Genomic DNA, 144,179 nt, shown 5'->3' on the forward strand with positions numbered 1-144,179 from the left:
CACACTGGGGAGGCACGACTTTGGGGGCGACTCGGCCAGGCGACCTGAAGACGACTTCTAAGGCGACTTGCAAAATGACTTCTGTATAGAAGTCAATGCAAGTCGCCCCCAAAGTCGTACAAGAACCTTGCGTCACTCCTATTAGAATGGTTCTATTGACTAGAACGGGACGCGACTTGTCAGGCGGCTGAGTCGCCTGACGAGTCGCCCCAGTGTGAGCCCCCAGTGTGAACCGGCTCTAAATCTCCCCCCACAGATTCTAAAGTAATAAAAAACTGACCAGTCTGCCGGATAATCCTGCTGGTAAGTATAAATTGGCTTTCTTTATTCATGGGATAAAAATGTAAGGATTTTACTCATTCTCATACTTATAGGGAAAGCATTAAATCATCAAGAAAATTTTAACAAACACGTCTTTATTTCCAACACTGATATTTTACAAAATAGACACAATTCAGTCCACAAATGTACCAAAAAAGCAAGCGACATGAAGGGTTTCAACATATGAATAATAATGGTGAGCAAGACCTAGGCAAAGGTAGGTTGTCTGAATGTGGACTGAGACATATGCTTGTCCCATCAAATGAAGGTTAAGGGAATCTTTAAAGGGGTTGTAAAGGTTTGTTTTTTATTTTCTAAATAGGTTCCTTTTTAAGCTAGTGTATTGTTGGTTCACTTACCGTTTCCTTTGATTTCCCTTCTAAATTTCTCACTTCCTGTTCCTCCTCAGTAAGCTTGCCCCCATCATCCGAGCCGTTCTGGCTGGGGGTTAGTCAGCCAGAACAGCTTACCGAGGAGAAACAGGAAGTGAGAAATTCAGACAAAAAAAAAAACCATTTAGAAGGGAAATCAAAGGAAAAGGTAAGTGAACCAATAATGCACTAGCTTAAAGGAACCTATTTAGAAAATACAAAACAAACCTTTACATCCCCTTTAAGGCTAAAGCAACATACAATTATGAAAGTGTATGTGTGTGTGTGTGTGTGTGGGGGGGGGGGGGGGGGGGCGGGGTGAAGGTCTTCTGAGTGGTGAGACATGGCAGTGATATCTGATGTCACAGTGCATCAACGTTGTAATTTCACAATACAGAACCACAGAGATTGCATGATTGCTCTTAATAACCCCATGAAGTTTGTGTTGGAGAAAATCAAAGAAAGGTCAGTAATGTCCATTAATAAACTTACTCCCAGCCCATCTTACAGCAGCAATCTTTATAAATAAAAAAGTATAATTTATTTTATACCATATTTCTTTTTTGTGTATATATATATCTCCCCCATATAGTGTTAATATACCAACTAGTCTTCCTTAGTCGCTTGTACTTTTTATATATAAATATCTCTGTTTTGAAGGAAATCAAAGTGCACTGTTGCTTGGGAAAAGGTTGTTGCTCACAGAGGATGAGCAGAAAGCAGAAGGCTGTATAAAAAATAAATACATTTGTTTTCCCCACATCTTGATCCTCAATTAGAAGGAATAGTAGGAGAGAAATGGCTTGTGCCATCAAAGTCTACTATTTGGGGGGTATACTTAAAGGGCCAGTAAACACACACACTTATCTACTGTATGTTATATAACTTATAATAACATTTGCTGATTTGTATTTAATAATGAATAATGAAATCTTGCCACATCAAGTACTTGGAGTGCTTTTTTCAGGGGAAGAATTGGTTCAGTGTCAACTGTTTTAGGAATAGATCTCTTACTACAATATCATATTTATCACAGATGTCATGAAACAAACTTATATTCTTATCAAACCCGCTTATAACAGCTGCTTCTATCAAACAGCAGGCTCATCTAGGTGACTGTAGACAGCTTCAGATTTTTCTTCAAAGTGGAATTTCAGACTATACCTAACTAATCTTAAAAATGCTCCCTCTCCCTTCTAACACCTATGCTGACTTACCTGTGTAAGAAAGACGTATATACTTACCTATTTTTAGGCCACACTGGTCTGATCACGTGATCCACGAGTCAGGCCAAAAGAGCTGCAGTGGAGAGGAGGGACTGTCGACAGACGAGTCACAGGAGACTATGGGTGACATCACTACTCCAAGGTATTACCAGCCGTTGTTGAGTGCTCTTCTCCTCTGCAGCCACCACTGGTGAGATCAGGTGGCCAAACGAGAGTGGACTGAAAATAGGTAAGTATATATATATTTTTTTTTACACAGGTTAGCGCTTCCTGATGACGGATTACTGAAACGTACGTCGAGGCGACACGCAGACCACGCACAGCTTCCTGTCCAGCTGGTTCTCGGCTTTTGCAAGGTGGAACGCACGCCGTAGAACACTCCAGCGCGGACATCACTCTCTACGGAACAGGTCCTCAGGATCGTACCTTTCTGATTCAAGCCCAAAGCCTCAGTGCCGGGATGTGGGCACTTGTAAAGTAAGCCTCCACTCGTCACCTGCTTTGTTTTAATAATTTTAATAAATGATAATATGCTATGGCGGCATCTCTCTGCTTTATATTTTTTTCATGATGTCCTACTAAGCTGACCCATAGGAACTTCAGACCATCCACAATCTGTCCAGGGTGACAGCAAAGCTTTATTTGATCTTTTTTTAGTTAAAAAGGTCAACTACATGCGGTAAGGGGCCATCCTTTATGCACGTTTGGGTGATAGGATTGGTGAAGGTGTAATTCCTGCTCCTCTGCAACTTACCACACAAGTAGTAAAGATTAAGGAATTTATGGACACATACTACTTATGATTATGGACTTTTCTTTGTGATTCTTCACTGGTTTATATTTTGTGAAACTTTCACATTTAAAAACATTATTATTTTTATGCAAATTTCCCCCTTTTTTTGGGGCACTCAGTGCACACATATTTTAATTTAATATATTTACTGTATAGTGCACATATGTTCAAGTTTTTTTGTGATTTACATTCAAGGTTTATGCACTTATTTCTTCTGTTTATAAATTGCACATGCACTTTATTTACTTGCTGTTTGGCACACATATGACAAGTATTATGATCCTTATTAGGAACTTTACTTATTGATATTTTACGGTTTCACAGATTTTTCAATTTTTTGCATTGTTTGCACAGGCACTTTACTGCCACTTCTCATTGGATTTTTATTAATTTCAGCGCCCCCTACCTACCAATTTTCTTTCATATGTCCATTCTTATTTGAATTTATTCTTATTTGAACTGTTTGGGGAGCAGCTATTCTATATATACATTTTTTGTTTTAGTTTTATATATTATATTTTTGGCGCGAGATCTTTATTCCATAGTCAGCATAGGTGTTAGAAGGGGAGGAGGGAGCGTTTTTAAGATTAGTTCGATAAATAGCCTGGAATTCCACTTTAAGTGCTCTATTATAAAGATCTTTACCATAGATAATGATGCTTTCTCTTCTGCAATCGGATAAGTCAGTTAGGCCACTCATCATAGTGTTGGGCAAGTACACAGCCATTGGGAGGTAGAAGAGGCAGAGCTATGTACAATGGACTGGTTTTTAGGTTCTCAGGGCTCAGCTGAACTAATTTTTAGTGAAACTGGATGTTTAAGAGGTTTAACGAGAGTATAGGTACACATTAAAGCAAACGTGTCATAATAAAGTGTCCTGAACTAACAAAAGCATGATGAAGCTCACAGCTTACCTTTGCTTACTTTAATAGCACTGTGGGTCTTGGGGCCCACTTTCTAGTTGTGGAGAATTGGCATTTCCCCTGCCCATGTCCCACTGTGGGGGTTGATTTAAAAAAGGCAAATAAACTGTGCACTTTGCGAAGTGTAGTTGCTCCAGAACTTAGTAAGTGAGCAGAAGCTCTGCTGATTTCCATCATCCAATCATGTGCAAGCAAAAAAGCAGTTCTTTTATATTTTCCTTGCACGTGATTGGGTATTCTTTGCAAAGTGGAGCTTTACCCCATTTACTAAGCTCTGGAGTAACTGCACTTGCAAAGTGCACAGTTTATTTGCCATTATCAAATCAAACCCTTTGTTTTGCCCTGTGCCTTATCAACAAGTCATTAGACGAAGGCACTACCACAATGGAGAGTACTTATGGCTATGCAAGAAAGCCTCTATATTCATAGCCCCTTCGGTATGGATCTGAGCTGTCAAATCATGCAGCAATATGTTTGTTTCCGACAGCTTATGCTGATAAAGTTGTCCTGCATTTAGTTTGTTTAGAACAAAACTATTTCCACATGGTTCACTTTAAGTTTTGTTGAACATCTGGTTTGATTTGTAGTAATAGCCCTTTATTGTAATTTGTGTTTATTGGCTCTTATGAAAATGGTGAGCAATTATTTAACACATTAACCTACAGAAGTTAATCGGCTGATCTATGATTGGTTGCTCTTTGTGCTGTTTTTATTGAATAATGCCCTACGAATCCAGCAAAAAGCTCATTGGCTTTAGACGATAGGCTGTAATGTTATCAACAAATGATAAGCTGCAGGAAATGTAAACCATGTAATTGTGAGGAGCAGTGCTGGAGAAACAATATAAAATGCGGTTTAGGAACAAATAAACACTTGTGATACAGTATATGAATTTTAAATAAAGATAGCCCCTCTATTTAGATCTGCTTTACAAAACCTGATATATGTATTAAACTGTAACACTGAAATGTATCTAGGTCACTTTTGTGTCTTACTTTTCCTGAAAGTGCTAAGAAACCAACCATGATGCCCTGCTGGAAATGAGAACAAAGAATCTGTACATGTCTATGTAAAAATTTTCAAGTGACGGTATTAAGCAACTGCTAAACCCATTTCATAGTAAAGTTGGTTGCTGACCCCAAACACAGACACACAGTGTTATATGATTATCTTGTGATGAGTTAACACAAGCTGGTGTTGTTTTCACACCCACTGGTTGGAAAGCTGTGAAATCCTGCTATGGTGACACTGAGGGATAAATAGGGGATGTGGGAGACCTGGATGCTCATGTATATCTCAGTGACCCAAACGCTCCTCACAGCTTTCAAATGGACTCTTGGTTGCACCACCAAAAACATCCACTTGGCGATCATCCCAGTGGATAAGGTTTCCAGACAAAGGTATTGTGCAGTTTGCGATTCCTTCTATTTCACTATTGGTCAGGACACGATCCCACATATTGAACTGTGCCACCTCTCCTACAAATGCCTGGGTAGCATCAAATCGACCACCTACAGCATCCTGAAAAAAAGAAAACATGGTTCAGTATGCTCAGTGTCAAACTAAGCCTACCAACAAAGATTCAGAATATGTTGCTGAAATTCATTTTAGATAGAAAAAAGGAACATACACACAGGTTGAATTAAATAACAAAATGGCGGTGATCAATGGGAGGAGGTCCTGCAGGCCATGCCCACATGCTCTTTGATTGAATCGCAAAGACTGATGCAATTATATTTATTGCTGAGAGTGTACTATACCCCCCACGGATTGTATATTATGGGTCTTCGGCCCACTCCACTTTGTACCAGATGTAAGAGAGACCATGGAGACCTGATTCACCTTCTGTGGAGGTGTCCGAAACTCCACCCTTACTGGAAGGGGGTGTTGGACACCATAAACAGAGTGTTACAGGTATCAATGTCCACAAATCCAAAACACTGTCTACTAAATGTACTAGAGGAGTTTGAATGGGAGGAGTGCACCAGGGTGGCAGTCATTAGATCTCTGTTTCTTTTTTTTTTTTAAAGTGTATTTTGTGCATGTACTCGAGAGAGGAGCCGGACTGCAGGAGTTGGGAGTAGGCAGGCCTCCCCCAGAGGCAATCTGCCACCTTTCTCCATGCCCCGGGTGGCAATGGCAGGTGTGTGAGGGGGTCCTCCCACACAGCCCGCCCTACCTGCTCCGCTTTGAAGCCCAACGGGGCAGAGGGACTCCCTATAAGGGAGTGAGAGGATTAGCCCGCTCAACCAGCCCGTTAGTCCTTTGCCTCTCTTTTTAGAGACCGCGTGGTCAAAGTGGGTGATGTTAACCCAATTTCGAGTGCGTGTAAGTGTGGTGGTTTTTGTGGGAGGGGGGTGGGTGTACTAAGCGCAGGCTTACCTCGCATAGCACACCCACCGGGAGTCGGGCTGAGACCACCAAACTCAATTCACATGTAGCCGAGACCGGGATCCGAACCCCTAGCTGCAGAGGTGAATGGCTTGTCAGCGCAGTGCCAATCGCGTTGAGCCACCGCAGCTCCACAGATCTCTGTTTCTAGCACGTAAGCTAATCATGAATCACAGGATATCAGAGGAGCCTCCTACTCTTAAAGAGTGGATTAATGCTGTGGGGCATATGCTTCAAAAATAAAAAAATATTTACCAACATAGAGGCTGCGCCCAGAGATTTGAGAAACTTTGGGGTACGTGGCTGGATATACCGGGACTTTTCCCGGTGGATCTGGTCCTGTTCAGGCTGATGGGCATAGGTGTCTGATGTATCTAAATGTCTGACCAATAAATAGACTCCATGGACCCTGGTACTTTCACCCCAAATAAGGAATGAGTAAAGATTTGATAGGTAAGAATTGCTTAGTTCAATTTGTGACACAAGAATGTGCAGTCTACAGAGTATGCAAGTTTGATGTATTTGATGTTTGACCATGTACTTGAATGTATATAAAGCTTTGGTATGTATTTATATGTTCACTTTAATAAACTTTTCTTTGAAAAAAAAAAAAAATTACAAAATGGCAAAAGAAAGTTCAAAACAATTAAAAGTAGCCAACAGTAGATACCTGTTCTTGTCCAAAAATGATGACGCCGTTAGGTTTGATTGGGTGCCAGGCAGACAGGTTCTCATTAGAGCCTTTCTTTTTCCCATCTTGGAAGGCTGTCCACATTCCATCTCTTGTAGTCCAGGCCACACAAATATGATGCCACATTCCATCTTTTAAGCTAACTGGCAGTTGAGTTGCCTGTCGGGAATAATAAAATGTTTAATTTTTCAGAGCCATTAGTGATCTTCGTCGTATTATGTTCCCATATGTACTGCCACCTTTGCAGACCAAATTTAAGAAACCTCACTATATGTTTATTATGTATTATCACTAACACTTCATACATAATTTATGTTTTTTTACAGAAATAGTAGAATTCTGGAACACTGAGTTATACTGATGCTTTTAGGATGATTTGGACAAGGGCAAACAAAAAGCCTTGGGCCAACCTTTATTTTGTTTTATGAAGTTAAGAAACCTTCAACCTTTAGAATCACTTTGAGGGCCAGATCCAGAAAGAAATACATTGGCGCAGCGTATCAGAGATACACTACGCCGCCGTACCTTACCCGACGCATTTTCGAATCCTCAGCGAGTTTCGCGCCGTAAGTTACGGTGGCGTAGTGTATTTCTGGCGGTGTATTTCAAATTGGGCGGGTTTCATTTAAATGAAGCGAATGAAATGCGCATGCGTCGTTCCTAAATTTCCCGCCGTGCATTGCGCTAAATGACGTCGCAACAACGTCATTTTTTTAACTTAGACGTGAGTTACGTCCATCCCTATTCACGGACGACTTACGCAAAATGTATTTTTTTCAAATTTCGACGCGGGAACGACGGCCATACTTAACATGGCAATTCTATCTATACGCCGCAAAATACCAGCTTTAACTATACGCCAGAAAAAGCCGACTACAGACGACGTTAGAAAATGCGACGGCCACGTGTACGTTCGTGGATCGTCGTAAAACGCTAATTTGCATACCCGACGCGGAAAACGCCACCCAGCGGACGCCGAAGTATTGCATCTTAGATCCGAAGGCGTACGAAGACGTACACCTGTCGGATCTATCCCAGAAGCCGTCGTATCTTGTTTTGAGGATTCAAAACAACGATACGACGTGGGAAATTTGAAAGTACGCCGGCGTATCAGTAGATACGCCGGCGTACTTCGTCTGTGGATCTGGCCCTTAGGGCCAGATTCACAAAAGGGATACGACGGCGTTTCTCCTGATACGCCGTCGTATCCCTGTTTCTATCTATGCGACTGATTCATAGAATCAGTTACGCATAGATATCCCTAAGATCCGACAGGTGTAATAGTTTTACACTGTCGGATCTTAGGATGCAGTACCGCGGCCGCCGCTGGGGGGAGTTTGCGTCGTAAACCAGCGTCGGGTATGCAAATTAAGAGTTACGGCGGATCCCCGACGGATTTTCGCGTTCGCTACATCTATCTAGTTTCCCGTCGCAAAGTTAGTCGTCGTTTTAGGTGCCCTAACTTTAGTCAGCAATCGTATTGCTGTCTAAAGTATGGCCGTCGTTCCCGCGTCGAAATTTAAAATTTAACGTCGTTTGCGTAACACGTCCGGGAATACGGAAGTACGCTACGCGCGTCGCCGTTCGAAAAATGATGTCACAGCGCGCAAAGCATGGCAGGAGTTAGGAAACGGAGCATGCGCAGTATGTCCGGCGCGGGAGCGCGCCTAATTTAAATGGCACACGCCCATTTGAATTGGCCCGCCTTGCGCCGGAGGCCGCGGGCGTAGTTTTCATCGCAAGTGCTTTGTGAATTAGGCACTTGCGATGAAAACTTGCGGCGGTGTAACGTATCTACGATACGTTACGCCGCCGCGATTCATTGTGAATCTGGCCCTCAGTTCCTATTTAAGCAGTGCACACATGTTTAAAACAGAAATCAACTTGCTTCCTGAAAACCACCCCTGTTACCAGTTACCTTTCTAGTACATTTGTTAGTAAAACCTATTTTTACAAATATTGGATTTCTCCTGACAAATAATTTGTTCCTTTAAAATACTTTACTGAGCAATATCCTAAAGAGGAAGATCTTATTAAAGTGTTACTAAACTACATTTTTACAGGGACACCAAAACCATTTTTTACCTTAAAGGGTTTGTAAAGGAATTTTTTTTAAAATCTTAATAGCTTCCTTTACCTTAATGCAGTGCTGTTTTCATGTCCTCATTGTTCGTTTTTGCTCTCAAGTTGCTGTAATTCTTCTCTGATCTCCACACTTCCTGGTTGTCTGTTTCCTGATAACCACAGTACTGGGAGCTTTCTCTTTCTGGTCACTAATCAAGGAGGTGTGATTACTGTGTGTCTAAAACCCCACAGCACCTCCCCTTTGGATCAGTTTCGTTTTCCAAACCATCACTGCCCTGTATGGCTCTGTGGCTCTGTATGCTTTGTACAGCAGAGAGGCAGGAAACATGCAAAAACGAAACTAGAAACTACAGGTACATTATATAATTGATTTTTATCTATTTTTAATCGTTTTTAAAAGGAATCAGTTAACTATTATGTCTCTATACCCTGTAAACAGTCATTTCAGCATACATTTTTTTTTTATTTACAACTCCTTTAACGCAAGCAATGCATTAAGGTAAAAAATGTTTTTAGGTTTAGTAACACTATAAGCTGTGAGCTGTTCTCCTTTCTAAAAAGTCAACGACATTCACTAAAATCTGAACTGTAGATCCGTTCAGCAGGAGAGCTGAAATCTGCTGTATTTCAACAAATGTTAAGAGATTGGTTTTGTAACATTCACCACTCTAAACTAAATAAATCCAGGCAGTTTCTAATGATCCTCAAAACCTGTGCCATTTGTTGTCTAAGTTATCATCCATTCCTTTAAAGAGTACCTCCACTTTTGTTGAGAAAAAAACTTCCCTTCGGGGTGATCAATGTACATTGCAAGGATGTTAATAAACTTTGTTGCAGGTTCCTACCTTTTGTTATTCTAAAGAAAGAGCTGTTTGTTTGTTTGTCTGTGTCCATGTGGAAAGTAAATCCAATGGGAGTGGTTTCATATTTATCTATCAGCTGCTGCACCTGCAGGGCTCTAATGATAAAAATTGCAAGGGTCTGCATCCCTTTTGATGTGATTTCCTATTGAGAGTATCTCTCCAAAAATATTTTTTTGTTGCTGGGGATGCCAATAATCTGACTTAAATCTTAGTCCATACTTGTGGGAAAATCAGAAAGCCAATCTCACAATCAGGACACCATTTTTTTTTACAACACACCTCCAGGTAGCCATATTGCATTGCATTTTACAGAAAATTACAGAGCTTCAGATTGAAAAAGAAAGGTAATATTTAATAAAATTCAATTACAATATGACTTGTGTATGCTATATTATTTTTTATTTGCAATTTTTTTCCCACAAAGTGGAGTTAACCTTTAAAGATAAAGTAGGGCCAAAGCTCTTTTGGCTCTACTAATCCTTGGGGTCACAGGAGAGAACTTAGTTCTGCACTTCTGTGACCCATTTTCAGCCAACAGTTGGCTTAAATCTGCTGTCGGCTGATGTCACAAAGATGTCGGGATCCACCGAGATCCTGGACCTGCTCAGCCTCTTAATGAGCCACTGAGAGCCTGAGCTCTAGGTGAGTATGATTGTTTATTAAATCTTTGTGCACTTTTTTTTATAAATCTGTCAAATGCTGTGGGTTGAATATGCCTAGGTTTATAGATATGCCTCCAAGTTACTAGAGGCGTCTTTCTTAAATGGGTAACTTATTAGCTATAGAATGATTCAACGCAAACTAAAGTAAAAAAAAAAACGAAAACCGCCACTGGCGTAAAACAGTAGGCACCTTCAAGTGCCCCAAATCCAAGGGTTCTCTGAACATATCAACCCAGCTTTCGTGATCAAGGGCCATGCCCTGCTCCCCATCTTCTAAGCCACACTAATAGCAAGCAAAATCTTTTTGATGGCCAATCATGGGACTTAGTTGGTAAAGAAAGCCCTAATATTTAGAGAAACTGGGTCAATGGGTACATACCAGAGTATCCAGTTTTCAGGAATCCTAAACTGGTAAATTGGGTAACTACCCTAAATAAGGTTTCTAAAGCTGAAGTCCAGACATACAGCCTGAGTTACCTGCAAAAGGATATGTGTAGCATTTCTAGAGACCTAGGCACCTAAGATTAGGCAGCACAACTTGGAACACACCTCATATCTACTGACTACACAGTAAAGGGGCAGCAGCACAGTTGATTTACATAGGTAAAGTTGATCCAGTGAATATCCAATTGCCTCTTGGGGGATCACAAATGAATCCCCCCCCCCCGCTGGAGCAAATTGGATCATGCTTTGCTGTTTTTTTTTTCTTCCTCTGGCTCAACAGTGGATATAGGATTGTGTATATAGGATTGTATAATTGTTTTCCCCCTTGAACTAGATGGACTTCTGTATTTTTTAAACCAGACATATAGCTAGATTCACAGAGATTGCCTTAACTTTAAGGCGGCGTAGCTTAGTGTGTTTAGGCTACGCCGCCGTAAGTTAGCGAGGCAAGTACTTGATTCTCAAAGTACTTGCCTGCTAAGTTACGGCGGTGTAGCCTAAAGCGGGCGGGCGTAAGGGCGCCTAATTCAAATTTGTCTGAGGGGGCGTGTTTTATGATAATGAGGCTTGACCCGACGTGATTGACGTTCTTTTTTAACTGCGCATGCGCCGGGCGCCTACATTTCCCAGTATGCATTGTGGCTAAGTCCGCCGCACGGGCCTATTGATTTCGACGTGGACGTAAACAACGCAAATCCCTATTCACGGACGACTTACTCAAACGACGTAAAATTTTCGAATTTAAACGCGGGAACGGCAGCCATACTTACATTACTATTACATCTATTTGATGGAATAACTTTAGGCGGCCTATCTCTTACGTAAACGGCGTATCTGTACTCTGTACTCATATTCTACACCGACCGCAATGGAAGCGCCACCTAGCGGCCAGCCTAAATATTGCACCCTAAGATAGGACGGCGCAAGCCGTCCTATCATAGATAGGTTTAAGTGTATCTCTGTTTGAGAATACACTTAAACTTAGGTGGGCATAGATTCCGAGTTAGGTGGGCGTATCTACTGATACGCCGACCTAACTCTACCTGAATCTAGCTATAACTATCTATGTAGCACAGTAATAATCTGTTTCTCTTGCCACTCTGCACACTCTTCTTGTCAACGTGTTTACTTCCTCTTTCAGTCTGAGTGCTACTTTGCAGCGATTTATAGAAAGCAGCTATCAAGACAAATTCAGGTATTTGTACTAGCTGCAGTCAAAAATAGTTTAATGAATACACTACCACAATTATTTGTGTAACTTTTGCCTGAAACTCAGCTTTAATGTGACCATAAATCGAAGCATACATGGGTATCTTTTAAATTCCATGCCCTTAGGAAATTCAATTTAAAATGCTACATTTAAATATGAATAAAAGAATGTGAACATAGATGACCTAAGTAGCCTTCCAAACAAGGGGGGTTATCCTCAAAAGAGATACTCCGACTTAACTGCTGTTCAGTCTGTGTGTAACTTTGGAAACGATCCTCAAAAGGCTTTTTCCAAAGTTAGACAGAAGATCCGGCATGTGTAATTGAATTACACTGCCTAATTTTAGGATGCAGTACCGCATCCGCCGCTGGGGGCATTTCGAGTCGAAATGCCGTTGCTAGTATGCAAATTAGCACTTAAGGCGATCCACAAAGCTTTCTAGCTTCCTTTTTGCGCCGTAAGTGTTATTTTGCAAGTGTAAAATTAGGGCTCGTTTTACAAAGTGTAAAGTTAGTAACACCTTGTAAAGGCCCATTCCAGCGACGGCATTTGGTATGCTTTCCCGAGGGAGAACTCCACGGCAATTTGTAAAAAACAAAACCGGCATGGGTTCCCCCCCCAGGAGCATACCAGGCCCTTAGGTCTGGTATGGGTTGTAAGGAGACCCCCCCACGCCGAAAAATTGACGTAGGGGGTCCCCCTACAATCCATACCAGACCCGTATCCAAAGCACGCTACCCGGCCGGCCAGGAAGGGAGTGGGGACGAGCGAGCGCCCCCCCCTCCTGAGCCGTGCCAGGCCACGTGCCCTCAACATGGGGGGGTTGGGTGCTCTGGGGCAGGGGGGCGCACTGCGGGCCCCCCCACCTCAGAGCACCCTGTCCCCATGTTGATGAGGACAGGACCTCTTCCCGACAACCCTTGCCATTGGTTGTCGGGGTCTGCGGGCGGAGGCTTATCGGAATCTGGGAGTCCCCTTTAATAAGGGGGCCCCCAGATACCGGCCCCCCACCCTAAGTGAATGGATATGGGGTACATCGTACCCCTATCCATTCACCTGGAGGCAAAAAGTAAAAGTTAATAAACACACAACACAAGGCTTTTTAAAATATTTTATTATTCTGCTCCGGACGCCCCCCCTGTCTTCGTTATTAGCTCAATTACCAGGGGGGGCTTCTTCTTCCGCTCTCCGGGGGTCTTCTCCGCTCTCCGGGGGGGGTTTCTTCTTCCGCTCTCCGGGGGGGGGCTTCTCCGGACTCCGGGGGGCTTCTTCCATCTTCTCCCCTCTTCCGCTCTTGACTCGGCGAACCCCGGTTCTTCTGCAGCTCTCCGGTGCCTTCTTCTTCAGCGCTGGCTGCCTGCTATGTTTGTGTGTTAGCTCGATTTCAAACAGGCAGCCGGCGCGGTCTTCTGTGGCGTCATCTTCTCTTCTGGTCTTCTGTTCTTCCGATGTTGCCTCGTCGCCTGTTGTCGCTGTAATGATGGAAGCGCGCCTTGCATCACATTTATATAGGCATCACCGTCCCATCATGCTCCGGCAGGTACCCACGTGGTGGGTGCCTACCCACGTGCACCCACCACGTGGGTACCTACCGGAGCATGATGGGACGGTGATGCCTATATAAATGTGATGCAAGGCGCGCTTCCATCATTACAGCGACAACAGGCGACGAGGCAACATCGGAAGAACAGAAGACCAGAAGAGAAGATGACGCCACAGAAGACCGCGCCGGCTGCCTGTTTGAAATCGAGCTAACACACAAACATAGCAGGCAGCCAGCGCTGAAGAAGAAGGCACCTGAGAGCTGAAGAAGAACCGGGGTTCGCCGAGTCAAGAGCGGAAGAGGGGAGAAGATGGAAGAAGCCCCCCGGAGTCCGGAGAAGACCCCCGGAGAGCGGAGAAGACCCCCGGAGAGCGGAGAAGACCCCCGGAGAGTGGAAGAAGAAGCCCCCCCTGGTAATTGAGCTAATAACGAAGACAGGGGGGGCCTCCGGAGCAGAATAATAAACTATTTTAAAAAGCCTTGTGTTGTGTGTTTACTACATTTTACTTTTTGCCTACAGGTGAATGGATAGGGGTACGATGTACCCCATATCCATTCACTTAGGGTGGGGGGCCGGTATCTGGGGGCCCCCTTATTAAAGGGGACTCCCAGATTCCGATAAGCCCCCGCCCGCAGACCCCGACAACCAATGGCAAGGGTTGTCGGGAAGAGGTCCTGTCCTCATCAACATGGGGACAGGGTGCTCTGGGGTGGGGGGGCCCGCAGTGCGCCCCCCTGCCCCAGAGCACCCAACCCCCCCATGTTGAGGGCACGCGGCCTGGCACGGCTCAGGAGGGGGGGGGGGGGCGCTCGCTCGTCCCCACTCCCTTCCTGGCCGGCCGGGTAGCGTGCTTTGGATACGGGTCTGGTATGGATTGTAGGGGGACCCCCTACGTCAATTTTTCGGCGTGGGGGGGTCTCCTTACAACCCATGCCAGACCTAAGGGCCTGGTATGCTCCTGGGGGGGGAACCCATGCCGTTTTTTTCTTTGAAAATGGGCATGGAGTTCTCCCTCAGGAATGCATGCCGCTGTCATTTTTTTTATCCCCGACGCAACTTTAAGCCGTCGCGATCCTCAAAACTCGGCGTAACGTAACTTCGCGCATGCGCAGTACGGCCGGCGCGCATGCGCAGTACGGCCGGCGCGGGAGCGCGCCTCATTTAAATGGGACTCGCCCCATTTGAATAGGAACGCCTTGCGCCGGCGGAATTTTAGTTACACAGCCTGAAATTTCTAGATAAGTGCTTTGTGGATCAGGCACTTAGGTAGAAACTTTAAGGCAGTGTAACTTAAATTGGATTTTTTAAGTTACGTCAGGTTTTTGTGGATCTGGCCCAAGGTGTATGCATTTTATTTTTATATTTTCATCACTTTAGGGTGTATTTATTAATGATGCGCTAGTTAAACTCGCCTAATATAAAAAATAGTGAAGCAATCTCTGGCAAATAATGGCCTTTGAAATATATGACATTTACTAGGTGAATCTTGTTAGTTCAATTATTGCCAGGATAAATTTTCATAGTATAGGAGCAGCTATTTTTCACCAAATCTTTTCAAATAACAGGACAGTCCTTTCATTTATTTGCCAATATGTTTTTCATAGTGTTTATGCAGGGTTTCAGCTCTAGGTGGGTAAATGTAATTTTATTAAATAGAAAATATTTAATAAATCCAGCTGCTAGCATGCCACCCCTTCCCGAGCTACCTTTTCATGCAAGCCATGCATGCAGACTTGTACCCCAATAGCACTGGAGCCATGAGCGTGCAGCCCCCTTTCTATGTACATACCAGCCTACATACCTTTTAGCATTGTGCAAGCTTTGAGGAGGGTTTCTTAAAATAATGGGAGCCCCTACCAAAGCACCTTTGCCTGATGCTGACCACTATTGCGCTCTTCTGCACTTCTGATGCCCAGGAGAGGGTGCCAGCAACTGAAGCCTCGTACACACGACCGAGGAACTCGACAGGCGAAACACATCATTTTCCTCGTTGAGTTCCTTGTTAGGCTGTCGAGGAACTCGACAAGGCAAGTTTCTCCATTCCCGTCGAGGAAAAAGAAGACATGCTCTCTTTTTGGCTCGACGGGATCCTCGACAGTTTCCTCGTCAAAAAATGTACACACGACCGGTTTCCTCGGTTTTTGCAGAGAAACTCAGTCGTGTGTACGAGGCCTCAGGCTCATGTTCCACCTACTTGTCCCCTCATGAGGAGAAAGTAGGTGTTCACATGCTCCCCCGAGGAATGGTTTTAGGGACCCCCTAAACAATCCACTGCTGTGTGCACCTAAATGAAAAATGTAAACATCACACAGGAAAAAAGTACTTAACTTGCCACTTGCTTGCTATAGGGATACTTGGGAAAGGACATGTTTGTTCTTTTGAATTATTCTTTTTTTTTTCTATTTTCTTTTTACATTAGAAATGCCACAGAAAATTACCCATGGAAGTGCTGGGTCTTTATTAGAAACACAAATTTTGCACTCTCCATAAACAAATCACAACTCCAAAGAACGGATGCGTTTTGAAATACACATTCCAAAATTCAGACCAGGGGATAGTTTGAATCCTGGGCAAGGCAAAAAAAGACTGAATGTTGGATTCATTTCATAACAAATCTACATTCACTGAGTGAATCCTGTTTGATGAAATTTTACACTGGTTAATCTTGTTTGCTGCTATTTTTAATGGAAACATCTTGTTTAAGAATTGACAAAAACACTGTAATAAAAGGGAATGTAAAGATCAAATTTGGTAAAAAAAACATTGGCAAATATTAGGCAAATGTTAGCTGAATTTCTTATCAATTCGCTGATAAATACACCACTTTATTTCCAAGTAGCTCTGTCAGAGTGTCAAATTTAATTATAAATACATTTAATGGTATATTTGCTTCGGTGATATGTCCAGGACTGGTTACAGTGGTTCCCCTTACCAAGGATGGTATTCAAGATTTCCTTTTTGGTGACCAATCCTATAAGATATTATTGTTTTCCCATTTTCTTTTTAGAACTCTCAAATTTTTTTGTCATTTCATATTAGCCATATTGTTTTAGTTTTACCTTATCATTGATGAGAAGTTCCATAGGGTTGTGACCCCATTCCAGCAGTACAATCTCATTGGGTTGACCATGGACAGAATAGGAGAAGGGAGTGCCTGACCCTGAGGTTGTCTTGGATTTTAACCACAGGCATAAAGTGAAAGCATAGAGCTCCGGGAGAGTCTTTTTCATTCGTCCATACATATAGTTGGTACGTACTGAAAAACTGAGCTTGAAGTTCTCTGGATGATAACCAGGGTAACCTGAAGTAAAATAAAGCAAACACATTTATAATTAAAGACTTAAATATGGTAAAGTGACCATGTTGCTAGCTAGCAGAAGTGAGACTAACATAACCCTGTAAAAGATTAAGGTGAAATTTTAACTCTCTTTCGGAGTCTTGAGTGTCGCTGCTTTTTGACACTTCCTGGTGTGCCAGATAGAGTGTCCCCGCCTAATGCTGTGGTTCCTCCTAGACATGTGCACAGAAAAATTAGTTTTGTTTCATTTTGGATAGATTTGTTATGGTACCGATTTAGTTTAATTTAGTTAGATTTGGTTAGTTTTGTTTTGTATCGTTTATTCATTTTCTAACGAATTCCAAATTTTTGGAACGATTTGAATCGGTCGAAAAATGATCTGCCAATGCAAATTCTGTGTGAAGAATAGGTGGTTGTTAAGGAGCCGACTGGGAAGTTGGCCGTCCCATTGCCAAAATTTAAGAAAAAAAAGGTGTGGGATCCCCCAATGCATACCAGGCTGGGTCTGGGATGGATTCTATAGGGAAACCCCATAGCAATTTTTTTAAAAGAGGATGTGGGTCCCCCCCCCATAATCCATTCCAGACCTTTATCGGAGAATGCAGATCAGGAAAAGGAGGGGGAGAGTGAGCGCCCCTCCCCCTTCTGAATGATACTAGGCCACATTCCCTCAACATAGGGGGGTGCTTTGGAGTGGGGGGGTCTGCTCCCCACTTCAGAGCACCCTGTTCCCCTGGTTGATGGGGGACAAGGGCCTCTTCCCCACAACTCGGGTGGTGGTTGTGGGGATCTACGGCGATGAGCTTATCAAAAATTTCGAAGACCCCTTTAACAAGGGGGCCCAAAATCCCCCCCCATGTGAATGAGTATGGACTACATCGTACCCCTACCCATTCACCAAAAAAAAGTGTAAAAAGTGAGTAAAGATACAACACAAGTTACTGACAAGTCCTTTATTAAAACATCAAAGCACGCCCCCCATGTTGAGAGCATGTGGCCTGGTATGGTTCACAAAAGGGGGGCGCTCGTTCACCCCCCCTTTCCTGGCCTGCCAAGCTCCATTATCATATAAAGGTCTGCTATGTATTTTGGGGATTTTGGCATGGGATTTCCCTTAAAATCCATATCAGACTCGAAGGGCCTGGTATGGACTGGGGAGGGATCCTACGCTGTTTTTTTGTTAAATTTTGGCGTGGGGTTCCCCTTTAAAATACATACCACACCTGAAGGTCATTGACGGCTTTCTTTTGATTACATTTCAGCTGTCAGTGGAAAAGCCCACTGACAGCTAATGAGTCATCGGTTGTTAAGGATGTGGCAGCTGGCTTCCCGGCCCACTCTTTAACAATCAGCTATTCTTCACACAGAGTTCAAATCGATCAATCATTCGAATCGTTCCAGAAATTTGGAATTTGTTAGAAAACAAATCTACAAAATTAAATTAAACAAATTTTAAAGAAATTAGTTACTATTCGACTAACCAAATATTTGTCAGAAATTTATATTGGGACCTAAACGAATTGCACAGGTCTAGTTCCTCCAATGAACCCCAGCATCCTCACAGCTTGTAATGTAGTAAGGTAGGGGTTGATTGGGGGGCTCCAGGTGTGTCAGATAATGTAGTGGAAAACATTATCTAACACACCTGGAAGTGTCAAATTGTAACGATACCTGGAGCTCCAATGAGCGAAGATGTTACTCACCATGCATTGAGTATGTATAAATAAAGCTTTGTCTTGTAAAACTTTATGTCTCACTTTTGCTCGTTAGAGACGGGGTCATATTAGCGGCTCAATTCAAAACAAATACTCTAAAAATGTCAGTTATGCAAAAACTAACATGCGGGTGCTCAACTGACCTAGTTACTGTTTCAGATTTTTGTTAACACCAAATTCATTTCTCTGGTTCCCAATCCAGCACTTGCCTTTTGCCTAATACTGCAGCTGCCTGCCTTGGTTCCTGTGCTTACACCTCTTCACTGCCTGACATTACTGCACCTGTCTTCCCAAGTACTGTTGTTGCCAGCTCGTTTACCAGATCTTGATGCCACTTCACTGCCTTCACTGTTAGCTTTCACCACTATTAAGGAGACTTGAATAGGTACTTGACACCAACTTTTCTTTTAGATTCTCCTGTGACTCTCCCCTAGTTTCACCTCTGACAGAAAAGCCTCCTTGTATTACCCATCACTTTTACAGTAGGCTGGCCATACACTAATAGATTTATTTTGTTCAGAAATCAAACAAATTTCTCCATCTAGATAAATGGCATGAATTTACAAATTTGTATACCCATATTTTTAGCCTAGCTTCTTTGACAAAAGTTGATTGTGCAATTGACTTTTGTTAAGCTGACAGAGCCATCCACTGTTAGAAGTTCGATCAATTCTTCCCAATCAGCCAGTGTATGACCAGCTTAAGCTAGACTTTATAGCTTTATTTACACATACTAATATATCTGCCTTGTGGCTTTTGTGTGGTTTCTTTTCTAGCTCATGATAACAGTAGGTCGCTTTTATCGTGAACTTTAACATTCTGTGCAAACAAACTGCAGGAAAAAAAAACGCAATCTAAATGCAAAAAGTTTTAATTGTATTATAATAATTCACTTAAAATGCAAGTGCAATGAATATCCTTAGACCTCTATCTGTATGTAAAAATCTTTAGACAGTTCTATACTTTAACTTGATTGCTTTTGAAGCCTGTAAGGCAAGCACATTTCTTTTTTTTTTTTCACAGAGCAGCTTTTAGACATTTTGCTGAAATAAGGACATTTTGCACACCATATTCTGAATGTATTTGATATTTGAGAGTGTTTGATATCTTTTCTGTGCTTGATTTAGGTTGTGTTTGCATTTATGCCTTTGGTGTTTCGAACAGAGCTTAAAAAATTGAATAGCATGTTTGCTCTTTTGATTCTTTAGCATAGAATCCAATTATTTATTATACATTCTATATTATCATTATTACATGACTTTCACCTTGTTCCAGTTCCGCTATGCGGTTCTGCAGAATGCTCAGTTCCTTCTCTATGTCCTGCTTGTCTCTTTCACCTGAAGCTGTTGTTTGCTCCTTCTCTAGTTCTAGAAGTTTGGCTAAAAGTTGAGCCTCTAGCTCAAGCAACTTGGACTGTAGAGAATCCCGTCCATAAAGAGGTGAAGGTGAAGTGGATGTTGGCGCAGTCAAGTTGTGCACTCTCTGCTGGATTTCCAGCTATAAAAGAAAGGGAAAAAATGTTACAGAGCTAATACAAAATACATAATATTGGCAAATTTTGCATATATCAATCAAGAGCACTGTTGTCAGGGGCCACATGCAGATCTTTTGCACTTATTGTAAAGTCCTCAGGGCCACTGCTAAAAGTATTCTCTGTTGGTGCTTACTTAAGCAAGTAAGGAAAATATTATAGAAATTATTAAACCCTTTCTTTTTTTTTCTTTTTTTATATTACTGAGAGAAATCTCAAATTTTTAAGAGGGCTTTTTAAGAGGACTTTGGGGAGTAAAAAAGAATAAGGTAAAACATTTATTTTTCTAAATGGGATTTAACCACTTAAGACCCGGACCATTATGCAGGTTAAGGACCTTGCCCCTTTTTGCGATTCGGCACTGCGTCACTTTAACTGACAATTGCGTGGTCCTGCGAGTGGCTCCCAAACAAAATTGGCGTCCTTTTTTTCCCACAAATAGAGCTTTCTTTTGGTGGTATTTGATTACCTCTGTGGTTTTTTTTTTTTACGCTATAAACAAAAATAGAGTGTGAATTTTGAAAAAAATTCAATGTTTTTTCATTTTTGCTATAATAAATATCCCCAAAAAACATATAAAAAAACATTTTTTCCCTCAGTTTAGGCCGATATGTATGGCAGCGATCAGCTATTTTTTTTCGGGACTGCGACATTATGGCAGACACATCGGACAATTTTGACACATTTTTGGGACCATTGTCGTTTTCCCGGCGAAAAGTGCTATAAAAATGCACTGATTACTGTGAAAATGACAATTGCAGTTTGGGAGTTAACCACTAGGAGGCGCTGAATGGGTTACGTGTGACCTCATATGTGTTTCTAACTGTGGAGGGGCGGGGCTGAATGTGTGACGTCAGTGATCGTCTTTCCCTATATCAGTGAACAGACGATCGCTGACACTGCCACAATGAAGAACGGGGAAGGTGTGTTTACACACACCTCTCCCCGTTCTTCAGCTCCGGTGACCGATCGCGGGACACCGGCGGTGATCGGGTCCGCAGGTCTCGGAGCTTGTGCCCAGTCGTGCCATTCTGCCAACGTATATCGGCGTGAAGGGGTCCTTAAGTGGTTAATAGCAGTGATCTCACGTAACATGCCTCCAGCCTAAGACTCTATCTATGTACAGTATGTGCCCAATCTCCACAACTCTATAGCATGTTTGCAGTCTCTGGCCATCATTTGTACATTTCTGCAGTCTCTGAAAATCTGCTGTAGCATTCCTGTTGTTCACCTACTGAATGTCTGCAGTTTCTGACAGCTTTCTGGCTAAGTTAAGCCTCATACACACGATCAGATTTTCATCGGACAAAGCGTAGGCCATGAACTTGCATAGAAACTGCAAAGAATTGTCGCCCAACAAACGCAAAGCTCTTTAGCGCCACCCTTTGGGCAACTTCTGCTAATGTGTTATGGTGAGCATTGCTTCCGAGCACGCGTGTTTGTACTTTGGAGTTTTGTCTGAAGGACTTGTGTACACACGATCGGATAATCCGACGACACACATTTGTTGGCAGGTTGGCAATTTTAAAGCATGCTATCCCATATTTGTCCGTGGAAAATTGGACAACAATTGTCCGATGGAGCATACAAACAGTCATCACACAATTCCCGTCGGCTAATCCGATCGTGTGTACGAGGCTTTAGAGTTCAACCTTTACATAAATTAGCCAATGTAGACAATGACCTTAGTAGGTTAAAATGCACTGTGGATGCTATAAAAATATTGTTTAATGCAAAAGCTATGTAAACCTTTTCTGTCACCCATGGAACCTGGTCAAAATCCTTCTAACATTTACAGTCCTCCATCCTGACTTATGTCCAGGACCCTGAAGATGTTGAGATCCAGGGCCATAACAGTGAGCACACTTCCTGATTAAAAAAAAAAAGTAACCCTTGCGCAGCACGCTTCCTCCCTCAAGAAGAAGAAGAACTTGAAGAAGAAGAACTCGAAGAAGAAGAACTCGAAGAAGAAGAACTCGAAGAAGAAGAACTCGAAGAAGAAGAACTCGAAGAACTAGAAGAAGAACTCGAAGAAGAAGAAGAAGAAGAAGAAGAACTCGAAGAACTAGAAGAAGAACTCGAAGAAGAAGAAGAACTCGAAGAAGACGAAGAACTCGAAGAAGAACTCGAAGAAAAACTCGAAGAAGAACTCGAAGAAGAACTCGAAGAAGAAGAACTAGAAGAAGAACTCGAAGTCGAAGAAGAACTCGAAGAAGAACTCGAAGAAGAACTCGAAGAAGAAGAACTAGAAGAAGAAGAAGAACTAGAAGAAGAAGAAGAAGAACTCGAAGAAGAAGAACTAGAACTCGAAGAAGAAGAACTAGAAGAAGAACTAGAAGAAGAAGAAGAACTAGAAGAAGAACTAGAAGAAGAAGAAGAAGAACTAGAAGAAGAAGAAGAAGAACTAGAAGAAGAAGAAGAACTAGAAGAAGAAGAACTCGAAGAAGAAGAAGAACTCGAAGAAGAAGAAGAACTCGAAGAAGAAAAAGAAGAAGAAAAAGAAGAAGAACTCGAAGAAGAAGAAGAACTCGAAGAAGAAGAAGAACTCGAAGAAGAACTCGAAGAAGAAGAAGAACTCGAAGAAGAAGAACTCGAAGAAGAAGAAGAAGAACTCGAAGAAGAAGAACTCGAAGAAGAAGAACTAGAAGAAGAAGAAAAACTAGAAGAAGAAGACGAAGAACTAGAAGAAGAAGAAGAACTAGAAGAAGAAGAAGAAGAACTCGAAGAAGAAGAACTCAAAGAAGAAGAACTCAAAGAAGAAGAACTCGAAGAAGAAAAAGAAGAAGAACTCGAAGAAGAAGAACTCGAAGAACTCGAAGAAGAACTCGAAGAAGAAGAACTCGAAGAAGAAGAAGAACTCGAAGAAGAAGAACAAGAATAAGAACTCGAAGAAGAACTCGAAGAAGAAGAATAAGAACTCGAAGAAGAAGAAGAAGAACTGGAAGAAGAAGAAGAACTTGAAGAAGAACTCGAAGAAGAAGAACAAGAACTCGAAGAAGAAGAAGAACTTGAAGAAGAAGAAGAACTCGAAGAAGAAGAAGAACTCGAAGAAGAACTCGAAGAAGAACTCGAAGAAGAAGAACTCGAAGAAGAAGAAGAACTCGAAGAAGAAGAAGAACTCGAAGAACTCGAAGAAGAAGAAGAAGAAGAACTTGAAGAAGAAGAACTCGAAGAAGAAGAAGAAGAACTCGAAGAAGAAGAAGAACTCGAAGAAGAACTCGAAGAAGAACTCGAAGAAGAAGAACTCGAAGAAGAAGAACTCGAAGAAGAAGAACTCGAAGAAGAAGAACTCGAAGAAGAAGAAGAACTAGAAGAAGAAGAACTAGAAGAAGAAGAACTAGAAGAACTCGAAGAAGAAGAACTCGAAGAAGAAGAAGAACTCGAAGAAGAAGAACTCGAAGAAGAAGAAGAACTCGAAGAAGAAGAAGAACTCGAAGAAGAAGAAGAAGAACTCGAAGAAGAAGAAGAAGAAGAACTCGAAGAAGAAGAAGAACTCGAAGAAGAAGAAGAACTCGAAGAAGAACTCGAAGAAGAACTCGAAGAAGAAGAAGAACTTGAAGAAGAAGAAGAACTCGAAGAAGAAGAAGAACTCGAAGAAGAAGAAGAACTCGAAGAAGAAGAAGAACTCGAAGAAGAAAAAGAACTCGAAGAAGAAGAACTAGAAGAAGAAGAACTAGAAGAAGAAGAACTCGAAGAAGAAGAAGAACTAGAAGAAGAAGAAGAAGAAAAAGAAGAAGAAGAACTCAAAGAAGAAGAAGAAGAAAAAGAACTAGAAGAAGAACTAGAAGAAGAACTCGAAGAAGAACTCGAAGAAGAACTAGAAGAAGAACTAGAAGAAGAAGAACTAGAAGAAGAAGAACTAGAAGAAGAAGAAGAACTAGAAGAAGAAGAAGAAGAAGAAGAAGAACTCGAAGGAGAAGAAGAACTAGAAGAAGAAGAACTGGAAGAAGAACTCGAAAAAGAAGAAGAAGAACTCGAAAAAGAAGAAGAAGAACTAGAAGAAGAAGTAGAACTCGAAGAAGAAGAACAAGAAAAAGAAGAAGAAGAACTAGAAGGAGAAGAACTCGAAGAAGAAGAACTAGAAGAAGTAGAACTCGAAGAAGAAGAACAAGAAAAAGAAGAAGAAGAACTAGAAGAAGAAGAACTCAAAGAAGAACTCGAAGAAGAAGAACAAGAAGAAGAACTAGAAGAAGAACTAGAAAAAGAACACGAAGAAGAAGAACAAGAAAAAGAAGAACTCGAAGAAGAAGAAGAACTCGAAGAAGAACTCGAAGAAGAACTCGAAGAACTTGAAGAAGAAGAACTCGAAGAAGAAGAAGAACTAGAAGAAGAAGAACTAGAAGAAGAAGAAGAACTAGAAGAAGAAGAAGAACTCGAAGAAGAATAACAAGAAGAAGAAAAAGAACAAGAAGAAGAACTCAGCAAAGAAGAAGAAGAACTCAGCAAAGAAGAACTTGAAGAAGAAGAAGAACTCGAAGAAGAAGAAGAACTCGAAGAAGAAAAAGAAGAAGAAGAATAACTCGAAGAAGAAGAAGAACTCAGCAAAGAAGAAGAAGAACTCGAAGAAGTAGAAGAAGAACTCAGCAAAGAAGAAGAAGAAGAACTCAGCAAAGAAGAAGAAGAACTCAGCAAAGAAGAAGAACTCAGCGAAGAAGAAGAAGAAGAAGAAGAAGAAGAAGAAGAAGAAGAAGAAGAAGAAGAAGAAGAAGAAGAAGAAGAACTCAGCAAAGAAGAAGAAGAAGACAGGTATAGCATTTGCATTAAACAATATGTTACAGTGCATTTTAAACTACTAGGGCCTTGTTTGCCTGGGCCACTTTATGTAAAAGGTAAGTTGACCAATGGTCTACTGCATTCAATTTTTTCTCATTTCTGCTCTGAGTCGGCCAACCCGGACATTGGAGATCAGGGCTTCTTTTTAAACAAAATACAATAGAATATGTATTTTTAAGCTTAAATTCTTCCTAATTTAAGGTGCTTCTTTTGGTAGTATTTAATCACAGCTGTTTGTTTTTTTTGCAAAAAAAATGAAAAGACCCCAAATTTTTACAAAAAAACAAACATACATATTTTATAGTTTGTTATAAAATTTTGCAACCAGGTAATTTTTTTCTCCTTCACTGATGTGCGCTGATAGGCTGCACTGATGGGCACTGATGAGGCAGCACTGGTAGGCACCGATGAGGAAGCACTCATAGGTGGCACCGATAGGCAGCGCTGATGGGCACTGATAGGTGGCACTGAAGGGCACTAAGAGGTGGAACTGATAGGCAGCACTAATATTTATTCTCTTCTGACTTTGTCAGCATGAGAAAAGAAAATTACTGGCTTGTGTTTACATCCTGTGATCAACTGTCATTGAACACAGCTCATCACGTGGTAAAGGGCCGCTGTGATTGGCCCTTTACACCGATCTATGATCAGCTGAGTACAATGAACTCGGCAATCACAGACCGCGCTGCCCGCACAAAGTGCGATCATGGGAGGCTGTCCATGGACCCTCTCGACAAACTAAGCACGCGTTGTAGCCATCTTTAAGCTATAGCACAGGCAGGAAGTAGTTAAAGTATAACTGAAGGCAAAACTTTTTATTTTGCATAGAGTGGAGAGGAATTAGAATACCTGTCATCCTCTCTATTTGTACTGCTTACATTATCATTAAAAGTGAAAGTATAAAAAATCCCAAAATTTGAGTTGTCTGCAGAACAGTAATAGAGGGAAAATCTTCTAATTGGGAAACTAGTTCTGGTTACCTGGGGCCCCCCCAAGAGATTCTCTATTCGAAATGAATATTTTTTTTGCCTATAGTTCTATTTTTAAGGCAGATCTATTCACCCATGCTAATACCAAGAAAGTGTCCCAAAGGTATGTCATTAATAAGAATTTCTCTTTGCTAACAAAGATTTATAATGCGGGGTCCCCTGGATTCACTAAAGTTTACAACAAAGGTGAACTTAACCCTTTACTAGGAGTCGGGTGTTTCACAGCCACATAAAAATTCCATCGTTTTCATTGTTAGAAAATAATTCTGTTGATGTGCAATACAGTCCAATCAAACTAAATGAACTCACCACTGGGATGTGAAAGTGCTTATACTGTATATCTGATAGAGAAAAAGCATGTTTTCTGAAAATCTTTCTTTTAGAACAACTTGGCTTATAAATACAGAAAAAAGCATGGTAGTAATATCAATACCTGCGCCAAGGTTGCCAACCACTAACAACAATATTTACTAACAAGATGTGGAAATTTACTGACAGACCACACTTTTTTCTGACAGTCTGAAAAATGTGCCAAGTAAAATGTAGTGGCAGAAGAGGGAGGTAGGGTTACTGTACAGCATTGGCTAAGGCAGTGGGAGACAGAACCACTGCTCCACAGAATTGCCTTCTACCCTATGATGGCTGGCCTGGGAAGCTGGAGATTTGCATGATGTCAGCTGACATTGATTGCGCATGCATGTTGTCTGTTGAAGCGGAGATGGGAGTATTCTTATAAATGTTTGCTCTTGCCTGTAAAAGCATGTGGATTTCAGCAAGTGTACATAAAAAGTTTTACGAATGATTGCTCCCGTCCACATTCTTTTAAGTGTACCAAATAGCCAGCACTCCAACAATGTTCCAGAATGACTGTTTCCTAAAGTCTAATATCAGCAAAAAAAATCAACCTTTCAAGAGGAGTAGGTAGACCCTCTTTCTCAAGGTGATAGAGACATGGATAGGAGCAAGTAGGCAGGGGCGGACTGACAATTCATGGGCCCCCGGGCAATAGGAGTTTATGGGACCCACAGTATACATACACATACAGACACACAGTACACACACACAGTATACATACATACACTGAGAAGGTACTAGAGAGGCGGGGCAGCTATAATCTTGGGATTTTTAGAACAAAAGAATGTCGGTAAGGGACATTTCAGGGACAGATGTAAAAAAACACTTATTTTTACATACTGTCCCTGGTTTTACTGAGGCTGGCAACCCCGATGGGGCCCCCTAGTGGCATAGGGCCCTCGGGCAGTGCCCGAGTGCCCAAATGGTCAGTCTGCCCCTGCAAGTAGGCTATCTTTTACAAACTGTTCATGAAAATATTCACATTGTGCAACTCTGTGCCTAACTTGTTCCATGATCGTTCAGGTATGCTATGTGACAACACAACTGCTTTTTTGGCTAACTGTTTCGTTTTTTCACAGACGTTGCAGGTGTTGCCCATTTCTTTGATGTCTTCTGCCCATATCTGGCTAAAACATTCTCGATCAAAGAGATTTCAAATAACTTTGGGTATTTGAAGTTTATCAAATTACAAAGGGTTACATAAGATTTCTAGAGAGTTTAGTCCACAATTTAGAAATGGAAATAGCTAAGCAGTAGTGTTGCTCACGAATATTCGCATTGCGAATATTCGACTCGAATATAGCATATTCGAGAAATCGCGCTATATTTCGAAATTCGCGGTGAATATTCGCAATTCCGAATATTCGATTTTTTACAATTTTTTTTTTGAATCAGATCACATCCTAGATATCTCCATCGACGTCTAAAAGCATTGCTGGTATCATTAGAGACCCTGGGCCGAGTAGCTGAAGCGTTCATTGAATTTTCCAGAAAGATCGCAATGCGATTATTCGGCAAACGCAATATCGCGCGATTATTTTCCTCGCCCCGATCTTCCGCATCAGAGCGATTTTTACAGTTTCATTTTTAAAACAGATCACATCCTAGTGATCTCCATAGACGTCTGAAAGCATTGCTGGTATGATTAGAGCCATTGGGCCGAGTAGCTGAAGCGATCATTTTATATTGCCGAATATTCGCAATGCGAATATTCGGCAATAGGAATATTGCGCGATTATTTGCTCCGCCCTTTTGCATCAGAGCCAATCAGAGTTCTCCTTCCACACTCGTCACAGGTTAGCAACCAATAGGAACCTGCCTGCATGGACATTATATAAGCTCACTCCCAGCACCATTTCATTGCAGATTCAGAAGCTGGCTATAGAGTGTGGAGGCTGTTTCTGTGTTCCTGGTTTCCTGTGTCTTTGTTCTTGATTGATTTAGATCATCACCAGCATTGCTATTTAGTGATTCCAGTGGATCTTTTCCAGTATATCAACTGCTTTTTTCAAAGCAATAGACCCAAGAGCTTTTTTCAAAGCTACGTTTTGTGCTGTTTTGTGCTGTTTTTTTCATTTGTGTTACTGTTTGATCCTGCAATCCTCCCTGTTCAGTTATATTTGCAAGAGATTTCAGAACACATATTGATCTGAGCTTTATAAAAGAGCTTTTCTAAAAGCTAAGTTTTGTTCATCTTGTGTTACTGTTAGATCTTGCAGGTTCGCTGTTCAGTGATATTTGATAGGCATCTCAGTTCAAATTTTGTTTAGTTTTCCCTAAAGAGCTTTTATAAAAGCTAAGTTTTGTGTTCAGTTTAGTTAAATTTTGTGTAGTAAGTGTACACACTGTTAGTGTACATTTATTTCATCTAGCTTAGCTTAGTGTGTGTTTAGTGTCTGTGTTTTGTGTTTAAAAAAAAAAAAAAAAAAAAAAGTTAGTGTTTGTTTAGTGCTTTTTTTTTTTTTCTTTAATTTTGTAGTCCTTGTCTGGTGTACTACTTTTCTTATAGTTTAGTAGCTGTCTGTGTACGTCTTTGTCTGCGTGCCTGTCTTGTAAAAAAAACACAAAAACACATTTTGTTCACATTTTCCCCCCCAATAAAGTTTAACCCCCCCACACACATATCAGCAATAATGAGCGGCATCCGTGGCCGTGGCAGCAGGGGTAGGGGAGTTACTCCCAGTGCTGGATCGCTGCCAGCACGGGGTACCTCTCGTGCCCCTACTAGTGGTAGAGGATCGGGTGCAAGGGGAGTACGCCTGATCCGGGAGTTCTTCCCATCGGGCAGCCGCCCGATATTGCCATCTCAGGCTCAAGTAGTGGTGGACTACATGGGGCACAGCAGTGCCACTGAGTCGTCGGTCCCGACTCACAGTAGTACCACCATTACACCGTTGCCTGTACTACCCCCCCCCCAGCCCCCAAGAGTCCAGCATCTTACTGTTCGACAGCGACAGTGATAGGGATCTCTTGGGGGAGGCCATGCATCAGGCAGACCTCCAGCTCTGTCCTGATGGTCAGGACCTTTTTGAAGGGATGGATGAGGAGGATGGGATACCTGCTGGCAGTATCCCAGAGACATCCCTTCAAACTGGTGCTGCTGTTTTGGTGCAGGAAACAGCAGCACCTAGTCAGACCCAGGCGTGGGTGAGGGGACAGCGGAGCCAGGCTAGAGGCTCCATGTCACGTGGTTCCCTCAGACCAACACATCTCAGCCCTTGGTCTGACATCTCTGGGGGCGAAGAGGGTGACCCATCATGGTTGCCATCTGACGCGTCGGCTCACTACGTCAGTGACGACGGGGAAGGTAGGCACCCTGGTGAAACGGTGCGCCAGGTCACCACCAGGGAGACCATCGTCAGGGTCTCCACTGGTGATGGCAGCAGGAGGTGTCAGGAGGAGGAGCAGCAGCAGCAGCAGCAGCAGCAGGCAGCTCCACCTGTGCGCACCGAATCCCAGCAGGTGCAAGTAAGCGTCACCCCATCTGACAGGAGGGCGGTGCTGAAGTCACCTGTCTGGAATTTCTTTACCCTGGTGGCAGACAACCCTACCGTGGCCATCTGCCGGATTTGTAAAGTGAGGGTGAAGAGAGGGAAGTGTTTGGCTCGGGTGGGTACCACAGCCCTGAACCAGCACCTGAGGATAAACCACTGGGCGTTGTATGAAGAGATGAAGCGTGGTGGTGGTAGCAGCGCCACCACCACACGTGAGCAGGGTACAGCAGCCCCTGCCACATCTTCATCTGTTTCCAGCAGGTCATGCCCCCCCGCTCCCTCTAGTAGAGGTACTGGTACCGGCAGCCAGACCTCTACTTCCACAGCACCCTCCACGTCTGTGTCCCGCACTGCCGTCCGGCGCCAGGCGTCGATTTCAGACGCCTTTGACCGCACCACTCCCTTCCCCCCTGGAGACCGACGTGTGCGTTCCCTCAATGGGCTCCTGGCAAGGGTTATTGCCCAACATCTGCTGCCCTTCAACATAGTTGACAGCAACCCCTTCAGGCAGATGTTGGAGCAGGCCCAACCCCAATGGCGTGTCCCCAGCCGCCATTTCTTTGCCAGGACTGGTGTCCCTGCCCTACACCAGCACATTGTGCAGAATGTAACCCTGTCGCTGGATCACGCTGTCAGCGACAGGGTTCATCTGACAATGGATGGCTGGACCAGCAGGCATGGGCAGGGACGCTACATCAGCTTCACGGCCCATTGGGTTTCCCTCCGAGGCGTCGGTGAGGGATCGTCGGCAACCGATCTTGTGGTGCCGCCCCGGGGTGTCCAGGGGAGAACTGCTGGTCTCCCTCAAGCCACTGTCTCCGCAGCTGCTGAGCCTCCCAGCAAGCGCCCCCGTAGCTACTCAAGTGTGGGGCACGTGCGCTGTCAGGCCGTGCTCCAGCTTGTTAGTTTAGGGGACCGGAGACACACTGCAGAAGAAGTGCTGAAAGCACTTCAAGCTCAGGTCCAGAAGTGGCTGACACCCCGAAGGCTCCAGCCAGGTATGGTTGTCTGCGATAACGGCAGCAACCTACTCGCCGCCCTCCATGCTGGCAGTCTGACGCACGTGCCCTGTCTGGCACATGTCCTCAACCTGGTGGTGCAGAAGTTCCTGCGCACTTATCCAGGGTTGAGTGACATTGTGGCAAAGGCGCGTAGGATTGCCAGCCACTTCAGGCGCTCCCCAACCGCTACCGCGTCCCTGTCCAAATTGCAGCGGAAGTACAATCTGCCCCTTCACAGGCTGATTGTGGACAGTGTGACGCGGTGGAACTCCACCCTCCACATGCTGAAGAGGTTGTGGGAGCAGCAAAGGGCGGTGAGGGAGTACCTGATGGAACTAGGCACTCAGAGGGCTTCACCACAACTCCCTTTCATCGCCTGTGCGGAGTGGGGGCAGATAAACCAGGTCTGCCAAGTGTTGTCCTCCTTCGAGCAGGCGACCAAGATGGTCAGCAGTGAGCAAATTGGCCTCAATAGCGTGCTGCCAATACTGTTCATGCTGGAGAGGACACTAGATCGCCTGCTCGAGGCTGGGGAGAGTGCCTTGGTGGAGCAGGAGGAGTCAGCAATGCTCCACCGAGACCAGGGCCAGGACGAGGAGGAGGAGGAGGAGGATGATGATGAAGAGGAGGAGGAGGTGGTTGCTGGTGTCGTCCCGGAGTCAGGGCCTGGTCAGGAGGGAGAGCCGGTGTTGGGGGCACCGATAGTCCGGGGGTTGGGCATGTCTGAGTTTGACCAGCAGCGCCTCAGGGAAGAAGAGTCGCACCTCATTCACCTGGCCAGCATTGAGGAGTCACAGCGGGCTGTGCTCTTCCCCATGGCTGCCCACATGCTGAGATGCCTCAGGAGGGACCCCCGGGTTAAGACCATCAAGACGAGGGATGATTTCTGGATGGCCACCCTTTTGGATCCCAGGTGCAAGGGGAAACTGGAGCAGTTCATCCCAGCCAGCCGGAGGCAGCACCGGATGGAGGAACTGCAGGCAGCCATTGTCAGACGGTTGGAGCAGGCAACTCCCCGGCCTCCAGTTGTCCCCCCTCATCTCACCCAGCAGGTGGCTGCACCCAGCTGCAGCCGAGCAGGGGACCTAATGGAAGAGATGAGGATGTTCTTCCAAACCGAGCGACCCAGTACCACCACCAGCAGCAGCAGCAGCAGTCACCACCAGCGGCTGGCCCACATGGTGGCAGACTACATGGCGTCCGTCGGTGCTTCTGACAGTATGAGCACCGACGACCCCATGGAGTACTGGGTTGCCAGATTGGACACCTGCCGCGAGCTCGCTCAGTATGCGCTGGAGTTATTGTCTTGCCCCCCCTCCAGCGTACTATCTGAGCGGACATTCAGCGCGGCAGGTGGGGTGGTCACGGACAAGAGGACCCGTCTGTCCACAGACTCCGTGGACAGACTCACATTCATAAAGATGAATGAGTCCTGGATCGGCGGTGACTTTCTGGCACCCGTCGTCGGTTCAGGGCGCTGAAGGGTCCCTTGCCATGCATTCCCTGATGAAGCCCCGGACCTGATGTATTTACAGTGCTGAATATAACTATTTCAACATCAGAGAAAATCAATGTTAATATTTGGTACAGTAGGCTTTCTTTGCAATTACAGCGGTCAAACATTTCTTGTAGTTTTACACCAGCTTTGCACACACTGGAGGAGGGATTTTGGCCCACTCCTCCACACAGATCTTCTCTACATCAGTCATGTTTCTGGGCTATCGCTGAGAAACACGGAGTTTGAGCTCCCTCCAAAGATTCTCTATTGGGTTTAGGTCTGGAGACTGGCTAGGCCACGCCAGAACCTTGATATGCTCCTTACAGAGCCAATCCTTGGTTATCCTGGCTGTGTGCTTTGGGTCATTCTCATGTTGGAAGACCCAGCCTCGACCCATCTTCAAAGCTCTAACTCAGGGAAGGAGGTTGTTGCCCAAAATCTTGCAATACATGGCCCCGGTCATCCTCTCCTTAATACAGTGCAGTCACCCTGTCCCATGTGCAGAAAAACACCACCAAAGCATGATGCTACCACCCCCATGCTTCACATTAGGGATGGCGTTCTTGGCATGGTACTCATCATTATTCTTCCTCCGAAGACGGTTAGTGAAATTATGATCAAAAAATTATATTATAGTCTCATCTGACCACATGATTTTCTCCCATGACTCCTTTGGATCAGTCAAGACAATTATGTCAGCAGTTATTTCACACCCTATATACTCTTATTAAGACTGCTGTACATCATGGCAACTCCTGCCCATGTGATATGACTCTGTATCAACTACTACTGTTAATACTGCTACTGCTGCTTCTGCTGCCCAGTCAAGACACCTATGTCAGCAGTTATTTCACACCCTATATACTCTTATTAAGACTGCTGTACATCATGGCACCTCCTGCCCATGTGATATGACTCTGTATCAACTACTACTGTTAATACTACTACTGCTGCTTCAGCTGCTGCTGCCGCCCAGTCAATACACCTATGTCAGCAGTTGTTTAACACTCTATATACTCTTATTCCTACTGCTGTTCATCATGGCACCTCCTGCCCATGTGATATGACTCTGTATCAACTACTACTGTTAATACTACTGCTGCTGCTTCTGCTGCTGCTGCTGCCCAGTCAAGACACCTATGTCAGCAGTTATTTGACACTCTATATACTCCTATTCCTACTGCTGTTCATGATGGCACCTCCTGCCCATGTGATATGACTCTGTATCAACTACTACTGTTAATACTACTGCTGCTTCTGCTGCTGCTGCCCAGTCAAGACACCTATGTCAGCAGTTATTTGACACTCTATATACTCCTATTCCTACTGCTGTTCATCATGGCACCTCCTGCCCATGTGATATGACTCTGTATCAACTACTACTGTTAATACTACTGCTGCTGCTTCTGCTGCTGCTGCTGCCCAGTCAAGACACCTATGTCAGCAGTTATTTGACACTCTATATACTCCTATTCCTACTGCTGTTCATCATGGCACCTCCTGCCCATGTGATATGACTCTGTATCAACTACTACTGTTAATACTACTGCTGCTTCTGCTGCTGCTGCCCAGTCAAGACACCTATGTCAGCAGTTATTTGACACTCTATATACTCCTATTCCTACTGCTGTTCATCATGGCACCTCCTGCCCATGTGATATGACTCTGTATCAACTACTACTGTTAATACTACTGCTGCTGCTTCTGCTGCTGCTGCTGCCCAGTCAAGACACCTATGTCAGCAGTTATTTGACACTCTATATACTCCTATTCCTACTGCTGTTCATCATGGCACCTCCTGCCCATGTGATATGACTCTGTATCAACTACTACTGTTAATACTACTGCTGCTTCTGCTGCTGCTGCCCAGTCAAGACACCTATGTCAGCAGTTATTTGACACTCTATATACTCCTATTCCTACTGCTGTTCATCATGGCACCTCCTGCCCATGTGATATGACTCTGTATCAACTACTACTGTTAATACTACTGCTGCTGCTTCTGCTGCTGCTGCTGCCCAGTCAAGACACCTATGTCAGCAGTTATTTGACACTCTATATACTCCTATTCCTACTGCTGTTCATCATGGCACCTCCTGCCCATGTGATATGACTCTGTATCAACTACTACTGTTAATACTACTGCTGCTTCTGCTGCTGCTGCCCAGTCAAGACACCTATGTCAGCAGTTATTTGACACTCTATATACTCCTATTCCTACTGCTGTTCATCATGGCACCTCCTGCCCATGTGATATGACTCTGTATCAACTACTACTGTTAATACTACTGCTGCTGCTTCTGCTGCTGCTGCTGCCCAGTCAAGACACCTATGTCAGCAGTTATTTGACACTCTATATACTCCTATTCCTACTGCTGTTCATCATGGCACCTCCTGCCCATGTGATATGACTCTGTATCAACTACTACTGTTAATACTACTGCTGCTTCTGCTGCTGCTGCCCAGTCAAGACACCTATGTCAGCAGTTATTTGACACTCTATATACTCCTATTCCTACTGCTGTTCATCATGGCACCTCCTGCCCATGTGATATGACTCTGTATCAACTACTACTGTTAATACTACTGCTGCTGCTTCTGCTGCTGCTGCTGCCCAGTCAAGACACCTATGTCAGCAGTTATTTGACACTCTATATACTCCTATTCCTACTGCTGTTCATGATGGCACCTCCTGCCCATGTGATATGACTCTGTATCAACTACTACTGTTAATACTACTGCTGCTTCTGCTGCTGCTGCCCAGTCAAGACACCTATGTCAGCAGTTATTTGACACTCTATATACTCCTATTCCTACTGCTGTTCATCATGGCACCTCCTGCCCATGTGATATGACTCTGTATCAACTACTACTGTTAATACTACTGCTGCTGCTTCTGCTGCTGCTGCTGCCCAGTCAAGACACCTATGTCAGCAGTTATTTGACACTCTATATACTCCTATTCCTACTGCTGTTCATGATGGCACCTCCTGCCCATGTGATATGACTCTGTATCAACTACTACTGTTAATACTACTGCTGCTTCTGCTGCTGCTGCCCAGTCAAGACACCTATGTCAGCAGTTATTTGACACTCTATATACTCCTATTCCTACTGCTGTTCATCATGGCACCTCCTGCCCATGTGATATGACTCTGTATCAACTACTACTGTTAATACTACTGCTGCTTCTGCTGCTGCTGCCCAGTCAAGACACCTATGTCAGCAGTTATTTGACACTCTATATACTCCTATTCCTACTGCTGTTCATCATGGCACCTCCTGCCCATGTGATATGACTCTGTATCAACTACTACTGTTAATACTACTACTGCTGCTTCTGCTGCCCAGTCAAGACACCTATGTCATCAGTTATTTCACACCCTATATACTCTTATTAAGACTGCTGTTCATCATGGCACCTCTTGCCCGAGTGATTTGACACTGTATTGTCAATGTCTACTACTACTATTACAGCTCAGTCAAGACACCTGTGTCCCAATTTTTTGGTACACTATTGACTACTATGACCACTACTGATGCTGTAAAGTATTCCCCAAGTGTTTTTATGCTATGTATTACTATTACCACTACTGCTTGTAAATCATGCCTGTGTGATACTTAGTGGGAATGCTTTAATAAGCATTCCTAGTATGGATACCCGTAAATGTATTAATCTTAATTAGTGTGAATGCTTTAATAAACATTTCCAGTATTGATATCCGTAAATTTAGTAATCTTATTATTCCTTACGTTTTTTGGTTCTGCGTAACTTCGGCATACTTTCAGCTATTGAGACCATTCAACTGTAAAAATGTTCGTCTCGTTCAGCTAATGATGGGACTTCTTCAAGTTTTTTTCTACTTTTTACACTTTTATAAATTTTAAGCTTTTAGACCCTTTTTTTAAACATTGAAGTCAATGAGAACATCCTTTTCCCCTTTGAATTCACATGCCATGCCAAAAGTTTCAGCTACTTCATACTTTCACTTACAGACACTGAAAAACCTTTAAAGCGGTCACAAAATATTTAGCTATCCGGCTATGACTTTTCAGATCGTTATCGTTTACAATTTTTTGGTGAAAACGCAATTTACGTTTTGCGAATTTTTCACAAAAATGCAATAGGTTATAATGTAATCCTATGGAGGGGATTTAGAGTCTGTCATGTGACCTTAACATTGGAGATCTTTGTAATTAAAAATATCTTTACAAAAAGGGGAAACAAATTGGTCTCACGCCCACAAGATCTACTTTTCATACACAATTTTTATATCAAAACGTAGCTATGCTTGTCTGGTTTATGGCAATGTGACCAATTCTGCGATACGTATTTTAGTTTTAATTATTGGAGCAACAGCCAGAAATTATGTCTCATAGACTCTCATGTGAAATTATCTAAAAAATGTTGCTGCAGAACTCACAAAGACGCTCTTTTCTAAATCGCAGACATGGCCACATTTTTAAGTTTATCTACATAAATTTCATATCGATGCGTTTACAAGGGCCGTGTATTTCAAACGGTGTAGTCGTTGTATCAATTGCATGTACGTTTGAGGATTTATTAAGCTTTGTTTGGAGGCTTAAATCATGTATTAGATCTGTGAATTAAAAGCGTTTGTAATGTTATTTCTTTCCATAAATAACTTTCCTGACCTCAGTGCAATATTCCTCCTCACTGACCTGGGGGGGAGGGGAAACCTATTGAGGGGGGAGGGGCGACCAGGAAGTCAGCATACTCTATACTTTGCAGATAGAGAAAGAAGCTGTGTGTCCTAAAGATAGTGTAGTGGTTATGGTGAATGTCTTTGGCAAGGGGCTCACCAATTAAGCTATTCAGCATTCCCACTCGCATTTTCCTCAGGAAATGCATTGTCTAGTTATATTATATTTTAATACTCCTGCTGCTGCCTCCATGCTGAGTAAAGCTTCATGACCTTTCTGGCACAGCGGATCCACCAACAGCCTCCGCTACAAGCTACCAGACCGGACTACCAGACCGGATCTAAACAGCAAGTGTAACTATAACAATGAACCTTATGTTAAACCCTGTTTTGCGGCATTTATACTGCAACCATTGGGCTGACTGCAAGAGCTCATCTGCATTCTCTCTCTTTCTTGCTCTCCCTCTCTCTCTCTTTGTATATATATATATATTGTTGCTTTTGTTATGTTCATTTTTCAACAGTTTATTTTGTGTTCGTCGTGTCTGTGTCGTGTGCTTTAGTTTGTCCTAGGTTAATGTTAAATAAAATAATAGTATAAAATGTTTTTGCTTATTATGAAGTTAAATGTGTTGATGTTGATTTGTTTGATGTGAAGTTAGATGTGTTTAAAAACCTACAACTCTATCTCAAAAAGAAATGAAACATTTCCAAAAAATAAGTTTTTTTAATACAAAAATAAATTTAAATATAGCTCTCAATCCGTTTCTGAATGCGGTGCATTTCCGCAATCTGACCCGATAGCTGCTGCTCTAGCAGAGCATTTTGTTGGTTGAGGTAGCTCATCTTCCGCTGGTTCTGAAGGATCTTCTGGTGCGTCTTTTGGATGAGTATATTTTGCCTCCTCAGATCTCTTGATGCTTTTAGGATATAATAAAAAAACATTTGGATTTCAAATAACGTTACCAAATAAATAAATATTTTTTTTTGCTTATTAATCAATCATTATCATGTGTATACACTTGTTATGTGTCTAACACATCCCGGGAGTGCAGAATTATTAGGCAAATGAGTATTTGGACCACATCATCCTCTTTATGCATGTTGTCTTACTCCAAGCTGTATAGGCTCGAAAGCCTACTACAGATTAGGCATATTAGGTAATGTACATCTCTGTAATGAGAAGGTGTGTGGTCTAATGACATCAACACTCTATATCAGGTGTGCATAATTATTAGTCAATTTCCTTTTCTTTGGCAAAATTGGCCAAAAGAAGGATTTGACAGACTCTGAAAAGTCCAAAATAGAGAGATATCTAGCAGAGGGATGCAGCACTCTTAAAGTTGCAAAGCTTCTGAAGCGTGATCATCAAACAAAAGAAGCGTGTGGAAAAACAAAGGTGCAAAATAACTGCCCATGAACTGAGAAAAGTTAAGCGTGCAGCTGCCAAGATGCCACTTGCCACAAGATTGGCCATATTTCAGAGCTGCAACATCACTGGGGTGCCCAAAAGCACAAGGTGTGCAATACCCAGAGACATGGCCAAGGTAAGAAAGGCTGAAAGACGATGACCACTGAACAAGACACACAAGCTGCAACGTCAAGACTGTGCCAATAAATATCTCAAGAAAGATTTTTCTAAGGTTTTATGGACTGCTGAAATGAGAGTGAGTCTTGATGGGCCAGATGGAAGAGCCCGTGGCTGGATTGGTAAAGGGCAGGGAGCTCCAGTCCGACTCAGACGCCAGCAAGGTGGTGGTGGAGTACTGGTTTGGGCTGGTATCATCAAAGATGAGCTTGTGGGGCCTTTTCGGATTGAGGATGGAGTCAAGCTCAACTCCCAGTCCTACTGCCAGATTATGGAAGAGACCTTCTTCAAGCAGTGGTACAGGAAAAAGTCACCATCCTTCAAGAAAAACATGATTTTCATGCAGGACAATGCTCCATCACACGTGTCAAAGTACTCCACAGCGTGGCTGGCAAGAAAGGGTATTAAATAAAAAAAAAGTAATGACATGGCCTCCTTGTTCACCTGATCTGAACCCCATTGAGAACCTGTGGTCCATCATCAAATGTGGGATTTACAAGGAGGGAAAACAGTACACCTCTCTGAACAGTGTCTGGCAGGCTGTGGTTGCTGCTGCACGCAATGTTGATGGTGAACAGATCAAAACACTGACAGAATCCATGGATGTCAGGCTTTTGAGTGTCCTTGCAAAGAAAGGTGGCTATATTGGTCACTGATTTGTTTTTGTTTTGTTTTTAAATGTCAGAAATGTGTATTTGTGAATGTTGAGATGTTATATTGGTTTCACTGTTAAAAATAAATCATTGAAATGGCTATCTATTTATTTTTTGGTTAAGTTGCCTAATAATTCTGCACAGTAATAGTAGTCACCTGCACACACAGATATCCCCCGAAAATAACTAACACTAAAAACAAACTAAAAACTACTTCCAAAAAAATTCAGCTTTGATATTAATGAGTTTTTTGGGTTCATTGAGAACATGGTTGTTGTTCAATAATAAAATGAATCCTCAAAAAATACAACTTGCCTAATAATTATGCACTACCTGTATACTTCTAGCATCAATACCATATTATGGTTCTACAATCTGACAGGTGCGCTTTATATGTTGTCCATTTTTATATCTACATTTTGTTGTTGAAATGTTATTAATCATTGTGCACATATTTACCTTCCTGAATGAGGCTCACAGGACCGCTCTCTTCCTCCTGCTCTTCTGCTTGAGAAGTTGGGGTGGTGGGGGGGGGAAGCTCCTCAGCTTGCTCCTCAACAGGAGCTGGGGTTGGGGAGTGGGAGGGCCCTGGCTGCTCCTCCTCATCCATCTCCTCCTCTGCCGCATCCTCCTCTGCCGCATCCTCCTCCTCCTCATCGGCCTGGCGCCTTCTGCGCTTGGCGCGGACAACTGGCATTGGAGCTCCTATAATAACACAATGTTCATATATTATAAAAATGTTTTCTAATGACGTATGCAAATTCTGTGTACTGTGCTGTATTGTATATGAATACAAATTGATTTATATAGACAGTTAACCAATGGGACAATGTTATATTAAAGGGTCTTGTGGGCACTACAGGGGACTGAGCGTGAGCTGGGATGCAACCATGTTAAAATGAGCTGTTTTTGTCTCCTTTGTTTTGTTCAGACCATCTCATGTTAAAAAAAGGGCCTGATGGAGCACACGGGATTACTATAACAACCCCACTCCTAACACAGGAATTTAGTGGTAATCTATATATATAAAACTCAACGTGTGTGTGTGCATAAATGTATGTATGTATGTATGTATGTATGTATGTTCCAGCATCACGTACAAACGGCTAAAGATATTTATATGAAACTTGGCACACAGGTTACTTATATGTCAGCCACAAACATAGGATAGGTGGTTTAAACCTTACCCACCCCCACTTGCCATGGTCGGGGTTTTTCTTTAAAGTCCCATGCAAAGCAATGGGAAAATTATGTTCCCACATAACTTCTGTGTTCCTGTCTGCTGCCCCATGTATTTTTTCAACAGTACTATGAATACCTTGGCCGGTGGTGATATATGTTAGCACAACATGGCATCTTGGTTAACAACATCTGACCTTACATGAATTACATATGACCTTACATAACTGTCACCAAAGGAGCTGCGGTGGCTCCACGCGATTGCCACTGCACTGACAACTGATTCACCTCTGCAGCTAGGGGTTCGGATCCCGCTCTCGGCTACCTGTGAATTGAGTTTGGTGGTCTCAGCCCCGCCCCTGGTGGGTGTGCTATGCGAGGTTGGGTTGGGAGGACCCCCTCACACCCGCCATTGCCAACCGGGGCATGGAGAAAGGTGGCAGATTGCCTCTGGGGGAGGCCTCCCAACTCCTGCAGGCCGGCTCCTCTCTCTTTCGAGTTCACGCACAAAATACACTTTTTAAAAAAAAAACATAACTGTCAACAATAACTTACCTGGATGATATTTAGCCCGAAGACGTCTGACATGAACCATTTGGCGCCTCTTCAGGTCAGACCACTTCTTAACAATGGCCTTGTGGTCATGTTGGCCGCCAAAGTCAGCGATTAGGGCGCTGACCACAGCCCTTTTCTGTGGCTGCCTCCGCAGCTCATCGTATCCTGTTTCCAGGAACTTCTGCAAGATGAAGAACAAAGTATATTGTAATACTTCTGTTGACAGCCTTATGGATATATGACGTAAATGTATGCTATTCAACAATTGGAAGCATTCTCGCCTTATTAATCAATGACAGGGGTAACATGAAAGATTTTATATCCTGCCATTTCGGTCGCCACCTTTTTTGCATAAATATAGCAGCCATTATCATTTGCATAATTATGAATATATTATTAACAACACAGGATACACGTATAGGGGAGATATGCGTTGCTAACTCTTTTCCCTGTCAGGAGCCTAACGCCCCGGGGGGTCAGAGACGGGACCTTTTTCGGAGGACCACTGACGTATGTACCAGTCGCAGTTTTTTGTGATGTCACTCTTTAGGTGTGTGCACATTTTTCACTGCATCCGGGTGGAGTTTTTGGGTTGTGTTTTGCACGCCACAGGCTTTTCAACAGGAAAAAAACAGCTGGAGGCAGAATGGTTGCAAAACACTACGTGTTTGTTACTTAACTCTGGGTTTCAAGACCAGTCCACCTCCAGCTGTTGCAAAACTACTACTCCCATCAGCCACGGTCTGTCAGTGCATGCTAAGAATTTTACTTTTGCTGCATTTAGGGTGCCACAGTTTAGAGACCCGTGCATAAAGGCCTGAAAAATGGGGGCCTGCAGAACTTACAATACTAGAAGTGCCAGCATTCCCAGGCATGCTGGAAGTTGTAGTTCTGCAACATCTAAAGGGCAATATGTATTCGAACGTCCTTGGGCCTTGAGGACACTGAAGTCAGGACGTTCGCATACGTCCTATGTCCAAAAAAATTTTAAATTCATTATGCTAAATAACAAGGAAAAGTGCCTAAATACACATTTGCCAACCAGGGTGTCTGCAGCTGTCCAGGCATGCTGGGACTTGTAGTTTTGTAAAAGCAGGAGACACATTTTTTGTGAAATACTAATATATGATCATATATACTAACTTTTAAACTAGACTTAAATGCTGGGCTGGGCTGGGACTTGTAGTTTTGTAAAAGCAGGAGACACATTTTTGGTTAAATACTAATATCTGATCATATATACTAACTTTTAAACTAGACTTAAATGCAGTTGAAGATGATGAAATAACAGTGGTCAAAATACTTACACAAATCAGCAACTTTTCCTCAGACTTAGTGAAATTGCTTCCAACCATGTTGCTGTGTGATTGCGCTGCGATCATAAGTTGGAAACTGGCAAGGCTCCAGGAAATGGTCGCGTGTTGTTCGCGTGTTGATTGCGCTGCTTGGACCGAGATGGGTCCATATGGCTTCGGCTGTATGGACCACAGTAACTCTTTTCCCTGTCAGGAGCCTAGGAGCCTAACGCCCCGGGGGGTCAGAGACGGGACCTTTTCGGAGGACCACTGACGTATGCAACCGTCGCAGTTTTTTGTGATGTCACTCTTTAGGTGTGTGCAAATTTTTCCTTGCACCGGGTGGAGTTTTTGGGTTGTGTTTTGCACGCCACAGGCTTTTCAACAGAAAATAACCAGCTGGAGGCAGAATGGTTGCAAAACACTACGGGTTTGTTACCTAACTCTGGGTTTCAAGACCAGTCCACCTCCAGCTGTTGCAAAACTACTACTCCCATCAGCCACGGTCTTTCAGTGCATGCTAAGAATTTTACTTTTGCTGCATCTAGGGTGCCACAGTTTAGAGACCCGTGCATAAAGGCCTGAAAAATGTGGGCCTGCAGAACTTACAATACTAGAAGTGCCAGCATTCCCAGGCATGCTGGAAGTTGTAGTTCTGCAACATCTAAAGGGCAATATGTATTCGAACGTCCTTGGGCCTTGAGGACACTGAAGTCAGGACGTTCGCATACGTCCTATGTCCAAAAAAATTTTAAATTCATTATGCTAAATAACAAGGAAAAGTGCCTAAATACACATTTGCCAACCAGGGTGTCTGCAGCTGTCCAGGCATGCTGGGACTTGTAGTTTTGTAAAAGCAGGAGACACATTTTTGGTTAAATACTAATATCTGATCATATATACTAACTTTTAAACTAGACTTAAATGCAGTTGAAGATGATGAAATAACAGTGGTCAAAATACTTACACAAATCAGCAACTTTTCCTCAGACTTTGTGAAATTGCTTCCCACCATGTTGCTGTAATATTGGGAAACTGGCAAGGCTCCAGGAAATGGTCGCGTGTTGTTCGCGCAATTGCGCATGCGCGATCGAAAAATCGCAATCGCAATATGTATTTTGGTTAAAATATCATACATATTCGATTTCAGAGTGCTGCTACAGCAGTTTTCGAAATATCTGCAATAAATTTCGCATTCGCATGTTGCGATATTTCGATAAAATATCAGGAATATTCTGAGCCAATCAGAGCGCTCCTCCAGCATATCTCGAAATTGCGCAATAAATATCGCATTCGCATGTTGCGATATTTCGATAAAATATCAGGAATATTCTGAGCCAATCAGAGCGCTCCTCCAGCATATCTCGAAATTGCGCAATAAATATCGCATTCGCATGTTGCGATATTTAGATAAAATATCACGAATATTCTGAGCCAATCAGAGCGCTCCTCCAGCATATCTCGAAATTGCGCAATAAATATCGCATTCGCATGTTGCGATATTTCGATAAAATATCACGAATATTCTGAGCCAATCGGAGCGCTCCTCCAGCATATCTCGAAATTGCGCAATAAATATCGCATTCGCATGTTGCGATATTTCGATAAAATATCACGAATATTCTAAGCCAATCAGAGCGCTCCTACCGCAGTTATTAAAAAAATCGCAATTATTTTCGCATTCGCAATAGCGAAAAATCGCATTCAATTAATTTCGATAAAATATCACGAATATTCGAATTTAGCGAATATATCTCGAATATTCGAATATATATTCGAGATATATCGCGAAATCGAATATGGCATATTCTGCTCAACACTACTAAGCAGCATCATAGAAAGATCAATGCAGTGACACGATGTACAAGCATTTAGGTTTTTACAATGTTTAAAATCTGTTAATTGCTATTAAGTATCTAAATTGAGCTTCCATATGAAATATTTAGATAAAAGGGGGTTATGGTCTTGGAATCCACTGCTCTATAATTAAAGAAACTATCCTTGCTTGTTAAAAACAATATAAAAGGTTCCACAGCGCTAACTGAATATCTGAATAATTCTCTGTAGACCAAGGAAACAAAATATGAAACTTGAGGTAGATGTAGACAGTGTTCTATTTGGGGACAACACTGTATATCAACACTAAAAACTCATCACTACTGTGAAGATGGATGGAAGAGGCTGTTTGCTGCCTTTAACCCGAATTAAAGCATGCTGGCTTTTATCATAGGGAACTCACTTCCAGGGGGATTTAGCATTAAAGTGTAACTAAAGGATAAAGTAAAGGAGGTTATAACCCCTGACATATTTTTGCCATCTGTGTCCCATAGAGAAGATTTACCTTCAACTGCTGTCCCAAAGGCAAAACAGGAAGTGGGGGGAAATTCCTCCAAAGTGAGGTAATAATGGGATGTCACCATGGTTACTGTCATGGACCTTGAGATATTAAAGTGTTTCTACTTGACATATGTTACACAGGAGAGGGACATTCAATGCAAGGCTTTTGAAATGCTAAGTGGAACCAGCTTGCGAAATACCTTTTATTGTGTTCTGCAGGTTAAGAGCGGGTGTCGGAGTCAGGCCGTCTAGCTGGAACCAGGTTATTGTGTACATTGATTACCCCCTGGGGCTTCTGTCTCAATACACAAGTCTTTCTATCCAAGCTATTGGACCAATCCCTGTTGACAATTTCAAGTCCTCATTTGCATGGTCAAGGGGGACCTGAGTGAAGACTGGATATACTTTACAATTGACCAATAGGAAAGCGGTTGTTGGGAGTGGGATGTTCCAAAATTCTGTATAAAAGTGTGCTGTGTACTTGAAATAAAGAGTCCTGTTGGAACTTACATACAGCCTGCCTGGTGTTTGTTCTTAATGGGTCCGAATGGCACATAGCTGTAATTCGGATCCCGGAACCTTGGATGACTGGACCATCAGACGTTGCAATCTGCAAGCTGACTCACTGGTAGCAGAGGAGTGTCGGGAGAGCAGGACCTGGGCGAGGAAGGATCTCGTCACAGTTACCATTAGATTTCCCCCATTACTATTCTGGTGTCAACCCAAATTTGTGAATTTCTTTTACTTTCACTTTTGATGATAAAGGTAAAAGGGACATTATTTAACAGGGGCACAGACAGCAACAAAAACCTGACAGGAGTTTTAATCCCTCTCCACTCTATGCGAAGCACACAAAGGCTTGTCTCGTTACATGTAAGTAAAGTTACATATTTAACTCTTCTCTCAACCAAACACTAAAATGATTGTGACTTGTAAATTAATCCTTAAAGTGTCACTAAATCCACATAATAAAAACTATCAATAAATGGTGTATTACATGCTGTTCATACTCACTACGAGATTTGTTTTCTGTATTCTGCAAAAAAACTGGTTGATCCTGCTGTTCTTTATCTCCACCTCCTGTTTATGTCCCCAATTCAGCTAGGGATTTTGCTGCTCTGGTGGCAACTCTGCACATGCTCAGTTTTCAGCGAGTTTCAATGCTGAGCATTTCCTCCCTTTTGCATCTGAGCAGCCCATGTGACTGAGTCACCACAAATTGGTAAATGACAGCCCACTCCCTCCCTCCTCCTCTATGCCCACTAACCAGCTAAACAAAATGGGGGTGGCATATTACATGTAGATTGATGGTGGCTTCACCACTCTCTTATTCTAAGACACAGGCTGGAGGGGCGTGACACAGCCTGTGACTGTCAGAAATCCACCCAAACCATGTTATTTCCACAAAATAATAAAGATTTAATTTCACATACATATTTGTATGACAATTTAAAATAGTTTATTGATATTATTTATTTTTACTCTAAATTCCAAAGGCTGTTTTTTTTTTTAACATGTGACCAGCAGCAGATGACTAGAAGCTCCTTCTGCTTATGTTTCCCCTCAGACAGGCTGGGAAAGATCTGTGTCATGTGACAGCTGTATATAAATTAAGAAAATATGTTTTTTTTTATTAAAATAATTAAAGGAACAAAGTCAATTTAAACAGTGTGTGTTTAGTATCACTTTAACATTTAACCTTTGCCTAACAATTAACCCTAATCCTAAGAAAGGTGTGTATACTGCTCAGGTGAGCACTTGATTAAAGCCCAGCATGGGTGTCCGTCCCAGGTTGCCACCGTAAATATTCAGGATAAACAGGAAACTTGGCTGCACACCATCACAGGATAAATCCTTTATTGTCTTCACAGTCAGAGAGACAAAACAGGACAAACAGTTAACCTTTGGGACACTTTCTTGGTATTAGCATGGGTGAATAGATCTGCCTTAAAGTAGAACTATAGGCAAAAAATAATTAAATCCTGCACCGTTGCCTAAAGCATGTTATGTTGGCGGAATAGGCTGGGGAGTGTCCGAATTCACCTTCCTCAACAGAAGTCAGCTTTGTAGTAGCTACCAGATAAAGGAGGGAGAATTTCGCAGAGCTTGTGAAGATAAAGTAACTCACAGATTTCAAAATCCCTGGCACCCTCTGCCATATATACTTGACACAGAAGGGCCTGGATCAAGAGCTACATTGGCATGGACATCACTGTGTGAGAGAAGTAAAACACCAGGCTATATACAGCAGGATAAAAATGTTGATGGCAACACAGGAAATGGCGAATAGAGTAATGGTTTGTAAGCAGACTCCTGGTGGAGCCAATTTGGACACATCTTTGTGTGTATTCACATGCTACCGCTTACAGAAGAATAACCAGAAAAAAGAGAATGAAGACCAAGGTTTTGTGGCTGGAGATGGGCGTTATTAAACCATCTTCTTACTTCTAAAAAATAAAATAAAAAATTAAGTTTTCTCTTAACCCTTATCCCAACCCTTGAATTTACCCTAACCTAACTTGACCCTCTAACTCAACCCTTAATACTTAACCTTAATCCTTTGCTCTAACTTAGGACCCTAAACCTAACCCTGACCTCAAAAAGGAATCCTAGATTTAACCCAATGAAGCAAACTAAGTTAGCTACAATGCTGCTAAGTCTATAATAAGGCGTACTTGTAGGTACTGTGAATATCTTTTAAATTTGCACTGTTTAGGAGATATTCAGAGCGCATGCAGCCGGTGAGGTTACGGGTGCATGCACTCTGATGGTCTGGCTTACCGTTCCCGGACCTTCAGAGCCCGTTTCATAAATTGTGGCTCCTGCACTCATGCGTGGGAGTGACATCATCACTCCCTGGCTCACTCATTTAGCCGGAGCATGCGAACCCAAAAGGAAGACTAGGTGATGATGAAAGCCCTCTCAGCATTCATAGCGCAACGCTGGAGGGCTTCGTATTAAGGTAAGTCTCTCATAACATTGCTTTGCGTAGGAATTTTTTTTTTCATCTTCAACTGAGGTTTACGACCGCTTTAATATGTCTGTTAATATTGCAGTATTTTTGTACCTGCTGAGGTCTGCCTTCTGTCTTGAATTTGCAAATTAGCTCTATGGCAAACCAGACAACGAGGATAATTAAATGAGTTGTCGATATTTGGGTCATGACTTCTGTCCAAGAAGATGAATAAGGCCCCGTACACACGACAGAGGAACTCGACGTGCTTGGCACGTCGAGTTCCTCGTCGAGTTTTGGGATGAAGCAGCCGAGGAGCTCGGCGGGCCGCCTTCTCCTATAGAACAACGAGGACAACGAGAAAATAGAGAACATGTTCTCTATTTTCTCGTCGAGTTCCTCGGCGGCTCCATCGAGCCAAAACTGTACAGACGACAGAGATTCTCGGCAGAATCCGGGTTTTGACCGAGTTTCTCGGTGAATTCTGCCGAGAAACTCTGTCGTGTGTACGAGGCCTCAGAGTTACAAGAATTCCAGAATCTCAGCATCTCTAGGATGTGTTTTTCCCTGACGATCATTTTTTTGCATCCCACTTCACATGCGTGGTTTGAACAGGACACATAGAAAACAATAGATCAACAGACATGATGTGAACAAGCCCTAAGACAGGAAGCAACACAGAAATGCTGCATGTTTAAATTCCTCTGCATCTAGTAAATGAGGTAAAGCTTCACTTTGCAAAGAATACCCAATTACACGCAAGAAAAAAAAGGGAAAAGCATATTTGCTTGCACATGATTGGATGCTAGAAATCAGCAGAGCTTCCCCTCATTTATTAACCACCTACTGACAGCCGCACTACTATATACGTTGGCACTTTGAAGAGGGATATCTCAGTAATGGCAGCAGCTTGCTGCCATAACCAAGGTATTCATCTCTTCAGGCGGCGGTCCGGTTAACAATCATGGTGGTCTCTGCGGTGGATTCACTGTGAGATCACTGTTATCGGCGACGGGGCTCCCCCTCCTGCGCCCTCTGCCACTTACCGGAGCCAATTTTTTTTAAAAAAAAACAGCGTAAAAATAAATAAAATCAAGTAAAATAAATAAGAAAAAAAATACATTTTTTAAAGCGCCCCGTCCCGACAAGCTTGCGCGCATAAGCGAATGCATACGCGAGGAGCGCCCGCATATAAAAACGGTGTTCAAACCACACATGTGAGGTATCACCGCGATCGCTACAGCGAGAGCAATAATTCTAGCCCTAGACCTCCTCTAACTCAAAACATGCAAACTGTAGAATTTTTTAAACGTCGCCTATTGAGATTTTTAAGGGTAAAAGTTTGACGCCATTCCACGAGCGGGCGCAATTTTAAAGCGTGACATGTTGGGTATCAATTTACTCAGCGTAACATTATCCTTCACAATATATAAAAAATTAAGCTAACTTTACTGGTGTCTTATTTTTTTATAAAAAAAATGTTTTTCCAAAAAAACTGCGCCTGTAAGACCACTGCACAAATACGGTGTGACAAAAATGATTGCAATGGCTGCATTTTATTCTCTAGGGTGTTAGAAAAATATATATAATGTTTGGGGGTTCTAAGTAATTTTCTAGCAAAATTTTCTAGCAAAATAATAATAATAATAATAATTGTTTTTAACTTGTAAAAATAGGTTCGGGGCTGAAGTGGTTAAGATCTGAATCAACTGCCTTGTACATAGGGACACAGATCGGTCACCTTCCCCAGTCAGTCACCTCCCCCCACAGTTAGAAACACCATGCAGGGCACACATTTAACCCCTTCCTCATCCCCTAGTGTTAACCCCTTCCCTGCCAGTCACATTTATACAGTAATCAGTGCATATTTATAGCACTAATCGCTGTATAAATGTGAATGGTCCCAAAAATGTGTCAAAAGTGTCCGACGTGTGCGCCATAAGGTGGCAGTCCCAATAAAAATCGCAGATCGCCGCCATTACTAGTAAAAAAAAAATTATAAAAAAAAGAATTCCGTCCCCTATTTTGTAGGCGCTATAACTTTTGCGCAGTTTAGCGCCTGAAAAACGCCCCAATGTGAAAGGGGTCTAACAGACAAAAGGTTAAGCTGCAGTGGTTGTGAATCCACAAGCTGTAATGTACACTACAGGGAACCATCAAATTAGAAAGGAGCTCTATATATTTTATTATTTGTGGATCTTGAAATCATAAATGGTATGCAGTTGGGTGGTGGTAGGCTACCAGTACACAGTGGCCAATGTAGGATCGGGTAAGGCATTACAGTATGCATAAAAGCACACAGTGGCCAAAGATTCTGAAATCTGTGATGTTGTATCTGTCTGTGGGTCAGATCATAATGTGAGATTGGAAATGGATTACCGTATGTCTCGTGAGGACAAGGAGAAGACATTATAGAAGAAGTGAGCCAACTAGGAGAGATCAGCAAAAAGTCTACATTGTTCACACTCCATGGGGAGTTTGGTTTTCTAGCTACAAAGCGCTGCTGTCCTTGCCAGAATGTTTAGGCATCGTGACCAATGTAGAGCGTCAGCTGAAGGCATAGTGCACAGACATTTTTCTCCTCATCTCCAGATGGAATACTCATTGTTGGCTTGTGGGAAATTTACATAGGTAACAGTAGACAGTAGGCCAGACAAAAATGTTGGCTCTTCTATACAAAGGTGACCAGATTTCTTTAATGAAATCCAGGGACATATTTTTTACTAGTAATGGCGGCAATCAGCGACTCTCAGTCTCCACCACCGCCTGCCTCACAGCCTGTCAAGTCTTACTCTCCAGGCCCCAGCTACTACTGGGTGGGGAGCGGAGGAAGATCACTCCACCAGGGAAGGCAAGGAGATAAGCAGGCAGGCGGCTGGCCGAGACTTGCGCCAAGGCAGAAGAACATGCAAGCGGAGCTGAATGGGCATGCGTCAGAAACTGAAGAAATATTCCCTTCGACCAGCACATGATCATCAGAAAGGGGCACAGATAATGGAAAACAATACACCCCCCTAAGCTAGTAGGAGCAGCAGAGCGGGGGGTGTAATTCAGAATTATTTTTTTTAATTCTGCAATGACTGTCTTTGAAATTGCCACAGCTCCTGTTCAAATCCAATCCGGGGACAAAACTGGGGACAGTGTCCTCAATCCGGGGACTGTCCCCGGAAACGGGGTGTCTGGTCACCCTACTCTCCTGGCATCTCTCCCAATTCACTTCTGCAATCTTCTTGGTTTAAGCCCTTGCATCTGCTAGTAAAAAAATCATAAAAAAAGACATACAGTACTCTGTAAACAATATCAGCTCACAAAAACAAGAATACGAGCACATTCACAATCTCCCAACTATGAGGATATCAACCCATAAGTTCTGAGAAACATGCATTATTGTTTTCTTCTATTTAAAAAAATAAATCTGCCAGCTTCCTGCGCACCCATACTGCTGATGCTGCACCCCCTCCCTTTTCCTTTTATTGTAAGCTTCCCTGTCCACTTGGTGCGGTGCTGATGGTGATATACTGCAAAAGTTAGACAGACTTTTTATTTACCTTAAAAGTGGTTGTAAAGGTAGAAGTTTTTTTACCTTAAAGGGTAACTCCACTTTCGTGGGGGGAAACAAATAGCAAATACAGAAAAAAAAATTTAGTGCATATGATTGCGACACTAATCATTTTGTAATTGAATGTTATTACCAAATTACACAGAGTTTGTACTGACCACTCCCCAGATACATAATTTCCTGCTTGTGCGATGATTGGCTCACCAATTTCCCCAGAATTCTGCCTAAGATACAAGTCAGATTTCAGGCATCCCTTGCAACAAAAATTCTATTTTTTGAGATACTTTCAATTGGAACCCGTCTAAAGGGATGCAGGCCCAGCTGATTTCCTCATTAGTGCCCTGTAGTTTCACACCTGACAGTAAATTATGAAACCACTCCCATTAGACCCACTCAGTCCAGAGGCACAGATAAATACACAAGGATTTCTTCAGAATAACAAAAGGTAGGAATCTGCAACAAAGGTTGTTATAATTCTTGCAATGTACATAGATCACCCAGAGGGGAATGTTTTTTTTTGGGAGTTATGCTTTAACATATTCTGTGCATTAAGGTAAAAAACCTTATGTGGGCAGCCCTCCCAGCCCCTCCTTATACTTTGATCGAGTGCTGTGCCCAAGGCCAGCACCTCTTTCTACTCCCTCTCTACTCATTGGCCATGAAGACAGCAGCAGGAGTCATTGACTTCCATTGCTGTCAATCACAGCTTGTGAGGAGATAGCAGGGGGTGGGGCCAAGCTGCTCTGGATGTGTCTATGGACACTGTATTTCTTTGGTTATGCACAGGGCTTTTTTTCAGGGGGAACTTGGGGGAACTCAGTTCCACCACCTCTGGCACAGACCCTTTGGTGCCCGCTTACCACAATCACTTGTAAACACAGAAGTCTGGTTTCTGTGTTTACAAGTGACAGCTCTGCACTCTGTGTGTAACCACCTGAACTCTGCATTCTGTTTGTAATGCAATCCTGGTATTTAATGCCCCTTTAAGATCCTCCTACTGTTTGTGAAATCTGAACGGGGTCGTGGTTGAGTTCCTGCACCTATTTTCTGAGAAACAAAGCTCTGGTTATGCATAGTGCATCTTTCCCAAGAGCAGAACTGCCCCCCCCCCCCCTCCATAAAGAACATTTAGTAAGTTTACAATTTTGTTCTTATCAAAGGAGATTTTTAAAGAAAAAATCCCAAGCATTTCCACCCTAAAAAAGCTTACAGCGATTTGAGATGTATTAAATATTTTCCCCCCGAAGAAGAGTATTAGCTAGATTCACATACATGGCCGCAACTTTAAGGCGGCGTAGCTTAAGGCATTTAAGCTATGCCGCCGTAAGTTAGCGAGGCAAGTACATGATTCACAATGTACTTGCCTGCTAAGTTACGGCGGCGTAGCCTAAATCGGGCGGGCATAATGGCGCCTAATTCAAATTTAGCTAAGGGGGCGTGTTTTATGTTATTTTATAGGTTAATGGCGCTTGACCTGACGTTTTTTAATTTTTTTTTTAACTGCGCATGCACTGTGCGCCTACATTTCCCAGTGTGCATTGCGGCTACGTCCGCCGCACGGGCCTATTGATTTCGACGTGGATGTAAACGACGTAAATCCCTATTCACGGACGACTTACGCAAACGACGTAAAATTTTCGAATTTCGACGCGGGAGCGGCGGCCATACTTAACATTTCTATTCCATCTATTTGATGGAATAACTTTAGGCGGCCTATCTCTTACGTAAACATCGTAAATGTACTGCGGCGGCCGGGCGTACGTTCGTGAATAGGCGTATCTACTGATTTGCATATTCTACGCCAACCGCAATGGAAGCGCCACCTAGCGGCCAGCAGAAATATTGCAACCTAAGATAGGACGGCGCAAGCCATCGTATCTTAGATATGTTTAAGCGTATCTCTGTTTGAGAATACACTTAAACATAGGTCGGCGCAGATTCTGAGTTAGGTCGGCGTATCAGTAGATCAGTAGATCAGTAACTCTTACTGAATCTAGCTATAAGAGTCGTATTTTTGCAGCGTTCCCTCATCTAGAGCAGAAAAATGTAAGTTCAATCTAAATGAACGCCAAAATAAGTGCATTTGATTAGCCATGAACTAAAAAATTTAAGTTTTGCTATGTTAGGGTACATCTAGAAATGTCAATATCTGTCTTTTGTCTAGAATTCCCTCTAAGGCCGCGTACACACGATCGGTCAAAACCGATGAAAACGGACTGAAGGACCATTTTCATCGGTCCAAACCGATCGTGTGTGGGCCCCATCGGTCAAAAAAATTAGAACTTGCTTTAAAATTGAACCGATAGACGCCTAACTGATAGGTCAAAACCAATGGTTAGTATGCAAAAGCATCGGTTAAAAATCCACGCATGCTCAGAATCAATTTGACGCATGCTTGGAAGCATTGAACTGCGTTTTTTTCAGCACGTCGTTGTATTTTACGTTCTGACACGATCGTTTTTTTTTTAACCTATGGTGTGTAGGCACATCAGACCATCAGTCAGCTTCATCGGTTAACCGATGACAACGGTCCTTCGGACCGTTCTCATCGGATGGACTGATCGTGTGTACGCGGCCTAACAGATAACAGTGGTTTTCTTGGTATGTGAAGGTGCCTAAGCACTTTTCTGCCTACAGCATCGTAGCGATATTTCTGTAATAGGAGATATACAGTAATGCGCTGCTAGCTCTGACTGCTAGTCTCAGGAGATTCTGGGATGTCACTACTACTATGCTGTTCTCTGTCTGACAATGAGAACTAAAGCCCTGCATTTACAAGATGTCCACCTCCACATAGAGACACAATGCCGAACAAGGTATTGTAATGAGGAAAAGATCAGCTGCAGGGAGACCACAGGCAATAATAATTATTCGTTCTTTGCCCTCTGCATAGCTTATTTGGGCACAGCTTCCAGAGTTAAAGTGGCTGTAGAAATGAAAAATGAACAAAACATATCCTCATATAGTGTGTCCTTGCCTCAGTCCATAGCACTTAGTGTGGATCACATCTGCTCTCTCCTTCCTCTGCTATCTGCATGAGTCATATCTCATGCCTTGTACACACGATCGGTTTTCCCGGCGGTAAAAAGTCCACAGGAAAACCAAGGGGGAAACCGAGAACCTGCTCAGTAGCTTTTTCCCCCTACACGGCTGTTTTCCTGGCAGAAAAACTACCATTAGAGCTTTGGCCAGAAATCCCAGCCTTGTGTATGCTCCCCCGCAGGCTTTCCCCATAGGTAAACTGCTGGGTTAAAAAACGCCGAGAATCCCGGCGGGAAAAAAGGAAACATGTTCTCATTGTTCCCACCGGGATTCCTAGCGGTTTCCTGTCGGGAAAACTGCCATGGAGCATACACACGGCCAGTTTTCCCAGCCAAAAGCTGTCTTAGCAGTTTTCCAGACAGGAAAGCCGTGTTTGCGCCTAGAAGATTTTGAAAAAAAAATATATATATATTATTATTATTTTTTTGTTAAAATGAAAAACATCTGTAAACAAAACGCTGCTAAAAGCGAGTTACCGTGTTTAGCAGGGTTTGGCGCTTGAAATGCCTCTAAACACAGCTTCTGAACGCATTTTTTGGGGTTCCAGAAAAAGCCTCTAAACTCAACTGCCTGGAAACGACCCTGTGTACATGTACTGATAAGATAACATAGAGGAGAGTTCAGGAGCAGTTAAAAAAAGTCCAACTGCTCCTAAACGTACGTTTATTAGCAGCAATGTACATGAGACCTTAGCTCTGTGCTGTGCAGTATATGATAGTAGATCTCTGCCCCTGCCTCTTAGAAGCTGAGAAATACCAGGGCTGCAGATAAACAGGTACACATTGGGGCTGATTTACCAAGCCTTTACTCCATGACTCATGGAGTAAAAGCAGGAGTAGCAGCCGTTTGGCCATTTACTAAAGAAATACGCTGCTAGTGCAGTGTATTTCCCTAGTTACTAATGTGCTCCGTGCGCCCAGGAGAGGGTGCATTGTGCACCAGTACAGACCTGGCGCACGGCACATTAAACTGTAAATTGCGGGGGTTCGGGCGGGAGTTTATTAGGGGGGGAGGTGGGGGGATGCAGGGGAAGTGAAGTGACATGTGTTTTGAAGTGTTTGGCGGGCCGAATTGAAAGGGAAAGTGTTTTTTAAAAAACAGATCCCCGTACGCTTGCACAGTGCGCCTGAACCTCGGGAGGTTCATTTGCATACTGGGCATGCGCAGAGAGAAAAGTCAGGGATTCCCGTGCGCCTTGTCAGTACGCCGTGAAAATCTTGGTAAATACCAAGCGGCGTACCCGTGATTGCGCTGCGTGACACGGCGCATGGGAATCTCCGAGCTGTTTTCAGCCCTGAAGGGGAACTCCGCGCCAAATTTCAAACTTGAAATCGGCGCGGGTCCCCCTCCAGGGCTACATTAGGCTCTTAGGCTTGGTCCGGAACGTGAGGGGTTAAACCCGCGCCGATTCGGCGCGGGGGTCCCCCCCAGATCCAAACCAAGCCCTCATCCCAAGCATGCAGTCTGGCCCGGACAGGAATGGGGGCGGAGACGAGCGAGCGCCCCCCCCCCTCCTGAGCCGTACCAGACCGCATGCCCTCAACATGGGGGAGTGTGTGCTGTGGGGGAGGGGGGCACTGCCCCCCCACCCCACAGCACTCTTGCCCCCATGTCGATAGGGACAAGAGCCTCTTCCCGACAACCCTTGCCATTGGTTGTCGGGGTATGCGGGCGGGGCTAATCGGAATCTGCGAGCTCCCTTTAATAAGGGGGCCCCCAGATGCCGGCCCCCACCCTATGTGAATGAGTATGGGGTACATCGTACCTCTACCCATTCATATGGGGGAAATGTAAAGTAAAATAAAACACCACACAGAATAAAATATTTTATTAATCTGCTCCGGAGCCCCCCCTTTCTTCTTTAGCTCTCTTACAAGGGGGGGTTTCTTCTCTCCTGATCTTCCGCCGGGACCCTGGGCTTCGGTGATTTCTGCCGGGGGAGGGCGCCATCCCTCGGTCCTCTCCGGAGCCTTCCGCCGGATGCCCCCACCCCATTTAAGCTCTTTTACATTAGGGAAGGGCATCCGGACTTCGGGGTCTTCTGCCGGGGGATGGCGCCTATCCCCCGGTCTTTCCGGTGCCTTCCGCCAGGGTTCCGGTCTTCCTGGTCTTCTGCCGGGGGTGCGCCAACTCCCCGGTCTTTTCTCTGCTCCCTCTTCTGCCTGGCTCCCCCGCGGAGCCAGGGCTTCCTTCCGTCTTCTTTCTTCTCTCTTCCTTCTTCTGCCTGTCTCCTCCGGGAGCCCAGGGCTTGTCTCCGCTGTCTTCTTCCTTCTCTTCCATTGGATGTTGACACAACGAGGTTCCGCGCTGACATGCCGTGTCAGCGGCGGGCATGGACTTATATAGGGTAATGCCACCATGTGACCTCAACCCATGTGACATCACATTCCCTGGGCATGATGGGAATGTGATGTCACATGGGTTGAGGTCACATGGTGGCATTGCCCTATACAAGTCCATGCCCACTGCTCAGACGGCATTCCAGCGCCGGACCTCGTCGTGTCAACATCGAATGGAAGAGAAGGGAGAAGACAGCGGAGACAAGCCCTGTGCTCCGCGGAGGAGACAGGCAGAAGCGGAAGGCATCGCAGAAGCCCGCGGGTGTCGCCCCCCGGCGGAAGACACCGTACAAGCCCGGGACCCTCCCCCAAAGGCAGGACGGTGAATTACGTCGCTGAAGACGGGGGTGGGGTGCCAGTGCACCCCCCCCGCAGAAACCGTCGTAGAAGCCCGGGACCCTCCCCCAAAGGCAGGAGCCTCACTGGTGAAGGGGGTCCCGGTGAATTACGTCGCTGAAGACGGGGGTGGGGTGCCAGTGCACCCCCCCCCCCGCAGAAACCGTCGTAGAAGCCCGGGACCCTCCCCCAAAGGCAGGAGCCTCACTGGTGAAGGGGGTCCGGTGAATTACGTCGCTGAAGACGGGGTGGGGTGCCAGTGCACCCCCCCCCGCAGAAACCGTCGTAGAAGCCCGGGACCCTCCCCCAAAGGCAGGAGCCTCACTGGTGAAGGGGGTCCCGGTGAATTACGTCGCTGAAGACGGGGGTGGGGTGCCAGTGCACCCCCCCCCCGCAGAAACCGTCGTAGAAGCCTGGGACCCTCCCCCAAAGGCAGGAGCCTCACTGGTGAAGGGGGTCCCGGTAAATTACGTCGCTGAAGACGGGGGTGGGGTGCCAGTGCACCCCCCCCCGCAGAAACCGTCGTAGTAGCCCGGGACCCTCCCCCAAAGGCAGGAGCCTCACTGGTGAAGGGGGTTCCGGCAGAAGATGGCGAAGCCCGGGGCCTAATGGGGTGGTGGTGGGGGGCCCCGGCAGAAGACCCCCGGCTGACTAATAAATTAATTTTTAAATGTGTGTGGTGTATTATTTTTTTCCATTTTTTTCCCCAGGTGAATGGGTAGGGGTACAATGTACCCCATACTCATTCACATAGGGTGGGGGGCCGGAATCTGGGGACCCCTTTATTAAAGGGGCCTCTCAGATTCTGATAAGCCCTCCGCCCGCATACCCCGACAACCAACGGCCAGGGTTGTCGGGAAGAGGCTCTTGTCCCTATCGACATGGGGACAAGAGTGCTTTGGGGTGGGGGGGCAGTGCCCCCCTCCCCCACAGCACACACTCCCCCATGTTGAGGGCATGTGGTCTGGTATGGCTCAGGAGGGAGGGGGGCGCTCGCTCGTCCCCACCCCCATTCCTGTCTGACCAGACTGCGTGCCTGGGATAAGGGCTTGGTTTGGATCTTGGGGGGGACCCCACGCTGTTTTTTTTTGCGCGGGTTTAACCCCTTATGTTCCAGACCAAGCCTAAGAGCCTGGTATGCACCTGGAGGAAACCCACCTTATTTTTTTTTGGGGGGTCTGGAGTTCCCCTTCATGAACAGCGATCTGTCATTTACACATGTCAGTCCCACCCCCCCCCCTACAGTTAGAACACACCCAGGGAACATATTTAACCCCTCCCTCGCACCTAGTGTTAACCCCTTCCCTGCCAGTGGCATTTTTAGAGTAAGCAATGCATTTTTACAGCACTGATCGCTAGAAAAATGCCAATGGTTCCAAAAAAGTGTTCGATGTGTCCGCCATTATGTCGCAGTACCGATAAAAATCGCTGATCGCCGCAATAACTAGTTAAAACAAAAAAAAAATATTTTGTAGACGCTATAACTTTTGCCAAAACCAAACACTAAACGCTATTTGCGATTTTTTGGAACCAAAAAGATGTAGAATACGTATCGGCCTAAACTGAGGGTTTTTTCTTTTTTAGAATATATATTTTTGGGGATATTTATTATAGCAAAAAGTTTGTTTTTTTTTTACATATGTGGGCGGGACTTACACAAGTCCCGCCCACATATATAAACATCGTTCAAACCACACATGTGAGGTATTGACGCGTGCGTTAGAGCGAGAGCAATACTTTTACCACTAGACCTTCTTTGTAACTATAAACTGGTAACCTGGAAAAAAAAGAAAAAGGTCGCCTATGGGGATATTCACAGAATTAATTTTGGCCCCATTGCAGGAGTGTTTCCAATAGTAAAGCGTGACATGTAAGGTATCTATTTACTCGGTCTAACATCATCTTTCACATTATCCCCAAAAATTGGGCTAACTTTTGTGTTTTGTTAATTTTTAACCACTTGAGCCCTGGACCATATTGCTGGTCAATGACCAGGCCAGGCTGGAAAGCATGAGATCAGGGGGAAAAAAAAAAACTCATGCCATTGCAGCTTGGTTCCTACATGTGTGATGAACTGAGCATGCTCAAACACTTAGAAAAAATCCTTTCTTTTTAAAAGGTGAAAATCTCTTGGATGGTCATAGAGCGTGGGTTCGGTTAATTAACCAGGTGTAAGCTCACCCACACTAGAGACTGCAATTTGTTCATGTGATTTCAATTGCTTCATTACTAGCACATGTTATAAAAACCGTGCATCGATCAGTCCTCAGCTGCCCTCATAGGGGCAGGCAGAAATGCTGTTGTGGAACACAAATGTGGGTTGTTGCATGGGTTTTTATTTTGCCAATGGTTTTTGTTTATTTTTAAATGATGTTCACTTTGATGTATTTGTCTCTGCTGCCTTATTTTATGAAAAAATTGTGAAGATGTTGCGACTTTAAATCTGTTTATTTTGAGTTTTGAAATGTATTTTTGTTTGTGTGTGTTTGGTTTTTTTTTTTTCTTTCCTTGTTTTGTTGACCAATAAAAATTACTTTAAAATTTTGAAGTTTGTTTTTTGTTACTTTTTAATGCAACATATTTTGACAGCTGCAGCTGAAATCGGTTTGGGCCTAACAAATTAGGTGTGATTTTTGTCTAAGCTTCTTTCCTGGTGTGTAATCATGAAATGTTTGCCATGTTTATTCCCCATGACTTTAAAGACAAAAACTGGTAAGTATTTTCTTTTAACTGTAGTGGTCCTCAGCCCTCAAGTACCCCCGACAGGACATGTTTTGTGGATTTCTCTTAAGAATTGCTGTCCAGACTGTCTTTTAAAGCACATGTGCAAGATGAAGGAAAACCTGCAAACATGGCCGGGGGGGGGGGGGGTTGCTATTGGTGGACAGGCTTGAAGTGCTGATTTACAGCACTGTGCTTAAATCTAGCGCAAGGCAATCCTATTCTAATTGTGGGTGTTTGAGGGAAGCCAAGTGAGTGTTAGAACCCCTGCTTGTGTTTTTTTTTTTTTGGTGTTGAGCTTTGTGTCCCTTTTCTTAAAATTGGCTTCACTTCCTGTCACACAGCTGAACAGGAAGTGAGGTTAAAACCCTACCAGTGTCTTTTCTTGGGGACACAGGTCAATCTAACTAGTGTCCCCATTAAGCAAATTGCACTCCAGCACTGCTGTGTACACCCCAAATCATGGGTCTTCAAACTAAGGCCCTCCAGTTGTTCAGGAACTACAATTCCCATCATGCCTAGTCATGTCTGTGAATGTCAGTGCATTACAAGGCATCATGGGATGTGTAGTTCTACAACAGCTGGAGGGCCGTAGTTTGAGGATCCCTGCCCCAAAGGATTATTTAGTTTGGGGTTTAGTAAAGGCAAAGCCACTCTGCAGTACAAGCATAGTTGCTGAAAATCAGAGAGGAAGCACTGATGGTTTTAACATCCAATCCTGTAGAAGCAAAGTTGTTTTGTTTTCTTCCTTGCTTTGCACTTGTAGTGCAAAGTGGATTTGCCTTTAGTAAATGGACCCCAAAGTCCAAGATCCCTAATTTGGGGTGTACACAGCAAAATACTAGAGTGCAATTTACATAATGGGAAACTATTTAGATTGATCTGTGTGTCCCTAAGAAAAGATATTAGTAAGGTTTTACCCTCACTTCCTGTTTGGCTATGTGACAGGAAGTGAATGAATTTGAATTAGAAAGGGTGAAGACACCTCACAAATGTTCTCACTATCAGGGGTGCAGACACCCCCAAAAAATAAACAGATAATACTTATTTGCAAATTAATATTTTTTTAGTTAACATTGGGTGGGGTGCTCTAACACACACATTCATACATATTAGCCACGCTGTATCCTGGCCTATTGGCATGGTTATATTTTCTTAGGCCTCTCAATAAAACTCTATGAAATTTGTGCTTAAACTAGAACCAGGGGCGGACTGACAACTCATGGGGCCCCCGGGCAATAGAAGAGTATGGGGCCCCTCTGGCTTACAGATGGCCACCACGCCAGGAGGTAGTGCAGAGGCGGGCAGCTAAAATCTTGGGATATTCACATTAAAAGCATGTCATTTTCGGACATATCGGGGACAGATCTAAAAAAAACAGATTTTTACATACTGTCCCTGGTTTTACTGAGCCTGGCAACCCGGATGGGGCCCCCTAGTGGCATGGGGCCCTCGGGCAGTGCCCGAGTGACTCAATGGTCAGTCCGCCCCTGACTAGAACTATAATCAACACTTTTTATTTTCTTTAATTTTGGATAGAGTGAGGGAGGGTTATAGGCCCTGTCAGTTTATTTTGTATTATCTGTGTCCAATTGGGGAGATTTGCCTTCACTTCCTGCCCCATAGCCAAACAGGAAGTGAGAGAAAAACTATGCAAATTAACCACTTCCCGCCCAGCCTATGGCCGATTTACGTCCGGGAAGTAGTTACACAATCCTGACAGGACGTCCTGCAGGATTTCATGCCGCGCGCGCCTGTGGGGGCACGCAGCGCGGCGATCGATGATGCGGGGTGTCAGTCTGACACCCTGCATCTCCGATCTCGGTAAAGAGTCTCTCCCGGAGATGGAGACTCTTTACCACGTGATCAGCCGTGTCCAATCACGGCTGATCACGATGTAAACAGGAAGAGCCATCGATGGCTCTTCCTCACTCGCGTCTGACAGAGTATAGGAGAGCCGATCGGCGGCTCTCCTGACAGGGGGCGTTCGCGCTGATTGTTTATCAGCGCAAAAAATATGGAAAAAAAACCCCAAAAAGCATTAAAAAAAAAGATGCCAATCAGTGCCCACAAATGGGCACTGACTGGCAACCTGGGAAAATCAGTGCCACCCCACAGTGTCCATCAGTGCCACCCCACAGTGTCCATCAGTGCCACCCCACAGTGCCCATCCATGCACAGTGCCCACCTATCAGTATCCATCAGTGCCACCCATAAGTGCCGCCCATGAGTGCCCATCTGTGCCGCCCATGAGTGCCCATCAGTGCCGCATACCAGCGGCGCCAATCAATGCCACCTCATCTGTGCCCGTCAGTACTACCTCATCGATGTCCATCAGTGCCATCTCATCGGTGCCCATCAGTGCCGCCATATCAGTGCCCGTAATTGAAAGAGAAAAACTTATTTACAAAAAAATTAACAGACAAAAAAAAAAAGGTTTTTTTTTTTCAAAATTTGCTGTCTTTTTTTAGTTGTTGCGCAAAAAAAAAACCCGCAGAGGTGATCAAATACCAACAAAAGAAAGCTCTATTTGTGGGGGAAAAAGGACGCCAATTTTGTTTGGGTACAGTGTTGTATGACCGCGCAATTGCCATTCAAAGTGCGACAGTGCTGAAAGCTGAAAATTGGCTTGGGCGGGAAGGTGCGTAAGTGCCTGGTATGGAAGTGGTTAAGGGAATCCAGTGCCCCCCCAGAACTAGTGTGTGGGTCCCCTGAAAATTCCTGGGCGGGTCATACAAAAACAGGGTGTGACCTTGACAGGAAGGGGTGGGTCATTTTTCTATTAGGAGGTGCAGATATGTAGTCAGGCCTAAGGCAGAACAAAACCTAAATATACTACTGCATATTAGGGCTTATTTAGACCGGATCCGATTTACAGCGTGTTTTTATATTGTGGGAGGAAACCCACGCAGGCACAGGGAGAACATGCAAACTCCATGCAGATGGTGTCACGGGCTGGATTCGAACCAGCGACCGCAAATACCGTTGGAAATCAAATAAAAAATGACCGCCACTTTATTCCCTAGGGTGTCTGCTAAAAAATTAGATATAATGTTTGGGGGTCCTGATTAATTTCCCAGGAACAAAATATAATTTTTACATGAAGGAGAGAAGTGCCAGAATAGGCGCGGTATGGAAGTGGTTAAAGTGAAATAATAAAAGTGAAATATTCCTTTAAATTTCAGACAGGGGGGGGGGGGTACACGCATGTTTCCCGTGCTTAGAACTGTCCCTGTACAAAATGTCATTTCTGAAGTGAAACAAAAAAAAGGAAGTTTAAAGTACTCATGGCTATAAAGAATACAGTCATTGCTCATTAAAAATAATAAGAAAAAAAAAAAAAAATGGGGGTCCCTCCAAATTAAATTACCAGGCCCTTCAGGTCTGGAATGGATATTAAGGGGAACCCCGCCGTAAAAAACCCCCAAAAAAATGGCGTGGGGTCCCCCCAAATATCCATACCAGACCCTTCAGGTTGAAAACCACCCCAAATTGAAAAAAAAATGGCGTGCAGTCCCCCTAAAAATCCACACCAGACCCTTATCCGAGCACGTTGACCTGGCCGGCCGCAGAAAAGAGGGGGGGACAGAGTGCCCAGGAGTTTACTTGTGGCGTCAGAGGGGGGCGGGTCCCAGGAGCGGGAACACGGCGGCCAAATCAAATTCAAACGCTGGGTCCGGAGAAGACACAAGATGCGGACGAGGAGGCTGGCGGACGGACGGAGAAGAAAACAGGAGAAGACACCGGGCAAGATGCGGGACCAGAAGGCTGAAGGACGGACGGAGAAGATAGAAGAACACGTCGGGCAAGATGTGGACGAGAAGACCCAAGAAAGAAGCAGTGGAAGAAACCCGAAGGAAAGAAGAAAAGAAGATTTTATTAAAAGATTTGTCAAAAACCGGCTACTGTCATTTTTAACACTTTTGACATTTTTTTTGGGGTGAAATGGTAGAGGTACAATGTACCCCATTACCATTTCACATAGGGGGGGGGCAGGATCTGGGGGTCCCCTTTGTTAAAGGGGTCTTCCAGATTCTGATAAGCCCCCCGCCCGCAGACCCCCACAACCACCGGGCAAGGGTTGTGGGGATGAGGCCCTTGTCCCCATCAACATGGGGACATCCTCCCCATGTTGAGGGCATGTGGCCTGGTGCGGTTCAGGAGAGGGGGGGGCCGCACTCTGTCCCCCCCTCTTTTCTGCGGCCGGCCAGGTCAACGTGCTCGGATAAGGGTCTGGTGTGGATTTTTAGGGGGACTCCACGCCATTTTTTTTTTCAATTTGGGGTGAAATTCCCCTTAAAATCCACACCAGACCTGAAGGGCCTGGAATGGATATTTGCCAGGAACCGCACGTCTTTTTTTTTTTTTGTTTTTTACGATGGGGTTCCCCTTAATATCCATTCCAGACCTGAAGGGCCTGGTAATTTAATTTGGGGGAACCCCTACACATTTTTTTTTTTGTTTTATGAATGAATCCCTTTAGAATTGTCAGAGCCGACAATTCATTATAGCCGCGTGTGAATTTTTAAATGACTTTTTTCCTTCTGAATGTCACTTTGTGCAGGGGCAGTTCTAAGTGCGGGAAAAATGCGCTATTTCACATGCTGACATTACACCCCCCCTAGGTACGAAATTTAAAGGAATATTTCACTTTTATTGTTTCACTTTAAGAATTATTAATTTCACTGCTCCCGAAAAAACGGCCGTTTTAAAAAATAAAAAAATCATTGATACATGTTCCCTGGGACAGGACTGATGTCCCCAAACACTTTTTAGGACAAAACTTGCAGATTAGCCTTTAAAATGAACACTTTTGATTTCTCCCATAGACTTCTATAGGGAGTTTGGCGCGGCTTTACATATTACTTTCAATGCGCCGGCTGCTACGCTGGTTCATGCGCCCAATTAAGCCTCCACCCGGAGTACTAATTAACGCATGAACCAGCGCAGCGCACAGAGCATAGTAAATCAGGCCCCTTATGTAGGTTGTATGTGTATCACCTAAGACCAGTCACTTCAGTGGTCTTATGTAAGGGTTTATTATCACTTTAAATTCCTTTTTATTACTCCACTCAGTCATCTATGTATACAGGTACACAGATGTATGTAAAAGAAAGCCTATCCATATACATTAGATGTCTAGAGCTGGGGCGAACTCTGTCCTTGTCTGCCTTACAGTGCAGAGACAAACATGTCAAGAGTCCAGCTCTCCTCTATAGGGAGACCGGATAAAAATGGACCGCCTGTCCGTTTTCATCCGATCCCATCTGATCTGATCTGCCAGACAGATGGAAAATAGGGACACCATCCGTCTGGTTTTGGGGGACAAGTACAAGTACACACGATCGGACATCAAACAAACTTTCCCTTGGATTTTTGTCCGAAGGGAGTTGTCCGGTCACACCCATAGCATACACGCTCTGACTTTTTCGGCAACAAACACAAACGTAGTGACGTTTCAACGTACTGACAAGAGTTTAAAAGAGAAAGTTCAATTCTCCGGTGTCACCCTTTGGGCTCCTTCTGCTAATCGAGAGTTAGTAGAGGTTTCGTCTGTGTGCATTCGCGATTTTCAGTTTCGTGCACTTTTGTTAGTTTCTGAACGTCCGTTCGTCAAGCAGACATGTTGCTCAATGGGGTTGTGCTAACTTGACCCACAAAAAAATATAGAAATATGTTTGATTCATATAACCAAAATGCACTAATCCAAAGTAAAGACATTTGTTTTTACTCCGTCAGTATCACCAGCAAAGCAGCTTTTAGTATTATCACATTATAAAGAAGGAGAATGTGCGCTGCTTTTCTTGATTTCAGAACTTGCCGCGTCACGAATGTGCTCTTTCAAATACGAAAGGCTAGTTTTACTAGACAGAACGCTTCCGGCTGGTCTTTGCTTCTGAGCATGCGCGTTTGTACTTTGTACAAAAGTCCGATTGCTTGCTGTACGCACGGTCGGACTAGGCACCATCGGACTCTTGTTGACGTAAAGTTTGTCCGTTTGCAGACCGAACTTTTTGTCCGATGAAACCCGAGCGTACACACGGTCGGACTGATTTGAAAACTTGCTGTTTTTGAAGTTTGTTGGCAAAAAGTCCGACCGTGTGTACAGGGCTTAAGACTGTTGTCTGTAGCGGCCTGATTTTTGCTATAGCTTCGTACGCCTTCGGATCGTAGGTGTAATACTTCGGCGCCCGCTGGGTGGAGTTTGCGTCGTTTTCCGCGTCGAGTATGCTAATTAGCTGTTTACGGCGATCCATGAAGGTACTCGCGTTCGTCGCATTCTCTTACGTCGTCGCTAGTCGGCTTTTCCCGGCGTAAAGTTACAGCTGCTATTTCGTGACTTATATTTAGACTTGCCATGTTAAAGTATGGCCGTCGTTCCCGCGTCAAATTTTTTTTTTTTTGCTTAAGTCGTCCGTGAATAGGAAAGGACGTAACGCACGTTGCCGTTCAAAAAATTACGTCGGTGCGATGTCATTTCGTGCAAAGCACAGCGGGAAATTTCAAAACGGAGCATGCGCAGTACGTTCGGCGCGGGAACGCGCCTAATTTAAATGATACACGCCCCATTTGAATTAGGCGGGCTTGCGCCGGACGGATTTACGCTACGCCGCCGCAAGTTTACAGGCAAGTGCTTTGTGAATCAAGCACGTGCCCGTAAAACTTGCGGTGGTGTAACGTAAATGACATACGTTACGCCGCCGCACTTCTATGTGAATCTTGCCCAGAACGATCATTTCAAAACACAATTAGAAAAAACCCTTGGAAATCCAAGGGTGGTCAGGTGAGGTCAGCAGGAGATTGACATCTTAACACAAGACAGGTAAGTGAAAATCATGATAGGCTAGATTAGCATGCCAATGATCTCGCAGGACCATGAGTACAACAAAAGAAAACATGAAGCATCAAACAGTGACATTTAAAAGGCAATCTGAACATTTTAAAGACACAAGCTTTTGAAACATGTAATATTTTGTTGTCAGGCTTTATGTTTGCTGCTGCTATATACACATTTCCATTTCACATTTCAATGTGCTACATAGCTCAGTAGCTGTGTTATACCAGATAGGTTAATTTTGTTGTATATAGCGTAACCACTTAAGCCCCGGACCATTTGGCTGGCCAAAGACAAGGCCACTTTTTTGTGATTCGGCACTGCGTCGTTTTAACTGTCAATTGCGCGGTTGTGCGATATGGCTCCCAAACAAAATTGGCGTCCTTTTTTCCCACAAATAGAGCTTTCTTTTGGTGGTATTTGATCACCTCTGCGGTTTGTATTTGTTGCACTATAAACAAAAATAGAGCAACAATTTTGAAAAAAAAACAATATTTTTTACTTTTTGCTATAATAAATATGCCCAAAAAAATATATATATATATATATAAAAAACATTTTTTTCCCTCAGTTTAGGCTGATACGTATTCTTCTACATATTTTTGGAAAAATCGCAATAAGCGTTTATTGGTTTGCGCAAAAGTTATACAAAATGTAGGACAGTTTTTTTGTTACTAGTAATGGCGGCAATCAGCGACATTATGGCGGACACATTGGACACTTTTGACATTATTTTGGCACCATTGTAAGTTTTATAGCGACCAGGGCTTTAAAAATGCACCGATTACTGTAAAAATGGCACTGGCAGTGAAGGGGTTAACCTGTAGGGGCGCTGAAGGGGTTAAGTGTGTCCTAGGGAGTGATTCTAACTGTTAGGGAGCATGGCTACTAGTGACACATCACTGTTCCCGATGACAGGGAATAGAAGATCAGTGACATGTCACTAGGAAGAAAGGGGAGAAGTTGTGTTTACATTGACATCTCCCTGTTCTTCAGCTCTGAGACCCGATTGCGGGACACCGGCAGACATTGAGTCCGCGGGTCCCGTGGGCACAGTCACGGAGCTTGCGGCAAATTAAAGGGGACGTACCTGTACGCCCATTTGCCCAGCCGTGGTGGAGTCAGGGGTGGAGCTGCAATGAGCTTTTGCCTAGGGTGTCAAAAATTTGATAAACAGCTGCGCAATTATTGTGTTACATAACTGCAACAATTTTATTCCAAAGCACCTCTGCTTTTAGAAAATATATAATGTTTGTAAGAAGTTTTCTAGCAAAAAATGCTGATTTTTAACATGTGTGAAATTTTTTACATTTGCCCCAGATGCATGTGGATTTTATTTATTTTTTATTTATTTTCATTTAAGTGGATACAAATGATTTAAGACAGAGTCTCCAGGCATAAGTAAGCACTCATGCAGGAGATGAATGGAAGAAGAGTGTGTTACATGTAACTGTGTTACCTATACTGTACTGACAATATATATATATTTTTAATTAAAGTTAAAGTCACGAATGCAAATATTTGATAGCTATGGACGGTGCATCAATAAATGTACCTTAAAAGTGGATCTCCAGCAACAACTTTTTTTTTTTATAGGAGAAAAATACAGACAAAAACATATGTGATATGTGAAAATTTTATGATTTGCTTGAATTTTTTTTCTGTATTAACCTAGTACTTTATTATAAGAATCAGTAGTCCCCAAACTACAGCCAGTGGTTGCCGTAAGCCAGCCCCTGCAATGAGAAGGGCTTTCTCATTGCAAGCTGAAGGGAGGTGGAGTGGATGCAGACTTCAGAGTGCCAACGGAACATTCCTGCACTTGCAATCTGTATAGTCTCAAACATGACTGGTGTATAGCTGATGTCCCGACTAAACATAGTACCCATACCAAAACTTAACACCTAAAGTAATGACAAAACGGCTTCTTGGTTAAGAGGCCAACCGGCCACTTTATTTTACAAATAACAAAACAGTAAAAAATATTAAATATATATATATAAAACAAAACACATATTATATATATATATATATATATATATATATATATATATATATATATATATATACACACACACACAATAACAAACCCACAACTTTTTGACTGCTGTCTGATTAAGGTAAGTGAAGGAATATAAAAACTACCCCACCGGCTGCACTATCACCACCCTGGCCCCTAGCCGTGGTCCCACAAGCTCAGGGACGAGCTGTTGCTTCGTGCCACTGCAGCCCAATGTTATTTTGTAGCCCACTAATTACGACTAGGGAGGGTACCCATACCTAGATAGGTCCAACCCATCCCATATCATAAACAGTTTTCCTTCACTCTACCACCAAGACCCATGCCAAACAACCACCCAGACCTCCTCAACATGAAACCACAACAAAAATGGGCGGGCGGGCAGGAAAATTCTCCCTGCTGATGCCCACTATCCTGCCCTGCTGCCCGGGAATGAGCTGGGCCCACCCACTACCCGGGATAACTATTACACTACCCCCACCCCCTTTCCTAATTCACTCCCCATCACCAGACTTTTCTAACCCCTCCCTATACTGCCCACTGGTGTTCTCCCCCCAGCTTCCCCAGTCATGCTGGCCCTCCACCTAGGTTCCCTTCTTGTTCCGGGCCTGTCCTTGATGTCACAATGAGGAGGGACATGGAACTATTAAGGTAAATACCATTGAACACCATTGATGGGGCATTATATTCATTCCACTGACAAATGAAAACCAATGATAGAGCACCATCCATCCCACTGAACACCAACGATGGGGCACTATATTCCTCTCAGTAACCCCTGACACCAATGAAAAGGCACCATTCCTCCCACTGATTACAGACAATGATGGGACACCTACTCTCCCACTGATGCAGGGAAATCTATTACTCCTTCAGTCCACTGAAGACAGGACATTTATTACTTCAACAGACTAATAAGCAGGGACATTTATTACTCCCACTGACACCAAAGAATGTATTATTCTTACTGATGCCAAGGAATTTATTGTTTCTCAATTATGCAAGGATATTTATCAATACTCCCATTGCTAACAGGGTATTTTAGTCTCCTGTTTAGTAAGACAGTGCGTCACTATAACTTATTCACATTTTAAATTTTTCTGGCGAGGACAGACTACAAGGTGACTGCAGCAGTGCCCCCTAGCTTTTAGTACCTATAGCGCAAGAGCCCTTCCATTTTTCATTTGATTACCCCCTCAGCTTATACGCGAGTCTCCCGATATGTCATGCAGTCAGTCGGCGACCGTCCAGTGTAACAAAGCCCCGCCTCCTCCTCATCCTCGTCCGTGATAGACGGAACACTGACTCACTGCTGGGAAACCGAATCAGTGTTCTGTCTATCACGGACGAGGACGAGGGGCTTTGTTACACTGGATGGCCGCCGACTGCAGTTAAGACTGCACGACACAGCGGGAGATCAGGTACATGAGGCATGCAGATGGGCACAGTGAGGCATGCAAATGGGCACAGCGAGGCTACAGATGGGCACGGTGAGCCTGCAAATGGGCGCAGTGAGGCTGCAAATGGGCACAGTGAGGCTGCAGATGGGCATTGTTGACCCTATTTTTAACTTATAGTAGCTGCTGCATTTCCCACCCTAGGCTTACACTCGAGTCAATACATTTTTCTTTTTTTTTTGTGTTAAAATTAGGTGCCTCGGCTTATATTCAAGTTGGCTTATACTCGTGTATATACGATATATTGAAACTTACAAAATATGGCCTTCTCTTTGATCATTGTTCTCTGTATTGTAGCAAAAAGCACACACATGTAATATAAGCATTCACTTTATTTTAACAATCATCTTTAATAGTTTATTGAACTATACAGAGTACATTAGAGATTAGCCTTTGTTTGGCTTCAAGCCACTAAAATGTGCGTGAAGCTGCAGCTGATCAAACAAGACTAAAATCTGAAAGCAGAGCATCTGTAAGGGGGTTTCAGCGAGCAATTTAAGGCAGAGCTTAATGTCACATGTGACACACGAGCCACTGATTGGGAGTTGCTGCTTTTATCTATACTGTCTTTTCAGGGAGGACTTAAACAGCTTTTTGATTTAAAGCCAGGGGAACCTTATTTCTTTGAGATGTTTTAATAAATGATTCAGCTGCTGACATCCCCTATGCACTTAATACATGGCATTCTATATAACCAAACATTACATAGGCTTATAGGGTCTATTCATTAGTCCAACAGCCAATGCTAATGAGACAGAGGTCTCCACAGTGCTGGCAGCTCAGCAGAGCATTACACACCAGTAATAAGCCACACAGATGACTTGTGACTCCAATACTGCTTAATTATTAAAGATATGAAGGCAGAGGAAGGCGGAAGTGGTGTGGGAGGTAGAGCGTATGGAAAAAAAAACAATCATCGGTTGAACACACGTTTTTGCAAAAATCCTGTTATAAGCGACTCGTGTAACAATTAAAGAATGATGCATAGTATATTTATTAGCTAATACATTGAATTAAGTTCACTACTCTTTTTCAGTTTTTTCATCTATTTTTAGCTTTCCACATCAGTAATTCAAAGGGTTAATGCTCACAATATTCATATTGTGCTTAAAGATGGATGCTTATGATTTCATGCTTTCACTGGCTTCTCATGCCCTTTGGGGACACCAGTAAAGGGATCACTTCATTGAAGGTCTCATCTCTCTTTTACCCAACAATGGGTTCTCAATCGCCTAAACTATTCACGCTGTAATAAAAATTAAAAGAAAATAAGAGCTGGAGCTGAAACTCAAATATGGCCAATATATAGCTCTAGAAACGAGAAGCTTCTGGTTTTTTTTTGTTTGTTTTTTTACATCCAAGCTGCTGATCAATCTTTGACTGTTGGTAAAATCTTCCCGTTGAGGCAAAATAGCCACACCACATCATTAACAGCAAAAGAAAACATATTATTTTCCAATGATTTATTGGGTAGATTTAGAAAAAAACAAGGAGAATTGGTGTTCGGTAAAGAGGTTTGTTAGGAAAATAAAGAACATAAAAGTAAAGGTGATATAGCACAATAATAAGGTTAACAGGAAATGGTAGCACTACCAGGACTCTAGGGGATTTTCCCAAGTTGCACCATCCCGTTGTGCAATCAACTGTAGTATTGTCTAAATGCGAAGGGGTTAAAATATCACCATGTGGCAGCTATGGTATCCCCTTGTGTAATACTATGTATGCAGGTGTCCAAACCAGGTGTACATCATTTGTAATGCGATATGGCTGTCCAAGGGCTGAAGTGATATGCAGATCTCTGGGTCCTAGGCTAGCCTTTCTGAGCACTGCTTTTAGACAATATTTCAACCTTGAGTATCCAAAGAACAGGAAATAAGAGAGAAAGTAGGAAAGTTGTAAGAAAATGGTATAGCCAGTCGGATCCAGGAACATGTTGTTACATTGTGTTATGTATCCCCCGTTTATCCAGGGGTCCCATATTCTTTCTAGCAATTTAGGTTTATCATTTAAGATTGCATAAAGATGACCATTAACCAATTTGTTTGTTATAGGGTCAAATCGGCAACACTGAAGGCCTGGTAGTGTATGTATTACTGCATCAGAGGCGCGCAGGAGCTACCTTTGGCTTGTCCTATCTCCTTGCTAGATCACTTAAGGGCAGAGGGCTGTGGGGGGGGGGGGCTTGCTGGGGCACAGGATGATCCCATTAGGGGTGCCCGGCAGGGGTCAAGTCCTGGGGTAAAAAGTGTGGGAACTCCCACCCAAGATCCACTCCCCCACCAAAAAAATAAAAATTATACGCTTATACGCATAATTACTAAACTGCATGTTTTTTTTTTTCGATCCACTGTACCTTAGTAATCCTTTATGTTACTGGCCGCTTCCTGTATATGGATTAATCGGGTAGTGTGCGGGTATTCCGTCACGGATACCCGCACACTACCCGATGAATCCATATACAGGAAGCGGCCAGGATTACTAAGGTTCGCCTGCCCCTGACAGTGACTCGAGCTGGGCATCGCCGCTTAGTGAAGGATTGGCTCGGGCCGCTCGGCTGCTCTAGTCCTGCTCTAGAACTGAGTTCCTGCTGTGAAAAAAGTGCAGGAACTCCGTTCCCACGCGTTCCCGCAGGACTTGAGCCCTGGTGCCCGGGATGGGTATTACCCCCTCAACCAATGGTTCCATTAGCCAGCGTTCATACCACCTTCTTGTCCACTAGCCAGGGGTAAAGTCTAAATCTTCTCTCATTCTACCTACTGTGGCACCTTGAAACACCAGCAGGGGCCCTGTTGCTGATACCTTGTTTTATTTATACCTGTTTATGATGTTGTACAACTTGCCTTATGTCGTACCGACATATTGTAATGTCCGTCTTTTGATCTGATTTGAAAAAAAAAAAAAATCTATTGAAAGTAAAAAAAAAAAAAAAAAGATGACCATTAACCATAATCCACATTAATGTGGCCTTCATCAAAAATCTTCTTTTAGCTGCATCTGCACAGAAGTCAGTCACTCCACAATGGCAACCAGGCTGTGTCCACGGAACCTTCACAAGGCTTTCGAATGAGAGCAGCAACCACGTCAGTAGTGTACAAGTTTTTTTTTGCTGTCTCCCTACTGGGAAAATTAAGCTGCTCTATTTCTCCTGTTGGCTATCCACATAGAAAATGATTGGGAATTCAAAATGTTACAATTGCCCCAAACAGAAATTGTAGAGATTTACTCTCAGTGCCTGTTCCATCTCCATGACAGGAAGTGAAGAGAATTATCCAAAATTACATAGCAAACCCTTTAACCTGTCCTTATAGAAAAGTTTTTGGGTATCCATAAACTATAAGTGACTTGCTACTTTTCAGTGCCAACAAAGGAATTACGGTACTTTTTTTGCTATTCGTAATTTGGAACAATGGCTCCTGGCTGCAGTGATATAAAGATGAGGGGTGAAAGGGGGCAGGGAGGAACCTGAACCCCATTTACACAGGGCCCCCTTAGTTTACTGGAGGGGTTTCCATGACTGATTTATCATAATATTGATACATTGATCATCCCAATGCCATAGGTATTGTCCTCCATGTAATAATATGTACGAGTTCTATTCATTCCGGATAACACTTTTTCACTGGCACTAAAATATTTTCCCTAAAGCTCTTGATAGTGGTGAAATCAGCTTTAAATGTATTTTTACATTTCAATGCATTTGTACTAAAATACATTTTTATCAACAATATTTAGAGACAAAAATAAGCTTCAAACGTGGTGGTCCATAAAACTGTGTCTATTGCTATAACTGCAACCAGAGGACGTAGGATAGGAAGTTAAAGGGTAAATGTTTGATGCTCAGTAGTAGTTAATGATATGCAGAATCACCAGTCCCCTTTAGACTTGAGGTGAAATTGAACTGCATAAATACTATCAGGCTAGATTCCTGCCAAATAAACCACAAACATGCCCACTGGATTGATCGTAAAATATGCAATGGGATATAAACAGGAAGGGTACACCTATTTAGAAGGCAGTGTCATTTTCTGGGCAGCAATCCTTCCCAGCCAAAATTTCTGCTACTTCTTCCAAGAGTCAAAAATGGATGTTGTTTGCCTTAGTAAAGATTCGTAATTGGCCCCATATAGTCTTGTAGGAGAATGTGATGTAGACTACATAAAAGGGAAGGCGAGAAGGCACCCAATGTTAGGGAAAATTATCCTTTAAGTAGATGTAAACACTCACATATACCCAGTGAAGTGAATAGCCTCCGATGATACACAGAGATGAAACAAATCTCCCTACATTAGTTTTACATATATATCTACTGTCTTCAGATTTCTACACTCTTTAGAGTGCACATTGTCTTATAAATTTTGGGCCAAATTCTCAAAAAACCTGCCTAACTTAACTTTCAGCAGTTAAGTTACACAGGCGTTAAATTTCTACCTAAGTGCCAGATCCACAAAGCACTTACCTAGAAATTACACGCCGTGTAACCTAAGTGCCTCCGTCGCAAGGCGGTCGTCTGCTCGAGGGGGCGATTCCTATTCAAATGAGGCGCGCTCCCGCGCCGGACGTTCGGCGCATGCGTGTGACGTCATTTTTCCCGACGTGCATCGCGCGAACGTACTTTACGCCGGGCTTTGTGGATCGCGACGGGACAATAAAGTTGCGTCGGGTAAAAAAAAAAATACGCGCCTGGAAAAAAAATTAGAAATTTAAAAAAAAACGCGGCGATCGAAAAAAAGGTTTGTTTTTACAAGGTCTAAACAGTTTAGGCCTTGTAAAAGCATCCCTAATTTTACGTATGCAAAACGTAACTTACGCAGAAAACACAAAGCTAAAAAGCTTTGTGGATCTGCCTAAGTCCTCATTTGCATACGCAAAGCGGCATTTCGACTCGAAATGCCCCCAGCGGCGGATGCGGTACTGCATCCTAAGATCCGACAGTGTAAGTGTCTTACAGATGTCGGATCTTCTGACTATCTTTGGAAAAATCCTTCTGAGGATCGTTTCCAAAGATAGCCACAGGGATACGCAGGCTGAACAGCAGTTCCGCCTGCGTATCTCCTTTGAAGATTTGGCCCTTTGTTTTCTCATTTAGCAATGACAGGGCAGTCTGGGCATACACTGTGTGAGAGCTGATTGAAGAAAAAGTACATGCCCCCTCCACATAGGCAGAGCAACGAAGAAAGTTGCGGAGCTGTATTATGAATAGACAAGCTCTCTGCTTATCTATCCCTAAGCTCCCTCCGACACAAATTCCTGTCTGCTTTTATCTCATGTGTCAGAGAACTTGTCAGAAGGTATCATGCTGATAAGAAAGGAACAGAGCAGCAGAAATACACAGGACTTAGGAGAGAGATATGTAAACATAATAAACAAATATATGTGCTTAGGTCAGATTTCATGAATGGGGTTCACAACCACTTTAACCACTTCCCGCCTGGCCTATAGCATATTGACTACTGGGAAGTGGTTCTGTTACCCTGACTGGGCGTCAACCCTTGGAAGCACGCAGCGTGGCAATCACAAGTGCGGCGTGTCAGTCTGACACGCCGCATTTCCGATCATGATAAGGAGCCTCTGTCAGAGGCTTCTTACCACGTGAATTTCCGATGAAAAAACTCAGATGGGGCTAAACACTATCGGAATAGCAGATGGAAAAAGTCCGTCTGACTTTTTCCATTGGAAATTACAGTCGTGTGCACGGCATAAGAATTGGTAGGTTGCAATATAAATGTTTGCTTTTGGGTTTAACACCACGTTAAGCACAGGCTTATTATTTTGGTAGCGCATCGTGGGAAAAATGACTGCTGCAAATCTGAGCAAAAAATAATTACATACTGAACAGCTGGAATGGTACATTCTGTATTACTACAATTGCCACTGTATGGATCCATAATATAATAGATTCTTTTTTATCCACACGGGATTCAGTAATTCATCCAACATGCTGAATATACAGATTTTTCCAACCTGCCAAAACACATTTGGGGGAAGAAAAAAAACGTATTAATGTGTATGCAAACCCAAATACATTTTTCTTGCATTTAGTAGCATTACTGTCAGCTGGCCATTAGTAACTCCTTTAGTTGGCTGCTGGGCTGCCTATCCGATCAGATAGGCAGTTCAATGGCCAATGAAAATGCACATGCCAGGCTGACAATGCTGCTGCTAATTGCAAAGCAATGGCTCTGTGGCAGAAACGATGGCCTAGATTCACGTAGGGCGGCTTTACGTTGTGCGGGCGTAGCGTATCTTATTTACGCTACGTCACCGCTACTTAGAGAGGCAAGTGCTGTATTCAGAAAACACTTGCGTCCTAAGTTACGGCGGCGTAGCGTAAATCGACCGGCCTTAGCGCGCGTAATTCAAAGTAGGCAGGTCGTGGGCGTGTTGTATTTAAATTAAGCGTGACCCCATGTGGATGCATAGCCGAACGAACGGCGCATGCGCGCGCATGCTCAGTATCACGTCGTATTTACGCCCAAAGATATGCTGGCTTAATGCCTGTGACATGAACGTAACCTACGCACAGCCCCATTCACGTACGACTTACGTAAACAACGTAAAAAGATACGCTTGTTCCGACGTCCATACCTTGCATGGGCTGCGCCACCTAGAGACCTGCTTTATCTTTACACTGGTGTATGTCTTATGTAAACGGCGTAACTAATTGCGACGGGCGTACGTACGTTTGTGAATCGGCATATCTTGACCATTTAGATATTCGACGCGGAAATCAACGGAAGCGCCACGTAGCGGCCAGCGTAAATATGCACCCCAAGATACGACGGCGTAGGAGACTTACGCCGCTCGTATCTTGGCCAAATCTATGCGTTACTGATTCTATGAATCAGGCGCATAGATACAACGGCGGCTATTCGGACTTACGACGGCGTATCTGGAGATACGCCGTCGTAAGTCTTTGAGAATCTGGGCCTATAAGTTTTACAAAAATGATTTCCTTAAGAAAACTGTATGCAATGAGGCATGGAAAGTAAATTTTCAGGTTAACATAAACTTTAACCACTTCCTGCTCATAGAACGTACTAGTCTTGGTTTGATCAAATGTTTTTAAGGGTAGAGGAGAGTTCTGGGGTCTAATAGATCCCAGATGTCTTAGTAAAGAGAAACGGTCACTGCCCATGCTATCACAAGGGATATTGTTCATCCCTTTTCAAAAAAATGAAAAGAGACAGTTTAAAAAAAGAAAAGAAAAAATAAGAATAATAATAAAAAAAGTTAAGCGCCCCTGTTTTCCCTTGCTAGCACGAAAAGGCGAACGCATACATATGTAAACGATGTTCGCACCACACACGAGAGGTGTCGCCACAAACAATTTAGCAAGATCAATTGTTCTTGAGCCAGATCTCTTGTGTAACTGGTACCCTTTAAAGGCTTTTAAAGCATCACCTATGGAGATTGTTAAGTACCGTAATCTGTTGTCATTCCACAAGCGTGCGCAATTTTAAAGCAGGACACGTAAGGTAGCTAGTTACTCGGCGTAACATCATCTTTTGTATTTTACCGAACAATTGGGTATTATATTGTGTTTTGTGAATTAAATTTTTCGACATAAATTGTTTATTTTTATGTAGGGGAGGATTGTCAGAATGTGCCTGGTAGGCAAGTGGTTAACCTGAGGACTGGTGTAGTTCAACAACTGGGTGAAAAACTGAAATATTAAGCAAGTAGACTATGCTTGTATGCCTAGCAAGGCTAAATGTTTAATTTTGATTGGAGTATACCTTATATATAGATATCAATAAATACTATCTATCTATCTATCTAGATATATATCTATATAAATATATATAGATATATATCTATATCTATATATAGTGCCTTGCAAAAGTATTCACCTCACTTGGCTTTTTACCTATTGTGTTACATTACAGCCTTTGGCCTTTTATAAAACTGATAATTGGCATGTGCGGATGTATTCACCCCCTTTGTTATGAAGCCCATAAATAGCTCTGGTGCAACCAATTACCTTCAGAAGTCACATAATTAGTGAAATGATGTCCACCTGTGTGTGATCTAAGTGTCACATGATCTGTCATTACATATACACACCTTTTTGAAAGGCCCCAGAGGCTGCAACACTTAAGCAAGAGGCACCACTAACCAAACACTGCCATGAAGACCAAGGAACGCCCCAAAGTAAGGGGCAACGTTGTTGAGATGTACAAGTCAGGGTTAGGTTATAAAAAAAATATACAAATCTTTGATGATTCCTATGAGCACCATCAAATCTATCATAACCAAATGGAAAGAACATGGCACAACAGCAAACCTGCCAAGAGACGGCCGCACACCAAAACTCACGGACCGGGCAAGGAGGGCATTAATCAGAGAGGCAGCACAGAGACCTAAGGTAACACTGGAGGAGCTGCAAAGTTCCACAGCAGAGACTGGAATATCTGTACATAGGATGGCAATAAGCCGTATGCTCCATAGAGTTGGGCTTTATGGCAGAGTGGCCAGAAGAAAGACATAACTTTCAGCAAAAAAAACAAATGCCACGTTTTGAGTTTGCGAAAAGGCATGTGGGAGACTCCCAAAATGTATGGAGGAAGGTGCTCTCCTCTGATCAGACTAAAGTTTATCTTTTTTGGCCAACAAAGAAACGCTATGTCTGGCGCAAACCCAACACACACATCACATCACCCAAAGAACACCATCCTCACAGTGAAACATGGTGGTGGCGGCATCATGCTGTGGGAATGTTTTTCAGCAGTCAGGACTCAGAAACTGGTCAGAGTTGAGGGAAATATGGATGGTGCTAAATACAGGGATATTCTTGAGCAAAACCTGTAACACAGGTTGTGTGATTTGACGCTAGGATGGAGGTTCACCTTCCAGCAAGACAATGACCCCAAGGAGCTGTGATAGCCGCAAAAGGTGGCACTACAAAGTATTGACTTTAGGGGGGGTGAATAGTTATGCACATTTACTTTTTCTGTTATTTTGTCCTATTTGTTGTTTGCTTCACAATAATAAAAAAAAAAAAAATCTTTAACTACTTCCCACCCAGTCAATAGTAAATTGACGTCCGGGAGGTGGTTGTGTTATACTGACTGGACGTCTATTGACTTCCAGCAGGATAACATGCCGGCGCGTGCCCATGGGGGCATGCAGCGCAGCGATCGGTGATTCGGGGTGTCAGTCTGACACCCTGCATCTCCGATCTCGGTAAAAACCCTCCGGCGGAGGCACTTTACCACATGATCAGCCATGTCCAATCACGGCTGATCACGATGTAAACAGGAAGAGCCGTTGATCGGCTCTTCCTCACTCGCCGTCTGACAGACGCGAGTAGAGGAGAGCCGATCGGCAGCTCTCCTGACAGGGGGGGGGGGTTCGCACTGATTGTTTATCAGCGTAGCCCCCCCTTGGATGCCCACACTGAACCGCCAGGACCACCAGGGAATGGGGCAACATGTGGATGGCCAGGTACATCCCCCATGGCCATCCACATGTAAAAACAAAAGCACAATAGATGCCAATCAGTGCCCACAAATGGGCACTGACTGGCAACATGGGCACTGACTGTCAAAAATTAGTAAATAAACAAGTGATGCCCAGCAATGCCGTCAGTGCCACCCCTCAGTGTCCATCAGTACCACCTCTCAGTGTCCACCAGTGCCACTTCTCAGTGCCCATCCATGCCCAGTGCCCACCTATCAGTGCCCATCTGTGCCACCCATAAGTACCCATCAGTGCCGCCTATGAGTGCCCATCAGTGCCGCCTATGAGTGCCCATCAGTGCCGCATACCAGCGCCGCCTATCAGTGCCCATCAGTGCCGCCTCATCGGTGCCCATCAGTGCCACCTCATTGGTGCCCATCAGTGCCGCCATATCAGTGCCCGTTATTGAAGAAGAAAACTTAATTATTTACAAAAAAATGTACAGAAAAAAAATAAAAACTTTTTTTTTTTTTTAATTTTCGGTCTTTTTTTAAAATAAAAAACGCATAGGTGATCAAATACCACCAAAAGAAAGCTCTATTTGTGGGTTTGGCTACAGTGTAGAATGACCGCGCAATTGTCATTTAAAGTGTGACAGCGTTGAAAGCTGAAAATTGGCTTGGGCAGGAACGTGCGTAAGTGCCTGGTATGGAAGTGGTTAAAGTTGTGGGCATGTTCTGTAAATTAAATGATGCAAATCCTCAAACAATCCATGTTAATTCCAGGTTGTGAGGCAACAAAACACGAAAAATGCCAAGGGGGTGATTACTTTTTCAAGGCACTGTGTGTGTATATATATTTATATATATATATGTGTGTGTGTGTGTGTGTGTGTGTGTGTAATACAGATTGACTCAAAGTCAATGTTAGGGAGCAGCTAAAACAGTTGTGCCTTGGTTATCCTGTTTGCCAGAATAGAGTCCCAAGGCCTGGGGTTGGCTGGGAACTCTGGGCTATTAGACGCCTGCCCTGGGGCCGATTTCAGGCCGATCCTGGGTGGGTGCATGCTGGGTGAGCTGCTAGTCTGAATGGAAGGGGGTAGGCAAGTGGCACCGGACAGAGCCAGGATCTCCATCTACCGCTTACCCAGCGCCGCTGAGTAACATGCAAAGTCCCGTCTCCTGAACCGGCTCCTATGATGGACATCACACTGGTCCAATGCCGGGACATGTGACGTCCATTATAGGAGCCGCCGATCAAGAGGTTGGCCACGCCAGGTGAGTGGGAAATTCCCACTCTGTATAAACCGGCGGCTCTCCTCTCCTGATGGCACTGTTGTCTGATCAGGCTGCATGGGCACAGGTAAGGCTGAGCTGGTGATGGGATGGACACAATTAATGATCAGGCTGCATGGGCACAGGTAAGGCTGAGTTGGTGATGGGATAGGCACAGGTGAAACTGAGTTGGTGATGGGATGGGCACTGTCAGATCAGGCTGCATGGGCGCAGGTAAGGCTGAGCTGGTGATGGGATGGGCATCAGGCTGCATTGATGCCTGATGATGAGGCTGCCTTGATGGGCACTAGTTAGGCTGCAGTGATGGGCACTGCCAATGCCCCAGCACTAATCTTCACACCCCCCTCCTGATGTCGGAAGGGGGTGTCGTTGGATCCAATCACAGGCTTCTCTTAGGCCCCGTACACACGACCGGATCTATCCGCTGGGATTGATCCGCGGATCAGTTCCAGCAGATAGATCCGGTCGTGTGTAGGGCCTAGCGGACATTTTCAGGCGGACATTTGTCCAGCCGACGGTTTTCAAGCGGATAAAAATTTCTTAGCATGCTAAGAAATCTATCCGCTGGAAACCTGTCCAGCGGACTTATCCGGTCGTCTGTACAGACTCACCGGATAAGTCCGTCCGATCCCCATCCCTTGCATGCGTTGTAATGATTCGACGCATGCGTGGAAGTATTTACCTTCCAGGGTCGCGCACGTCGCGGCGTCATTGTCGCGGCGATGGCGCGGCCAAGTCACAGCGGATGTTTTCCGCGGGGATTTTGATCTGATGGTGTGTACAGCCATCAGATCAAAATCCGCCAGCGGATTTATCCGCTGGTAACGGTCCGGCGGACCGTTTTCAGCGGATATCCCCTCGTCTGTACGAGGCCTTAGAGACTGACCTAGGGCGGCGTTCACATTCATAATTAGAAGTGTAGGTTTTCATTCAATTATGTTTTTCTCAAATATTATTGTGATTTGCTTATGCCAGTATGTGTCTTTTTTGTATATTTGAAGTTTAATTTTAATGACAGGTCCAGTTTAAGGCTGCTATAGATGGACAGGTTTCTTATCAGTGTCATCCAAAGATCACACACACTATAGAATCATTTTTCCTGCCTTTCTTCTTGACAATCACCATGGCAACAAACCTGTTGCAATCGTTTTTTTCAGACTTTTTAATAAGCTGCTCAGATTTTCAATATAAAATATGCAAGGGATTGCAAAACCACAGTGATTTGTATCAGTGCAATTAGTCATGTGGTTGCTAAAATAAAAAACTAAAAAATCTGTTTTTGTCTTATTTATTGGATATATAATTAATGAAAGTATCTGAACAATGAGACTGCCCATTTTAGCAATCAAACAGATACAGAAGTGCTGAAATGTAGGCTACTGTTTATGAATGTTTTGGAGGTTTAAAAGACTAACATTTTCAGGAAATTCAAAATAGCTCTGTGGAAACTTGATAAAATGATAATGGCTCACTAAATGAATGCAGAGAAACCACAGAGGCCTATTAGAATACAATGTACCACAGAATGCATTTTCTTGGGTGCAGAACCTGGTACATTACTGAAACCTCCTGAGGTGTTTTAATAAGAAGAAAAAAGGGGCTTTTATACTAACTCGCCAACATCCTAACCAGGTAGGCTGATGAATGTCTTTTGAAAATTTGCATTTAACATTAAATTTTGGAGTGAATGAACTTTTCTAAACAAAAAAAAATTGGCCCAGATTCACAGAGAGCGGGCGCACATTACGCCGCCATAGCGCAAACAATGTACGCTACGCAAACGCAGCGCAGAGAGGCAAGCATGGAATTCACCAAGCCAGTGCTCCCAACGCTGCGCTGGGTTTCGAAGGCGTACGCCGGCGTAGGTGGAAGTGGGCGTGAGCCATGCAAATGAGGCGTGATCCCATGCAAATGATGGGCCGAGCGCCAGACAGATACGTATCACGAACTGCGCATGCGCTGAGACGTGGACGCATCCCCCTGCGCATGCTCACAACCAAGTCGGAACAACTGCCTAAACTACGCCGGATCACTGTGTACGGCGTGAACGTAACCTACACCCAGCCAGACACGTCCAACGTAAAAAACGCCGGCTTGTGTTCCCTGGTGCAGACCTTTGCATGTCTGCTGCTGGGTTACACCTCCTTTATGGGGAATAACTTTGCGCCGGACGTACAACTTACGCGCACTGCGTCGGGCGCACGTATGTTCGTGAATCGCCGTCCAGCCTAAATGTGTGCCCACCACCGGCGTAGGCAAGTTACGTCGGCGGGATGAAGCCTGTTTTTAGGCACATCTTAGTTTGTGGGTCCGGCGCACAGATACGACGGCGCACATTTGCACTTATGTCGGCGTATCTTGTTATACGTCGGTGTAAGTGCTTTGTGAATCTGGGCCATTCTCTGTTAGAAATTTTGTTTTTTCTAGAAACGTTTTCCATCCTGCTCCTTTGAATTTAGTCCAAACTGCTGTTCAAAACTAAAGTTGATTCGAAAATATTGAAAGAACAGGATTTGGGGTTTTAAAGGTACTAGAGATAATAGTCAGTACAACAAAATATATAAAACAAATAGAAAATATTTTATCAATAACAGCAATTATAAAACTGATAAATACTAATCATTAACCATTACGGGCATACATCTAATACCCAACATGTAACAGTGATAGATTGTATAGAGTTGCCAGTAGCGTCCAATTTTTTCAACAGTTTTGCCTGTAAGGCTTCATCAGGACTGAACACGGAGAGATATTTTGAATAATTTTTCATAAGAAGTCCAACTTTAGATGTAAAGAAATACCAGGTACCTACCCCTGCGGTAAATGCAGTTTCTGCGGGTTAATTTTGGCAGGTAAAACCATTGCCCTCCCAAATAATACTATATGGACACCTAAACACAAGACTAATTGCCAATATATTTTTGCTGTCTAGATAATGAAGTGCCTTCTATATAGGCAAAACAAAGCGCCATTTGTTTTGTAGGATCAGGGACATGTTTTCTTGATCGCGAAGCGTAAAATGGAAACACCAATCAGCCATCATGTTGGCCTTTACCATGATTTTAACCACTTAAGACCCGGACCTTTAGGCAGCTAAAGGACCCGGACAGTTTTTGCGATTCGGCACTGCGTCACTTTAACTGACAATTGCACGGTCGTGCGACGTGGCTCCCAATCAAAATTTGCCTCCTTTTTTTCCCACAAATAGAGCTTTATTTTGGTGGTATTTGATCACACCTGCGTTTTTTTTGTTTTTTTTTGCGCTATAAACAAAAATAGAGCAATAATTTTGAAAAAAATGCAATATTTTTTACTTTTTGCTATAATAAAAATCCCCCAAAAAAAAATATATATATATATATATATATATATATATATATATATATAAAAAATCCTCAGTTTAGGGCGATACGTATTCTTCTACCTATTTTTGGTAAAAAAAATCGCAATAAGCGTTTATCGGTTGGTTTGCGCAAAATTTATAGCGTTTACAAAATAGGGGATAGTTTTATTGCATTTTTATAAAAAAAAAATGTTTTACTACTAATGGTGGCGATCAGCGATTTTTTTTTTATGACTGCGACATTATGACGGACACTTCGGACAATTTTGACACATTTTTGGGACCATTGTCATTTTCACAGCAAAAAATGCATTTAAAATGCATTGTTTACTGTGAAAATTACAATTGCAGTTTGGGAGTTAACCACAAAGGGGCGCTGAAGGGGTTATGTATGACCTCATCTGTGTTTCTAACTGTAGGGGGGTGTGGCTGTAGGAATGTAGAACTACACTCTTGTAATCCATAGGAGAAGCATAGCCAGAACAGCTTTGGCTATACTTAACTGTGTTACAGTAATGTAGAGGATTCATTCAAGCGGGGGTTCACCCAAAAAAAATATTCTAACATTACATTAAGCTCCATTCCGACATTGACTGTACGCCGATCGTTTTTTTTTTTTTTTTTGCCGTACATACCGTTATATCTTTATTTTCCCCCCTGGCTTCTGGGTAGTGAATCCCGCGGGAGTGGGCGTTCCTATGCACAGGCTAATTGATTGACGTATGACATAAGCTTCCCCCCGGCGCATACGGCCGCGTCACGAGTTGCCGAAAGAAGCCGTACTGCAAGTCGGCTCTATACGGCGATATACGATGCCTGCGCACCGACGTTCGGTTTCTTTCGGCAACTCGTGACGCGGCCGTATGCGCCGGGGGGAAGCTTATGCCATACGTCAATCAATTAGCCTGTGCATAGGAACGCCCACTCCCACGGGATTCACTACACGGAAGCCGGGGGGTGGGATTAAAGATATAAAGGTATGTACGACAAAATGTATGTACGTATAGTCAATGTCTGAATGGAGCTTAATGTAATGTTAGAATTTTTTTGGGGGGTAAACCCCCGCTTTAAGGTGAAAAAAAAAACATCTGCTTTTACAACCACTTAAATTTTTTCTTTGCACCAGCAAAAAATACACAAAGACACAAATACACAAATAATGTAAGAGTCAAACATACATACAGCAATGCTTTAAAAGGCCGGATACTGAAGAGGACAGTATATTAGTTAAAGGGAAATTATGCACAGTGGTATCATATTTTATTCTATGAGTTTTCTTCCTGACTTTCAGAAAAAAACACCAAAATGCTACTTCCAATGAGTGACATACAATAGCATTTCTTCTCCAATGTTGCATTGCTTATTAGTATTGGGTACCAGCATAACTGGTGCCTTGACAGTTCTGATAATTCAATATCTTATTGATTGCATTCTAATTCTGGGATATCGTATACTATAGGGTATGTAACAAATCCAAGAGATTTCTTAAGAGTAACATTTGGGGGCAGTCTTCGCACGCATTTGGTCTGATATTTGAGAACAGCGATGGTCCAAAAAAATCTATCTGTAAAGACAGATGGCAGATCTGCCTGAAGATACATTCAGAGTAGGAAGATTCATGCCAGGTTAGTCATTCTTCTACACATATGATGTTTATTTGACTAAAAGATGTTGGATTAAACTTAATCACTATCAATTTTTGAAAGAGTAACTGCACCCTAATCCAGAGACAATTCACATACAAACCTGCGGAGCTGACCAATATCATTTTCTGAGAGGGGGCCTTGTGCATTCTCCACTCAATTCTACAAAGGATTCTTTTACCACTGGAGTATGGAGTACAGAAATCCATAGCACTGCATGGGGCCCCTTCTCGCAGCTCTGCAGCGTTGTATGTCACTGGATCAAGGTGCAATTATTCATTAAAAAAAATTGATAGTGAGAAGCTTTTAAGTATAACAAAAGGTAAAACTTTAAGATAGAATGGAGAGGGATAGGAACACATGTCGGTTTTGTAATTGCTGTCCGTGTCACCATTAGGGAGATTCACCCTCTCTAACACCAAAAACCCTAAATTATGGGTTGTCACCAGAACAGGAAAAGGTGGAAAATTAGAAATGTTTTCAATAGGAATGGCAGGAATTCCCTCACTATGGAAGGATTTCTTTTCACTTCCTGCTTTGGCTATGGGACAGGAAGTAAATGGAAATCTTCCTAAAGCCTCATACACATGATGGGACTTCCATCAGAAAAATCTGTGGATTTTTGTCCGAAGGGCGTTGTCCGTGAACTTGATCTGCATACAGACGGCAGAACTTTTTCATCCAACTTTTTCTTTAGCGCCACCCTTTGGGCAATTTCTGCTAATGTCTTATGGCAGGGGTGTCCAAACTTGATGGGCCACATTTGATGAAGTGAACATGCTCGAGGACCGACCATTTTGCCTGACATTCTTTGAACCATTAAAATTTTATCTAAGTGTTTTTACCCGAGCACTAATACACCGCCCAACAAGAATTCTCTTTGTGGCTGTGTGTGGTGAAGAGATGAGCTCAGGCGTGTTATTTGGATATACTGTTTATATGTCTTTTGTGGCCCCAACGAATCCCCGAGCGCTGCTCAGGACTAAGGTTGAGCTTGAGCGTGTTATTTGGATATACCGTATTTACCAGCGTATAACACGCACAGGCTTACCATTGCCATGAATGCAGCCTCACCATTGCCATGAATGCAGCCTCACCGTTGCCATGAATGCAGCCTTACCATTGCAATCAATGCAGCCTTACCATTGCAATCAATGCAGCCTTACCATTGCAATCAATTCAGCCTTACCATTGCAATCAATGCAGCCTTACCATTGCAATCAATGCAGCCTCACATGTGCCATAAATGCAGCCTTACCATTGCTATCAGTTCAGCCTGATCGATGCCCATCTGCAGCCTCGGAGGGGACAGGGAAGGACAAGTGCCGTCAGATTACAAACAGGAGAATTTCTTGTTTACTCGTGGCCTCTTTAATACAAAGTCCCGCCTCCTATGATAAACAGAACAGTCATCCAATGGCATTCCAGGAAACGGGACTTCCTATTACAGACGCCGCCGAGTAAACAGGAGATTCTCTTTATGTAATCTGATGGCGCACGTCCTGTCCCCTCCGAGGCATCGCCGATAAATACGGTATATATCTTTTGTGGCCCCCAGGGCACAGGGCACATGTGAGGCTGCAATGGGGGGGCCATATTAAATCACCAGGGGGGCCGCAATTGGCCCCCGGCCCGGACTTTGGACATGCCTGTCTTATGGTAAGCATTGGTTCGGAGCATGCGTGTTTGTACTTTGGTTTTTGGTCCGGATTTGTGTACACACGATCTGATAATCCGACGGAACACATTCGTTGTCAGACAATTTGAGAGCATGACCATCCAACATTTGTTGTTGGAAATTCCGACAATTGTCCGATGGAGCATATAGACGGCCGGATTATCTGACAAAACACGTCCATCAGACAATTGTGGTCAGAATATCCGATCGTGTGTACAGGCCTTAATGGGACATAGAAGGCAAAAAAACAAACAACTGATAGGGGTAATATGTTTCCCTTCTGCTATCCATAACAAAAGGAAGTTCTACATTTATGTATAAGCCCAACCTGCTCAGAAGGGCTTGACAAGCAGCTTTATGAGTTTTTTGTGGACTGGCAGGAGGAGCTAAGAGCACACAAAGCTATCAAATAAGTGCAACTGCACCAAGGGTGCAGTCACAATAATTGTTAGGCCCCTTTCACATGTACGGATCCCATGAGGATCTGTAGCTTTATAATCCGCTTGCTCAACAGGGATCGCTCCGTTGATCCCTGCTGAGCCGGCAGATGACAGGGAGGTCCCTACACACTGTGCAGGGACCGCCCCCTGTCAGATCTCCACTCTCCCCTATGGGGGGATGGGATAAACACATACCGTCTGTCCGTGTTCACCCGATCCGCTCCTCAGACAGATGAAAAACTAGGATTTTCCTCCGTCTGCAGAATCGGAGCATAGCGGACACCGATGAGATCGGGTTTCAGCGGATGGATGAAATATGGGCATATGGTCCGCTGGTGTGAAAGAGCTCTTAACCACTTCCCGACGTCCGTACGACTTTATACGGCCGCAGGGTGGTTCTAGTTCTCTAACTCGCTGTCTTTTTACGGCCTCCGCTCCTCCCGGCCACTGGGGGGCGCGTGAGCGCGCCGGCGGCGCGCGTGTCCCCGCTGCATCACTGAGATGCCGATGCGCGTGCCTGGCGGCCGCGATGTCCGCCAGACTCCCGCGATCTGCGGTTACAGAGACAAGGACGTGGATCTGTGGGTGTAAACACACAGATCCATGTCCTGTCAGGGAGAGAGGAGACCAATCTGTGTCTCTTGTACATAGGGACACAGATCGGTCACCTCCCCCAGTCAGTCCCCTTCCCCCACAGTTAGTAACACTCCCTAAGGTACACATTTAACCCCTCCCTTACCCCCTAGTGTTAACCCCTTCAATGCCAGTCACATTTATACAGTAATTAGTTCATATTTATAGCACTGATCGCAGTATAAATGTGAATGGTGCCAAAAATGTGTCAAAAGTGTCCGATGTGTCCGCCATAATGTCGCAGTCCCAATAAAAATCGCAGATCGCCGCCATTACTAGTAAAAAGAAAAAATAATAAAAAATAATAAATCTGTCCCCTATTTTGTAGGCGCTATAACTTTTGCGCAAACCAGTCGCTTATTGCGATTTTTTTTTTCTACCAAAAATATGTAGAATACGTATCGGCCTAGACTGAGAAAAAAATAAATAAAAAAAATTGAGCTATTTATTATAGCAACAAGTAAAAATTTTTTTTTTTTTTTCAAAATTATCGCTCTATTTTTGTTTATAGCGCAAAAAATAAAAACTGCAGAGGTGATCAAATACCACCAAAAGAAAGCTCTATTTGTGGGGAAAAAAGGAAGTCTGGTCAGGAAGGGGGTATATGTGCCCGGTAAGGAAGTGGTTAAAGAGAATCTTTCATCTTGCTCATTCAGGGCTCTTTTAAAAGAACAAAACCCCACCTGCTTTTACCTGCTCACCTTCACCTCAACCCCCCCTCCCCCTTATTACTCTGTAGCAGCCCTTGGTAATTGTCCATTGTGTCCAGGCACAAGGGAACAAACATGCTGCCTTCTTGTTTGATACAGTGTTTGAGAGGAGAGTGTTTGAGAGGAGGAAACCATTAACTTTGTGTAAGCTCTGTCATTGAGCTTACACAGGGTTTTGACTTTCAGGTCAAATGGAAGAATGGAGGGGCAGTAGATCAAGATGAAGATGAGTATTAGTAGTTGGCGGATGTTCTTTTAACAGAAGCTGACACTTTTCCTTAAATGAGTGAAGTGCCTGAGTCTCTTCTTTTTTGTAGTGCTAGGAAAGAAGAAATCAGTGAAATCTTTGTTTTTTTTTTGTTTCATAATTTATGTTTTAGGCTCTTATTTCACTTTAACATGGTAGCTCTTCATGTTAGAGGGTTTATTGTTAAAGGGCCAAATAAATGATTTGTTGATTACTCACTACTTTACCTGCAGTGGTTGATGCATTTACCCAACTGAGTCACATTTGCTGCCATCTGTAAATATCTTGATTTCCCATTCTTCAATAGCAAAGGTATCAGTAACATTTCAGATATTTACCGTAAATTCAATGTTATATTTGCTAACCTGTTTTAGACAATGACTTTTTTTAAATAGGAAATGTTGCTTCTGTAAGTGAATTGGTATTGATCCACTGCTCTTGGTCCCTCTCCATCCACATTTGCTGCACTGCAAATGAGAATTTTAGCTTAAACTGACACTAAACAATGGGCCAGATCCACGAAGCGCGGCGCTTCTTTACGGCCGGCGTAGTGTATCTCAGTAGAATATGTAAATCACTAGATACGCCTATTCACGAACGTACGCCCGGCCGACGCAGTACAGATACGCCGTTTACGTAACGCATTATCAGGCCTAAAGTTATTCCATCAAATAGCTGGAATAGTAATGTTGAGTATGGCCATCGTTCCCGCGTCGAAATTCGAAAATTTTACGTCGTTTGCGTAAGTCGTCCGTGAATAGGGATTTACGTCATTTACGTCCACGTCGAAACCAATAGGACCGTGCACCGTTCGTAAAATACGTCAATCACGTAAGGTCACCCCTCATTAGCATAAAACACGCCCCCTCAGCCGAATTTGAATTATGCGCGCTTACGCCCGCCGGATTTACACTACGCCGCCGTAACTTAGCAGGCAAGTACTTTGTGGATCACGTACTTGCCTCGCTATCTTACGGCGGCGTAGTGTAAATGCCATACGCTACGCCGCCGCAACTATGCGCCCGCCTACCTGAATCCACCTACTAGATAGGTACTTATCTACATATATACTTTAAACGGGTTGTAAACCCTCCTGTTTTTTCACCTTAATACATCCTATAGAATTGGATATATGGGATTGTACAATATTTTTTATTTTATTCTTTATTTTTTTATGGTTGAACTAGATGGACTTGTGTCTTTTTTTCAACCTGACTAACTATGTAACTATAACTACGTAAATTAAGGTGAAAACACTTCTGGCCCCCCAGCCCCCCCCCCCCCTGTTTTACTTACCTGAGCCCCATATTTCCCTTAGCTGAGATGCGCTCTCCCTCTCTGCACTGGGTCCCGACTCTGGATTGGATAGATTGATAGCAGTGTAGCCATTGGCTCCCACTGTTGTCAATCAAATACAATGACCCGGGGGGGGGGGGGGGGGGGACAAGTCTGGCATTTGTGTCTATGGATGCAAATGCTGGACTCGGGAGCGTGCTTGCAAGGTAACCCCCCCCCCCCCGGGGAGAGGGCTTCTCCTAGGGCAGTATTTCTCCACCTGGGGGTCGGGACCCCCTCGAGGGTCAAATGATGATTTGCCAGGGGTCACCGAAACCTGGGATGTTCTATCCCCCCCACCACCACCACCAATGAGTAAGAGAAGAAATACAAATAAAAAATACATGGAAGAGAGATGAAAAGAGGGGGAGGAACAAAGAAAAAGGGAGAGAAAGAACAAGAAAGACGGCTAGAGAAAAGGATGGGGAAAACAAGAAATTAGGATAGAGAGAGATAAAAGGGAAAGAAAGAAGAACAAAGAGAAAGTGGTACATCCTAAAATGTACAATAAGGGGTTTAAATACTGTATGAGTGGAAGGGACTCAAATTACTTGTCTTTCCTTGGGTGCTGACAACCCATACTACGAAAATAATTTTACTGTTAGGGGTCCCCACAACTTGGGAAATTTTATCAAGGGGTCACGGCACTAGAGGTTGAGAACCGCTGTCCTAGGTGGTTTTCTGATGCGAGGAGACGTCGTGAGAGCCGCCGAGGGACCCCAGAAGAGGACGAGCTGCACAGTGGAGGTAAGTATGACATGTTTGTTATTTAAAAAAATAAAACACAAAAGGTTTACAAGCACTTTAAGGCTCGGGCTACACATGGCATTATATAATGTATAAAGCTTTGCTAGTGGGATTTTTACTTATAGTCCAGCTGAAATCAACTCTAATGCCACGTACACACGATGACGTGAAAAATTAAATTTTTTAAATTGGTCATTAAAAACGATCGTGTGTGGGCTCCAGAGCCTTTTTCTTGACGTGAAAAATGGGCATTAAAAATTCGAACATGCTCTTATTTTTCTCGTCGTTTTTCACGTCGTGTGTAGGCTTTAACGACGGGAAAAAAAACGTGCATGCTCAGAAGCAAGTTATGAAACGGGTGCACTCGTTCTGGTAAAACTAGCATTTGTAATAGAAGATAGCACATTCGTCACGCTGTAACAGACTGAAAAGCACGAAGACTGAAAAGCGCTAATCGTCTCTCACCAAACTTTTACAAACATGAAATCAGCAAAAGCAGCCCAAAGGGTGGCGCCATCCGAATGGAACTTCCCCTTTATAATGCCGTTGTATGCGTTGTACGTCACCACGCTTTGCTCGAGCATTTTTCATGAACGTGTGTATGCAAGGCATGCTCGACAAGAATCACGTTGAGAAAAACAACATTTTTCCCATGACATGAAAAATGGTCGTGTGTACGCGGCTTTAGGGATGCAAGATGTCGACATTATTAGGTTTAATTAACATTAAGCTATAGGCAAAGTACATGAACCCATAACAGGTAATCAGCTATCTTCTTTCATTGTTTTGACAGGTCTAAACAGCCGACATCTTACTGTTATGTGTTAATGCACTCTGCAACTTGGACGGTTATTAAAGTGTGCCCTGCATATAATGAATCCAATATGTGGAGGAAATAACATACAATTTATATTTTTTATACCACAAAAAAAATTCCCTTCAAATCTTTGTATATATTATTCAATATTGTTCTCTTCAGCCTCTGCCAGTTCCTTAGCAGGGGGTGACTGCCTATTAGAAAGACAGTACTCAGCATCATTTTACTCAATCGATTCTCCAGGTTGTAATGGAAAGAGAAAACGGTGTCCCTGAGAAACAGGAAGTCTACCCACAGGAGGATCAGGATTGAGGAGATGTGTTAATGAGATGGCATAGCGAGCTCGCTGGAGGGGGGCCGGAAATGGGATGTGGAATTAATTATTGATTAATGCATAATTTACAGATGTTTATCAGAAAGTGATGATAAGAGATACAGCTATTAACCAAGTAGAAATTCTTTAGCTGTAAATTCTTTTTAATAACAGTTGAGATGCCCTCAGGCATCACAAGCAAGCAGCAGCTATTTCCTATTATACCAAACTAAACAGATTTAGGAATCATTTTTTGGAACAGTATGAATTATTATTTTTTTTTGTTTTCTAAATAAGCCCCATCAAATAGATGGCTGTTTATAACTAGCTCAACATAATAAATTCGGCTGTATCAGATACATTTTTTTAATATGTTTTAATTGAAAATGCTTAAAATAATAAGAAAATAAATTTGTACCATTATTGTCTTGCTTAACCACTTAAGAACCGCCTAACGCCGATATACGTCGGCAGAATGGCACAGCTGGGCACAGGCATGTACAGGTACGACCCGATCCGAAGCTCCGTGACCGCGCCTGCGGGACCCGATTGCCACCGATGTCCCGCAATCGGGTCACAGGAGCTGAAGAACGGGGAGAGGTGAGTGTAAACACACCTTCCCCGTTCTTCTCTGTGGCTTGTCACTGATCGTCTGTTCCCTGCTATAGGGAACAACGATCAGTGACGTCACACGTCCAGCCACGCCCCCCTACAGTAAGAATCACTCCCTTAGGGCACACTTAAACCCTTACCCTTACCCTACACACGATTGGTCAAACAGATGAGAATGTTCTGATGGACCATTTTCATCGGACCAAACCGATCGTGTGTGGGCCCCATCGGTTAATTATCCATAGGTTAAAAAAAAAGCAATCGTGTTAAATTTAAATTTAACCGATGGATACCTAACCGATAGAAAAAAAACGATTGTTTGTAGGCACGTCCATCGGTTAAAAATCCATGCATGCTCAGAATCAAGTCGACGCATGCTTGGAAGCATTGAATTTCGTTTTTTTCAGCACGTCGTTGTGTTTTACGTCACCACGTTCTGACACGATCGTTTTTTTAACCGATGGTGTGTAGGCACGACTGACCATCAGTCAGCTTCATCGGTTAACCGATGGAAATGGTCCATCAGACCGTTTTCATTGGATGGACCGATCCGTGTGTACAGGGCTTAAGCGCCCCCTAGTGGTTAACCCCTTCACTGCCATTGACATTTTTACAGTAATCAGTGCGTTTTTATAGCACTTTTCGCTGTGAAAATGACACTGGTCCCAAAAATGTCCGATGTGTCTGCCATAATGTCGCAGTCATGAAAAAAATCACTGATCGCCGCCATTTCTAGTAAAAAAAAAATGATTCATAAAAATGCCATAAAACTATCCCCTATTTTTTAAACGCTATAACATTTGCGCAAACCAATCAATAAAGGCTTTTTTTTTTACCAAAAATAAGTAAAAGAATATGTATCGGCCTAAATTGAGGAAAAAAAAATGTTTTATATATTTTTGGGGGATATTTAATATAGCAAAAAGTTAAAAATATTGCATTTTTTTCAAAATTGTCGCTATATTTTTGTTTATAGCGCAAAAAATAATAACCGCAGAGGTGATCAAATACCACCAAAAGAAAGCTCTATTTGTGGGGGAAAAAATACGTCAATTTTGTTTGGGAGCCACGTTGCATGACCGCGCAATTGTCAGTTAAAGCGACGCAGTGCTGAATCTTAAGTAGTTAAAACAAACCTGAAACATGCATAATGTTCAATCTGGTCTTTCTGCAATACGACTTAATATGCCGCCAATACAGACATTAGAATTGATTTGTGAGTCTGAAATAATCGTCTCCCGGCTATAGTTAGAGTTCAGCAAATGCATAAATTAGGCAAATCTGGCAAACCTCATCTTCTTCAATGATGGTGAATTATCAATTTGCTTCACTAAGCGCATTCAGGTTTCTCCAACCTGTGGATACATCCAGGCAATCACAATTTATGAATTGCATGATGCTCTGCACATTGGACAAATCTTCATGTGCATATTTAAGCAAGATACAAATTCATGAATCAATGAAAAATATGGACTTGGACATATTTGTCTAATTCATAACTGAAAATTTAACACTGCACGGAAATTGGATTAGAATCACCCATCCGTTTCACAAATCAGTTTTCATCTCTCTAGTTATATTATGTAAATTTCTGTCCTGTACAAGTCAGTTACTTTATAAAACGATAATTTTTCAACTTCTGCAAATATAGTTTATTTTTTTAGGGTTTTTTAGCCAGGCTAGAAACACATGCATAGTCAATGAATGTGCAGTTTTTGCTTTGTGTCTGCCTGTTCATTGGGACAGACTGTATAGGGGGTGCCCATTACACTGTCTATGTAAATAAATCCTTCCCCTTACCGTAAAATCTCCTTATACTTCCAGCTAAAGTGACTTAATGACTTCTACCATGTTATATCAGATGCAGGGTTTGCTGGTTTTAGTTTAGATCTATTACACCAAAAGACACAGAAAGACACAGACAGAGGAAACAATTCCATGTCTGATAATGAACCATGAGAATGAATGGATGAGCTGCCACACCAACCTGCTGTCATTCATTCAGCTCCAGTATTTTACTACAATTTCATAGGAGCAAGAAATTAATACTGAACACCGGGTTTTATATATAAAGGAAGAAACTAATCATAGAGTATATGTCAGGGTAGCACACATTTGCTAGGAAATCAAAATGACCCTAAGTCTTGTTATAAGTGTATGTAATAAAAGGGAAATGCACAATATAAAATGATAGATAGATAGATAGATAGATAGATAGATAGATAGATAGATAGATAGATAGATAGATAGATAGATAGATAGATAGATAGATAGATAAGAATGACTCTAGTCTTAATATATGTGCAATAAAATAGAAATGTATATTGAACATTGGGTTTTATATATGAAGGAAGAAACTAATCATAGAGTATATGTCAGGGTAGCACACATTTGCGAGGAAATCATAATGACCCCAAGTCTTGTTATATGTGCATGTAATAAAAGGGAAATGTACAATATCAAATTATAGATAGATAGATAATAGATACATGGATGATAAATAGACAGATTGCTTGGATGATAGATAGATAGATAGATAGATAGATAGATAGATAGATAGATAGATAGATAGATAGATAGATAGATAGATAGATAGATAGATAGATAGATAAGAATGACCCTAGTCTTGTTATATGTGCATGTAATAAAATAGAAATGTACAATATAAAATTATAGATAGATGGATAATATATAGACAGATTGATTAGATAGATAGATAGATAGATAGATAGATAGATAGATAGATAGATAGATAGATAGATAGATAGATAGATAAAGAATGACCCTATTATTCTAATATGTGCATGTAATAAAATAGAAATGTACAATATAAAATTATAGATAGATAGATAGATAGATAGATAGATAGATAAAGAATGACCCTAGTCTTCTTATATGTGCATGTAATAAAATAGAAATGTACAATATAAAATGATAGATAGATAGATAGATAGATAGATAGATAGATAGATAGATAGATAGATAGATAGATAGATATATGGATGATATATAGACAGATTGATTGGATGATAGATAGATAGATAGATAGATAGATAGATAGATAGATAGATAGATAGATAGATCGATAGATCGATCGATAGATAAGAATGACCCTAGTATTTTTATAAGTGCATGTAATAAAATAGAAATACACAATATAAATGTATAAATGCATAGACAGGTAAATAGATGGAGTGGATGATAAATGATAGATGTTAAGATAGAAAATTATAGATTATTTATAGATTGCAAGATAGATAGATCAATAGATAGATAGATAGATAGATAGATAGATAGATAGATAGATAGATATTATAGTACTGTTTAATCATTATGAACAGTTTATTTTGTTCTGACTATATATACATTTTGGTGAAATGTTTTTTTCCTTGATTTTGAATTGAAGAAGCTGTATCATAGCCCCCCCACCCCCCTTTGTATAACAGGTTGGAGGAGACCCCAGGGTAACCATTAGTGGTGGGGAAGAATCTATGACACCCATTACTAGCACTCATTCATCTCTCTCCTCTGACAGTCATTCAGGATAGATGGTCTGCCATGGATTTTTTATGAATACAGATCTCAGCATGGTGTCATTAAACCCTCTTCTCCATGTAATCCATACGATGACTTCCCATGTCCTCACCCCACACACATCATTACTAGTTGTAGAGACTCCGTTTTTCTGCTCACCTCAATTTTTTCAATGCGATCCTTGAGCGTCCTGACCGCCTCCTCCAATTCCTGCACCGCCTGTGGGGAGTCCAGGGGTAGATCCCCCATGGCTCCTTCCTTGGGACCCCATCCATCCTTGTCCAGGCCGTTCTCACAGCGGCTGAGCTTCCCGGTGAGCTCCCGGATGGCCTCCTGGTCGGTGAGGATCTGCTTCTTCTGCTGTAGCATGGTGTGTCGGAGCTGCTCGGCGGTGCTCTGAAGGTTGAGGAGCTCTTCTCCAGCAGGTTGGGGGGAGTCTCTCTGTACATCAGAGGGGCACTCCATGGCTAAGGGGGTGCAGATGAGTCTACTGAAGCTGGGGGGAGACTGGCTCTTGGATCCTGGGAGCTCCAGGAAGGCGTCCTTTGATCCGTACAGAGTCTTGACACCATGGAGAGCTCCCAGGCTCTTCTCATTGGGGACGGCTGGAGCCGACTCATTTTCAGCACCAAGGACAGGTCCCTTGGCGGCAGGGTGGACGCTGGCTATAATGCATATGATGGCACCTAGGAATGCAAGCATTCCTGCCACCAGTAAGACGGCCAGAAACTTCAGGGTGACAGCTACAGGGGGGCGATGGAAGAAAAGAGGAGCTTAATGGACGATCCCTCACCGAGCCTAGTACTCTATACAATGCACAGCCCTTGCCTGGGCTCTGACTTAGCAAGGGAGGAGAGGGTTACACGTCATTACTCCCTCCCCACCCCCACTTTCAGTTTTTTTTCCTTTTGTTATTTCTCTAGTGAGTTAGCAAGGCATCTCTTAACCCCTAACTCTTCCATCAGCCTTGATGTACAGGGAATGGGATATTTATAGAGAGATACCATTGGAAATGACGTGGGAACTGATTTATGCAGCATCATCCTCATTTTATTGACACTCTATTTAAATATCAAACACACAAGACAAATATATTGATGATTTGTTACATCATTTCCGACAAGCGCAGCGAGACATTTATTATTGAATAGATTTCTTTGACATCTGAATTGTTAGATGCAAAGGCTGGCTAAAGATTTGTAAACCACCTCTAATGGCATAATGACAGCTTTTTAACTGGAACGTTTTTAGGTAAAGCCTATCAAGGGTTAAAATTAGGGCTGTTACTGATCAAAATTTTTCTGTTCTATTAATCTTTTTTTTTTAATCGATTAATCGACTAATTTCGATTAATTATAACGCACATACAGATCCAGCTACTTTTAGCTGATCTCCTTGCAGGCTGATTCCCAGTGCAGCTACCAACCACTGGGAAAATGGATAGCAGGTTACAAAAAACACACAAAGGCAGCGCTCGATGGGAATAGTATTAAAACTTTTATAGTCTTCAAGTAGGTAACCAAATAAATATTGCAGTGGAGATAAAATCGATGTAGCTACATAAACTGTAAAAATGGTGCGAGTAATACCAAACGGTACCAAAAGCAGTCATAAAAACATGTAGCTAAGTATGATACTGGTATAAAAATGTGTACAACGATACAACTGCTGAATCCAGATGAGGAGAGGTTAACATCAGTAGATGTCCCATGAAGGGAACTATCACAACTCCCAGTGGATGGCTGTAGAATCCCAGGTTGATAGAGGGAAGTGATAGAGGGAAGTGTAACAGACCTTGCGTGTGGCAGATAGTAAGGTCCCGCCGGCATGCAGATATGAAGGCACAGCAAATGAGCCGTTCAGATGGGATATGGCAATCACCGCCGGTGTCCGTGACGTTACTGGATCTCCAACGGAACTCCCTGAAGGCCCAGAAGCCAGCGGAGAGGTGAGTACCAATCAAAATAATTTTAAATCGATCAAAAAGATTTTGATCGATCAAAAAAATTTAAGATTAATCGATTAATTAAAAGTAAATATGCACAGCCCTAGTTAAAATGTAAAATAACATGTTAACTTCAGCAACGGAAGGTTTTAACCCCCTTAACCACTTAAGACCCGGACCATTATGCAGCTAAAGGACGTTGCCCCTTTTTGCGATTCGGCACTGCGTCGCTTTTACGGACGATTGCGCGGTCGTGCGATGTGGCTCCCAAACAAAATTGGCGTTCTTTTTTTCCCACAAATAGAGCTTTCTTTTGGTGGTATTGGATCACCTCTGCGGTTTTTATTTTTTGTGCTATAAGCAAAAATAGAGCAACATTTTTGAAAAAAAATGCAATATTTTTTACTTTTTGCTATAATAAATATCCCCAAAAAAAGATATAAAAAAAGTTATTTTTTCCTCAGTTTAGGCCCATATGTATTCTTCTACCTATTTTTGGTAAAAAAAAATCGCAATAAGTGTTTATCGATTGGTTTGCACAAAATTTATAGCGTTTACAAAATAGGGGATAGTTTTATGGCATTTTTAATAATATTTATTTTTTTACTAGTAATGGCGGCGATCAACGTTTTTTTTTTTGTGACTGCGACATTATAGCAGACGCATCGGACAATTTTGACACATTTTTGGGACCATTGTCATTTTCACAGCAAAAAGTGCTATAAAAATGCATTGATTACTGTGAAAATGACAATTGCAGTTTAGGAGTTAACCACTAGGGGGCGCTGTAGGTGTTATGTGTGACCTCATATGTGTTTTTTAACTGTAGGGGGGCGGGGCTGGACTTGTGACTTCATTGATCGTCTTTCCCTATATCAGGGAACAGACGATCAGTGACACTGCCACTGTGAAGAACGGGGAAGGTGTGTTTACACACACCTCTCCCCGTTCTTCAGCTCCTGTGACCGATCGCGGGACACCGGTGGTGATCGGGTCCCGCGGTCACAGAGCTTCGGACCGAGTCGCAGGCGCGCGCCCGCCCCACGGCTGGGCACTTAAAGGGGACGTACCTGTACGTGCTTGTGCCCAGCCGTGCCATTCTGCCGACGTATATGTGAAGGAGGCGGTCCTTAAGTGGTTAAAGTGTTACTAACAGTAAAATCAGCCTGTATATGCAATAAAGCATGCTGGTAATACTCACTGTGAAACCTAAGGGGTTAATTCTCCACGTTTTTGTAAAAAAAAGGCTGTTTGATCCTGTCTTCTCTGATCCTCCACTGTCCCCAATCCATCTCCTGATAGCACAAAGCCTTGGAGTCACTCTGCATATGCTCAGTTTGGTGTGTATCAGTGGCGTCGCTAGGGGGGTGCGGCCCACACCTGGATGACACCCGCCAGAGGGGTGACACCATCTCGGGTGTAGTCCCGGCCTCGTTTTGGATTTTTTTTTGCCACAACACCTCAGACGCCGTGGCCGCACCTGGCCTGTTATTTCCTTCACGTCTCGCACTACTGCCCTGCTGAGCAGCTATCTATTTTCCAATCGAGTACCAGAGACTGAGAGACGCTCACCCTGGCCCTGAGATGGTGTGGTAATGAGTGAGTGGGGGTGGCGGATTGCAATGGTGATGTCCACGGCCGCCCAAGGTGCTGAGGTGAGCTGTTGTGCACAGAGTTACAGCTGAGCCTGCTGGGGGGTGCTGCTGGACACAGCTATATATGTGTAGTAACTGAGCTGCCCACCCCAAGGGGGGCAGGGGTGTACTGCTGGGCACAGTTTTTATCTATCTATCTATCTATCTATCTATCTATCTATCTATCTATCTATCTATCTATCTATCTATCTATCTATCTATATATTAGTAGCTGGTCTGATGACTGCAGGGGTGGGGGGTTTGGACACAGCTGTATTTTATATTTTATTTTATATGCCCACCCTGAGCTGCTAGTCACAGATAGCTAATATATATAGTAGCCGAGTCGCCCACCATGAGCTGATAACGCGGGGGGGGGGGGGTAGGGTGACACTGACCCTAGTGACGCCACTGGTGTGTATTGCTAGAGAGTTTTTTTTTTCTTGGGAGGGTGCATGTGATCAGCACAGAGCCAATAAGCACTGTCCAGACAGAGAGTCAGGGGTCCTGCAGCCTCATAGGACAATCAGAGGAGAATATCTCCTCCTAGAAGCTTTAACCAGACACTGATAGAAGTCACAAGACTGCTATATACTGCTGATGAGAAAAGGTATTTAGCAGTTTATATTTACTAAAATGATTACATCTCCATGTTCTGTGTGCTGTGGGAGACCAGATATAATAAATGCAGGTTCTGGGTTTAATAACTTTAATGACCAGGCCATTTTTTTTGATACAGCACTGCGTTACTTTAACTGACAATTGCGCAGACATGCGACACTGTAGCCAAATATAAATGGTTCTTTTTTTTTCCCTAAAATATAGCTTTCTTTTGGTGGTATTTGATCAAGTCTGTTTTTTTTGCGCTATAAACAGAGAAAGAACAACAATTTTGAAAGAAAATAATATATAATTTTTACTTTCTGCTATAAAACACACCCAATAAAAAAAATGTAAAAAATCTAATTTCTTTATTAATTGTAGCAGAATATGTATTCTGCTACAAATTTTTGGTAAAAAATACCAATAAGCGTATATTGATTGGTTTGCGCAAAATTTATTGCATCTAGTGAGTTAGCAAGGCATCTTTTAACCCCTAACTCTTCCATCAGCCTTGATGTACAGGGAGTGTGATATTTATAGAGAGATACCATTAGAAATGACGTGGGAACTGATTTATGCAGCATCATCCTCATTTATTGACACTCTATTTAAATATCAAATACATTTTAAACACACAAGACAAATAATATTGATGATTTGTTACATCATTTCCGACAAGCGCAGGGAGACATTTATTATTGAATAGATTTCTTTGACATCTGAATTGTTAGATGCCTTGGCAACCCAAAGGCTGGCTACAGATTTTTTTAAACCACCTCTAAAGGCATAATGACAGCTTTTTAACTGGAACGTTTTTAGGTAAAGCCTATCAATGGTCAACATGGAAAATCATATGTTAACCACTTCAGCAACGGAAGGTTTTGACCCCCTTAAAGTGTTACTAACAGTAAAATCAGTCTGTATATGCAGTAAAGCATGCTGATTATACTCACTGTGGAACCTAAGGGGTTAATTCTCCACGTTTGTGTAAAAAAGGATGTTTGATCATGTCTTCTCTGATCCTCCACTTCTTCCACTGTCCCCAATCCATCTCCTGATAGCACTAAGCCTTGGAGTCACTCTGCATATGCTCCGTTTGGTGTGAATCAGTGGCGTCGCTAGGGGGGTATTTGATAAAGTCTGTTTTTGTTTTTTTTGCGCTATAAACAAAGAAAGAACAACAATTTTGAAAAAAAAACTAAATATTTTTTATGTTCTGCTATAAAACACACCCAATAAAAAAATGTAAAAAATCGAATTTCTTCATTAATTTAGGCCAATATGTATTCTGCTACTTATTTTTGGTAAAAAAAATCCCAATAAGCGTATATTGATTGGTTTACGCAAAATTGTCTACAAACTTTGGGATATTTTTATGGCATTTTTCTTTACTAGCAACAGCGTCGATCAGTGATTTTTAGCTGGACTGCGACATTGTGGCAGACAAATCATATGCCTAACTGACACTTTTGATACTATTTTGGGAACCAATGCATACTAGCACATAATAACATTACCTTTTAAGTGGTATTAGGCCTAGTAGTAAACATGTATTGTATTTCAGCTTACCAGTTCTTTGATGTGCAGGCTGCATTAGGTTTCTTTTTTATTATTTTTTGTTTACCTGGTGATCCTGCCAGTGAGTCTGTTGTTTTATTAACAGAACAAGAGATGTAGCAGTTAGAGCAGCATTTTTTTTAACCTTTTTTGAGTCACGGACCCCTTTAACCTGATAAATGAAGTAAAATGACGGTGGCAGGCACCCTACTTTTTGTCACACTTTTTTTAATAAAAAAAATAAGACAGTAACATCAGCCCAATTTTTTTTATATTGCGAAAGATAATGTTACGCCAAGTAAATTGATACCCAACATGTCATGCTTCAAATTCAAAGTTGCGCCTGCTTGTGGAATCGAGACAAACTTTTACCCTTAAAAATCTCCATAGGCGACATTTTAAAAATTCTACAGGTTGCATGTTTTGAGTTACAGAGTTATGATCGCAGCGATACCTCACGTGTGGTTTAAACACCGTTTTCATATGCGGGCGCAGCTTACGTAAAAATTGTTCTTATATATATATATTACTTTATTTTTTATTTTGACTGCGATTGTGTCACTTTAATTCCTATTGCAAGGAATGAAAAAAGCATGACAGGTCCTCTTAAATATGAGATCTGGGGTCAAAAAGACCTCAGATCTCACATTTAGATTAAAATGCAATAAAAAAAAAATTGTCATTCTAATAAAAAAAAGGCATTGGGCGGAAGTGACGTTTTGATTTCGCTTTCGCCCTGCAGTGGTATGGAGACGGTGGGGGCCATCTTCCCCTTACTCGTCTTCAGGCCACTGACAGAGAAGCATCCAATCGCCTTTGCCGCTGCCGATGGCTCTGCTAAGCAGGAAGAGGGGCCCCTCTCCCACCGCCGATAAAAGTGATCTTGCAGCGTATCTGCCACAGAGACTACTTTTATCTGAAAGAGGAACGCCTGCTCTTGAAGAGGGGTACCGGGGTTATGGTAGCTAGCAGCTGCCATAACAACGGTATTCCTCTTCAAAGTAGTGTCGTATATTGACGGCGGGCGGTCCGTAAGTGGTTAAAAAAATGTTGGTCTTTTTTCATTTGTTTAACAAAGAATAAAAACCCTAGTAGTGATTAAATACCACCAAAAGAAAGCTCTATCTGTCAGAAAATACAGTATTGTATGACCACGTAATTGTCATTCAAAGTGAGAAGGCGCTGAAAGCCGAAAATTGGCCTGGGCAGGAAGGGGGAGGGAGTGCCCAGTATTGAAGTAGTTAAAGTGTACGTGACAGTGTGTCAGCTGCCCCATTCTTTGCAATGTGTTTGCAAAGTTAACCGGTCAAGACCCGGACCAATATGCAGGTTAAGGACCTGGCCCCTTTTTGCGATTCGGCCCTGCGTTGCTTTACCTGACAATTGCGCCACGTGGCTCCCAAACAAAATTGGCATCCTTTTTTTCCAACAAATAGAGCTTTCTTTTGGTGGTTTTTGATCACCTCTGCGGTTTTATTTTTTTGCACTATAAACAAAAATAGAGTGACAATTTTGAAAAAAAAATCAATATTTTTTACTTTTTGCTATAATAAATATACCCAGAAAATATATATATATATAAAAAAAAAAAATTCCCTCCGTTTAGGCCGATACGTATTCTTCTACATATGTTTGGTAAAAAAAATATTGTGGTGGACACATATGGCGAAAAATATTATGGCGGACACATCGGACACTTTTGACACATTTTTGGGACCATTGTCATTTTCACAGCGAAAAGTGCTATTAAAATGCACTGATTACTGTGAAAATTACAATGGCAGTAAAGGGGTTAACCACTAGGGGCACTAAAGGGTTAAGTGTGACCTAATGTGTTTTTTCTAACTGTAGGGAGGCGTGCCTGGACGTGTGACATCACTGATCGTTGTTCCCTATGACAGGGAACAGACGATCAGTGACGAGCCACAGAGAAGAACGGGGAAGGTTTGTTTACGCTCGCGACCCACGACTGGGCTCTTAAAGGGGACTTACCTGTACGTCCATGTGCCCAGCCATGCCATTCTGTCGATGCATATCGTCGTGTGGCGGTCCTTAAGTGGTTAAGCACTGATACTTTTTTATACTGAAATTAAAGAATTTCAGGGGATTCTAATCTATTCTGGAATGTAATTAAAGATAAACCTTTTGTAATTTTCATCTATATAATTTTGTGTAATAAAAGAGATACAAAAACAATGTAATATTTTTCTTTATGTGCATTATTATAAATGAAAATCAACAATTGTTTCCAGTATTATGGAAAAAGAAAAACATTGTAGTTGTAATTATTTCAATATGACATAAAGCTGGCCATACACTAGTAAATATTTGAAGGAATATTCGCATGGAAATTCTCATCAGTACATGGTGAATATCATTGGAAAGCACTAAACAAAATTTGCTTTTAAAATTAGATTTTGGAGTTAAAGGACTTTGATGAATGAAAACCTGTGCGCACGCCTATGGACTCCACTAAACATAAAAAAAAAATAAAAAAATTCTACTAGAATTTTACTAGTGTATGGCCAGCTTTAGACACTGTGGCCCGGATTCACAAAGCACTTACGCCAACGTATCTCAACATACGCCGCATAAGTGCAAATATGCGCCGTCGTATCTGTGCGCCCTGCCCACAAACTAAGATACGCCAGAAAATAGGCTTCATCCGACCGCCGTAACTTGCCTACGCCGGCAGAGAGTGGGCGCATATTTACGTTGGACGTATTTGGCGCTCCCATTAATTTTCTATTCGTATATGCAAATGAGGGAGATACACCGATTCACGAACGTACTTGCACCCTTCGCATAATATACGCGGTTTGCGTAAGTCGTACGTCCTAGCGTAAAGTTATTCCCCATATATGAGGCGCAACCCATGCAAAGGTATGGACCAGGGAACTCAAGCCATCGTATTTTACGTAGTTTATGTTGTACGTGAATATGGCTGGGCGTAGGTTACGTTCATGCCGTAGGCAGTGATCCGTCGTATCTTAGGCATTCGTTCCGACGTGATTATGAGCATGCGCACTGGGATGCGTCCACGGGACGGCGCATGCGCCGTTCCTTATTCGTATCTATCTGGCGCTTGGCCCATCATTTGCATGGGGTCACGCCTCATTAGCATGGCTCACGCCCACTTCCACTTACGCCGAGGAAACCCAGCGCAGTTTGGGAGGCAAGTGCTTTGTGAATTCTGTGCTTGCCTCTCTGCGCTGCGTCGGTGTAGCGTATATTAGATACGCTACGGCGGCATAAATATGCGCCGATGTATGTGAATCCGGGCCTGTGACTTTTTACCCTACTTGTTTTAACAAACACCCCCTGCTATGGAAAAGAGTACCGCTCCAAGCCCTGCGACCTATGCTGTGCTCCCGCCCTGTAGTACTGACAGGTGCAGACTCTGCGCTGATCTGTGGAAAAAAGAAATGTTCCTGGACTACCGCACTCTGATAGGCGATTTATTGAAACAAAATAAACAAAGAATAAAATCCAAAGCTGTATAACATCCAAAAAATCATGCAACACTACAATCAATGGTAAAAAGGACATAGGGTACAAAAAAGCTAACATGTTTCACATCATGGATAGATGCTTAGTCATAGCTGACCCCCTGCTATGTTGAAAGTCTAATGCCCTGTACACATGATCGGATATATGATGGAATCTAAACTGATGGATTTTTTCATCAGATATCCGATGAAGCTGACTTTCATCAGTCTTGCCTACACACCATCGGTTAAAAATCCGACCGTGTCCAACGCAGTGACGTAAAACACTACGACGTGCTGAGAAAAATGAAGTTCAATGCTTCCAAGCATGCGTCGACTTGATTCTGAGCATGCGTGGATTTTTGACTGATGGATTTCCCCACAGACGATCGTTTTTTTCTATCGGTTTTTTAACCATGAGAAAAGTTTAAAACAGGTTCTATTTTTTTTCACCGATGGGGAAAAAAACGATGGGGCCCACACACAATCGGTTCGTCCAATGAAAACGGTCCATCGGTCTGTTTTCATCAGACAAACCGATCGTGTGTACAGGGCATTATTGCATGAAAAGACAAGAGGTGTTAATTTACAAAGATTTGCACCATGACACACTTTGAAGAAAGACTTGACAGTTTAAGTGGGAAAATGAATTCATTATATCTCCTCAGTGACAGCTAGAGTTTATAAATTGAATTATTCTCTTTTGGCATGCCCAGGACCTGATTCCCTGTTTGAGCTGGTGAAATGTTTATGATTAAGAATGATTAGTATAATATAAGCCTTTGTACACTATTCTTGACACCAAACAGTTACAATGTATTTACAATGTAATATGTAACACAATTTTTCTTACTGTACAAAAACATATATTCTCCCATGCTAATGACATATATTCTGTCTATGACCAAAGGGTAAATGTTGTTATTTGTGCTTTCCCAACAATCTGGATCATTAAAGGGTCGCTAAAGGATATTTTTTTTTAGCTAAATAGCTTCCTTTACCTTACTGCAGTCCTGGTTCATGTCCTCATTGTTCGTTTTTGCTTTGATGATGCTGTAATTCCTCTCTGTTCTGGACACTTCCTGGTTGTCTGTTTCCTGATCACCACAGTACTGGGAGATTTCTCACTGTGGTGACTAATCAAGGAGGTGTGATTACTGTGTGTCAGCACCAATCCAGTTTCGTTTTACAAAGCATCACTGCCCTCTATTGGCTCTTTGTCTCTGTACATCAGAGAACCGGGAAACAACAGCAAAAACGAAACTAAACTGCAGGCACATTATATGATTGGTTTTTATCTATTTTTAATCATTTTTAAAAGGAATCAGTTAACCACTAGCCGACCGCGCACCGCCGTTCTACGTCGGCAGGTCGGCTCGGCTGGGCGAGAGCACGTAGTATAACGTCCTCTCTCTCAGCCGCCACTAGGGGCGCGCGCGCGCCACCCGCTCGCCCCCGACTCCCGTGCGTGTGCCCAGCGGGCGCGATCGCCGCCAGGCACACGCGATCGCTCGGTACAGAGCGGGGACCGGGAGCTGTGTGTGTAAACACACAGCTCTCGGTCCTGTCAGCAGGGGAAATGCTGATCTTCTGTTCATACAATGTATGAACAGAGGATCAGTGTTTCCCCTAGTGAGGCCACCCCCCCCCCCACAGTAAGAACACACCCAGGCATACTTAACCCCTTCCCCGCCCCCTAGTGTTAACCCCTTCACTGCCAGTGGCATTTTTATAGTAATCCAATGCATTTTTATAGCACTGATCGCTATAAAAATGCCAATGGTCCCAAAAATGTGTCAAAAGTGTCTGAAGTGTCCGCCATAATGTCGCAATACCGGAAAAAAATCGCTGATCGCCGCCATTACTAGTAAAAAATATATATTAATAAAAATGACATAAAAATACCCCCTATTTTGTAAACGCTATAACTTTTGCGCAAACCAATCAATTAACGCTTATTGCGATTTTTTTTACGAAAAATATGTAGAAGAATACGTATCGGCCTAAACCGAGGAAAAAAAATGTTTTTTTATATATTTTTGGGGGATATTTATTACAGCAAAAAGTAAAAAATATTCATTTTTTTCAAAATTGTCGCTCTATTTTTGTTTATAGCGCAAAAAATAAAAAACGCAGAGGTGATCAAATACCACCGAAAGAAAGCTCTATTTGTGGGAAAAAAAGGATGCCAATTTTGTTTGGGAGCCACGTCGCACGACCGCGCAATTGTCTGTTAAAACGACGCAGTCCCGAATCGCAAAAAGTACTCTGGTCTTTGGGCAGCAATATGGTCCGGGGGGTAAGTGGTTAACTATTATGTCTCTATACCCTGTAAACAGTAATTTCAGATAAAATTTGAAAGAAAATACATTTAGCCTTTTAAATTTAGTATTCTGCATATCCCATCTTATCCATTCAAATTTCCACCATGTTGGATGTAATCTAGTAAAACCCATAAGTCCTGCCCATGTATTGTATCTCTGAATTCCCAAGGCCAAAGGCCATTAAATAACATCGGTAATATATTCTTACCAGTAGTATATCCCTTTTTCTGTAAAGAAATACAGTAAAACCTTGGATTGCGAGCATAATTCGCTCCAGAAACATGCTTGTAATCCAAAGCACTTGTATATCAAAGCAAATTTCCCCATAAGAATTGATTGAGATTCAAATGATTCGTTCCGCAACCATTTATTCATAGGTCCTTCAGTTTATAGTCCATATAAAAATCCACAAGGGGAATAGAAGCAAAATCCAACAGGAGCTACAGAGTATAAAAGAGTAGAGGACCCTCTAAGTGTAGCAATATGGGGCCAGATTCCGGTACCTGCGCTGCAGCGTAACGTATCTTGTTTACGTTACACCGCCGCAAGTTTTCAGCGCAAGTGCTTGATTCACATAGCACTTGCCTGTAAACTTGCGGCGGTGTAATGTAAATGCGGTCGGCGCAAGCCCGCCTAATTCAAATGGGGCGTGTACCATTTAAATTAGGCGCGTTCCCGCGCCGAACGTTCTGCGCATGCTCCATTAGTAAATTTCCTGCCGTGCTTTGCGCGAAATTACGACTTGTTTTTTGAACGGCGACGTGCGTTACGTCCTTTCATATTCCCGGACGTCTTACACAAAAAAAAAAAAATTTGAAATTTGACGCGGGAACGACGGCCATACTTTCACATGGCTAGTCTAAATCTAAGCCATGAAATAGCAGCCGTAAGTTTGTGACGGGAAAAGCCGACTAGAGACGGCGTAAGAGAATGCGACTAACGCGCGTACCTTCGTGGATCGCCGTTAACAGCTAATTTGCATATCCGACGCGGAAAACGAAGCGAACTCCACCCAGCGGGCGCCGGAGTATTACACTTACGATTCGAAGGCATACGAAGCCGTACGCCTGTCGGATCGAAGCCTAAAGCCGTCGTAACTTGTTTTGAGGATTCAAAACAACGCTACGATGCGGCAAATTTGAAAATACGCCGGAGTATCAGTAGATACGCCGGCAGATTTAAAACTGTGAATCTGGCCCATGTTGCTTAATGTTGTTCCTTCATTAAATGTAACCATATTCCACACTTCTCTTTTATACTCAGTTGTGACGTGACGCTACTTGTATATCAAGGCATCGCTTATATATCAAGTCAAAGTTTATAAAAAAATGTTGCTTGTCTTGCAAAATTCTCTCAAACCAAGGTTTTACTATACAAGCTAGTATAATATCATCAATATTACCCTTCTGCTAGGTCATTTCAACTACCATATTTATCTGTGTATAACACGCACCCTAATTTTAAGAAGGACGTTTCAGGAAAAAAAAATCCACAGCCCCCTGCGTATAACACACAGGCACAGTTTACCCTCTATTTTCAGGGTAAAAAAGTGAGTGTTATACGCCAATAAATACAGTATTTTATTCACAGAACTTTGACTAAAATTTACGCTATGACCCTCAAACTTATGACTGTTTACCGTAGTATTTTCTTGTATGAAACTTTGTAGAAGGGTGGCTTTTAACAAATCTGTTCCCAAGGCAGCTTATGAAGAACTGGAACTCAAAATCTGTATATATCAACCATATTTGAAATTCCTGCTGTGATTCCTTTCCCATCAACAAAGCAGTATACCAGGTTCTCTTCACTCTAAGCATAGGCGTGCACACAGGGTGTGCCAGGTGTGCCTGGGCACACCCTAATCACCCCATATGGGGAAAATTTCCTCTGTTTAGACCCCTGATATTTCAACAAAGTCCCCGAGCGGGTCTCCTTAAAAAAAAAAAAAAATAATAATAATAATAATTAAAAATTATAAAAAAAATGTAAAAAAATATAAAAACAACAATTATAAAAAAATGAAAAAAATATAATAATAAAAACGAAATCTACTTACACTGTCCACTGCCCTACTGACACCAATCTCTGCCCTACTGACACTGTCTATTGCTCTACTGACACTGTTAGTATACATGCACACACACACATATGTGTTTGAGCTTTGGGGTGCACACCCTAATGCTATTGGCTGCACACACCTATGACTCTAAGATTCATAATTAAGGTATGTGAGGTAAAACTAAACTGAAGTATCCTTAACAAAATACAATTGAGAGCTAATGAACTATGTGCCATAACATTTAAAAATGCGATGACCACATTCATAACCCATTCATAACTTACAGTTGGACAGCAGAAAGTAGCAGACACCATTGTGAACCAACAATCACAGGGAAAAGCCAGTGCCAGGGTGAAACAGTCAGATAATCTTTATTCAAAAACAGTGGATTGCAGCCATATGAAATCCAACGCGTTTCACTATTAGACCTTAATCATGGCTATTGTTAACCTGGAATCGATTACATTACCTTTCACTTTGTCACCACCTGTAGGATTAATATAACACATTTTTCTCACATATTGATTCCCTACAAGAAAATAATTCTTATACTTATTACATTCATATTCTTCTACATTAACCACTAGCCGACCAGCCGCCGCAGTTATACGGTGGCAGGTTGGCTCGGCTGCGCGAAATCACGTAGGTATACGCAATTTCGCATTTCAGCCATTAGGGGCGCGGTCACCGCCGGGCACCTGCGATCGCTCGTTAAAGAGCGAAAACCTGGGAGCTGTGTGTGTTAACCCCCGGTCCTGTCAGGGGGTGAAATGACTGCTCGTCTGTTCATACAATGTATGAACAGCGATCTGTAATTTCCCTTAGTCAGTTCCACCCCCCTTCAGTTAGAACACACCAAGCGAACATAATAACCCCTTCCTCGCCCCCTAGTGTTAACCACTTCCCTGCCAGTGGCATTTGTACAGTAATCAATGCATTTTTACAGCACTGGTCGCTATAAAAATGCCAAGTGTCAACCATAAGGTCGCAGTACCGATAAAAATCGCTGATCGCCGCCATTGCTAGTAAAAAAAAAAAATAATAAAAATGCCATCAAACTATCCCCGATTTTGTAGACGCTATAACTTTTGCGCAAACCAATCAATAAACGCTTATTGCGATTTTTTTTTTTATGAAGAATACGTATCGGCCTAAACTGAAGAAAAAAATTTTTTTTTTTATATATTTTTGGGGGATATTTATTATAGCAAAAAGTAAAAAATATTCATTTTTTTTCAAAATTGTCGCTCTATTTTTGTTTATAGCGCAAAAAATAAAAACTGCAGAGGTGATCAAATACCACAAAAAGAAAGCTCTATTTGTGGGAAAAAAGGGCGCCAATTTTGTTTGGGAGCCACGTCGCACGACCACGCAATTGTCAGTTAAAGCAACGCAGTGCCAAATCGCAAAAAGTGGCCCGGTCATTGACCAGCAAAATGGTCCGGGGCTGAAGTGATTAAATAATTTGTTATTGTAGCAGCATATACAGACAATACAAAAAAATGAAGACTCTGTGATGAGTGGAGGATTTTAACTTTGAATTAGCGTAAAACATGTGTTGTGACATTAGGTAGTACTATTAGGAACACAAACAAGTATTAGATTCCTAATGAAATATCTATTTTTCAATATTCAGCACTGATGCAGGTGAGCCAATCTAAATTATATAAAAATGTTCCAATAACCTAATTAAAGTGGTTGTATCTGTATCACCCGATCACCCTTCCCTTATACTTACCTGAACCTAATCTTGATCCTGCATTGTATCCACCCACAATGGCTCTCTTTGCTCACAGTGACAGCAGCGGGAGCCATGCTGCGAATTTAATCCTGCAAACAAAGAGTGGGAAAGGGGAATAGCCGCTCCAGGTGGGAACCCAGATGAACATCCACCGCTGCAGACAACTCAGGTGCAGGCAATGCACTTAGCAAAGCAGGAGCAAAGATTGTCTCTGGACAGCCGCACACTGAACAAATTGTAGCCTTTATTAAAAAAGGACAGCACTACAAGTCACAGCAAAGTGAAATAAAATAAAACCCAACTTGTGACGCGTTTCGCACCAACACTAGTGCTTAGTCATATGACTAAGCACTAGTGTTAGTGCGAAACGCGTCATGAGTTGGGTTTTGATTTATTTCACTTTGCTGTGACTTGTAGTGCTGTCCTTTTTTAATAAAGGCTACAATTTGTTCAGTGTACGGTTGTCCAGAGATAAACAAAGAGTGGGGGATGGGTCGAGTAATGCTGTCTGTGTCTATAAATGCAGAAAGTGGAGGTGGGGATCGAGCCCACAGGTGGGCCCCCATAGGAAGCGGTTTCCTATGGGGGCCCACCATGAAGAGGAGGAGAAAAGTGTCAGCAGGGGACCCAAGAAGATGAGGTTCGAGGATGCTCTATACCAAACCTTTGCACAGCGCAGATAAGTATGTGTTTTTTTTTTTTTTTTAACAATTTGAAGCTTTACAATCACTTTAAGGAGAAATGTAATCCCAATTATTTTAATAACGGGGAAACATTCTCAGTTGATATCCCATATAGATACATACCTATCATTTATGTATACTGAAGTGATTTAGCTTGAAAATTTATCATGCCCTTTTTGGGATCATATTGTCACCAAAATATTCAGTAATCTGTTTTATTAAAACCAAGGATACCATATTCTGCCCTCTGAGCATAAATATACAGGAAGCTTATACCACAACAGTTGTTGATCAGAAATCTAGATAAAAAATCCTGTAACATATACTCCCTCTATTGTGCCAATACTAAGCATTGTCATTATAAACTCAAGAGATCCTCTCCTGGAAATGTGCCTGAAAGGTGTCACCTTATCAAGATCAGTCACATTGCATCAACTGTACAAAGTAATATATTGCTCCCACTTCAACTGCCATGGCTTTTTTCAAAGTGATATAAATGCAAAGAACTCTATCAATGTCTTATCAAACACATAGGAAGTTATATTTATTAAACAAATAAGATTTGATCTCTCACACAGCAAACCGAGAAAACAAGCTGTCAGTCAGGGCCGGTGCAATGATTATTGTCTACTCAAGCGAAAGGTGCATTTGGTGCCTGACTTTCAGTGGCAGGTGGTGCCTGAAAGACACAGAGGAGGATCTTGGATCCTATTGAGGAGCTCTGAAGAGCAAAATCATGGGACCTGGTCAGTACTGGGCTGGTGATGGCCCCCCATCCGCCACCTCCACACAGGGCTGGGCTCAGTCCTATCCTTCGTCAGGCTCCGATATACCATACTGCACATTATATTCAGACTGGTCTTATACCCTGACACCATACTGTACCTTATATACAGACCAGACTGTACCCCGACACCCTGGTCTGTATATAAGGTCTGTATATAATGTGCAGTATGGTGTCAGGGTATAAGACCAGTCTGTACCCTGCTTACACTGTGCTGTACATTATATATTGTACACTGACCTGTTTGCAGGACAATTAAGATTTTATCCATAAATACCATAAAATATTTTTATATGACTTTAGTCTTATATCTTGCTACAAAGTCAATTCTTCCAAGTCCTCCATATTGGACCTAGGAATCCCCCCACATCTAAAAACCACACTACAAGAGCAATACCCATACATCTGGGCCACCTATTCAATTCCATATTTGGACATCCAATTAACAAAACAGGTAGCCTCTCTATATCAACAAACTATGCCCCCCTCTTACACTCTCTTCCTAGGGAACTGGATGGTGTGGCAAAAACCTCACTACCATGGTCTGGAAGACTAGCCACATTTAAAATAGTGAAACTTCCCCAACTGCATTACATACAGTGCCTTGCAAAAGTATTCACCCCCCTTGGCTTTTTACCTATTTTGTTACATTACAGCCTTTAGTTCAATGTTTTTTTAATCTGGATTATATGCGATGGATCAGAACACAATAGTCTAAGTTGGTGAAGTAAAATTAGAAAAATATATACATAAAACTATTTTTAATAAATATAAAACTGATAATTGGCATGTGCGTATATATTCACCCAATTTGTTATTAAGCCTATAAAAAGCTCTGGTGCAACCAATTACCTTAAGAAGTCACTGTAATTAGTGAAATGATTTCCACCTGTGTGCAATCTAAGTGTCACATGATCTGTCATTACATATACAAACCTTTTTGAAAGGCCCCAGAGGCTGTAACACCTGAGCAAGAAGCACCACTAACCAAACACTGCCATGAAGACCAAGGAACTCTCCAAACAAGTAAGGGACAATGTTGTAGAGGCTAGAAAATGGACAGCCACACTCAAAAAAACACTTTTGGTTGTCTTTATTATAACGGATGGAAAATGCACTACAAAATACAGAATAAAATGGGGATAGCAGCTTGCCACATCTTACCACTGGGATTTTTGCCCATTTATCCTTGCAAAACTGCTCCAGCTCCTTCAAGTTGGATGGTTTGCACTTGTGAACAGCAATCTTTAAGTCTGACCACAGATTTTCGATTGGATTGAGGTCTGGGCTTTGACTAGGCCATTCCAACAGATTTATATGTTTCCCTTTAAACCACAATTAACTTCGTCCCATGCCCAAGGACGAAGTCAATTGTGATGAAATGGCGCAGGGTAGCGGCGTGCTGACGTTATCACTACATACAGTGTCCCTGAGTGAACGGGCTGTGTTAGCCGGCCGGCTACATACTTTCACATGCAAATTTTTATCTACTTATTGTAAGTGCGATTTTAAATATTTTTTATTAAATATTTTTTACTGGATTACGCTATGTCAGCCTTCTTTCCTTCCTCACCTTGGCTATAATCATTAATGATCATCTGTGAGCTGTGAGAGATCTATCGGATACTGGTTAAAGGATATCCTGCTGCATAGACCCCTAGGCTGGGTAGAAAGCCACATGAAAGACTATTACCTAGCTACCGTTTTGCCACAAATCAGAGCTTGGTTCCTACCAGATCACCAAAACCCTTTGAAGGACATTGAATCGTCTCAAGTAGCGGAGTATGACCTAATTTCTTGGCTACACAGCCAACAATCTCCCAAGTCACGTAACTCAAATTTCTCCCCTACCATACCAAACTCAGCAGCAGCATAATATAACTTACTCCACAATGTCCCTAAGGGGCCTAAACCCTGCAAACCCTCACTTCTGCTTACATTGCTATACCAGCTAATCCCAAACCTCTCTCTCCAGCCATGTTTACTCATAGGTATCACTTATATGCAGTGGCGGCTGGTGAAGTTTTAGGATGGGGGGCGCAAGACTCCGCCCTTCATTTTTGACCCCTCCCACTTCCCATAAGCCCCACCCCTTACATACTCTACCCACACCATCCCCTGTATTCCACCCATAGTGTCAGGAGTATACAGCCGTAGCATCACAGGACAGTGTATACAGCCCTAGCATCACAGGACAGAGTATACAGCTCTAGCATCACAGAACAGAGTATACAGCTCTAGCATCACAGGACAGAGTATACAGCCCTAGCATCACAGGACAGAGTATACAGCCCTAGCATCACAGGACAGAGTATACAGCTCTAGCATCACAGGACAGAATATACAGCTCAGACTCACAGATCAGGGTATATAGCTCAGCATAACACAGATCAGGGTATGAAGGTATACATAATCTGTCCTGTATACAGCTAGCTATATACACCAACCTTGCTTCCTGTATATAGAGACCTTCCTCCATCATCACTGACTACTGATATACATCATCTGTCCTGTATACAGCTATGTATACAGTAACAGGACATGCTGGGAGGTTAATTGGATCCTGTCTAAATTGGCCCCAGTATGTGTATGAATGTGTGTTAGGGACCTTAGGTTGTAAGCGCCTTGAGGGTAGTGACTAATGTGACTGTACAATGTATATGTAAAGCGCTGTGTAAATTGACGGTGCTATAGAAGTACCTGAAATAAAATAAATACAATAATAATGATGTATATCTGCAGTCAGTGATGATTAGTGTTGAGCGGAATACGCCATATTCGATTTCGCGATATATCACGAATATATAGACGAATATTCGAGAAATATTCGCCAAAATCGAATATTCGTGATATTTTATCGAATAAACAATATTGCGAAATTTCGCTAATGCGAATGTGAAAATGATTGCGAAATTCTCGTCCGCGCATGCGCAGGCACGCGAACAACACGCGAAAACGGAGATCATTTCCTGGATCTTTGCCAGTCGAATTTCGGATCGTGATTTTGTGCTGCAACTTTTCATCCAGTGAGGAAAAACTGCTGATTAGTGTAAGTAATTTCACCACTGTTTTTTCATTATCTTTAACTGCATTTTAGACTAGTTTAAAAGTTATGATATAAGATCAGATATTAGTATTTCCCAAACAGTGTGTCTCCAGCTCTTGCAAAACTACAACTCCCAGCATGCCTGGACAGCTGCAGACACCCTGGTTGGTAAATGTGTATTTAGGCACTTTCCTTGCTATTTAGCATAATTAACATGTTGTGGACATAGGACGTATGCGAACGTCCTGACTTCAGGGTCCTTAAGGCCCAAGGACGTTCGAATACATATTGCCCTTTAGATGTTGCAGAACTACAACTTCCAGCATGCCTGGGCATGCTGGGACTTCTAGTTTTGCAAGTTCTGCAGGCCCACATTTTTCAGACCACTATTGGATTGGATTGGTTCGGAATAAATACTTATAGAGCGCCGAATGCGAGTTGTGAAACTCGCGTCTAAGCGCTTACCAACAAGCTGGGGGTATCCAGTTCCCAAGAGCAAAAAGAAGAAACTAGGACATCTAAGTAAAAGAGGGGAACAGACAAGAAATAAACAGAAATATAAAAAGAAGGGGGGGGGGTGTCAGGGCACAAAAAGCCTATCCCTACTCCCTGACTATGGACCGCAGCCTGGGATTAAGGCAGCGTCCTGCTAAGGGCTTGGAAGGCCAAGTCTCTATCTGTAGGCATGTGAAAAAAGAAGTGTTTTCAAGCCCTTACGGAAGGCCATCAAGGAGGAGGATGCTCGGAGCTGATGAGGGAGCTGGTTCCAAAGAGAGTTCCCCATTGTTTGGAGCCGGCGGCCACCTTTTGAAGCTGATCGACTAGATTGAATAATTGCTAACAGGGCGTCAGTCGAGCGAAGCTCTCTGGGTGGACAGTAGTGTTGTGTCATATTCGATAAGTACATCGGACCTAGTTGCCAATAGGCCCGAAACACCAGACAGAGTGCCTTGAACTCAACCCGTTTTGCTATCGGGAGCCAGTGTAGATTCTTAAGCACCGGGGAGATGTGATTCCGCCTTGGGCAGTTTGTGACTAGTCTTGCAGCATGATTCTGTGTAATCTGCAATCGTTTTATCCACTTCTGTGGGAGCCCTAGAAAGAAAACATTAGAACAATCTAACCTAGAGTGGATAAGTCCATGAACTAAGATCATACGGTTGTGCTGAGTGAAAAGATTCTTAATTTTCCGTAATAAATGCAGATGATAGTTGGCTGATTTTATGCAATATTTTGCGTGAGGTACGAAGCTTAGTTCAGCATCAAAAATTATACCCAGATTTTTTACCTGCTTAGCTGGAGTTGGGGCAGGGCCAAATGAGGATGTGGGCCGATCAGCAAAAGCTCAGTTTTTCACTATACACGGGTCTCTAAACTGTGGCACTCTAGATGCAGCAAAAGTAAAATTCTTAGCATGCACTGACAGACCATGCCTGATGGGAGTAGTAGTTTTGCAACAGCTGGAGGTGCACTGGTCTTGAAACCCTGAGTTAGGTAACAAACTCGCAGTGTTTTGCAACCATTGTGCCTCCAGCTGTTGCAAAACTACAACTCCCTGCATGCAACTGGCTGCAATAACCCCCCCCTCTCCCCCAATGTGAATGTACAGGGTACATTCACATGGGCTGGGGCTTGCAGTGTGCTTCTAGCTGAAGCAAATTTGGCGCTGCAGCTCAAACCCTCAGCGGGAAACTACTGTGAACCCCACGCCCCTCTGACTGTACCATAAAAACACTACACCACACTAAATAAAAATTTAAAAACACAACATATACACATACCCCTACATAGCCACCCTCCCCTCCACAATAAAAAAAAAAACGTCTGGTACGGCACTGTTTCCTAAACGGAGCCTACAGCTGTTGCAAAACAACTCCCCGGGATTACCGGACAGCCATTAACTGTCCAGGCATGCTGGGAGTTAAAGTATAATTGTTGTACAGCTGGTGACGGTGAGCTACATGGTGTATCAGAGCATGCTGGTAGTTGTAGTTTTTAAATAACATCAACTCCATTATTTATTCAAAATTAATTCATCAAAAAGTCAAAAGAAACAAACATATTATTGTTCCTATATAAAGATAGAGATGAAAAAAAAAAATCTATTGTACAGGCCCAGTATAAGGGTCAAAAAATAATTATAGCCGTCAGATGAATAGCAACTCATTTCTCCCCTATACGTGTATCCTGTGTTGTTGTTACTCATATATACATAATTATGCAAATGATAATGGCTGCTATATTTATGCAAAAAAGGTGGCGACCAAAATGGCAAGATATAAAATCTGTCATGTTACCCCTGTCATTGATTAATAAGGCGAGAATGCTTCCAATTGTTGAATACCATACATTTACGTCATATATCCATAAGGGTTTAAACAAAAGTATTATAATATACTTTGTTCTTCATCTTGCAGAGGTTCCTGCAACAGGGATACGATCAGATCCGAAGGCAGCAGGAAAAAAAAAATTGTCAGCTCCCTATTGCGGGAGTTACGCAATGTGCATGGCGGTACACATGACCGCATGGCCATCTTAAAAAAGTGGTCGGACCTAAAGAGGCGCCACATGGGCCAGGTCACACAGATCCGGGATGAATTCTATCCAGGTAAGTTATTGGTGACAGTTATGTAAGGTCATATGTAATTAACCTTAGGGCAGATGTTGTTAACCCAGACGCCATGTTGTGGTAACATATATCACCACCCAAGGTATTCATAGTACTGTTGAAAAAAGACATGGGACAGCAGACAGGAACACTTATTAACTATAATTAAACTAAATAAACAAGACACCCCATTAATGTACTAATACTGGCCGAGGCTGCTTTATTATTGGATTTCAGACATATATTTTAAATAAATACTTTAATAACTTAAAAAACAGAATAGTCACTATGGCTCAGGCTGTACCTAAATATATTCCAACTTTAAAATGTATCCAACAACAACTAAACTAAACAGATTTGTCACCCTTTGTATAATTTAATTTTTTTTATTATTTAAAAAAAACAAAACAAAGGTGACCATCCCACATAATTAGCAGCCGCGACAAAAAGAAAAGAAAAAAGGGGGGGAGGGGAACACCACAGTCCCATCTACTGAGGCGACAGAGCAAGGCTGACGGAAACCCTACTTATATACCCCTAACTAACACTGGATTTTTCCTGAACCAACTGGTAGCAGGCCCACAGGCCTAAAAAGTGCAGGAAAAGCACGTGTAGGCCGCGTGATCACCTCGTGTTCACCAAAAAAACGGGAAAAACATGTTTTCCAGCTAACTAGGCCACGTGAGGACCAGCTTACACCTAAAGAGCCCTATTAGGTTCCCAAAAGGGGAACTTGAAACCGTCACTACTAATTTTATTAAGTCCTGCCGCTTTCCCATGAGAAAAGGGGGAATTGAAACCTTCTCCCCCTTTTCTATCATTATTCCATCAAGTTAAACCATGGAATTAAAGTGGTGGTGTGGTGGGTTAAAGGGGAAGGGGTGGTATTTTATTACTCAACTAGCTGAATACCCGGCGTTGCCCAGTCTTCCTATCTTAACCTTTTGGGGAGGAAAATGAAATGACCACAGTCCCATATACTTGCATGGGACTTGAAACAAAAAAACATATTTTATATAAGGGTGTAGGTAAGGGTTAATTTAACTGTCATATATTTTTATTTGGCATATAAGTAATATGTGTACCAGGTATTATTGAAATATCTCCAGGCGTACAGAAGTTATGTGGGAACATACATTTCCCATTGATTTGCATGGGACTTTAAACAAAAACCCCGACCCTCACAAATGGGGGTAGTTAAGGGATAAATTAACTATCCTATAGTTTAAGTGGACATATAAGTAACATGTGACCAAGTGTTATCAAAATATCTACAGCCGTTATGAAGTAACATGTATTTCCCATAGAGTTGAATGGTACTTTAAAGAAAAACCCTGACCATGGCAAATGGGGGTGGGTAAGGGTTAAACCACCTATCCTATGTTTGTTGCTGACATATAAGTAACATGTGTGCCAAGTTTCATGTTAATATCTTTAGCCGTTTGGACGTGATGCTGGAAGTAACATGTATTTCCCATAGAGTTGAATGGGACTTTAAAGAAAAACCCCAACCATGGCAAATAGGGGTGGGTAAGGGTTAAACCACCTATCCTATGTTTGTTGCTGACATATAAGTAACATGTGTGCCAAGTTTCATGTTAATATCTTTAGCCGTTTGGACGTGATGCTGGAACATACATACATACATACATACACACACACGTTGAGTTTTATATATATAGATTTCCACTAAATTCCTGTGGTAGGCGTGGGGTTATCATAGTAATCCCGTGTACCCCATCAGGCCCTTTTTTTAACATGAGATTGTCTGAACAAAACAAAGGAAACAAAAACAGCTCATTTTACCATGGTGGCAGCCCAGCTCACACTCAGTGCCCTGTAGTGCCCGCAAGACCCTTTAATATAACATTATCCCATTGGTTAACTGTCTATATAAATAAATTTGTATTCATATACAATACAGCAGAGTACACAGAATTTGCATACGTTATTAGAAAACATTTTTACATATCTGAACATTGTGTTATTATAGGAGCTCCTCTACCATCTGTGCGCCCCAAGCGCACAAGGCGACAGGCCGCAGAGGAAGAGGAGGAGCAGGAGGAGGATGCAGAGGAGGAGAGGGATGAGGAGCAGCCAGGGCCCTCCCAGTCGCCACCCCCAGCTCCTGTTGAGGAGCAAGAGGAGGAGCTGCAACCCCCCCCCCCAAACTTCTGGTGGTGGATCGGGTGATGGAGAAGAGGAGCAGGAGGATGAGACGGTTCCTGTGAGCCTCAGTCAGGAGGGTAAATATGTGCACAAAGATTAATAACATTTCAACAATAAGATGTAGATATAAAAATGGACAGCATTTAAAGCGCACCCCTCAGATTTCAGAACAATAATATGGTATTTATGATAGAAGTATATGTGCTAGACACATAACAATTGTATAGACATGATAATGATTGTTTAATAAGCAACATAAATATTTTATTTATTTGGTAACGGTCTTTGAAATCCACATTTTTTTTCTTATATCCTAACAGTTTTAAAAAAGATGGAGAAAAAACAAACTGTCATGCAGAGGATCAATGACAAAATCCTCTCAAATCAGCGGAAAATTTGGTTTCTAGACCTCCAAAATCAACAGCTGGCGCAACAGCAGAGAAAGAATTTTGCTGAGATGGCAGAGCTTCAGAAGCTCATGCATAATTACATTTGATTTTTTTTTCTTTTAATAAAAAATTTAATTTTTTTAAAATGTTTCCTTTCTTATTGAGATTGTTAGTTTTTTCAACACATCTAACTTCACATCTAACACATCAACATCAACATCAACACATCTAACTTCATAATAACCAAAAACATTTTATAATATTATTTTATTTAACACAAACCTAAGACAAACTAAAAAACACGGACACAGACACGACTAACACAAACTAAACCGTTGAAAAATGAATATAACAAAAGCAACAATATATATATATATATAGATATAGAGAGAGCGAGAAAGAGAGAGAGAGTGCAGATTTGCTCTTGCAGACAGGCTAATGGTTGCAGTATAAAGGCCGCAAACCAGGGTTTAACATAAAGTTCAGTGTTTTAGTCACACTTGCTGTTACGATCCGGTCTGGTAGCTTGTAGCGGAGGCTGTTGGTGGATCCGCTGTGCCAGAGAGGTCATGAAGCATTACTCAGCATGAAGGCAGCAGCAGTAGTATTAAAATATAATGTAATTATCACACAGGCAACATTTACAAGCAGTAGTGGTAATAGTACTAGATAGCATCTAAACACTTTACAGCAGCAGTAGTGGTAATAGTAGTATATAGTGGCAAATAACTTGTGACACAGGTGTCGTGAGCAGCAGCAGTAGTAGTAATATTAGACAATATAGTGTCAAATCACTCGGGCAAGAGGTGCCATGATGAACAGCAGCAGCAGCAGTGGTAATAGTAGTATAGAGTGCCAAATAACTCGTGACATAGGTGTCGTGAGCAGCAGCAGTAGTATTAATATTAGACAATATAGTGTCAAATCACATTGGCAAGAGGTACCATGATGAACAGTAGCAGCAGCAGCAGTGGTAATAGTAGTATCGAGTGGCAAATAACTTGTGACATAGGTGTCGTGACTGAGCAGCAGCAGTAGTAGTAGTAGACAATATAGTGTCAAATCACTCGGGCAAGAGGTGCCATGATGAACAGCAGCAGCAGCAGTGGTAATAGTAGTATAGAGTGGCAAATAACTTGTGACATAGGTGTCGTGAGCAGCAGCAGTAGTAGTAATAGTAGACAATATAGTGTCAAATCACTCGGGCAAGAGGTGCCATGATGAACAGCAGCAGCAGCAGTGGTAATAGTAGTATAGAGTGGCAAATAACTTGTGACATAGGTGTCGTGACTGAGCAGCAGCAGTAGTAGTAGTAGACAATATAGTGTCAAATCACTCGGGCAAGAGGTGCCATGATGAACAGCAGCAGCAGTGGTAATAGTAGTATAGAGTGGCAAATAACTTGTGACATAGGTGTCGTGAGCAGCAGCAGTAGTAGTAATAGTAGACAATATAGTGTCAAATCACTCGGGCAAGAGGTGCCATGATGAACAGCAGCAGCAGCAGTGGTAATAGTAGTATAGAGTGGCAAATAACTCGTGACATAGGTGTCGTGAGCAGCAGCAGTAGTAGTAATAGTAGACAATATAGTGTCAAATCACTCGGGCAAGAGGTGCCATGATGAGCAGCAGCAGCAGTGGTAATAGTAGTATAGAGTGGCAAATAACTTGTGACATAGGTGTCATGAGCAGCAGCAGTAGTAGTAGTAGTAATATTGGACAATATAGTGTCAAATCACTCGGGCAAGAGGTACCATGATGAACAGTAGCAGCAGCAGCAGTGGTAATAGTAGTATAGAGTGGCAAATAACTCGTCACATAGGTGTCGTGACTGAGCAGCAGCAGTAGTAGTAGTAGTAGACAATATAGTGTCAAATCACTCGGGCAAGAGGTGCCATGATGAGCAGCAGCAGCAGTGGTAATAGTAGTATAGAGTGGCAAATAACTTGTGACATAGGTGTCATGAGCAGCAGCAGTAGTAGTAGTAGTAATATTGGACAATATAGTGTCAAATCACTCGGGCAAGAGGTACCATGATGAACAGTAGCAGCAGCAGTGGTAATAGTAGTATAGAGTGGCAAATAACTCGTCACATAGGTGTCGTGACTGAGCAGCAGCAGTAGTAGTAGTAGTAGACAATATAGTGTCAAATCACTCGGGCAAGAGGTGCCATGATGAACAGCAGCAGCAGCAGTGGTAATAGTAGTATAGAGTGGCAAATAACTTGTGACATAGGTGTCGTGAGCAGCAGCAGTAGTATTAATATTAGACAATATAGTGTCAAATCACATTGGCAAGAGGTACCATGATGAACAGTAGCAGCAGCAGCAGTGGTAATAGTAGTATAGAGTGGCAAATAACTTGTGACATAGGTGTCGTGACTGAGCAGCAGCAGTAGTAGTAGTAGACAATATAGTGTCAAATCACTCGGGCAAGAGGTGCCATGATGAACAGCAGCAGCAGCAGTGGTAATAGTAGTATAGAGTGGCAAATAACTTGTGACATAGGTGTCGTGAGCAGCAGCAGTAGTAGTAATAGTAGACAATATAGTGTCAAATCACTCGGGCAAGAGGTGCCATGATGAACAGCAGCAGCAGCAGTGGTAATAGTAGTATAGAGTGGCAAATAACTTGTGACATAGGTGTCGTGACTGAGCAGCAGCAGTAGTAGTAGTAGACAATATAGTGTCAAATCACTCGGGCAAGAGGTGCCATGATGAACAGCAGCAGCAGCAGTGGTAATAGTAGTATAGAGTGGCAAATAACTTGTGACATAGGTGTCGTGAGCAGCAGCAGTAGTAGTAATAGTAGACAATATAGTGTCAAATCACTCGGGCAAGAGGTGCCATGATGAACAGCAGCAGCAGCAGTGGTAATAGTAGTATAGAGTGGCAAATAACTTGTGACATAGGTGTCGTGACTGAGCAGCAGCAGCAGTAGACAATATAGTGTCAAATCACTCGGGCAAGAGGTGCCATGATGAACAGCAGCAGCAGCAGTGGTAATAGTAGTATAGAGTGGCAAATAACTCGTGACATAGGTGTCGTGAGCAGTAGTAGTAATAGTAGACAATATAGTGTCAAATCACTCGGGCAAGAGGTGCCATGATGAGCAGCAGCAGCAGTGGTAATAGTAGTATAGAGTGGCAAATAACTTGTGACATAGGTGTCATGAGCAGCAGCAGTAGTAGTAGACAATATAGTGTCAAATCACTCGGGCAAGAGGTGCCATGATGAACAGCAGCAGCAGCAGTGGTAATAGTAGTATAGAGTGGCAAATAACTCGTGACATAGGTGTCGTGAGCAGTAGTAGTAATAGTAGACAATATAGTGTCAAATCACTCGGGCAAGAGGTGCCATGATGAGCAGCAGCAGCAGTGGTAATAGTAGTATAGAGTGGCAAATAACTTGTGACATAGGTGTCATGAGCAGCAGCAGTAGTAGTAGTAGTAATATTGGACAATATAGTGTCAAATCACTCGGGCAAGAGGTACCATGATGAACAGTAGCAGCAGCAGCAGCAGCAGTGGTAATAGTAGTATAGAGTGGCAAATAACTCGTCACATAGGTGTCGTGACTGAGCAGCAGCAGTAGTAGTAATAGTAGACAATATAGTGTCAAATCACTCGGGCAAGAGGTGCCATGAACAGCAGCAGTGGTAAGAGTAATAAAAATGGCAAATCACTCGGGCAAGAGGTGCCATCATCAGCAGCAGCAGCAGCAGCAGCAGCGGTAAGAGTAATAAAAATGGCAAATAGCTCGGGCAAGAGGTGCCATCAGCAGCAGCAGTAGTAATAGAAAGTGGCAAATCTCTTGGACAAAAGGTGACAGCAGCAGTATGAGTAATATATCGGTACATAATCACTCAGCCTTTTGGCATTAGCAGTAGGAGCCCATATGGTGGCAAAATTACAAAAGCTTGAAGTTGCAGTAGCATGGTGATTAAATTTGAAAAGCAGAATGACACAGGCCTTAAAGTGGAAGTAAACCCTTCAATTTCATAGTTACAAAAACAGTTAACATTCCTGGCATGCCGGAAATGCTAGCTGTCACATTTGTTTGTGCTCTCAACCAAACTGCCAAACCATCCAATGGCTGGTTTCATAACAGGTCACATGTACAGCATCATGGCAGTTGCAGATTAAACAGAGGTCAAGATGGCCGCTTCCTTGGCTGAAAACGATAGGAGGGTTTACTTCCACTTTAAGTAGCTGTAGCCTGACTATACCATAGTGCCTCATAATTTAAAAGTTTGATTAACGTTATTTCTATGCTATACGTGACTGTTTAAATTCATGATGAGCAATTACTTTTCAAAATAATGTGGCAGCAGCATCAGGACTCCTTATAGTGGCTTAATGACACAGCATGGAAATATTTATGCCCTTAACACTACCTGCCCACTATGAGTTTCAAAGGTATACTGTAAATACATCAGGGAATGAATGACAAAGGACCCTTCAGCGCCCTGAACCGACGGCGGGTGCCAGAAAGTCACCGCCATTCCAGGACTCATTCATCTTGATGAATGTGAGTCTGTCCACGGAGTCTGTGGACAGGTGGGTCCTCTTGTCCGTGACCACCCCACCTGCCGCGCTGAATGTCCGCTCAGATAGTACGCTGGAGGGGGGGCAAGACAATAACTCCAGCGCATACTGAGCGAGCTTGCGGCAGGTGTCCAATCTGGCAACCCAGTACTCCATGGGGTCGTCGGTGCTCATACTGTCAGAAGCACCGACGGACGCCATGTAGTCTGCCACCATGTGGGCCAGCCGCTGGTGGTGACTGCTGCTGCTGGTACTGGGTCGCTCAGATTGGAAGAACATCCTCATCTCACCCATTAGGTCCCCTGCTCGGCTGCTGCTGGGTGCAGCCACCTGCTGGGTGAGATGAGGGGGGACAACTGGAGGCCGGCTGACTATGCGTGCCTGCAGTTCCTCCATCCGGCGCTGCCTCCGGCTGGCTGGGAGGAACTGCTCCAGTTTCCCCTTGCACCTTGGATCTAAAAGGGTGGCCATCCAAAATTCATCCCTCTCCTTGATAGTCTGAATCCGGGGGTCCCTCCTGAGGCATCTCAGCATGTGGGCAGCCATGGGGAAGAGCACAGCCCGCTGTGACTCCTCATGGCTGCCCGGGTCCATGACGTCCGACTCTTCATGCTGGAGGCGCTGCTGCTCGCGCTCAGAGATGCCCAACCCCCGGACTATCGGTGCCCCCAACACCGGCTCTCCCTCCTGACCAGGCCCTGACTCCAGGACGACACCAGTAACCTCCTCATCATCATCATCCTCCTCCTCCTCGTCCTGGGCCTGGTCTTGGTGGAGCAGTCTTGCCTCCTCCTGCTCCACCAAGGCACTCTCCCCAGCTTCGAGCAGGCGATCTAGTGCCCTGTCCAGCAGGAACACTATAGGGAGCACGTCATTGAGGCCGACATGCTCCCTGCTCACCATCTTGGTCGCCTGCTCGAAAGGGGCCAACACATGGCAGACCTGGTGTATCTGCCCCCACTCCGCACTGGTGATGTACGGGAGTGTTTGTGATGGCCCGGAAGTGCCTTGCTCCAGCAGGTATTCCTTCACCGCCCTTCGCTGCTCCCACAACCTCTCCAGCATGTGGAGGGTGGAGTTCCACCGCGTCACACTGTCCACAATCAGCCTGTGAAGGGGCAGGCTCTTGTCCCGCTGCAACTTGGACAGGGACGCGGTAGCGGTTGGGGAGCGCCTGAAGTGGCTGGCAATCCTACGCACCCTTCGCACAATGTCACTCAACCCGGAATAGGTGCGCAGGAACTTCTGCACCACAAGGTTGAGGACATGTGCCAGACAGGGCACGTGGGTCGGACTGCAAGCCTGGAGGGCGGAGAGTAGGTTGCTGCCTTTGTCACAGACAACCATACCTGCCTGGAGCCTTCGGGGTGTCAGCCACTTCTGGACCTGAGCCTGAAGTGCGGTCAGCACTTCTTTTCCAGTGTGTCTCCGGTCCCCTAAACTAACAAGCTGGAGCACGGCCTGACAGCGCACGTACCCCACACTTGAGTAGCTACGGGGGCGCTTGCTGGGAGGCTCAGCAGCTGCGGAGACAGTGGCTTGACGGAGACCAGCAGTTCTCCCCTGGACACCCCGGGGCGGCACCACAAAATCTGATGCCGCCGATCCCTCCCCGGCGCCTCGGAGGGAAACCCAATGGGCCGTGAAACTGATGTACCGGCCCTGCCCATGCCTGCTGGTCCAGCCATCCATTGTGAGATGCACCCTGTCGCTGACAGCGTGATCCAGCGACAGGGTTACATTCTGCACAATGTGCTGGTGTAGGGCAGGGACACCAGTCCTGGCAAAGAAATGGCGGCTGGGGACACGCGATTGGGGTTGGGCCTGTTTCAACATCTGCTTGAAGGGGTTGCAGTCAACGATGTTGAAGGGAAGCAGATGTTGGGCAATAACCCTTGCAAGGAGCCCATTGAGGGAACGCACACGTCGGTCTCCAGGGGGGAAGGGAGTGGTGCGTTCGAAGGCGTCGGAAAGCGACGCCTGGCGCCGGACGGCAGTGCAGGACACAGACGAGGAGGGTGCTGTGGAAGTAGAGGTCTGGCTGCCGGTACCAGTACCTCTACTAGAGGGAGCGGGGGGGCATGACCTGCTGGGAACAGATGAAGCTGTGGCAGGGGCTGCTGTACCCTGCTCACTTGTGGTGGTGGCGCTGCTACCACCACCACGCTTCATCTGGTCATACTTCCGCCAGTGATTAATTCTCAGGTGCTGGTTCAGGGCTGTGGTATCCACCCGAGCCAAGCACTTCCCTCTCTTCACCCTGGCACGACAGATGTGGCAGATGGCCACGGTATGGTTATCTGCTACCAGGGTGAAGTAGGCCCAGACAGGTGACTTCAGCGCCGCCCTCCTGTCAGATGGGGTGACGCTGACTTGCACCTGCTGGGACTCGGTGCGCACAGGTGGAGCTGCCTGCTGCTGCTGCTGCTGACACCTCCTGCTGCCATCACCAGTGGAGACCCTGACGCTGGTCTCCCTGGTGACCTGGCGCACCGTTTCCCCAGGGTGCCTACCTTCCTCGTCGTCACTGCTGCTGTGAACCGACAAGGCACTGGCAGGTGGCACCCATGTTGTGTCACCATCGTCTTCGCCCCCAGATATGTCAGACCCAGGGCTGAAATGTGGTGGTCTGAGGGAACCAGCTGACATGGAGCCGCATGCCTGGCTCCGCTGTCCCCTCACCGACGCCTGGGTCTGACTAGGTGCGGTTGTTTCCTGCACAAAAACAGCAGCCCCACTTGGAAGGGATGTCTCTGGGATACTGACAGCAGGTACCCCATCCTCCTCCTCCATCATCCCTTCAAAAAGGTCCTGACCATCAGGACAGAACTGGATGTCTGCCTGATGCAGGGCCTCCCCCAAGATATCCCTCTCACTGTCGCTGTCAAACAGTAAGAGGCTGGACTCTTGGGGGCTGGGGGTGGGTACTAAAGGCACCGGTGTACTGGTGGTGCTACTGGGAGTCGGGACTGACGACTCAGTGGCACTGCTGTGCCCCATATACTCCACCACTACTGGAGCCTGAGAAGGCAATATCGGGCAGCTGCCCGATGGAAAAAACTCGCGGATGAGGCGGACTCCCCTTCCACCTGATCCTCTACCACTAGTAGGGGCGCGAGAGGTACCCCGTGCTGGCAGCGACCCAGCACTGGGAGTAACTCCCCTACCCCTGCTGCCACGGCCACGTATGCTGCTCATACTTGCTGATGTGGGGGGGGGGGTAAACTTTATTGGGGGGGGAAATGTGAGGAAGGAGTGTTTTTTTTTTTTTAACAAGACAGGCACGCAGACAAAGACGCAGACAAAGACGTAGACAGCTACTAAACTATAATAAAACTAGTACACCTAAAAGTTTTTTTTGTTTTTTTACATTGACTGACAAGGACAAAGACGAGGACTACAAAAAATAAAAATAAATATGCACTAAACAAACACTAACTACTTACACAAAGTTATCTGACTATAAACTAAAGCTAAATTTTTTTTACACAAAACACAGACACTAAACACACACTAAACTAAGCTACCTTAAAGAAATGTACACTTACACTATGTACACTTACACTAACTACACAGAAATCTATCTAACACTAAGCTACACTAACCTGGACAAAACAACACAAATCTGAGCTTTTAAAAAAGCTGTTGGGTCTTTTGCTTTGAAAAAAGCAGTTTAGAATCAGGAAAATCTGAACTGAAATCACTATAGCAAGGAAGCACAATGCTGATGCTGTAAGCTGTAAGATCACACAGAAACACTCCACTCTCTCTAGCCACCTTGTGAATCTGCACTGAAATACTGCTGGGAGTGATCTTATATAATGGTCGTGCAGGCAGGTTCCTATTGGTTGCTATGGAGGTTGCTAACCTCTGACAACTGTGGTAGGAGAACTCTGATTGTCTCTGATGCAAAAGAAGGGCGGAGAAAATAATCGCGCAATATTCCTTTTGCCGAATATTCGCATTGCGAATATTCGGCAATATAAAATGATCGCTTCAGCTACTCGGCCCAGGGTCTCTAATCATACCAGCAATGCTTTTAGACGTCGATGGAGATCACTAGGATGTGATCCGTTTTAAAAATAAAATTGAAAAAATACGAATATTCGGAATAGCGAATATTGGCCGCGAAATTCGAGTTATTCGCGAATACTCGAATATGCAATATTCGAGCCGAATATTCGCAATACGAATATTCTTGAGCAACATTAGTGATGATGGAGGATGGTCTCTATATACAGATGGGTGTATATAGCTGTATACATTACAGGACAGATGTACTCACAATTTGTAACTATTATGTAGTGTAACATAGTCAGCACATGACATGGCAGAAATCCCCAAAATCATGTATTGCAAAGCACCCAGCGAGACATGATGTGGCACACTCAATAACACTGTCTGACACCCTGATGCTCCAGTCATTGTATAATACACCCATCATCGTCATCCCCATATTATACACCCATCATTATCATCATCATACTCCTCATCATTGTATAATACACCCGTCATCTTTATCCTCATCATTCTATAATACACTGATCCTCATCATTCTATAATACACCTGTCATCATCATCATCCTCATCCTTGTAATACACCCAGGTTTAACAAACAGTTGAATTCTAAAATAGTGGATGCTTCTAATCTAGAAGCATGGAGCACCAGCCCTGGTTTTATGAGATGATCCTTCTTCTTTAGCCTGGGTTCACACTGATTGTGATGCGGGAACCAGTGCGATTTCAGCGTTGGTTCCCACATCGCATCTCTCCTGCAGGCAGTTCACACTGCCCTCTGCGAACAGCTGCGGGTGTCATTACAATGTTAATGGCACCCCCAGATCGGTTCACAGATCGCAGTGTGAACTGTGAACTCACACAAAAATCGCATTGCATAGGTGAGAACACCCATGCGATCCAATTTCAGTGTGGGGGGAAAATAAGTCCCTGCACTTTTTTTCCCTGCGAATCTAATTGCGAGTTCAGCCAAACAACTGTATGGCTGAACTCACATCCCACTGACATCGCATGCGATTCGCACCGCAGTGCGGGTGCAAATCACATGCCATGTCTTAGATCGCAGTAGTCTGAACCTGGGCTCATACCCTACCTCCAGTAGGTAATCAGAGAAATCAACAAAACAAATGCAGGGAAGTAAAGGGTTAACCTCTGTACACTCAGGCTCAGCCTCATTTACTGCTGGGACAGTATAACTCTGTAACTGGAGACAAGTTCAATAAACAGTGAGATAGCAGCAGTCTGAGGGTAACCTGTCACAGGGGAAGAACGTTATCTCCTGCAATATATAAGGCTGAGCCTAGTGTGCAGTGAGCTGTTATCAGGAGTCAGTGAAATGTACTTCCCTCCCTGCATTAGCTTGTTACTGTGAGGACGACTCCAAGTTCATCCCTCAGTGCTCAGTCCCTGCATCTACGGTATACAGAACTGCTTCCTCTTATCTCCCATCATGCCTAGTTACTGCCAGTGCCTCTGCTCTGCATAGGGGCTTACCTCTGCCTATGGAGCCATGCTGGGAGAGGAGGACTCCAAGTTCATCCCATAAGTGACAATAGCTTCCCCCCATCCCCCTCCCCCAGTCCTGACCCTCCGAGTACTGTACCTTCTCTGTTTTCAGTGTGCACTGCTGGCTGTCACATATAGATGGATGGAGGACTGCTTCTTCTCCTACTGATTGCCTCAGCACTTACCCGCTAAAGGAGGCAGGCAGTGTGAGCCTAGTACTTCAAATGCCGCCAGTGTACATCCACATAGGAGCAGAAAGGAAGAAATAAATAGTCCCTCCAGCTACAGTCTTCCTGACTTCACTAGAACAGAAAGTGAAAGTAAGACAGCTGCTGGGGGGGAAGCACCTCCCAAGTCCTACAGCGATTGCTAATGGTCAGACACAAAGACAGGCAGAAGTCTGACCAATGAGAGTGCTGGGGCTATTAGCTCTGCGCCTCGGATCAACACAAAACCCTGCAAATGTAGCGTCTCGCCTGCAATCACGGGATTGCAGTGACATGAACGCTCCCATAGTTCACTGGGGCCAGCGCCCTAGCAGAGTAAACTTAAAGCGGGGGTTCACCCTATAAAAAAAAAAAAAACTTTTTTTTTCTTCTAGCATAAAATTTGGCATAGTAGCGCGAGCTACAGTATGCCTGTCTTAATTTTTTTATCCCCGTACTCACTGTTATATCGTACATAGAAGATTCCGACTGCCCACGGGGAATGGGCGTTCCAATCCAGACGGAAGGTGATTGACCGCCGGCTCTGGCGCATCACGCTTCTCCGGAAATAGCCAAAATAGGCTTGGCTCTTCACGGCGCCTGCGCATAGTCTGTGCGCAGGCGCCGTGAAGAGCCGAGACCTACTCCGGCTGTCTTCGGGGAGCGTGACGTGCCAGAGCCGGCCGTCAATCACCCTCCCTCTTGAAAGGAACGCCCATTCCCCACGGGCAGTCGAAATCTTCTATGTACGATATAACAGTGAGTACGGGGATAAAAAAATTAAGACAGGCATACTGTAGCTCGCGCTACTATGCCGAATTTTATGCTAAAAAGTTGTTCTGCAGGGTGAAACACCGCTTTAAAGAACTTAAAAAAAATAAAAATAAAGGGACCTTTTTTTTTTGCAGCCTTGGGGGGGGGGGGCGGCGCCCAGGCGCCCCCTTTGGACGGGCCGCCACTGCTTATATGTCTGACATATATACACACGATCTCCTTAAACCTTTCAACAGGCTGCAGGCTGAGTTTGCCTAACCCACTTCGGAATACTATAGGTACCTGCAGATAACCCACTGTCTGCTACTTAACACTTAATTATTCAACCCACTTCCTAGAATAACCTGGCAATACTTAACAAACAGAAAAAATAGTTGAAAAGGTATCACACTATTCTACAATTTATTAAACTTCTTTTTATAGCAACTACTTTGGGTGCCATCATGGATTACCCACCCACGTTGAATCTGCTTCCTGTTTGTCCCCTTGAGTTCTTGCTGAGTCATACTTCCACAGCTCCCAGTTGAGACTTCCCTGACAATCACCATTTGTAAATATTGTCATATCTATTCTTAGCTGATTTGTAAGTATTAGAGCCCCTCTGGCAGCTTTTGAGGTTGGAACTATCTTACAGATACTATACGTTTACTATAACAATATAAAAAAGCCGCGCCCAATATTAAAACAAATAACTATGTAACATTGGACAGTCCATAGACAATAAGAGTGGTAATGAATTCCAACCAACATCCAGCAAATAGTATCAGTGAAGGATCAGAGGCTGATTTGCATGTAGGAACATTAGCTTGTCAGATTTTCAATGCACCTGGTGACATGCATACAATCTGTGTTATCCCACCACCAGAAACATATATCAGCTTACCAGATGGCAAGCCTTTGATGCAGTTGGCTATAGCCCAGCCACTGCCTTTTAATCCCCTGGACTAGGATACTCCGAGATTGCCAGCCAAATAGCAGCCTTAGTATGGAAAGTGATGAGTGTTTGCGGTTTGGGACGCAAACACAACCCGTCAGCAAAACAGCAGTGGTAAAGCGGTCCGATTTGCATGTAGCGGGAAACAGAGAGGGACGCAATAGCGTGATACCTGTTAGCAGTGGTGTACCAATAGCCACAGCAGCCAATGCAGATGCTATGGTACCTTGGGTATACAATATTTATTTATGTATTAAACAACAATGTTTCAACTGGGAGCTGTGGAAGTATGACTCAGCAAGAACTCAGGCATGCATTATATCTCAGGCATGCAGGCAGGAGGATGTACTTAGATGGTGTGACAGACAACCCCTGTCAGTGATAGATGGGGTGTATCCTGCCACGATGAGTAACAGTGAAAGGTCTGTAGGCAGCAAGGTGTTAAGAACTGGCCACACCTTGCTCCCCCACCTGAGGTATAATTTTGACTTACCTGAGTAGAATCAGTGGTGTTGCTGAGAGAGAATGAAGCAGGCTCTGAGAGAACATGCCTGCCGGAGTGAAGCAGACTCAGTGAGGTCTATTTATTAGCTGGGGGCTTACATTTTGTTTGAAGGACTTTTGTTTTAAGACTATGTTTTCTACCCTGTGGGAATAGTTGCCTGTTGCTGTTTTGCTGACCAAATAAACATGGGCAGTATTCTGACTCCGATTGTTGTGAAGCGATTTATCCCTTGTGAGACCTCTATGCCTGGCCTGTATAAGCAGATATAATCACTGAGGACAATCCTCATCAGATAGCTTAAACTCACCAATACCATTTCCATCCACAGAGGTGTTTAATCCGAAACATTGTTACAGCAGATGACAGGATACAACAGATGGTTGTGGTATTGTGCGGTCAAAAGTTGATATTGTCTGTAGCTTACCATGCAGAATACATGTGCCCATGTTACATGTGGCCTGTTAGCTGTCTCCATTACACTGTGTAAGGGGTTAGCTCGGTAGAGGGGTGTGTGACCCCCTGGATGGGTTCACTACAAACTGAATTTATACAGACAGGCATTCGAAGACGGTTGAAAACAGATTTTGGTTTATTCTTCCATCTTGCTGGAAACAAGTGCAAGCATCCAAACAGCATAAACAAAATCAAACATAAAATAAACATAAAATAAAGTCTGGCCACTTGGGGCGTCTACCTTCACCACACAGGAATCTAGGGAGTCTGGCACAGCCTAGTGCTGGGCAGACACTGCTGGTCATACAACAGAAAAATAATAGTCTCTTTTTATCACACAGAAAAATCAATGACCACCTCACCTCCTCAGAAGACTTTCAGCTACTGCTCTCCTTACTCACAAAGCCTCAGGATGCAGCAATATGTGGTAATCCTCTGGATTACTTATAGAGGCCTTAATTGCCTCATTCTGAACAGCTGAAGTTTTCCAACGCCCTTAAACCTTTTCTGGCTACTTCTGCAGCCGACGCCTAATAACAATTGGTGTATTGTCTAAACAAGGCAGAAATGTATCTCCCATCTGTGACAACACCCACAGATTTACCTGGCTTCCTGTCACATACCCCCCCTCTTGTTTCAACCCATCTGCATTCCCCATTTTAGCACCGGGGCGATGCGTTACCACAAAACTAAATTCCTGGAGAGCCAGGAACCACCTATTTATTCTCCTATTGGTCTCTTTGTTCTGTGCCATCCACTTCAATAGGGCATGATGAATGGGGCAGTTTAAACTGTCTACCCATGAGGTAGTACCGGAGAGAATCTAAAGCCCATTTCACTGCCAAACATTCTTTCTCAATGGTGGCATAATTCTCCTCATGGGCCTTCAACTTTCGGCTGAGGTACATAACAGGGTGTTCCTCCCCCTTGATAATCTGAGACAGTACAGCTCCTAAGCCCACATTTGACGCATCTGTCTGAACCACAAAGTCCCGTGAAAAATCAGACGAATTTAAAACTGGCTGACTAAATAAGGCCTGTTTTAAAGCCTGAAAAGCTGTTTCTGCTTCGGGAGTCCATTTGGTCATTACAGACTCCTTCCTTTTGGTCAAATTGGTCAGGGGAGCAGCCTGTGAGGCAAAATGGGGGATAAAGCGGTGATAATAGCCCGCGATCCCCAAAAATGCACGAACCTGTTTCTTGTTGGTGGGACGTGGAAAATCCTGAATAGCCTCAACTTTTTTTATTTGGGGCTTGATTAGACCTCTTCCAATGGTATACCCCAGATACTTCGCCTCTTCTAGCCCAAGGGTACATTTTTTTGGATTGGCTGTAAACCCGGCTTTCCAGATGGAATCCAACACAGCCTGAACTTTTGGCAAGTGTGATTCCCAATCCTCACTGTGGATGACAACGTCATCGAGGTATGCAGCAGCATAGACTCGATGAGGCCGAAGGGTCTTATCCATGGTGCGTTGGAATGTGGCGGGAGCATTCTGTAACCCAAATGGCATCCTCCGATATTGGAAAGATCCGTCTGGAGTTACAAATGCTGTTTTTTCGCTAGCCGACTCCAAGAGAGGAATTTTCCAACAACCCTTGGTCAGGTCTAACGTTGTCATGTACCGGGCAGTGCCTAGGCGATCAATCAGTTCATCTATGCGGGGCATAGGATAGGTGTCAAACTTAGTGTTCTTATTCAGGCGGCGAAAGTCATTACAAAACCGCCAACTTCCATCTGGTTTGGGCACTAAGACAATGGGACTGGACCAATCACTATTTGACTCTTCTATCACCCCCAGCTCAAGCATTTTTTTTACTTCCTGGCGAATTTCCTTTTGCCGGGCTTCTGGAATTCTATAAGGCTTCAACTTGACCTTATCCCCTGGTATGGTGATAATGTCATGTTCAACTCCGGAGACCCAACCTGGCAGGTCTGAAAACTTCTCCTTATTACGGAGAACAAATTCTTTAACCTCCTGTTGCTGAGTTTTGGATAGAGTCTCCGCTATCCCAACTTCAGGGACAGCCAGGTTAAATGGAGCAGAAAATCGGGTAGTCTTAGCGACCAAGGACTCTCTATCCTTCCATGGTTTCAGCAAGTTCACGTGATAGAGTTGCTCAGGTTTTCGTCTTCCCGGTTGGCTAATTTTATAATTCACCACCCCCATTTTCTCCAACACTTCATAGGGACCCTACCATTTGGCTAGGAATTTACTTTCGACTGTGGGGACCAGCACCAACACCCTATCACCAGGTGCAAAGGAATGGACCTGGGCCCCACGATTGTAAATCCCTTGTTGAGCAAATTGGGCTTGGGCTAAATGTTCCTTCACAATCGGCATCACTTGGGCAATTCTATCTTGCATTTGGGCCACATGTTCAATCACACTTCGATAAGGGGAACTCTTACTCTCCCATGTTTCCCTGGCAATGTCCAGTAGACCCCGGGGGTGCCTCCCATACAGTAGCTCAAACGGAGACAACCCTGTGGACGATTGGGGAACCTCTCTTATTGCAACATCAGATAAGGGAGCAGATAATCCCAACTCTTTCCGTCTTTATCCACCACCTTCCTCAACATTTGTTTTAAGGTTTTATTAAACCTTTCCACTAACCCGTCTGTTTGAGGGTGATATACTGATGTACATAGTTGGGTCACTTTCAGGAGATTACAAAGTTCTTTGGTCACCCTAGACATAAACGGGGTGCCCTGGTCAGTTAGGACTTCCTTAGGAAGACCCACACGGCTGAAAACCTGAAATAACTCTTTGGCAATTGTTTTAGCAGAGGTGTTTCGGAGAGGAATCGCTTCTGGGTACAGGGTGGCATAGTCCATTATTACCAAGATGTGCTGGTGCCCTCTAGTGGACTTCAGTAAGGGGCCAACCAAGTCCATGGCGATTCTCTCAAAAGGGACCTCGATAATGGGCAGGGGTACCAACGCACTGCGGAAATGTGGCATGGGTGCAGTAATCTGACACACTGGACAGGAAGAGCAGTACAATTCCACTTCTTTAGTGATCCCAGGCCAATAAAACCTCTGGGTGATCCTCTCCTGGGTTTTTTCTGCTCCCAAATGTCCCCCAAGAATGTGCCCATGGGCCAGTTCCAAAACCATCTTGCGGTACGATTTAGGCACTACCAGTTGCTCAATGGTGTCCTCTATCCTCTGTGACACTCGATATATCAGGTCCCTTTAAATAATGAAGTAAGTGAGGGCAACCCTCTCGTCAGGGTTAACTAACTCCCCATCCATCTTCACTACATTCTCCCGGGCTCTTAGCAATGTGGGGTCCCTCAATTGCTCAGTGACAACATTTTCTCTGTGCACCTCGAGGTCATCAAACCCTATCGGCCGCTGTTCCTCTTCTGAGGTAGCAGGCTCCTCCCTAGGGACTGGTGTTTCCCCTGCTAATACTGAGAATGGAAACTCAGGAGAATCCTCACAGTTATAGGTTTCTGGAGTAGATGGTTCAGACTCAGAAGAACCACCTACTGGGGAATCTGGGCAGTCCCAGAGTTCCCAGAATTTTGGGAAATCCCTTCCCACAATGGCGTCATGTGGCAGTTTGGGAACTAAACCCACCTGGTGACACAAGTTACAGAGGGAGGTTTCAAAAGAAAACCGTAGTCACCGGATATTCTCGAGTGTCCCCATGTACACAAACTACAGCCATTTTCCTCGGATGTAAGGTTTTTCCCACCACTAGATCACTTTTCACTAAGGTGACCAGGCTACCTGAATCCAACAATACCACAACATTTTTACCATCTAAGCACATTCTATATAAAGGTTTCTCATTTCCCTTTACTGCAGTGCATGTGGTTGCAAAAAGGGACTGTTGTCTCTCTAGAAAAATAATAATAGTGATTCAGCGCTGGAAAAATATAAAAACTAAACTAAATTGCAAGCCAGCACTGCAGATATAATCCAAAAATATCTCGAAGTGAATAAATAAATAAATAGTGCAGCGCAAATAAATCTAAAAAATGCAAATAATCAAAAAACATAAAGTCCATAAAGTGCAAAGTGATAAAGGTGCTCCAAAAATACAATGGTGATATAAAGTGCAGAAATCTTCATCAGATCTGTGACCCATAGGACAGGATAATCCTCCACCAAGGCTAATGGATGGCCTCTCACCTCAGCGATTCGACCTGTGGCTAGGTCAAAAAGCAATAATCATATCCTCCAAAATGGCAAGCAGCTTTCAGGGCTCAACTCCAAAAACGTCCACCAGATGGAACCAGCAAGCAATATACAAATACTCCCATAGATCAATCAATGGACCGAGAAAAAGTAAAAGGACACACTCTAAGTGTTCACTGCTTAAAAGGTTTAATAATCGAAACACAAATAGTAAAAAACCACTCACATTGTAGTGCACTCTGAACCGAGTGCAAGGATATCGGCTTGTACCGCAGCTCGGAGGCCCGGATCAGTGTAAACAGCGTGTGATGGTCTCAGTGAGGCAAACGTGGGTGACGTCGTCGTAGCTCCTCCCCCTCGTACGCGTTACGTCCTCAATGTGGGCGGGACTTCATCAGCGTGGGGCGGGGATCAACGCAGACGTCCCACAGCACTATATATACACTACGGTTGCCATAGCAGCACCAAAGGAGCCAATTAACTAGCGCCATCTAGTGTTTGCAAAGCAACACGCCAGGCAAAGGTAAAAATCAAAACCATATATTTAAAAGATAATAGCCTAAGAATAGCGCCATCTTGTGTATAAACACAAGACTGAGGATACTTAAATCCTAAAGGACAATATTCATTCTGGCAATCAGGTTAAAAACAGCCCAATGGCTTTTATAAAAATTATAAAAATTATAAAAATATAAAATTACAGACGTCATCCGCATCTACCTCACCTAAGACCAAAAATCTTACATTACAAGTTCACAATATATAACTGCATCAACATTTGTGATATAGGAGCAGTTCAAGCTAAAATAGCAAATAGAATATAAAATTGTAGAATATGCAATACAAAATGTATATTATATAGTAGCACCCAAATATAATTCGGATAACTAAAATAAAAACATAACATACCACTATAACACAATCCCCAAAATACTTCTCAACGATTAGATATAAAGCAGTTAAGATCAAACTCAACGTTCAATCCCAACGGCACGGAAACCTTCATCTCGTATATCCAGAACGATTCTCGTTTACTCAATTGCCGAATATAATGACCTCCTCTCCAATGTCTGGTGACTTTCTCTATACCCCAGAATTTGAGACATTTGGGGTCCCTCTGATGATGGTCTCTAAAGTGTCTGGATACGCTGTGGGTCTTAATGCCACGCTTAATGTTGCTCAAATGCTCACCCACTCTCACGTGTAATTCACGTGAGGTGCGCCCAATGTACTGTAACCCGCAGTCGCACTCGAGCATATAGACTACGCCCTCTGTTGCACAGGTGATCAGCTGCTTTATCGGATACTCTACATGGGTAACATTGGAAACAAAAGATTTGCGTTTTTTAATATTCCGTTTTGCATGTTTGCATGTGGCACACCTACCACAGGCATAGAACCCAGACAGAAAATTAAAAAGCCTAGGACGAGGAATGACAGGTGGATCAGTGACTCCAGGTGCCAATCGGTCTCTAAGTGAAGGTGCCTTTTTATAAATGAATTGTGGGCGCTCAGGAAGGACAGGACCAAGGATTAGATCTCCCTTTAATATCGGCCAATATTTGGCGACAATTTTCTCGAATGATTTATGTTGGACATTAAAATCCAATAGCATCTTGAAACTAGTTGTTCCTACATCATCTTTGGGAGGATTGTCCTGTATCATCAAATTTCTGTCTGATGTCCTAACTTTTTCTATTTCTTGTTCTATCAAGGGTTTGGAATATCCCTTTGCAACAAATCTAGTGGCCAGCTCACGGGACTGCACAAGGAAATCAAATTCCCTGGTGCAGTTTCTCCGCAGTCTCACAAATTGGCCACGGGGTATGTTGCACAACCACAATCTGTGGTGACAACTAGTTAATGGAATATATCCATTCCTGTCCACCGACTTAAAATGGTTCTTAGTCACCAATCTAGATTCAGACTTGGATATCTCCAAGTCAAGAAAAGTCACCTGTTCCGTAGAAACGGTCCAGGTCAGGACTATACCCAATTGATTGGCATTCAACCTTGTCATAAAGGCATTTAGAGATGGCATATCACCTTCCCAAATGAGCACCAAATCATCTATATACCTTCGATAGCAACAGAGCTGGGGTGGCATGTCATGGAAGATCGCATCCTGCTCCCAGTGGGCCATAAATATATTGGCCACACTGGGAGCAAAACGAGCCCCCATTGCCACTCCACAGCGCTGTAGAAAAAACTGTTTATCAAACCAAAAATAGTTTTTGAGTAGACAGAATTCCAAACTATCCAAAAGGAAACGTACATGCTCAGGGTCCATATTAGTGGACTCCAGAGCCCATGCAACCGATGTAAGGGCTGCATCGTGCCCTATAATGGTGTACAAAGACCCCACATCGGCTGTCACCAGTATCGTTCCGGGTGTACATGTGATGGTATTCAAAATTTGGATAATTTGCTTAGTATCTCGTAGATACGCAGGCAACTTACAGACTAACGGCTGCAAGAACACATCCAAATACTGCCCTAATCGAGAACTGACTGAATCGATCCCGTTCACGATCGGGCGGCCTGGGGGCCGTTCTGCGTTTTTATGCAGTTTAGGCAAGAAGTAAATAATCGGGGTTCGACAATAGTAAGGATCTAAATACGCAGCTTCCTTCTTATTAAGGATCCCCGATCCTTTACCTCTCTCAATCAGAACATGGAGATCATTTTTAAAATCCATCATTGGATCGCCTCACAGCAGGAGATAAGTATCCTGGTCCCCAAGCAACCTACTCATTTCCTCTAAATAATAGGTCTTGCTGAGGACCACCAACCCACCCCCCTTATCTGCGGGGCGAATAACGATCTCATTGCGTTTTTCCAGGGAGGTAATACCCCTCTGGATGCACTGCGAATCTTTCACTTTCCTAATTCGCAAACTATCAAGATCTTTGCACACTAAATTCCGAAACACATCCAAGTGTTTAGTATCGGTGTGTTGGGGATTGAAAACAGATTTATTTCTTAATGTAGAGTGATTATAAGGTTTAGGAGCAACAGCTGGGGCATTCCTCATAACTGGATTGGATAAGAAATACTTCTTTAAGTTTAAATTTCTTATATACTTCTGTACACTCACATACGTTTCAAACTTATTAAGATTGCGTACGGGGGCAAACTTTAAACCCCTATCTAGCACTCTAATCTCATCCTCAGTGAGATCAACTCCACTGAGGTTAAAGATTCCAGTGCCGATCACGGCCTTGCTCTTTTGGACTCTTCTCCCCCCCCTGACTCCTCTTGATTTTTTCTTTTGGGCCTTGATTGGCCAGGAGGAGGTAATATTGGGGGCGGAGGATATGGGAACGGAGGGGGCTCCCTCCAGTCCCCGGTCCAAGTAGTTGGGAAAGGTGGAGGGCCCCTCCAAGGGGTCCTCCCCTGCCCTAAAAAATGCTGTTGATTAGTGGGTGGGGGTCCATCCCAGTAATTTTGCAAAGGTGCGTAATAGTTGTAAGTGGACAAGGGGGGGGGGGTTACCAGAGGGGACACCTCCTTCACCTCTATTATGACCTCTTCCCTTACCATGCATAGTTTTCCAAGGTGGAGTTTCCTGTATAACAGGAACATGAGATGATCTCCCACCTGAAAAACCAGCCTTACCGTGAACGGGATCGATTCAGTCAGTTCTCGATTAGGGCAGTATTTGGATGTGTTCTTGCAGCCGTTAGTCTGTAAGTTGCCTGCGTATCTACGAGATACTAAGCAAATTATCCAAATTTTGAATACCATCACATGTACACCCGGAACGATACTGGTGACAGCCGATGTGGGGTCTTTGTACACCATTATAGGGCACGATGCAGCCCTTACATCGGTTGCATGGGCTCTGGAGTCCACTAATATGGACCCTGAGCATGTACGTTTCCTTTTGGATAGTTTGGAATTCTGTCTACTCAAAAACTATTTTTGGTTTGATAAACAGTTTTTTCTACAGCGCTGTGGAGTGGCAATGGGGGCTCGTTTTGCTCCCAGTGTGGCCAATATATTTATGGCCCACTGGGAGCAGGATGCGATCTTCCATGACATGCCACCCCAGCTCTGTTGCTATCGAAGGTATATAGATGATTTGGTGCTCATTTGGGAAGGTGATATGCCATCTCTAAATGCCTTTATGACAAGGTTGAATGCCAATCAATTGGGTATAGTCCTGACCTGGACCGTTTCTACGGAACAGGTGACTTTTCTTGACTTGGAGATATCCAAGTCTGAATCTAGATTGGTGACTAAGAACCATTTTAAGTCGGTGGACAGGAATGGATATATTCCATTAACTAGTTGTCACCACAGATTGTGGTTGTGCAACATACCCCGTGGCCAATTTGTGAGACTGCGGAGAAACTGCACCAGGGAATTTGATTTCCTTGTGCAGTCCCGTGAGCTGGCCACTAGATTTGTTGCAAAGGGATATTCCAAACCCTTGATAGAACAAGAAATAGAAAAAGTTAGGACATCAGACAGAAATTTGATGATACAGGACAATCCTCCCAAAGATGATGTAGGAACAACTAGTTTCAAGATGCTATTGGATTTTAATGTCCAACATAAATCATTCGAGAAAATTGTCGCCAAATATTGGCCGATATTAAAGGGAGATCTAATCCTTGGTCCTGTCCTTCCTGAGCGCCCACAATTCATTTATAAAAAGGCACCTTCACTTAGAGACCGATTGGCACCTGGAGTCACTGATCCACCTGTCATTCCTCGTCCTAGGCTTTTTAATTTTCTGTCTGGGTTCTATGCCTGTGGTAGGTGTGCCACATGCAAACATGCAAAACGGAATATTAAAAAACGCAAATCTTTTGTTTCCAATGTTACCCATGTAGAGTATCCGATAAAGCAGCTGATCACCTGTGCAACAGAGGGCGTAGTCTATATGCTCGAGTGCGACTGCGGGTTACAGTACATTGGGCGCACCTCACGTGAATTACACGTGAGAGTGGGTGAGCATGTGAGCAACATTAAGCGTGGCATTAAGACCCACAGCGTATCCAGACACTTTAGAGACCATCATCAGAGGGACCCCAAATGTCTCAAATTCTGGGGTATAGAGAAAGTCACCAGACATTGGAGAGGAGGTCATTATATTCGGCAATTGAGTAAACGAGAATCGTTCTGGATATACAGTTTTTTCTACAGCGCTGTGGAGTGGCAATGGGGGCTCGTTTTGCTCCCAGTGTGGCCAATATATTTATGGCCCACTGGGAGCAGGATGCGATCTTCCATGACATGCCACCCCAGCTCTGTTGCTATCGAAGGTATATAGATGATTTGGTGCTCATTTGGGAAGGTGATATGCCATCTCTAAATGCCTTTATGACAAGGTTGAATGCCAATCAATTGGGTATAGTCCTGCTCGAGTGCGACTGCGGGTTACAGTACATTGGGCGCACCTCACATGAATTACACGTGAGAGTGGGTGAGCATGTGAGCAACATTAAGCGTGGCATTAAGACCCACAGCGTATCCAGACACTTTAGAGACCATCATCAGAGGGACCCCAAATGTCTCAAATTCTGGGGTATAGAGAAAGTCACCAGACATTGGAGAGGAGGTCATTATATTCGGCAATTGAGTAAACGAGAA

General features: G+C 43.4%; 1 protein-coding gene across 1 annotated transcript; it reads right to left on the reverse strand.

Moving 5' to 3' along the window:
* Positions 1 to 4,329: 4,329 nt before the first annotated feature.
* Positions 4,330 to 97,303, reverse strand: NPTXR (neuronal pentraxin receptor). The gene is made up of 5 exons (XM_040359492.1): positions 96,616 to 97,303; positions 19,803 to 20,034; positions 16,584 to 16,825; positions 6,696 to 6,875; positions 4,330 to 5,155 (listed from the first exon to the last, which is right to left on the reverse strand). Exons 1-5 carry the CDS (start codon positions 97,156 to 97,158, stop codon positions 4,931 to 4,933), a joined length of 1,422 nt encoding a protein of 473 aa, XP_040215426.1. The 5' UTR covers positions 97,159 to 97,303; the 3' UTR covers positions 4,330 to 4,930.
* Positions 97,304 to 144,179: the final 46,876 nt, after the last annotated feature.

Source organism: Rana temporaria, chromosome 7 (genome assembly GCF_905171775.1).
Source record: "Rana temporaria chromosome 7, aRanTem1.1, whole genome shotgun sequence".
NCBI classification, from domain to species: domain Eukaryota; kingdom Metazoa; phylum Chordata; class Amphibia; order Anura; family Ranidae; genus Rana; species Rana temporaria.

Bases quoted from the DNA above. Each gene is read 5' to 3' on its own strand.
- NPTXR (XM_040359492.1), bottom strand. From the start codon at position 97,158: ATGCTTGCATTCCTAGGTGCCATCATATGCATTATAGCCAGCGTCCAC. The intron at 16,826-19,802 runs GTGAAAGTCATG...ATTTTACTTCAG, and splicing joins CATAGCGGAACTGGAACAAG to GTTACCCTGGTTATCATCCA. The intron at 5,156-6,695 runs GTATCTACTGTT...TCTTTTTTTCAG, and splicing joins TCATTTTTGGACAAGAACAG to GATGCTGTAGGTGGTCGATT.